Here is a 121,896-nt window from a genome sequence, read left to right as displayed (position 1 = left end):
CACTGCTCCAGGAAGTTCCCCCACAGGACTTTCGCAGTCTCTCTGGTAGAGCATTCTTAAATCTAGACCCATTCCTAACCATTTCCTACCTTCCTCACCAGCCATACTCTTTAGCTTCTCTAGTTTCCAATTTTCTAAATCTTCAACCTCACCCCTCGAATTAGTCCAATCAAACTTTCCCTTCTTAAACCTATTCCTTAGGTTCGCTGCAGGAAACTCCCACGAGAATCACGTGGCCAAACTTGTCCTTTTTGGCTCTCCGTAATTTTCCTACTGCTCCACCGCCCTTCCTCACCTCCTGTTAGCTCCGCCTCGCCCATTCTCGCTTCACCACCCCCATCATTCTCCCCTCCACCCCCTCGCCCCGCCCAACCCTCCCCGCCGTAGGCCTGCGCTTGCGCATCTCCAATTCAGGTGCTTTCCCTTTCCTGGCGACCAATCCACTTCCTGCCTCTGGCCCTCAGAACACTCCTCCCCTCACTTGGGGCCCTGGCTCGAGGTGCTGCTTGTGGCTGTCCTGTTAATTGCCTGTCCAAAAGAATTCTCTCCTCTTATTAAGTGGTCGAACGAAACGCTAAGTGTGCAGTACATATGTGAGCCTTTGCTCGTGATCTTCCACTCTATAGCTAAGTTCAGGGCATACGTATGCAGGGGAATGGGAGAACTGGACTGCTTTCGATCTGGCAATTTAGCGGACAGCATTTTCTTATCCACCTCCCTCCGCCCCGCCCCCACTCTCAGCCTCTTGGCGCTGGTGAGTGGCGGGCGGGAGGGCCGGCGGGCGGAGGGAGGAGGGGGAGCTGAGGGAAGGCGGGCCCTCGGCTGGAAGATAGGTGGGGGGAGGGGAGGGGAGAGCCCGAGAGCTGGAGTTGGTGCTGGGAAACCCGGAGCTAATGTTGACAACAGGCTCGAGGTGAGTCCTGGAGAACCTCCTTCTCCTCCGCTCCAACGACCGGGAAGAAGCGGGGCTCGGGGACACCGGCCTGGACTCCTACTCCCTGGGGGACCCAAAAGGCGACTCCTCACCCCAGCTCTCCGGGGGCGGAAAGCAGGAGACGGACCGAGGGTCCAGCGTCGTCCTCCTCAGACTCCTTTCTCGGAGGCTCCCACCAACGCGGGAGCCCCTGGCCCGGGGCAGGCAGGAGGGGCGACTGCCCCACATGCTGGGGCTGGGCCTCGCGGCTGGAGGCGGGGAGCCTGCTGTGTCGGGGTGAAGGTGTTTGGGGGTGTGGAGTAGAGCGAGAGGAGGTTGGGGAAAGCTCCCTGGGAGCCGGAGGGAAGCGAGGGCGAGGAAGTGGGGAGGGTGCTTGTGTGGGAGGATGTGGAGTAGGGAGACCAGCCAGAGAGTCTCGGTCTTCGGGAGTGAGGGAGTGTGGGGTACGAAGTTAGGGTTGGGGCAAGGATGGTCGTCGAAGGTGACCGTGGATATCCGTAGGAAGGGAAGTTGTGGCGGGGAAGCGTGTTAGGTATAGGAATGTGGGGCGAGAGCAGGGGTTTCTGGGAGGTTCGAGTTTAAGGGAAGGGGTTTTGGTATATTTGGGGATGGAGGGCATAGATTATTTGGTTTACTTCATTTTAGTTTCATAAGCTGGTGATTCTTCACATTGCCTTTATCTCAAGGCTCTTAATACTCTTGTTAGTACTGTTGAACTAAGGAGATGATCGCAGGATATTTGGTCTCCAGGTTGGCCAAGCAGAGTCAGCTCACAGGCTTAGGGGTACACACTGGACCGGACCTTCAGTTCCCTTTTTTGTTTCAGGATTTGTACGTAATGATGCATCAGACCAGAGTGAAACTATTACCCTTCTCAGTTACCATAGTTTTTAGGTGTTTATAAAAATTATACAACTTATGAAGAGAACCATTTTTGAACTCCGGTGAAACTTGTAAAAACTTGGAATGGGTCCTTTACATTCAGTGATTGGTAAATAATGGTTCTGTGCTGTCTGCCCTTAGAACATTTGAATATTACAGAATTAAAAGGTAAACAGCATTCTCTTACTCTGGAGTATTTTTCAGAGCAGTCTGATTGTGATTTCACACAGAGTCCATATGGTACTTTGCAAAGGAGTATCTTTAAAAGGGAAACATGCCTTTCTCTGCACTCTCCCCGGAGTACATTCCGTTGGTACCTGTTATACTAGTAAAACACTATTTTGGGAGCTAAGAAGGTGGTTTTAAAGTATGGCTTTCTTTTAAAGACCACCTGAATGTATTTGTACTCAGTAAATTAATTTGTGGGAGCTAATTATTTTCTGATTAAAGATCAGTAATGTCATATGTATTATTTCGAGGTAGAATTTATTTAAAAGTCTAGTTTTTACTTGAAAAACTTAGTGAAACACTTCAGGTAAAATATTTGGCTGTTTATTGAAGCATGGACTTATTAAAATTATTTAAATAAGTTTAGCATTTCATTACATGTAATTTAATGCTCAGTTTAAATTTTTAAATTGACAATACAAATGCATACCGACCTGAATTATGTCATTAGAATATTTTATTTGGCTTTTTAAATCTTACAATCAGGGTATATAGTGGAAAGGAGCACTAGACAGTGAGTCTTGGCCCAACTGCTAAACTAGTTGTGTAATCTTGGACATATCAGTCTTCTGTTGCCACCTCAATGTAAAAACTGAAAATTGAAGTAGCTGAAAAGTTCATCATATGGCACTTTCCAGTGTTCTGTGTGAAAGAAAATAAACATATATTGAATGCCTCCCTTCTCCTAGCTACTATGCTAGAAGTTTAAGAACTCTGTGAGAAAGGTAACAGTATCTCCATTTTATCAATAGACGCAGAATTGTTGTTGCCGTTTCTGGGTTGCAGAGTTGGGATGCAAACTTGAAGATTTTCTGACTTCAAAGCCCGTATTATTTTTTTGCATTTTGCATTGCTACCTTAACTGAACCTTTAGATTTTTGTCATTTTTTTTTGTTCACTGAAATTTATTTCCAAGTATACTTCGTATATGTCTGTAGTATAAGGATATAATGATGTAAAGAAGACTCCACTACCAAGACTTAAGGGGTCTTATTTAGAATCTTTTATTATGCTCTAGAACACAATCTAATTCATGAATGCCTACTACAATTTGATACAAGTAGGCATTTAAAAGTTTATAACATATGAAGACTATAGAGAGTCACAAATGTTTGGGAGACTCTTTCGAGCTAATAAGATGATCCTTTATGAATTCATCAGATTTCAAGTGAATTTCTTAATGTCTTAACAGAAGTTACTAACTTTATCTTCAAAAATGAGACATTAATTGTAAATTTAGGTGCCATTTAATTGTCTGAGAACTCTATTTCTTGTTAATGCTTAATATCTAAATTTAGATTCTATATAAACTTCTTTCTGGACATGACGACAAATACCCCTAAATGTTTGTATTGATACATTAAGACTTATCTTGTCCCTGAATGTTCTAGCTAGAATTTTCCAAAATTTCAAAACATAATGTAAAAATCACTTAGCCATTATCAGGAGTTCATTGTATTCTGAGATACATAATTTTGTGATTTGTCTTAGTACCAATGATAAAGTCTTCCAACTTATCATTTGTACTCTCAAGGTTCATAATAACTGGTTAAGAATATGGGTTTATCAGATTCCATCTCGCACCAGCTGTGGAGGCCTTGGTCAGGTTACTTGGTCGAGTTTCAGTTTACGCATTTATTAAATAGGGAAAATAATACCCACCTCATGAAGATTTTAGTATTGAATGAGAAAGTATATATTTAATATGGACCAGTGAGTGGTAGCTATTAGTATTATCCTCTCTTAAAAGTTTGCTTGTTTTAGAGCATGATGTTTTCATATTAAAGATGGGTATTTAATTGAACCAGTAAAAGAATTGATAACTAGACTTCCCAGATAATATAAATGTTAACACTGTCTTGCTTCATAAATAAGTAGTTATGCTTTTTCATGATTACTAGGATTAACAGCCTTTTTGTGTTTGTTTGGTTTTGTCTTTTGGGTGTCATTGTCAAAACACATACATAGAACATGTGAATGAAGGAAAGTGAGAGAGTAAAAGAGAAAAAGGGGAAGGAAGAGGCGACAGAAAAGGTACAGACTGACTGTGCCTTCAAAAATTAAAGTGCTTTGCCCTGGCTGGTGGTGGATTGAGGGCCAGCCTGCGAAAAGGAAGGGTTGCTGGTTCCATTCCCAGTCAGGGCGCATGCCTGGGTTGTGGGCAGGGACCCCAGTTGGGGGTGTGTGAGAGGCAACCAATTGATGTATCTCTCAACATCAATGTTTTTCTCCCTCTCTTCCTTCCCTTCTCTCTAAAAATAAATAAAATCTTTAAAAAAAAATTTAAAGTGCTTCTACTGTTCTAGGTTGTCTTTCTGTCATAACATTTTATTAGTGCTGAAATAAGTGCTTTGTGTGTTAATAAGTAATACAGTATTTATTATTGCAGACGTTTTGTTTGCTAACCTAGTTTTTATTGCTCTAATTTAAAACCTATATTTGAAAATATTTAAGAATACTGTATATGTCTTTAGTTTTTAATAAAAAACTAGGAAGTTAAATAGAAAATATTTGGATTTTCTCATACAACTTGCACTTGACTTAGGAGTTAAAACATGGATCACTGTCCATAAAAAATTACATTAAGACACTAGTTTGTTGTGTTTTTCTTAATATTGTATTTAGTTATTTTCAGAGAGGGGGAAGGGAGGGAGAAAGAGAGGGAGAACAACATCTATGCGAGAGAGAAACATGAGTTGCCAGCCTTTCGCTGTGCGGGTATGATGCTGGACGAAGCCTAACCAACTGAGCCACACCAGTCAGCAATATTAAGACACTAGTTCTAAATAGAGATATTTATTTTTAGAAACAAAAAATCCTGAATTTTGCTGGGAAATACATTTTTTTGTTCCAGAGTTTTATTTCCAACTAATTGTATAAAGCTATACTATAGACCAGTGCTATCCATTAGAACTTTGTGTGGTGATGAAAATGTTCTGTATCTGTAAATGTCTGATTTGGTACCCACTAGCCACATGTGGAGTTGATAATGTGAAGTATGGATGGTGACTATGAAGAACTGAATTTCAAATTGTATTTATTTTTAATTTACAGTTTAGTAGCCACATGTGGTTAGGGCAGTGGTTTTTGATTGGTGGTGATTTTACGCTCTGAGGACATTTGGAAATACTTGGAGTACTTTTTGCTTGTCAAAACTAGGAAGATATTATTGGCATCTACTGCATAGAATGCAGCGATGCTGCTAAACTTGGTATAGAGCACAAGATAGCATTAACTATTCTATCCTGCCTCTTCAATTAGAAAAATCCCTAAAACAGAGAATTATCTTGACCAAAATGTCAGTAGTGCCAAGGTTGAGAAACTTGGCTGGTGGCTACTGTATTGGCAGTTAAAGAACAGAATATACAGATTTTTATAATAGTGTTTAATTATACATTCATTTTAACTAATACAAAAGTGGAGAGTAAAGGTCTAGTCTAATTTGAGGTAGTGACAGTTTTTGTATTTGAAAGTTTGATAAAGTTAGAAGAATGAGGTAACATTTGAGTTTTCTGTTTATTTTGTCAATTGATTTATAGAAGGAAAAACTTGTTTATGCTTCAACTTAAACACTATTGAATAGTGTATGAAATAGTGTCACTAGTGTCTCTTAACAGATGTGAAATGTTGGGGTTAATACTGATTCAAAATGTTGTCTGATGTATACTGAAGTTTAATGATTAAATAATATGCTGCTTTGCAGTTGATAGTGGTTGAATTTGGGTGATGAGTATATGAAGTGTTTGACTTTTTTGTTAATAAGAAAGTAAGTATTTAGGCCTAACTAATTATGATAGAATGTGGAAAGTGATCAGTAAATTATTTTATCACAGAAATAGTATTCATTTTGCATGCATTTATTTAATCTCACAATTACCAAGGTGCATTAATATGTTCTATTTAAAAATAGTGTTACATTATTTAAAAAAGTCACTGCACCTACAATACTGACATTCTTTTACTCTTACAGATTGTTCTGGGTAACATAATGCCAGCTGAGCGTAAAAAGCCAGCAAGTATGGAAGAAAAAGAATCTTTGCTAAACAACAAGGAAAAAGACTGTGGTGAAAGGAGGCCAGTGAGCAACAGGGAGAAACCAAAAGAGGAGATCAAGCTCCCTGCCAAGAAGGAAGTTATTAAGGTCCCTGAAGATAAAAAGAAGAAACTGGAAGAAGATAAGAGGAAAAAAGAAGACAAGGAACGCAAGAAAAAAGAAGAAGAAAAGGTGAAGGCAGAAGAGGAATTAAAGAAAAAAGAGGAAGAAGAAAAGAAGAAACATGAAGAGGAAGAGAGAAAGAAGCAAGAAGAACAGGCAAAACGACAACAAGAGGAAGAAGCTGCCCAGTTGAAGTAAGAACATTTACCTTAATGATTGGTGTGAGAAATGGGAAATGTTTTGGATAAATAATTATTTGAAGTAAAACTTTTGGGGTGCAGTTCTTAAAAGAGTTGGGAATATTTTACATGTTCTGTTAGTTTCACTGACTGGAGGCATGCTTCTGCTTTAATTCTTCAAATTAAATAATAGTAATCTTTAATAAATATTTCTCGAGGTATAGGTAGTCTGGATTACTTTTTTTAAAAAAAGATTTTTTTTTTTTTAGTGGTATAATACTACACTTTTTTAAGTTGAAAATTTTTAGTTTTTTCATGGCTGCTATTTGTTGTGTTCTTGCTACGTGCCAGGAACTGACTAGAAAGTGTATCAGTATGCGTACATATCTTTACGGCAGCCCTAAGGAAGTTTTATGATCCCCATTTTACAGATTAATAAAATTTAAAGAGGTTAAGTAACTTGCCTGAGGTCAGAGTAAGCAGTGGAGTGCAGGGATTTGAACCTGAGTTGGGCTGATTTTAAAACCTTTGTCCTTAAGCACAATTCTGTAATGCCTCCCATTCTTTATCTAAATTTATTTTTAAACTTGTATATCTGTGTAAGTAATACAGTAAATGATGAAAAACAAGGTGTAGTCCTCATAGGAAGACTACAAGGTCATAGTGGAAATGACAGCTGTTGAATAGGCAGGAGCTCTCCTCCTTATGAATGTAATTTAAAAAGCTTTTTGTGAATGTAAGTTGTTACGGATCTGTAGAATAGCTTAGCCTCTACTTTTTTTACAAAAGTTCTTTAGTCCAGTACTTCTATTTTTAATGAGGAACTGAGGCCTTAAGTCTAGAAGGCAATAGTTATGTATTCTAGTTTTGGAATATTTAGAACCATGATTTTTGAGAGTTTACTTAACTTTATATTTTACTTTTTTTCCGATAAATCAGAAGGCTATTCAGTTTCAATGTGGCTTTTCATTCCCTTTCCCCTCCAATACATAGAGCTTAAAACAAAAACCAAAAATCCAACTTTTGAGGGGAAAACTTCAAATATTTGCAAAAAATAGAATGGAATAATGCCTCCCACCCCAATTCTATGCAGTATCAACCATTATGCACTTTTTTCCCCCTGGTATATTTTAAAGCATCACATTATTTTGCCTGTACATATTTTATTATGCATCTTAAAGTATTTTAAATACAGATGAAAATTGAGTTACTTAATGCATGTATATATAATGCACCCTTGCCCAAGTTATAGTTTCTTAAAGCGTACTCAGTATTGATCCTGTTTGTGTATGTGTGGCTGGGAGACTTCCAAGAGATACTCACATGTTCCTCTTCCCAGTGATGGATGCAACTGCATGTTAACATTGTAGCTTGTAGTGGGAAAAAAAAAATCAGACTTAGAGGGTAGCTCAAGAAAGGTTATCTTAGAAAGATGAAAATCTCCTTTTTTTAATACGATTTTATTTATTCATTCCTAGAGAGAAGGGAAAGGGGGAGAAAGAGAGTGTGAGAAACATGGATCAGTTGCCTGCCGCATGTGCCCCGGCCAGGCATGTGCCCTGATCGGGAATTGAACCAGTGACCTTTTGCTTTGTGACACGATGCCCAACCGAGTCATACCACTCAGGGCATGGAAATCTATTTTCTAAGAAATAGGTATTTTGAAGTTATGTGTTTTGGTATCTTAGAAACCTCAAAGTCAGATTGTCTCCACTCTCTCACTCCTGCCCAAGTTATTTGACTACTTTTGCAATTTAGACATGTTTCTTTTTAGTTGAAATAATAGGTAAATTTGTGTTTAACCCTTTTCAGGATAAAATATATTTTTAACCTTTTATTACGTGGCTTTTATTCTATCGTCAGTTCTCTTCTGGTTCCTTTCCAAACTTTTAAAATTATACTTGAATTTTAAGACTCAAATGAATATAGCAAGGTCCTTTTTTTTCTTCAGTCTTCACCTGAAGATATATTTATTGATTTTAGAGAGAGGAAGTGAGGGGGGAGGAGAAAGGGTGGGGAGAGAGAGAGAGAAAGAGAAAAAGAAAGAACAACATCTATGTGAAAGAAACATCAATTGGCAATCAGTTGCCTCCAGAAGGTGCCCCGACCAGGATCAAACCCACGACCTAGGTATGTGCCCTGACTGGGAATTGAACCCACAACCTTTTGTTGTTGTACAGGTGAACACTACAGCTGAGTTACCTGGCCAGGGCTGTAGCAAGGCACTTTATAAAAAGTTTGGTTAATGCTTAAGTATGGAAAAATAGTACTTCTCAAACCACTTTTAATGTATTCTTTTTCTTTTTTTTAAACTAATTGTGACTTTATTACAGTAGTTGCAAACATTTTAATGGTATTTAATCATATCACAATTTAATGTATTCTTTTATAATGTTTGTTCTTTAGCCAAAGTATTCTTTGGGGACAATTTTTTTAATGTCTTCCCAGTTCTTTGATTTGTTTTAGGTTTTGTATCCTTCCCAAACATATTATTTTATATTTTTCATATTAAGTATCATGTGTTTTATCTGTTTATTTTTTCACCTTTATCGAGATATAAATGACAAAAATGCTTTATTCATTTAGTTGACTATTTGGCAGAATGATTTTTTTTAAATCTAGTTATTTAAACACCTCTGCTTTACCATATGTCATGTTGTCAGTATAGTGGGTTCTTAATATCTCAAATCATTAATAAAATGTCTTCAAAAATAGTGAAATGGCCTTTTGCATCTTTTGTTTTTGGATTCTGATGCTTATGTGATTACTTTTTCATTGGCTTTGACTTTTATGGGATTTGGCAATGATGCTTTAAAGTAAGCAGGGTATTATATTTACTTATTTTTTTTATATAGAGAAAGAGAAGAGTCTCTTCAGCTTCATCAGGAAGCTTGGGAACGACATCAGTTAAGGAAAGAACTTCGCAGCAAAAACCAAAATGCTCCAGACAACCGACCAGAGGAAAATTTCTTTAGTCGACTAGACTCAAGTTTGAAGAAAAATACCGCTTTTGTCAAGAAACTAAAAACTATTACGGAACAACAGAGAGACTCCTTGTCCCATGATTTTAATGGCCTAAATTTAAGCAAATACATTGCAGAAGCTGTAGCTTCTATTGTGGAAGCAAAGCTAAAAATATCTGACGTGAATTGTGCTGTGCACTTATGTTCTCTGTTTCACCAGCGCTATGTCGACTTTGCCCCGTCACTTCTGCAGGTTTGGAAAAAACATTTTGAAGCAAGGAAAGAAGAGAAAACACCTAACATTACCAAATTAAGAACTGATTTGCGTTTCATTGCAGAATTGACAATAGTTGGGATTTTCACTGACAAGGAAGGTCTTTCTTTAATCTATGAACAGCTAAAAAATATTATTAATGCTGATCGGGAGTCACATACTCATGTTTCTGTGGTGATTAGTTTTTGTCGACATTGTGGAGATGATATTGCTGGACTTGTACCAAGGAAAGTAAAGAGTGCAGCAGAGAAGTTTAATTTGACTTTTCCTCCTAGTGAGATAATTAGTCCAGAGAAACAGCAACCTTTCCAGAATCTTTTAAAAGAATACTTTACATCTTTGACCAAACACCTGAAAAGGGACCACAGGGAGCTACAGAATACTGAGAGACAAAACAGGTGATTTTCAAATGTTTCTGAGAATTGAGAATTTATTTTGGAGCTCATACTTAAAAATGTTTAAAGTCTTCATGCCACTGAACGAACTTGTGGAAAAGGGCTCATTACAGGTGATTTCTTAACATTCCAGGAAAATTTCAAAGTGTAAAGTCTAAGTACTTATGTTTAAATGTGAGGCTATCATAGATTTTGAGTCTGATTTTTAAAAGAAAGCAAGTATATGGTAATTTTTACTTTAGGATTTGTTTTCTTCTTGTGAATTATCCTCAATGTTGAGGGATAAATTTTCTTTTTCTGTCACTTTAACTTATCTGCTGTTCTTTCTTGTGTGTTTCACTGTTTCTTCTCTATAACAGATTTGCTTTTCATTGTTTTGTATTTTAATTTATTGATGTCACTATTGATATTTGCTCTTTTAAAAAATGTGTTAATCATTACTGGTGGTATTTTAGATCAGAAACTTGGAAAATTGTGCACCAAATCATCTGTCAAAAATTTTTTTAAATGCAACTATGTGAAGTGCATTTACAGGAGTCTTTCTCCTTGGGACATCCATTTAAAATTCTAGAGAAATGACGTGTGTGCACGTGGTAATTAGCAAAGACACCTGATTTAGGTGCCGCCTTTGTTGTTAACAAGATACTATAGACTGCTCTGTAGCATCTGTACATATGAACCCTCAACAAAATAGATATTCATAGTAGTATTTAGTGCCATTAGGTAAGCTTTTATAGAGGGTGGATTTGGAGGAGGGCTGAGGGGTTACAGAAAGCAGGCAACAGAGTACCCTTTGTCTGTGTACTTTGCAACTATTTAAAGTTTATGTTTCAAAGTGTGAAATTGCTGTAGATCAGGAATTAATATGGAGAAGTACACTTTTCTATTTCATAAAACTGCAGTTGGGAAAGACTGACTGGTTTAAGTAGTTACCACTAGAAGGTGATGGATTTAACCAGGAGAGAAGACTAGTAGTTTACGCCAGTAGTACCGTTAGGTCAGGATCAAGATAGGTACAGACGCTATATGGCTAAACCTTCATGGCTGAGGGTCACTCAACAGTGAGAATTTAAGATGGCAGCGGTGTTCCTCAGGGTGTCTTAGAAAAGAAGAAAAAGAATCTTTGTGCTTTGTGTAGTGAGAGCTGTTTTAAACTTTGAAAAGGCAATCAGAATATGTAGTCAGTAGTCAGTTAAAAAGGAAAACAGTGGTCCTCTATTAATCTCACATATTTAAGTTTCTTAATTGTTGATTTATATAGTGTTTTCTTTCCCATCTTTTTCCTTTTCGCATATGTTCTACTTAATGCAGTATAGTTGATTTTGTAAGTATGCTTTGATTACTTTCTATTGGCTACTTTAAGGGTTTTGTGTATATGTTTGCTTTTGATTGGTCTCACAGAAGCATAGAAGCTAGAGATTTTAATACTGTGATTTAATCTAATCATCCCTGCAGTGCAGGAATCCATTTTACAGGTTATTTGACAGATAAATTCTTTCTCTAAAATATCTCTCAAAGGAGATTAGTGCTTTGAGCCATTCCAAGGTTGGACACATCTCTTTGCTAGGAATTCAAGCTGAAATTTAACTCCCCATAAAATGGTTCCCTTTAATTTACTCCTTTTTTCTAATATAGATGGAATAAAGCTACTCAAAGTGAGGGGCCATGACCTGTTTACCTGTTCACAATGAAGGAAGTATAGAAACTGAGACTAAGCGTTTAGATACTTTTGTAGTACTTTTCCATTGTCATGATATTATTACTGTATTTTATAAAAATGTCTATAATGACTGGAAAGAAATTATTCCTTTACCACAATAAGTTTGAGAAGCACTGGCTTTTCATTCAGATAATGCTCATAATAATGTCTCAAATACAGGTGTGGCAAAAGTAGGTTTACAGTTGTAAACACAGTTTACTCTCTTATTACCACTTATTAATTGTATTATTTTCCATACAAACAACTGTAAGCCTACTTTTGCTCTACCCTATAGTTGCAGACTAATCAGATGTTTCCCTTTCATCCTCCTCAGACTAAAAACTTTTGGTTCTTTCAGTTGGCTCCATGATTTCCAGACACTTCACTGTTCTTAGGATGTTTGTTTTGGATGTATTCTTTTCTGGCTGGGACCTAAAATTCCATTAGTTTTTATAGCTGCTGTACTCTTCTGACCTTTTGTTAGGCTTATATACACCTGAAGCCTAGTTTCTCAAATGAACTGTTGCCAAGCCAGTTCTCTACCTTGGACTAGTGAAAGAATTTTTTAAACCTAATTACAGACTTCTTTTGAAACTTTAGATGCTTTTGGCATATCATTTTAACCTAATGATAATTTTGGATATCGATTACATGTGTATTAATTGTACTTAACCACTGATCACTTTGAGCTTGATAAGCTGACCTGTTTTTTCATTATTCAAGTCACTATGAAAATATTGAACAGGATGATAGAGTGTTAAAGGCACAGCTTTGTGGCCTTTCTCTAGAAATTTTTACTCATTTAAATACTAAACTCTTAATCTGTGGTCATTAGAGGAGGTCATGTACCTAGTGTAAAATGATCTTAGCATTGTAGCAGTCATTTTGTCATGGGAGACTCTCCACTTTGAGGGAATAATTTGGAGGATGTGATTTAAATACCTGGCTGAGCAAAGAAGGTATGAGGAATGGATTAGTGCTGAATCCCCACTTGGCCTAATATTAGTCTCCTTACTTCTAAGAGGGCATGTTATAGCATACTGTTGAAATGACCAGTTTCCAATATTTTCTCCCTCCTGATCATCCAGTAGATGTTTTGAGGTTTTTCTACATCATGGGAATAAATTACAGGCAATAGTTTTCTTCCAGTGCCATTTCTCTTAGGCATGAAAATGCTAGACATCTTAAGTGGATATTTAAGACTCATGTAATTAAATTACTTTAAGCCTTTATTCAATGTCTTGATAATGATGGTTTAGAAAACATCACATACACTATTTTTAGCCTGTAAATCCCAAGTGCTCTTGGTCACTTTAATTAGCTTGGGAAATGAAACCATTCTTAGGGTTTGTGAATCCTTAGTCTATACTCAGTAAGTCTATACTTAAAAAGTCATTCAGTCAATTTAAGAAATAGAGTAATAACATCTGGTGTTTTCTTAAAGATACTGTATAGATGAATGAAGGACAGTACAGTGACTGAATTAGACTTACTGTGTCTCAACTGTCCTTTTCTCATGTTATCAGGCCTGATACTATAGGTATTGATAGCTAGTTCTGTTTTTAGTCCCTGAGGAATTTAGATATTAGAAAGCAATACAGCTGATTCTAGACTAGGGTGAATTCTTCTTTTTAAAAGTGTTTTTATTATTTATTTGTTTTTTAATTATACTTTATTGATTATACTATTACAGTTGCCCTGATTTCTCCCCTTTAGTCCTCTTCCCAGCACTATGAACTCCCTCAGGCAATCTCCCCACCATTGATCATGTCCATGGGTCATGTATATAAGTTCTTTGGCTAGTCCATTTCCCATACTGTACTTTACATCCTTGTGGCTATTCTGTAACTACCCATTTGTACTGCTTAATTGCCTCACCTCTTCACCCTTTCCTCTGCATCCCCCTCCCATCTGGCAACCATCAAAACACTCTCCATATCCTTGATTCATGATTCTCTCTGTTGTTCTTGTTTGCTTAGTTTGTGTTTTAGATTCAGTTGTTGATAAATATGTATTTTTTTGCCATTTTATTGTTCATAGTATTGATCTTTTTCTTAGATAAGTCCCTTTAACATTTCGTGTAATTGGTTCGGTGATGATTAACTAACCCCTTTAGTTATTTCTTGTGTGGGGAGCTCCTTATCTGCCCTTTAATTCTAAGTGACACCTTTGCTGGGTAGAGCAACCTTGGCTGCAGGTCCCTGCTTTTCATGACTTCGAGTATCTCCTGCCAGTCCCTTCTGGCCTGCAAAGTTTCTTTTGAGAAGTCAGCTGACAGTCTAATTGGAACTCCTCTCTAAGTAACTAACTGCTTTTCTCTTGCTGCTTTTAAGATTCTCTCTTCATCTTTAACCTTTGTCATTTCATTTATGATGTGTCTTGGAGTAGACCTCTTTGCATCCCTCTTGTTTGGGACTCTTGCTTCCTGGACTTGCATGTCTTACCTCGTTCACCAAATTAGGGAAGTTTTCTTTCATTATTTGTTCAAACAGATTTACAATTGCTTGCTCTTTCTGTTCTGCTGGTACGCCTATGATGCAAATGTTGGGCCTCTGAAGTTGTCCCAGAGGCTGCTTATTATACTGTCCTCATTTTTTTGGATTCTTTTTTCTTCTTGTTCTGATTGCTTATTTTTTTCTTATGTTCATTGATTTGATTCTCAGCTTCATCCCCTCTACTGTTGTTTCCCTATCAACTGTTCTTTATTTTAATTGGTGCATCCTTTGTTTCTGACTGGATCTTTTTTATGCTTTTGAGGTCTTCACTAAGTTCCTTGAGCATCCTTATAACCAGTGTTTTGAACTCTGCATCTGACAGATTGCTTATCTCCATTTTATTTAGCTCTTTTACTGGAGTTTTGCTCTGTTCTTTCATTTGGGCCATGTTTCTTTGTCTCCTCATTTTGGCAGCCTCCCTGTGTTTGTTTCTATGTATTAGGTAGAGGCGCTCTGATTCCCTGTCTTGGTAGCATGGCCTAATGTAGTCGGTGTCCTGTAGGGTCCAGTGGCGCAGCCTCCCCTGTGACCCAAGTTGGGTACTTGAGGTGTGCTCTTTATGTGAGTTGCGTACACCCTCCTATAGTTGAGCCTTGATTACTGTTGGCATGTGAATGGGAGGAATTTAGCCAGTTCAGTCAGCTGCAAGGATTAGCTCTGACCACTTACCACCAACATCTGCACTCCATGGTTGATCAGCTGTGCAGGGACAGGGCAGTGGTGCTCTGACATGGTCTGTAGCTGTCCACTGGGTGTGCTGGCCCTGGCGTTTCCTGGGGGGTGCAGGCCAAGGTCAGCCCCCACCTGTGTTTTGCCCCAGGGCACCTTGACTAAGCTATAAAGCAACCTGAGATGGCTGCTACTTGTGCTGGGCTTGGAGGTTCCCAGACAAAGCCAAGCTGTGAGTCTAGTCTGGCTGCTGCTAGTGCTGGGGCCAGGAACTCCCTGAAGCCCGCTGTTGCTTGTTTGAGAGGATTTAAAATTTTTACAGTATGAGCCAAGACCAGCCATTCATACGGAAAAGCAGCTTGGGTAGGCCTGTAAATTGGGTGGGGCAGAGTCTCTGGGGATCCCAAAGATGGGTCAAACAGTGTTAGCCTGGTTGATCAAGTCTCAAATATGGCACCAGCCTGCTGGCTTCGTGCCTCTGTAGGTGGAGAGCTCAGGAAAGGGACATTGGCCTCTGCTTGCCCTTATGCCAGACACTTCAGCCTCTCCCAGTATGCTACTGGTACCCTTCAAGCTGCCACTCCAGCGTTAGAGCTCTGAGGTAGTGAATCTGAGTATATGAGTCCATGTGTGTGTTCTTTAAGAGGAACTGCTTGGGGTTCCAGAAGTTTCTTCCACCAACTCAATCTCCACTGGTTTTCGCAGCCAGAAATTATGGGGATTCATTTTCCTGGCACTGGTACCCTGGGCTGAGGGACCTGGTATGGGGCTGGGACTCCTTGCTTCCAAGATATTGCTCACAAATTTTTGTCTTCCACACATGGATGAGAGACCAGCCCAATCCTTGTCTGTACCCCTCCTACCAGTCTGGATGGATGTGGTTTCTTTAATTCCATAGTTGTCCGACTTCCATTCAGCTCTATTTCCAACGGTTCTGAGTGATGGTCATTCTTTATTTTAGTTGTGATTTTGATGAGGTTTTGTGAAGAGGCAAGCCATGCCTGTCTATGCCATCATCTTGACCGGAAGTCTTTTTATTTATTTTTTAGAGATGGGGAAGGGAGGGAGAAAAGAGGGAGAAATATCGATTGGTTCCTCTTGCATGCCCCTAACTGGGGACCCTGCCTGCAAACTAGGCCTGTGCCCTGATCCAGAATCAAACCAGCAACCCTTTGGTTCACAGGCCAGCACTCAGAACACTTGAGCTACGCCAGCCAGGGAGAGTTGGGTGAATTCCAATGAATTTGAGTTTATAAAAGCTTTTTTTATTTAAAAGAATATTACTTTAAAAAAGACATTTTGGTTAAGCGGTTGATCTGGGGAGTTATAATTGATATTACGCATTTAAAAAAACATCTTGTAATACTTGGCAATTTAGAGCTATTGCTTTACTTGGGTAGATTTTGCTTTGTATTACATTCTGTGCTTTTAATATTTGAAATGCTAGTACTTTGACATATTATTCTCAGAAATAATATGACTTAATATTTTGGGGGGCATATAATAAAATTAGTTGAAGAAATGATTTAAAACAATATTTACCTATTTTTAGAGAGAAAGGGGAAGGGAGAGAGAGAGGGAGAAAAACATTAATGTGAGATTCCCTGATGGGGAATTGAGCCAGTGGCCTTTTGCTTTGCAGGTTGATGCCCAACCAACTGAGCTACACCTGTCAAGGCTAAATAAATGATTTAATTTTTATTAGGTATAACTTAATGTTAACTGTGTAACAGAATTGTTTCTTTCAGTATAGTGAAATCATAAATTCAGGTATTTAGTCAGAATTTTTGCTGGAATAATTCTGAAGTGTCTTAATTCCTTTTTTTCTCCTTCATTGGTGAGTATGGTGGCAAGTTTATTCAATACCAGTGAATTATGACCTTTGTAATTGCGTACTGAGTTCAGCAGCAGTAAGTGATTTGCTTTAAAGTTTATTAAAAAAAGAAATGTAGGTAGAATATAGGGTTTCCCCTGATTGTTAATAAAGTTAGAGAGGTTTTTTTTAATTAATGCCAATTCATGAGACATTAATTTACTAATGTTGGAACTTAAGAACACATTAAGCTTTAATAGTGTTGCTTTTTCCTTGCACTTCTCTTCCAGGTAAGTTGTACCATGGTTTACAGGTAGATTGTTTGATAAACTGTGTAGTATTTAAGCACTGATAAGATGTCATGTCATTGTGCTTTGGACTTAGAGGATTTAGCAATTGTATAACCTCTAAAATTACTACTTCCTTGCAGATACTCTTTGATTCTGATTCAGTGACTGTCATAGTTGTTTAATAAATATTTGACTGGGTACATGCATAAATGCTTTAGTATCTTTTCACACAAGATTGTAAGACATCCATAACCAAATTGTAAAATGAAACCAAAAGAAGATACAAGTTAATTCTCATGAAATTCTCATAAGTTATTTTCTTGAAAATTTGACAGTGTTAAAGCAGATGAAAAGTAAAACCTAGTAGTTTTTCATGGGTATACTTCATGATTACCTTTTCAAGATTTTAGCCAGGTGTTTTGTATTATTTTGCATGACACCATAATTGATTTTTTGTTTCCTGTCAAAGTTTTTTTTCTTTTTTAATTTGACTAATAGAAGATCAAAATATCAACAATACTTTCCATGGAGGTACTTGACTTTTCAACAGTGGGCTCTGTCTTTTTCTCATGAAAATACTGTTTTACATTGGTAATAGTACATTACATGTGTGATCTTAATCACAGTACCCTTAGAAGAAATACCTCTTATTTTGAGTGTGATAGCAAGTGACAGTATCAGGTTCTTTCCTACCTATTCACACTGTATTTTTCACAACTTCCATAATACTCATTTTCATCTACATTCAGTATTTGTACTTGCTTTTAATGTGTCTAGTAAATAAATAGCCACTCGGTACTTATCAAGTCATGTCCAAACAAAGGAAGGACCCAAAAGAGGATACAAATTAGTACCTTCAATATATTGAAAGCCCGCCTTTGACATATACACATTCTAATTTCAATATTAAGTATCAAGTGAATAATTTTACTCTAATTTGAAGGGCAGTACAGTCTAAACGTTATAAGCATGGACTCTCAAGTCAGACTTGCTTGGGCTCAAGTCCTAGATCTGTCATTTACTCATTCTGTAACTTTGGGCAAGTTACCACATCTTTCTACTTTCTTTTTCACTTCTGTAAAATGAGATAATAATAGCACTGTACCTCTGAGGTAAAGGTGAACGATGCACTGAATTTGTGTGTGTGAAAGCACTTAATAATAGTATTGGGCTCATTGTAAGTACATGATAAATGTTAGTTTACTCTTCACATACTGCCTGCTTAATCCTTCAGAAAGACTTTTAAATGAGAATTTCTTTTTGTGCCTTTTTATGATTTTGAAAATTTGTATGCTAATGTTCTTAAACATTCATAGCTTATTTTAAAAATTCATTTTTTAAAAGTATACAAAACAGTAAACAATATACAAAATAATAACAAAGTCAAGCAATAATAAAAATGAAATAAACCAAAAACAATAAAAATGCTAGATGTTTTTGAGATTTTGCTGACTTTTCTTATTTATGAGATAATGCTTGATTCAAGAATGGACTGTTTGATATTTTCTTTCAGTTTTGCAATATTAAGTTAGTAATATAAAAACACTTCAGAAATCAAGGATTGATATACTTTAGGTGTGCTTGCCAAACAATGATGTCTTTCATACAATGGATGAAAGAGGTCTAATTTCTTGAATTTCTATTATAGTGAGTATGACTTGGAAATAATTTTGTTTCATTGCTTGTTTTTCATATTTTTAATATGGAGCCAATACCCTCCTATTGTGTAGTGATACCATGAGAGGGAATGAACTCATTTATAGTACATTTAAAAATGATACTAAATTAATTCCAGTTATAACAGAGATTGGCAAACTATGGCTTATAGGCCAGATTAGGCCCACCACTAGTTTTTGTACAGCCAGTGAGCTAAGTCTTTACCATTTTAATTCATTGGAAAAAATCAAAAGAAGGGTATTTAGTGAAATACTAAAATTATATGAAGTTCAAATTTGTGTCCATAAATAAAGTTTTATTGGAATATGGTCATATGTATTTGTTTATGGTTTGTCTGTTCTTTGTGCTATAACAGCAGAGTAGTTGCAACAGATGATGTCGTCTGAAAAGCCTAAAATATTTATCTGGCCCTTTGTAGAAGTTTGCTGGCTTCTAATTTAGGACAGTCTCAAAAGTATGGCTTCAATTCAACTTTCTGTAATAGATGTGCTTCTGAACAGATTGTAATTAAAATGTGATGAATCATATCTTTAGCTTGATTTTTGTGTAGTAATATATTCCCATGAAGTTCACATAAGAAATTTTGCTGAGATTTATACTTATGTGCAGAAGACGTACTCTTCAAATGTGCTGTATAATATTTAGTTTCCTCATGCAGAAATCTTCTAAAAAAATTTAATCAAGCTGAAAATCTTTTACTGTGGGCTTCATGAACTTACAAAAAACTGACATTCATTAAATGTTTCATTAAAAAATTTTGCATTCATTAAAAAATGTTTCATTTTAATTTTATTAGAACCTTAAACTAATTTTAGGGATTTTGAATGTTCACGCACCTATGAGGGGTTTATTTCTGTGCTTAAGGTTATATTATAGTCTTACTACATGCTGTGGGTTTAGTCAGATGTTTAGTAAATGTATAATAAATTAATGGTCAAGGAAAATAGATACGACTATATAAGTTTTGTGAGTAACAAAACTTATTGCCATTTCACTGGCATCCTGTACCTCTTACCAAATGCTTGCTGTAAGATAAAATTAGAAAACAAACCAACCAAAATCTAAGCTTTTTTTCTTGGGGATTTTTCTCATTAAAAAGTAACCTAAACATGTATAAATTAGTAGTTAATCAAATTAGTACTGTTAAAAATGATCATGGAATTGAGATTTGGCAAAGGGCGAGGAGTATCTCTGAGCCTTCCAAGTTTTTAGTTTGTTCTAGAAAGACTAGAAAAGAACTGGAATGCATACAAAGGAAAGTATCATAGATTTAAGTCACTTCATTGACCCTGTGCAAAGAACCAGGCAAATGTTTAAAAGTGAAGTTGTACTGCAAAAGTAGTTTTAATTTTCTTTTCTAATAAAGTAGTCTTGCTACTGCTTATCTACTGTAAGCCCTTGACTGCATAACTTAAAACTGGGTGTATGTAAGTTCAGATGACCAGAGTGTTAGACCTTGTTAGAGAAATAAAGTTCCAGATTACATTGTTTTGAGAGGTTTTCCAGTTTCTTTTTAAGTGCTGAAATAATATTGCATCTTAATTGTTTTTAGAGGTTTTTGTATTCCTTAAAAGTATTACCCCTTTTAACATAACCTCAAAATAAACACTCGTTTTTATTACATTTTTCCTAATACATTGTAGAACGTTTAGAGTAGCCAACTTTTGAGTATTTATTAAAATCATCTATTTTGTTTAATTTTAATGGCTTTTTAAAACTTCCAAAATGACTTTCTAATTGAAAGTTTAACAAGCTCATTCAGAATAATGCTAGCCATTTCTTTCATGGGTTGAATATTTTTAAATGCTTTGGGATTTTGTTTTAATTTTTATATTCATAAAACCAAAAGAAACTTTGTTTTTGCCTGTAAAATCAGTCCGAAATAAATGTTTGGAGAGGGAAACTTCTCTGTGACAGTGTTTTTAGTTTTTAGAGAAATGCCTTTTAGTTTGGATTATTATGGATAAACTTTTGACATTTTCCTAATCTGTTCATAGAATTCTATGGTCTAAGGTATATTTAAATCATAAGAAAGTGAGTGACAGTTTCTCATTTTAGATCCTGATAGGCCAAAAGTCCAAAAAGTGTTTCAAATAAGCAGGAATGAATAAGTGTAGGCATGTTTCTTTTACTTTATTTTCTTTAACTTTTAGATAACATCACAAAAAATCCTCTAAATTATTTTCTTTCCTGTTTGTAAGAAAATTCAAATGACAAGGAATTAAAACAACTTATAAATACTACTTTTGAAAATGACTTTTAATTTACAATTTAAAATGGCCTTTTTGGAAACTACCAGTATATTGTTTTGCATTAAGATTTATAAATTTCAAATGTTATACTACTACATAAATATTTACTTATATAGTAAATTGGATCCAGCTATAGATGTCTCAACCATCAATACTAAGATAGTAAGATTTTTAGTTGACTTTACACATTTCGAACACTTTCAATAGTTTTACATTTCCAATTATGGGTCGCTTACTAGTGAACTGTGTGAAGAGTGGAAGGAAAGTTGTGTCCTCTACTCCTAGAGATGGCCTGGACTTGGTTAAGTCGGTTGTCCAGTTAGTATTTGTTACATGAATAAATAACCATTACATGCACAATGAATTGAGAATTGGCTATGTGGAAAAGAAGAGCTTTTTCAAAAGATAATTCAAATCATTGTCAAAGTTTAAAGATATTTCTATAACCTGTTCTTGAAAACTGACTTGTTTATGGTATGTTAAGTATTTTTGGTTAACTGTGTCTCAGGAGAGTGTGGCTGTAACAAAAGACTAAATACTTTTTATTTAGTGGCATATTGTTAAATTTTATGTTTGCAGGCATAATTGTTAATTACACTTATTCTTTGAAGAACCGGTGTTAACATGTAACTGTTTAGGTGAATTTGATTATACAAATTTTTGTTTTTAGATATACCTTGAAAATGTTAAGTAATAAAAATAAGTTGTCAGAGAATATTATGGTAATACACGTGTGATATTTGGAACACTGTCAGTGTAATACATGATCACATCTATTTTGATAAGATTATCAGATTATTTCATTTGTTTATAGGCGTATTCTACATTCTAAAGGGGAGCTAAGTGAAGATAGACATAAACAGTATGAGGAATTTGCTATGTCTTACCAGAAGCTGCTGGCAAATTCTCAATCCTTAGCAGACCTTTTGGATGAAAATATGCCAGATCTTCCTCAGGACAAACCAACACCAGAAGGTAAGATATCCTTAAAAACAAATATTGTAATTTAGTAAGTACTTCCATGTACTAAAGTATATTATTGTCAGATGTGTATTATTGAAAATTTAAGGCTTTTAAATGAAGTAGTAGTAAAACCTATCAAGAAACTTGAAAAATGACTTGAAATGCTCTTCTGAACGGAAAAAGCTTTAAACTTAGAGAATGAAAATTAACTCATGGTATTATGATGAGTTCCTTTGCGTTCTTTTGTAACAGATATCCTTGGATTATATCCAGCAGGGGCCTGTCTTAAGCCATACTTGGAGTTACAGCTTCACTTTATTTATCAAATAGGTGATAAAATGGATTGGATTTTTGGGATTCTAATATTTTTATATTCATCCTTATTTTTAATGTTTGTTTTGAATTATATATTGTTTTAAATTATTTCAAACTAAATCTTACCTTGCAGTTTTGTGATATAAATTGTTTATTATTTTGTGAGGTGAGTTGTGTTTCATGTTATTTCAGAGGTGTTTTAAACTTCCTTTTTGATTGTTCTTAAGTTGGTAGGGCTTCTTAACCTGTCACAACAACTATTTGATAAAATAATTATATTTATGTTAGGTAGATGAGTGTTAAATTATTTTTATTTTTGAAATTATCTTAAAGCTATTTGGCACTCCTATTTACTTAAAAATCTTTGAAGTATTTGTACAGTGTGTTATGTGCTATTTAAATGTGCCATTGAGCTGGATCTGACAACTGGAGACGCTTGAGTGATGTGCAGTGTCCTGTTCTCACCAGCCCTGCTTAGCCCCTGTGGACTCATGCCTATGGCTGCTTTTGTGAAGTTAATCCATCTTATATTTGGTATTCCTCTTTTCCTGCTGCCTTTTATTTTTCCCAGCACTCTTGTCTTTTCCATAGAATCCTGTCTTCTCATGATATACCCCAAAGTAGGGCAGCTTCAGTTTTGTCATTTTTGCCTACAGTGATTTTCAGGCTTAATTTGCTCTAGGACCCACTTGTTCATCTTTCTGGCAGTCCAGGATATGGGTAGAGCCCTCATCCAACACTGGATTTCAAATGAATCAGTTTTTTCTTGTCTGTCTGCTTCACTGTCCAACTTTCTCATCTGCATATAGTAATTGGGAAGATAAGGGTGTGGATGACCTTACTTAACCTGGGTCCCTAATGACTCAACGTCTTTGCCCTTGGGGAACTTTCCTAATTCTTCCACTCCTGCCCTTTGAATCCCAGCCTTAGCCGGATTTCTTAGCTGCAGTCTCCATTTGAATTGATAAGTGAACCAAGGTAAGCAAACTCTTGAACAATTTCAGTGTCTTCATTGTCTGTGTTCAAATTGTGTATTTCTTTTGTAGTCATGGTTTTATAATGTTCATATGCAGTGCTATTTGGTATTTACTTTCACTTTTACTAGAAGTTGTTCCAAATCATTGCTACTTTCTGCCAATAAGATCGTGTTATCTGCATATCTTAAGTTACTATCTATTCTATCAGTTTTCATTCCTCTTTCCTCTAAGTCTAGCCCAATGTTTCATATATGTTCTACATATAGATTAAACAAATAGGGGAATCAAATGCACCTTTGGCTGACACATTACCCTATAGAAAATCATTCTGTCTCCATATTCTGTCATAACAGTGGCTTCCTGTTTAAGATACAGGTTACACATTAGGACAATCGAATACTGAGGCACATTTTTTTCAGAGCAGCCCATAGCTTTTCATAATTAATGCAATAAAAGGTTTTCTTTAATTTTATACAACATAGATTAAGTGCTCACACTCAGATCTCAGTGCCTCCTCTTTTCTGAATCCAGCATGTACATCTGGCATTTCTTGCTCCATGTAAGGTTGAAGCTTTTACTGTATCTCCTTGTGCATCATGTTACTCCTGTGGGAAATTAAAGCAATGGTCCTATCATTACTTTACTCCTTGGCTTTGCCTTTCTTGATGGTTGGGTTATATATTAAACATTCCCATTCTGTAGGCCATTGTTTTCTGTGTTTGTGGACATATTCTTGGTAGGATTTTAACAGGTGCTCAGTCTCTGTGGCTTGAAATAATTCTGTTGGTATGTCATCTAGCCCTGGTGATGTATTTTTTCTCAGTACTTTGTGGGCAGCTTTCTAGAATTATAGGTTCTTCCTCATACTAATCATCTTCAAAGGTACCTGTCATCCTTTTGTCTCTTCTGTATAGATTGTCAGTATAGTATTTCCATCCTCCCTTCATTTTCTCCTGGTCAGAAAATGCGCTTCCTTGTTGGTTGTTGAGCATTTCTAATTTAGGTTTGAATTTTCCTTTCGGTTTTTAATCTTTGGAAGAGATATCCTCTTCTGTATCCTTTTCTTTATCTTTATGTGATAATTGTTGAATAACTGAGTTCAGGATTCTAACCCTGCTTTTGTCTTGTCACCTTTTAGTTTTGCCCCTTGCTTTTCTCTTAACAACTTTTGGTATTTCTTTTGTCATCCATTTCGATTTTTCCTTCCTTTTTATTTCTTTCATAGTCTTCACATTCTTCTTTGATAAGACAGGGTCTGACAGAAGTAACACCTGCTTGAGTGTTGTTGGTAGGGTAATAATATGGGTGTAATAATTTATAGTTTTAATTTGAACATTTCACCTAAAATGTCATGGTATGCTTGAGCGTGGTATTGTTATATTAGAGAATTACATTATTATGATTTTGTAATAAAAGATTTTGTAATTAAAAAAAGGTGTTATTTGTGCTGGACCTTGTACTTTCAGTTTCAGTCCACAGTTGTTCTGGTTCTTAAACAGTGCAAATCTTTTTTTTTTTTTCTTTTTAATGTGGACTTTAAATCCATCAGGAATGTTATTTACATTATATATTTTTAATGCTCTTCCTCAGCTTTACTCTATTTGATATTAACATTTTGTAGTCAGTACCACAATCTGCTTTTGGTCTTGTTTTGGCAGAGAAAAATGCAGCTTCTCATTCTCTTGCTTTCAGTGACATAGTCCACTTGATTTCTGTATTGGCCATCCTGTAATGTCTGTGTACACAGTTACCTATTGGTTATTAGAAGCATGTGTTTGTGATGGAAAAGTTGTTGATTTCACAGAAATCTACAAGCCAATCTCCTTTTTTACTTCTTATACCAGTCTACATTTTCTGATGACATTTGATTTTATTTCCTACTTTTGTGTTCCAGTCACCTATAATTGTCAGCATGACTTGTTTTGGTGTGTGATCAAATTCTTCTTGGATACTTGCGTAAAAGCTTTCAATTTCATCTTTGGCCTCTGTAGTCACAACATAGACTTGAATGATGGTTATGTTAATCAGGTTTTCTGGAAGTCTTGATTGATACTATTGGGTCAGACCTTGCATTGTAGTCCCCAACTTCCTGTGCTACATCTTGCCTCAGTATTGAAGCCACTCCTTTTCTTCTGAGTTTGTCATTTCCAGAGTAGAACACTTTGTAGTAGCCCAACTGGCAGCGTTGCGTTCTAGTCTGTTTTAGTTTGCTCACCATAGGCACTGCAGCATAGATGTTCCATTTCTTGGTTTACAATTCTCAGTGTACCTTGATTCATGCTTCTTACATTCCTAGTTCTGATTGTATATGTTGTGCAGCATCTTTTTTTTGTTTTGTTTTTGTTTTTTGCCTTTGTGCACATCAACCAGTAGACGTCATTTCAGCCTTGATCTAATTGTGTCTTTAGCAACCAATGCTCTTCTCTTTCTGACTTGGCAGTCTTATCTTTCAGCACTATCTCATATTTCATTTTGGGCTATCTTATTTAGTGTTCAAGATAAAATGAAAGATTAAAAAAAAGAAGAAAATACTGTAGTAGTTTACCACTGCCTTCTACTGTACATTTTATGGGTCCATACCAGACATGCTTGGGTCTGTAGTGTTGCGATCACCAAACACAAATGGGATATAAGGGTCCTGTAGGTATTTGTAAAATATCCTTTTATATATAAGAAGGTGTTTTGTATTTTACATTCTAAATAAGAAATGCCTGTTGTACACTGTGAATACACTTATTTTGTTATATTTATATATAATCATGTACATAATTTCTACTGATTTTTGTATCTCCTGGTCAGTGAGAAGTTCTATGATAGAATTTATGTTTTGGTTGAATCTGGCAGGTTTCTCAGAATTTTCTCAGTATATTTATTGTATTTTAGAACCCACACCTCTTTTCATGGTGTTTAGCATCCTTTGGTATTTATTTGATGTATTTCTACCAAATTCCAGCTAGTTTTTTTAATGCTAAATGACTTTACAAGTACTTTTAGGCATTTTCCACACATAATAGATTTTGACAAAATTCTGTCAACATTTTTAAAAGATACTTTCACCTGCATAGAGTTTTAGGATGAGATTTTTCTTTCTTTCAGTATTTTAAAGATTTTGCTGTGCTGTCTTCTAGGTTGCATTGCTTTGAATGAGAAAGCTGCCATCATTCTTTGTTCTTTATGTAATGTATGTATTTTTTCTGGTTGCTTTACATTTTCTTCATTATCACTGATTTTAGACAACTTAATTATATGTGGTTTGGGGTAGTTGTTGTTATGTTTTTTTGTGCTTGGCATTCGTTGGACTTGAATCTAAATTTTATCAAATTTATAAAATTTGATCATTTCTTCAAATATGTATTTTGTTCCTCTCCCCTCTCCTATGGAGGTTCAAGTACAGTTAGCTTAGGTGGTTTGAAGTTATCCTTTTTATTTTTCAGTATTTCTTTTTGTATTGAATAGTTCCTATTACTGTGTCTCCAATTAACTTTTTCCTTTTACAGTGTCTAATATACTGTCAATTTCATGTAGAGATGTAGTTTTTATGTCTTGAATGTGCTCATTCTATCTTCTAGCTTAAGAAAATGAAATAAATTAGAATAACTTTTAATGTCCTTGTTTACTAATTTTATAATTTATATCATTTCTTCATTGCTTTTAATTGATTTATAGATTGATCTCCTATCTTCTTTACATGCCTGGTATATTACTGGATGCATGCTGGATATTTTTTTATTCTTAGAAATATTTGAGCTTTGTTCAGGGCATAGTTAAGTTACTTGGAATAAAATAGTGAAGAACAATTTCATTCTTTCCAGGCCTGCTTAGTTAGGTGGGATCAGAGCAGCCTTTATTATAGTACTGTTTTTTCCTGTTACTAAGTCAGTATCGTTCTGTACTGATTCCCATGAATTAGAAAGTTTATGGGTTATTATTTTCCCTCTTTTATCTAGTTCCCTCACACTTAGGGGCTGATCCGTATTCAGCTGAACATTCAGAGGGACTCTTTTACAGATCCTTGTGCTCCTTTTTTTATGCTGGTCTGTCTTGCAAAATTTAGACCTCTGGGCCAGAGTCTTGCCAGACTCTCGGCTCTGTCATCCTCAACTCATGGAGACTGCTGGGGTCTACCTGGCTTCTCCCTTTCTTGGCCGTGGCCTAGAAAATCTTACCAGGTAGTAAACTAGGGCAGTCAGTCGTAGGGCTCAGTTTATTCTCTCTCAGGAATCACTTTCCTGTGCTGCCTGATGTCTAGTGTTTGATAACCATTGTATTATATTGTTTGCCTAGTTTTTTAATACTTCATCTTGGCCTGAAGAGGCCTAAATTTTTTAGTAATCAAAATATCCTTCTTTACCTCACAGAACTGAGATTGTATCATATATACTATTCTGCAACTACTTTTTTAAAGTTAACCATGTTTCTCAGATGTCTTTTTATGTCAATTCATAACTGGTCATCTAATTGTTTTAAATTGCTACATAGTAATATTTTATTGTATAATTGTGCTGTATCTACCTTGTCCTCTATTGATTGATATTTAAGTTATATCTAGTTTTTACCTATTATATTCAGTGTTGTAATAAAATTTCTGTACCTATGACTTTTTTTACATGTACTAGTGTTTCACATATAAATTCCTAGAAATAGAGTTTCTGAGTTAAATGGTTATATGCATTTTAAGGTTCAATATGTAATGCCAAGTTTTCTTCCAAAGAAATTTACATGCCACTAAATATATGAGAATGAATGTTTACTTACAGCCTTACCATATTGCAGTTTTGATTTTTACTTTCTGAGTGTGATTAAGCACCTTTTCTTTAAGGTTATTGGCTGTTGTATATACATATGGTTATCCCTGTGACATACTGGCTTGAATCCTTTACCTCTTCCTTTTTAAAAAATCAAATATTTACCTATTCTAAAAATTGATTGTAAAAATGCCTGGCATAATTAAGGAAATTACTCTTTCTTACATACATTGCAATATTTCCCCCCAATTTTCTGTGTTTTTTGACTTTGTAGCACTTTTTTTTTTTGCCTCTCAAAAGCTGAATTTTGTTACAATTTAAAATACTATGCAAATATATTATTTTTCAGATTTGCAAAATATTCATACACATTAAAGAATAGAAGGTGAAAGTCTCCTGTCATATCTGTTCCACTCTCCAAGATAACCATGGTTAACAGTTTGATAAGAATCTCTCCAGACTTTTTTTATATACAAAATGTATGTGCAAAAATATATAATCATACATCTACGTGTAGCTTTATTAATTTATGTAGGATATTATTTGCATGACTTCCTTTTTTCTTTTAATAATGCATTTTTGAGAGTCTTCTGAGTCAGTTCAGCTAGATACACATAATTTGTCTTAACATCTGATTAATATTAGATTGTGTGTGTGTGTGTGTGTGTGTATGCAGTTTGTTAGCCCTGATCATTGATATTTAGATTTCCAGTTTTGCCTTGTAACAGCGTTACAGTGAACATTCTTGTAAATCTTAGTTTATATTTTCTGTTATTTCTGAGGTACAGATTCCTAGATGGAATCTTGCACAATCAAATATTGTGCTTATTTTAAATGTTGATCGAGAGTGACCAGTCGTTCTCCCCCAGTGCTATAATATCAGTTTGTACTCTAGTTAAGATACGAGAGTACTTATTTTCCTGTCTTGTCAACATTTGTTGATACCAATCTTTTAAACAATTTTATGGGTCAAAGTGATAAAAAGTTTGTTTTAACGTTATCCTGACTGATACTGAGGTTAAGCATCTTTTCATATGGCCTCTTACTCATCTGCTTAGAGCCTTTATTCATTTTTCTGTTGGGATTTTGGTCTTTATTTGTAGGATCTCTTTGTATTATGGATATTAATTCCTCTCTATAAATATTGCCAGAATTGACTTCTAGTTTGTCATTTGCTTTTGTTTATTTTTTTCATTAAACAGACATAGATTTATCAGTAATTTCCCTTATAGTATATAGGTTTAGTGTTTTATGTTTAAATATATTTGTTTTAAGGCATATAATTAATTAATGAGTTAGGGAGCCAGTGGCTTTTTGTTTTTGCTGTTGATCTTATTTATTCTTAATAACTTTTAGTGAATAATGTAATTTTTTCTTAAGGTTGTTTTTAATCTACATGATCATTCTCCTTACAATTCTTGTTTGGAGGGAAGCACGGTGAGAATAGATAAATTCCTGAATGGGCTCATGATCATGAAGTAGGAAATTAGTTACTTTTAATGTTCTGAGTTTAAAAAGATATAATTGTATGTAAAGGTAGATTCGTGTGTATGTGTGTAAATTTATATATGGTTTTCCATATCGGTGTACAGTATTGCTTTATCTTTTCTGTCCTTTTCCAGTTACTATCATTTGACCAGTTATGGCAGTCTGCCTTATATTGAGGCAATGCCAAAAGGAAGGATGCTTCTTTCATTTTTAATTTATTTTTCAATTACAAATTACATTCAGTATTATTTCATATTAGTTTCAGGTGTACAGAATAGTGGTTAGACAATCATATACTTTATATAGTATTTCCCCAGATATTTCCTGCACCCACCTGATACCGTACATAGTTACCACAATATTATTGACTGTATTCCCTATTTTGTACTTCACATTCCTGTAACTGTTTTGTAGCTGCCACCTTGTACAATATCTCATTAAAAAAAAAAGATTTTATTTATTTTTAGAAAGAGGGGAAGAGGGAAAGAAAGACAGGGAAAGAAACATCGATATGCGAGAGATATATCAATTGGTTGCCCTTTGCATGCCTCCAACCAGGGACCTACCCTGCAACCCAGGCATGTGCCCTGATTGGGAATTGAACCAGTGTTTCAGCTTGCAGACTGGCACTCAGTCTACTGAGCCACAGTAGCCAGGGCTGTACAGTACTTCTTAATTCCTTTACCTCTTTTATGCAGTCTCCCAAACTCACTTCCCTCTGGCAACCACCAGTATATTCTCTGTGTCTATGAGTCTGTTTCAGTTTTGTTTCTTTTTCACCTATAAGTGTAATCATATGGTATTTGTCTTCTCTGACCGGCTTATTTTACTTAGCATAATACCCTCTAGGTCCATTCATGCTGTCACAGATTCTGACTTTCAGAGAGAGAAAGGGAGGGAGAGAGAGAGAATGACATCGATTTGTTGTTCCACTGATGTATGCATTCATTGGTTGCTTGTTGTATGTGTCTTTACTGGAGATCAAACCCATGACCTTGGCGTATCAGGATGTTGCTCTAACCAACTGAGCTACCTGGCCAGGGCTAAAGCACTTATCTATTAATGCTTTAGCCCTGGGCACTTGGGTTGCTTCCATACATTGCCTATTGTAAATAACACTGCAGTGAATAAAGGGGTGCATATGAAAGAATGCTTTTTTTAAAACAAATTATTTATTTTTAGAGAGATGGGAAGGGAGGGAGAGAGGGAGAGACATGTATGAGAGAAATATTAGTCGGTTGCCTCTTATACACTACCAACTGGGCACCTGGCCTGCAACCCAAGCAGGTGCCCTGACTGGGAATCGAATCTGCAACTTTCCAGTTCACAGGCTAGCGCTCAGTCCACTGAGCCACACCAGCCAGGCTGGGATGCTTCTTAATTACGGGTTTATGTTCTACTTGGAAAGGCGATTGTGATGTAAGAGGATTGGGAGTCAAAAAGAGAGAAAGAGAGAGAGAGAGAGAGAGAGAGAAAGCATAATGGGGGAGGGTGAGACTTGGAGCTCTGAGTTTTAGGATTGGATAGGCTTTTTATTTTGGTTTTAATTTTCATGAAAGTAGGTCTAATATATCAAGTGGCTACTGAGTCTCATATTTAAACATTGAAGAGAAAAGCATCTTCATCCTATGCTGTCCTTTAGTCTGTCCTGGTTTAATTTTGCTTCACTTAAAACAGTTTGTGATTTGATGTTAAAGATGATTATGTGAACAGTCTAGAGTGCTTGTTGATTGAAGAAGCTTCGGTTAGTTGAACACTCAAGATTTGTTAGTTATAAAATTGAAAATGTAAAATGTCATGTTTAGCATGCTAAACCTCAAATAGTTTTAATTCCCTGTGATTTATTTTGTTGTAGAGCATGGGCCTGGAATTGATATATTTACACCTGGTAAACCTGGAGAATATGACTTGGAAGGTGGTATATGGGAAGATGAAGATGCTCGGAATTTTTATGAGAACCTTATTGATTTGAAAGCGTTTGTTCCAGCCATCTTGTTTAAAGATAATGAAAAAAGTTGTCAGAATAAAGAATGCAACAAAGATGATTCTAAAGGTAAATTCTAGAGGACAGATTTTTACATTGAGTGCTATTAAAAATTATTTTTAAAATAGTGTAAAAAATAATTTTTAATTACTAGTTTTGTAATATGAACATTGAGTCATTAGATGAAATGCATGACAGAATAGTATGGAATGGCGCACAACAGATTGATAATTGACATTCAACAGTGTCAAAACATTTAAGTTAATGTGAAATAATTTAAATATGTTTATTTATAATACAGTGAATTTGTATGAACTTTTGATAAGATCTAAATTTCTCCCAGTTTGATTGTTAGGGACATTGTTAGTTCTTTAGTTCTGTTTACCTGTAATTCTCTCTCTAGGCCAGATATCCCTAACTCTTTGTGAGGAAGGTCCTGAATGCCAGTCACACAGTGTTTTCTAAAGGGAATTCTGCCAAACCATAGAGATGGAGAAGAGAAGATGGAAGGGCATGGTGACAGGGATTTGGAGAGAGAGAACATTTTTTAAAAAGTTACTTTTTGTATTCTGATGTATTTACTAGGGAACCCATTAAAAATAATAGCCAATAATTTTATTTAATAATCACTTGTGCCAAACACCATTTTAGCACTTTATAATATACATAAGAATTTATTTAGTCTTCGTAATAACTCTGTGAAGCAGCTACTCTTGTCATCCCTGTTTTTTAGATGAGGAAACTGTCACAAAGAGTTTAGCTACTCAGGGTCAAATAACTTGCTCAGCTAGTAAGTAGTAGAACTAAAATTTAAGCCCCATCAATGACTTGTGCTCTTATTTACTATGTTTTATTGCTTTTCAAGTTACATTAAGGTTAGCAGTTTTTGTGTTTTGTATTAAAATTAGTAAATAGTATACTTTGCTTTTGATGTATAAATATTATAATACATACTTCCAAAACATTCTGTCATGTCAGTATTCATTAAATAGATTCTTCCCATTCATCCTTTCCTCCAGCCCTTGCCATCTACCAATTTGCTTACTGTGTCTATGGATTTATTTTGAATATTTTATATAACTGGAATCACACAGCATGAGATTTTTTTATGCTTATTTTCAACTAATACCATGTTTTGGGTATATATCCACATTGTGTACTTATAAGTACTCCATTCCTTTCTTATGGTTGAATTATATTCCATTGTGTGTGTATATCATAATTTATTCATTCATCTGTTAGTGGACTTTTGTCCTGTTTCCATAGTTTTGCTGTTGTGAATAGTGCTGCTATGGATACATATTTTTTTGAGTTCCTGTTTTCAAGTTGTTGACTATATGCCTAGGAGAAGAATTGTGGGGTCATGTAGCAATTCTGTGTTTAACTTTCTGAGGAACTACCAAATTGTTTTCCACAGTGGCCAAACCATTTTACATTCTTACCAGCAATGTACAGGGGATCAGTTTCTCCATATCCTTGTCAACACTTGTTGTTATTCATTTTTCTTTTTGATTTTAGTCATTCTTATGTGTGTGAAATGGTACCTCATTGCGATCTGCCTACATTATTCTAATGGCTGGTGATGTGGAACATCTTTTCATGTACATGTTGGCCATTCCATATCTTTTTCTGTAGAGATATGTTTAAGTCTTTTGCCCATTTTTTAATTGGAGTGTCTTTTTAGTGTAAGAATTTTTTATATATTTTAAATACCAAACCCTAATCAGATACATGTTTTGCAAATACTTTTCCCGTTACAAAGATTGTCTTTACTTTCTTGATAATGTCCTTCGATGCACCAGAGTGGTTTTTATTTTAATGTAGACTTAATCTTTTAGAGCAGTTTTAGGTTCACAGCAAAATTAAGTGGAAAGTACAGAGTTCTCATATACCTCCTGCTCCACACAGGTAAAACATCCCCCATTATCAACATACCTGACGACAGTGGTCCATTTGTTACAATCAGTGCATCTACATCGACATTATTATTACCCAAACACAAACATTTTTAACTTAAATTTTAAAAAAAGAATGAATTTTGTCTTTTATTTCATGTAAAACAGTTTCATACTTTTTATAACATTCTTCACAATCTTAACATACACTGATCCTTAAAATTAGTCTGTTTCTGTGAAAAAGGTAGTGGGGTCATTTTGTGGTGTGAGAACCTTACAAGAGGCCCTTATAGTAGGTTGAAATAGTAAAACCTTTTGGTTGATCTGAAGATACTTTACCTTAAGGTAAATTTTACTCTATGAAGAGTAGTATTAAAATATTCCAAAAGTAAAGGGAATTATATACATATACTTATAATCTTATAAGTATACTTATAAGTAGATTAGACGTATAATCTACTTATATATATGTATATAAACTCTCATTTTAAATACCTACTACCCAGTCTTGTCAGTTAAAGTTTTTAAAAAGATATTTCCTCCTACTGTTGAAGCCCCTCTCTCCCATGTAAGGACTGGCTTCTATAACATTAGTCACCTCAGTATTGTATGATTTCTGCCATGTCTGGGTTTTTCCCTATCATACCAGTTTGACTTCAAGGGTTCTATTATTTGTTTCTCTTTCAGGATGTAAGTTTAAAGTCTCAGTCTCTCTTATGACACAATGTAGTGAGTGCCATAGGAGAGACAAATATGAGCATGGTATCTCTGTACTTATCGCATTAGCAGGCAGCAGCCAGGAACTCAAAGAATTAAAATTTTAAGTAGACTAGGAGTAGGGCTATAAAAAAAGTATAACACACTGACAGTTAAGACAGTGGAGGCAGTTCACGTTTGGAGATCAGATAAAACCCTCTAGAAGAAATAGACAGACCTTTGTGACAGACTACGAAGTTTGGCTTGGATTTTGGTAAGAGATGTGGGGATGGACCCTTTTCTAGGATAGTACAGTACAGTTTTTAGTCTCTCTCTCTCTCTCTTGCACATTCTTTCTCCCTCTGTCCTTCATATCAGCCTGTCAAGTTCAACCTTGGATGGATTTAGTCATTCACCATACTGGTTTCTGTATCTCTAAACTGTTGAGCTCTCCTAGAGATGATTGGTTCAATAGGTTGATAACTTCATAAATTCATGATCATCCACTTTAGCCAGATCCTCAACACTGTGTGTAAACCTGAAAGCATTTCTTTCCTCAACTCACTCTTTTATACTCCATAACACATTTTCATTTTTTTCTCTAGTTTTTATTCTGCTTTCCTCCTTATCCTCCAAGAAGATTATGCTTGATGTAGTACTTCATAGAGAAGATAGAAGCCATCAGACAGATCTCCCTTGACATTGTGCACCTTCTTATTTATGTATCTACCTGCCCTAGTACTTACAAGAATGTCTCTTCCCTGGGTGATATGGTGAACTTTTACACCTTCTGTCAAAGGCCAGTCCATCTTCTTAACTCTGAATTCTCCTGAACCCTATGCAATCCATTATGCCTTTTCTATGTCTTTAGTATCAGTCAGTCTTTCTGTTTGTCTCTACTGGATCCTGACTTCAGTATACATTTTCTCATCTTTTGAAACAAAACAGAGCACATCAAAACAGAAATTCTGAATACTTTGGAACCCCTGGGGCCTCCAGTCCCTTTCTAGGTATTCTCCTATCTCTTTTTTTGAGTCCTCTTGAAAGAATTGGCTATACATGGAATCTTTACTTTCTTAGTTTCTTCTTCAGTCCATTCCAATCTGGCTTCAATGCCACCTCTACCCTGAAACTCTTTTTGCCAAAGTTACCAATTACTTTTATGTTGCTGTATCTTTAGGGCAGTTTTTAGGTTTTGCCTCATTTGATCTCTCAAGCCATTTAACAGTTTACTACTTTCTTCTTGGAGTGTTTTGTCCCCGTGGCTTCTGTGGTACTAAACCCTCCTGGTTTTTTTTTTCCTATTTATCTTCGGCTTCTGCTTTCATTTGCTCTTCCACATGTCAGTGTTTCTCAGGGTCCAGTGGAAGAGGAGGGAATAATCACTTTAGTAATCAAGTCTAGTTAATCTAACCTGTTAAGTGTATCTCAGGTGTGCTTTATCTTGACTGCTACTATTCTAATCTAAGCTACCATCATATCTTAACCTGGGCTACTATATGATACCTCCTATCTGGCTTCCCTGTGTTTACTCTTGCTCCTACTATGCATCCTAAAAGATTAATTTTACTCTTTTATGTAATATCTTTCTTTTTTTTAAGATTTTATTTATTTTTAGAGAGAAGGGAAGTGAGGGAGAGAGGGAAACATCAATGTGTGGTTGCCTCTCATGCGTCCCCTACTGCGGACCTGGCCCACAACTCAGGCATGTGCCCTGACTGGGAATTGAACCAGCGACCCTGTGGTTCGCAGGCTGGTGCTTAGTCCACTGAGCCACACCAGCCAGGGCTTCTACCTCTTATCTTTTCATGGCTTTACATTTATTTGGAATATAATGTAAACTTGTTAACGTTGTCTCAAGGACCCTGCATAGTTTGGTTGAAGTCTTCCACTCCAACTATGTCTGTTACCACATTACTCTTACTTTTTTCTTCTTTTCAGTCTCTGCAGCAGCCAGTCCTCTTGCCTTATGGCTTTTGTACATTGTTCTGTTTTCTGCTTGCAAGCCTTTCCTCACTGTACCCCACTTGACTCCCAAGTGCATATTAGTTTGATTTCTTTAGACAGATTCTACATTTCTTGAGAACAAGAGTTACATATTAAGCTTTTTCTGAATGTTTAGCAGCTTAGCATAGTTCTGAATACATAATAGCTAATCAATAAATGTTTGTTTTTGATAACCAGGCATCAGGGAACACTGGAGAATGAATATATGTACCACATGGGTGGAGTTTTTTGGTCTGGGACAGTTAAAATTGTGTCCCTGGGGCTTAGAACACTACTTAGCATGTAGTAGGAAACAAAATTTAATTCAGTGAAAGGAAGAATGAATGAGAAAATGTTTGTCTCTATTTAGAAGCAGCAAAACCAGTCAATACTAGAGTTTTGAGTCTCCTAAATATGGTATGGTGTTAACTGTCAGTAAAACATTTCTACTTTCAATGCAGAAAGTGTGTGATTAGAAGACTGTCAGAGAAGATGAGGCTGAGAAATGTTAAAACTAGAGTCAGTTATACTGTAGCTCCATCACTTTTTTAAGCATAAATTCTTGAAGTCAGGAATGCTTTTTACTTTTTACTTATGAAAATTTTCAAACAAAGTTAGGCAAGTGTAGTAAACTATCAATTACCTATTGATAGGCAGTAATTATCAACATCATACCAATCTTGATGAATTAGGTTCAGTTTATTTTTTTCTTTTTTATTCTTAATTATTTAGTCTTTTAACAGTTTCTGGTTGTTTTGTTTTGTTGCATTTTTTAAATTTCTTCTAACCCCTGACATCTAAATTAGAAGGATTTTTCCTACTTGGTGTCTCTGTATTCTATTCTTTCCTGTATTTTAATTTATCTTGTTTATTGTTGGCAAGTATATTGTTGGTAATCATATTTAAGTGTTACTGTCATGCTCCAGCAAAGGTCATGCTGCATAAGAAAGAAACTCTGAAAAATGGAGGGTGGGGGACTTCTGGTCAAGATGGCAGCACAGGTAAACATGGCTTGCATCCTCGCACAACCACATCAAAATTACAACTAAAGTACACAACAACCGTCACTCAGAACTGTAAGAAATCGAGTTGAATGGAAGTCTGGCAACTACAGAATTAAAGAAACCACATCCATCAGACTGGTAGGAAGAGCAAAGATGTGGAACCAGCTGGTCCCATATCCACGTATGATAGATAAAAATTCTGGAGGGGTCTCTTGGGAGCAAGGAGACCCAGCCCCATACCTGGCCTCCCTACCCAGGGTTCCAGTGCCAGGAAGATAAATTCTGGCTGCAAGAACCAGTGGGGATTGAGTCAGTGGAAGAAACCTCTAGAGTCCCAAGCAGTTCCTCTTAAAAAGCCCACACACAGACTTATTCAGACTCACTCCCTCTGAGCTCTAGCACCAAGGTAGCAGCTCGAAAGGCCCCAGTGACATATGGGGAGAAACTGAAGTGTCTGGCATCAATATGAATGCTAAGGGACAGCTTTTTTCCAGACAGACAGACAGGCAAAGGCCATTGTACCTCTTCTAAACTCTCCCTCCATAGGGCAGAAAGTCTGTAGGCTGGTACCATATTTGAGACTCCATCAACCTGGCTAACACTGTTTTCTCTGCCCTGGAAATACCTAGAGACTCTGTCCCACCCAACTTATGGGCCCACGCAAGCTGCTTTTTCATATGAATGGCTGGTCTTGACTCATGCTTCACAACTTTTTAAATCCTCTCAAACAAGGAACAGCCAGCCTCACTGAGGCCCCAGGCCCCATACCTCTTGCTAAGTGGCCCCAAGTCTGGCATTAGCAGCAGCCAGCCTAGATTCACAGCTTGGGAATCTCCAAGCCCAGCACAAGTATCAACCATATGAGGTTGCTTTATAGCTCAGGGAGAGTGGCCCAGGGCAAAACACAGGTTTGGGCTGACCTTGGCCTGCACCACCTGTAAAACCCCAGAGGCTGTGTACCCAGTGGACAATTATAGACTATATCGGAGCACTACTACCCTGCCCCCCCCCGAACTGCTGATGCCCCATGGAGGGTGGAGGCTGGTGGTCGGTGGTCTCAGCAAGTCCTTACAGCTGACTGACCTAGGTAAATCCCTCCCATTAACCTGCCAACAATAATCAAGGCTCAACTACAAGAGGAGGTTGTGCCCCGCCCACATGACATGTACACCTCGAGTACCCCAATTAGGTGATAGGGGATGTTCTAAGAAAAACAATGCAGATTTTGTGAATCCTTATCTATTGTTTTGAAGCAGGATTTTAATATGACTTTTAATTCAGAGACACTGATTGTTTGTCTTCAAGCAGAGGCAAAGGAACCTAAGGATAATAAGGAGGTATCAAATCCTGATGATTTGGAACTTGAATTGGAGAACCTGGAAATTAATGATGACACCTTGGAGTTAGAGGGTACAGATGAAGCTGAAGATCTTACAAAGAAACTTCTTGATGAGCAAGGTAAACACTTTTCCCCCAAATTTAAATTTTTGATTAGTTTTTCTACCCAAAACTTTAGCCTAAGAATATGGATTTTGACTCATTGACTCCTGTTTTCCTTTTTTTTTTCCAAGCCATCACTTTTTAGGAATTTGATTTAGAAGAGAAACATTGCATGTCTTATGTGACTATGAGCTTTAGTGATCATCTAAATTCTAAATATCTTAATAGATATTTCTTATGTTTTCTACTTCCTAGTATTTTCTAAACTTATTTTAATTCTATGATATTCTCTTTACAATATTAATATAAATATATTGGAGTTATTCTAAATGGTTGAGAGATAAAAGACAGCTAGCATGTCAGTTCATCTGTAATTTATCTGTCTTTATAATTGAGTAATATTTTATATTTAACATTGGAAAATATTGTTTTATTAGTTAGGATTCTTTCTTTAGAAGGATATCTTCTGTCATTATTCCTTTTCTCTTTTGTGGTTTCATTGATTCCTACTGCAGATTCTCTTTATCTGTGTCATGAGGGAGGGTGGGCATGGTTGTGGCTGTCCCACTCTCAGATCATACCAGCTAGTTATGTCAGATGGAAAAGAGATTCTGTCTACTGTCTGTATGTAACTGTCATGGAAGGATTTAGCTGATCCTCTGTCTTCCTTACCTGTGACCCAGGGGACTGATAGTATACTGTGATCTGGTGGTACCCTTCTCATCAGAATGCCTTGGATTTCTTTCAAAAGGCAGCAGTGAGAGTCCTGTTAATTGAAGCCTTTTGGGATGTTTGGCAGATTGAAGTAACAGATTTACTATAAAACTACATGCAAGTTATGACTAAGATTTTGTTTCTAATGCAAAAGTGTGCTGCTTTATTGTTGATATTTGAAGGCAGTAGTGACCAGGAATTGGGACCTAGAAAGTCCCAAACTTTCTAGGGCAGTATGTCAAAAAATGGTTCAGTTTTTCATGGATAAGAAAAGTTCTCTAGACTATCTATTTCCCAAATAACTAATAAGTGCATGTTTTTATTCTTAAAACCTAGAACAAGAGGATGAAGAAGCCAGCACTGGATCTCATCTCAAGCTCATAGTAGATGCTTTCCTCCAGCAACTGCCCAACTGTGTCAATCGAGATCTGATAGACAAGGTATGATTTTCTCAATATAATTTTACTCAAGCATATAGACTTTGTAGGAGAGCTCTAATTAGTAATGTTTGTGGGTTTGGGGCTGTTTTAGCCATAGAATGAATCATTTCCTCAATTGGGGTCAAAATAAACACATAAAATTGGAGTCAGTCTATAGATGTTCAGTTTGAGAGTAGAACTGTCTTTACAATACTGTTTGCTTGACTCCTCTTTACATAGGGACCCTATAATTTATTTGTTAGATTAGAAATTTTTAATAGCATGCTCTGTAGATTCCTGCTGTCTTCCAAGGCACTTTCAGTATGTCTATTTTGTCAGAATTCTTTTCATACTAATACTAAGGTGGTGTCTGACATTTGCAAAGGTAATGATGGGTAAAACTTCTGACATTTTTGCATAAAGCAAGATATATCAGTAGCAAACTGTACTAGTAGCCCTTGTCTTTGCTTCCATACATTTGAAATTTTAAAAATGCTACTTTCACTTAAGAATCTCCTTGATGAATCCATACATATTAGTGCTTTTATTTCATTTCAACCTTTGAGTATACGTTCTTTTAATCTGATGAATGGGAAGCACATATAAAGCACTTCTGCTGTCTGAAAAACCACTTATGTTTGAGTTGTGAGCTGAACTAGTTTTTTTTCCCCATAGGATATCATTTTTACTTGAAAGAACTGATAAACAAACTGTGATTATTTATTCAAACTTGGGTGGTTAGCTAACATTTTCCTAACATGAACAAGGTGAACCCACGCTTAAAGGAAAACAACTAAAAGTATTTATTGCCAATGAGCAAATTTGAGTTTTTAATGAAAATTAGTATTTTAGAATACTTATGTCCACCACCATGAATTTGAAAGCTTCCCAATTCTTTTCTGAGAAGAGTATTCATGAAACTTTTCTGATGGGATTGGTGGTGATATGAAATAATGTAATTTAAAAATATTATGTATGTGTTTGGAAGATCTGCATAGCTCAGTGAACCATTGTTCTAAGTGACCGATACACAGTGTTAGCAAAATCTTGCTTGGATGTTAAAGATCTGCTCAAAGTACAAGGTAGGTTTTAATCTAACAGCATGAAAAGTTGATCCCTAAGATTTCAGATTTCACATTTCTTCTGACACTTAAGAAAATACCATTTATCAAGTTCTGGTGCAGTATGAAAAAATATTTATAAATCCTGAAAAGCATATTAAAATGCGCCTCCTTTTCTAAGCTATATATGTAAAATTGGATTTTCTTCATATACTTCATCTAAAATGACACAACACAGTGGATTGCATGCATAATAGTTTTGAGAACTCAGCTATCTTCTAAAAGAGGGCCTCTCCTGTCACTCAATTTTTATTTTGAAAAATAGAGTTATTTCCAAAAAAATGCTAACAACTAATAGGTTTATTGGTATTTTTAAGTAAATTAGTGTGTTTAAAGTTCCTCAGTTTTTATTTCTAATACAGTAAATGCCGATAAATGTAGGCCATATACATGAAGTTCTTTCAGGTCTTTAACAGTTTTTAAGAGCAGAAAAGTTTCTTGAAATCCAAGGCTTGAAAATTGTTGCTTCAAGGCTGTATTTTTGTCAAGTGTAATGTAATCTTTTATCTTTCTTCCCCATAATGCTTTGAAGGTCCTCTATAGAGAATTATAGAAGTTAGGTTATATTTTGACTTTGTGCTTGTGTAGCTGTTGTTCTTCAGATAATTTATATGTATTTCAGTAACTATGTAATCATAGTTACTCCAGGTTGTTGCCTTATTTTTGCATCGATTAGGTCAATGTATAGTTTTCAGAAACTTTGTAATTACAGATTTATTTCAGTTTTAAGAAGTAGTATCGTTTTTTCTTTCTTTTGTAGAGTATAGCAGAAACCACCTCTTATATAATTGCTTATTTTTCTAAGTTTGGGATATGATTGAATCTTTCCCCTGTTAAATTTTCATGTGTTTTAGATATAAACAGAGGATGAAAGAGAGATACCTTAACACTCCTGCTTCACCCACACACCCCATCTTGTAATACTGTAATAAAAGCTGAAGGTGGGAAGGATCTCATCAGTTTTGTATGTTAGATGTAATACTGTTATGAATCCTTACTGGAAAGTATCCTCTAGTGCCCAGCTCAGTGTTCAGTGCTGTTGCCAGTAATGACCATATAATAAATTCTGAGTTAGCTTTTGGAGGGTCAGGTGAAAAGTAGGGGCCACCCTTCCCTTTTGGACCCCAGCTTTCTCACGACAGGAATTTCTTCCATATATGTTGTCAGAGGTCCAAATAGCTTAAGAGGAAAAAGTATTTGGGAAATAGGTAGAAAAATGTAAGAATTATTTGAATTCAAAAATTAATATAACAGTATATAACCCAAAGTGAAGTTTTTTTAGGTGACTTATGTGGATAATGTCATTCATGGTAATGTTTATTTCCACATGCATTTGATGATCAGAAGAATTTCTTTTACTTAATAAATCCTGTTGTTGAACTTTCATCTACCTAAAATGTTTTGAAACAAGTTTTTAAAAAACTGCTTATTGAATTGTCAAGTAGCATTTGTAACCAAGGCAAATAGAAAAACAAGAGTTGTAGGTGTCTCTTTTGCTTTCATTTCTCCCCATAGGGCAGGACTGGTTAATTCTAAGAGTTAATATACAAGGGGGGGCCCTCCATTTGATGCAGTACACCCGTTGAGACCTTTTTTCCACTGCTCAAAACAGTTTTTGAACTTGAATTCGATGCCTTTTAGCGCCTCTGTTGTTTTTTGTTTCACCTCTTCCACATCAGCTAAATGTTTCCCTCTGAGGACTTTTTTCATTTGGGGAACAAAAAAATGTTGCTTGGTGGAGGGGAGATCTGTATGAATAGGGAGGTAGGGCATGGGGTCATGCTAGTTTTTAGTCAGAAACTCCTCACCACTCAGCCACTGTGGGCAAGTGCGCTCGTAAATCACCCATCATAAAATGGGCAAATGTGTTGAAAGAGTCTTCAAAAAAAAAAAAATTCACTGAAGCTGAACACAGCCACTCACAATACCACCAGCCGGTGCACTGATACAGATGGGTTTCTAGAACACTCATCTAGTTTGGGAAGCCTGTACTATAAGGGGCCTGCCCTCCAAAAGATAATTCTGGTTTTTGGGGGGGTCTCCCCTCATTCATATGAAACTTATTTTGTCTTTTTAAAATTCCTCTGGCACTTTTCACAACCGTGTACTCTTAAACTCCACTTACTTATTGAAACCCTATAGTGTATACCAAGTATTGGTATGCTTTACAAACTCCTAATCTTTGGAGAGTTTTGAACATCATCGGGTTTTTCCCCATCCAACTGCCTTTCCATTATTATGGTATGAAAGTGTTCATTGACTTCTTTAATTTTATAAAGTTTGCTTAGATTATACAAAATACATATGTATTTAAAAGGATAGTGTTTTAAAATAGTTATTGAAGTACTTTTTATTTTTTGTGTTTCCTGATTATGTTGACATAGGCCATTATTAGCCATGTAAAAATTATTTTTCAATAATGTTGATATGAGAGATTTTATTTTTTGGGGGGATGTGTGTGAGTGTATGTGTATATGTATGTGAAGTTTTCCAATTTTTTTTTAACCAATTTTCTGTGTACATGACCTTTAGGATTTTTAGTAGAAGGTCTAGAATTTTTTTAATGTCTCTTAATGGATGAGTTACTTGAAGGAATTTTTAGTGTATTTTCAGTTTTTTCTTTGTTGTTCTTATTAACTGTAATAAGCTTTAATGTTATAAAATGTAAACTCCAATTTATTATACTTCCTTTACAAGCAGAAGAAAAAACTTAAATTGATTTTACTCTCTTGACTCATCTGAAGTTTCAATCTTGGCGAATACCAAGGAAACTAGCTCACATTGAATCTAATCATCCTCAGTTGTGCCATTTATTTCGTCAAAAGTTTTAATTGTAGTGCATCACCATCTATAGCAAAGAGCAGAAATCCTTTATAGTTCAGGGAAATCTGAGAATCTTTTATTTGTATTTGATCCTCAAATATACCTTAAGATTGGGATGGATAATAAAATAGTCATGTGAACCTGTGGAAGGAAAATATTTGAGAAGCTCAAAAGGATATTTGGTAGTAGTTAATTCATTTTTTTAAAAAGTGATTTTACTTATTTTTTGAGAGGGGAATGGAGGAAGAAGGAGAGGGAGGGAAACATCAGTGCATGGTTGCCTCTTGCGACTCCCACTGGGAACCTGGCCAGCAATCCAGGCATGTGACCTGACTGGCAATTGAACCTGTGACCCTTTGGTTCACAGTCTGGCATTTAATCCACTGAGCCACACCAGCCAGGGTAGTTTATTCATTTTTAAAATGTAACTTAAACTTGTTATTTTCTTAAACAAACTGTACTGAAATTTTAAAAAAAAATTAAAAACAAAACACATGCCTGTATTTAAAAAATGCCAGTTACTCATTGTTTCCCAATGATTTCCCAGAGCATAAACCTCTCCTAGCCTTTTTTTTACACTTACATTAGATGTTAGATATGTTGACAAACTATTCAACACATTTTTGATATTAAAATATAGACCGGTGGATTGCTATACTAAGTAAAAATTGTGGGTATTTTTTATAGTCCTGTGATGTGATTTCCTTAAATAAGTTACCAGATCTGATTGCTGACACTAAACCTATTGTTGAGGCACTTACTCTTACGTGTTCCTGGGAATAATCTGTGCCTATCGCCCTCACCTACTTCATCTTGATTCCTTTTTGATTATTCTTATTAGCATTAGTAGTTTTCTTGGTTCCTGGTAGCTGTTCTTGCTCCTGCTGCTCTATAATTCTGTAAAACTTGCTTTGTATTAACATTGATTTATTTAACTTTAATGAGGTTAAAGCATTGATTATACATTTAATGTAATTATTTGCCAGACATTGAATGACCTACAGTCTACCCACTGGAAGTTCTGTTTCTAACACCTTGTTACAATTTAAAAATTTATAAAATAAGTATTTTGAGATGTATAAGGATACAGGAGTTTAAGTTCAGTGATCTTTTAGTTTGGGATATGCTTATAATACTGGTGTTTTAAAACCATTTGAAATGTTTAGGAACAAGTAGAAATCCATTGTAGCATCCAGGATTTCTGCTTTCAGAAGTTAAATAAAGATTTTTTATTTTCATTTATTTTTTTTTTTAAAGAAAAACATTTACTTTTTCTTTTATAGGCAGCAATGGATTTTTGCATGAACATGAACACAAAAGCAAATAGGAAGAAGTTGGTACGGGCACTTTTTATAGTTCCCAGACAAAGGTGGGTTTTGTTTTTGTTTTTTTTAAAGAGAGTAATTTGTTAATGATTTTACTTTTCAGTGATGATTTGAAGTTCAAAGTTTTTATTTAATTACATCTTTAAAAATATTCCTTGTCAACAGACATTATTATTATTAGCATATTTTCTAGAACTTGTTTTTCATTGCTTTATCTGTTTTTCATTAGCTATAAGTGGAAATGTTTCTTCTGATGCTGTCTTTTTATTTTTAAGAGAAAATGTAACTAGGTTTTTGAGAGTTTTTATTTTGTGTAAATATTAGATAAATTGGTTGTATCTTAATTCTTGCAGTTGTGTTTGAATGAAAAACTCAAGTTATTTTGTAATTATGATAGTTTAGAATTGAAAGTCACATTAGTGATTGTGTTGCTAAGAATTCAATAAGCATATTCAGTTGTGTGCAATTTTTAGAGAATTCTAATGCTTTAAATTACACTAAGTTAAATACCCTACTTCACCTGCATATTTCAGGACCACTTACAGATTATTTACCTTAGAAACTTGGAGAAGATGCATTTCTGGTTATTCAACAAATAATTAAAGAATTTTGTTAACTAGTACGATGATTACATAAACTGTAGCTAAGATAGGAACTTTCCCCCAAAACATAAGGATTCTAAGGGATTTTATTAAGGGTTTCTTTTTCTTTTTTTTTAATCCTCACCGGAGGATATACTTACTGATTTTAGAGAGAGAGGAAGGGGGAGAAAGAAAGAAACATGAATGTGAAAGAGGGAAACATCGATTGGTTGCCTACCATACATACCTCAACTGGGGATTGAGGTGTGTACAGGATTCCCTCCGCTTTCTCTTCCCCTTCCCAATTTTACTCACTCATTTCTAGAGAGAGGGAAAGGGAAGGAGAAAGAGAGGGTGAGAAACATCAGTGTTTGATAGAAACAACGATTGGTTGCCTCTTGCACGGCCCCAACTGGGCACCTGGCCTGCAACCCAGGCATGTGCCCTGTCTGGGAATTGAATGGGTGACCTTTTGGTTTGCAGGCTGGTGCTCAACCCACAGAGCCACACCAGCGAGGGCTAAAGGTTTCTTAAGCAAGATTTTAATTTGGTCCATTCATTGATAGGGGCCTATTATCTTCTAATGGTAAGATTTCTCAGTGAAACCAAATCTTTTTTCTTTTATACTGATTTTTGCCTCAGCATCATTAATATGAGCATTTGATTTTTCATTTTAGTGGGGTAAGGGAGATGGAATGTATGATATTATGAGTAGATAATTAAGTATCTTGAGGATGTAAAAAAGGTGAATATTTTTATGGCATGAAATTATATATTGCATTTTATCAAAGGTAAGATGACATTAATTAAGAAGTATACCATTATTTTATGCGCAACTAAAAGAAAATATATTGCCAGTTTTAAAGCTTTGGTTGTGAGACACATTCCACTTTTATATACAGAGTGGGGCAAAAGTAGGTTTACAGCTGTGAGTATGCAAAACAGTTTATTTTTTTAATTACGATTTATTAATTACTATATTATTTTCCATATGAACAACTGTAAACCTACTTTTCCCCATCCTGTATTTGTAAGTGGAAAAAAATGTGCACCTTTAATTCATGAGAACTCAAATATTTTTTTCCTTGTTGCCTTGGACCAATTTTTCTCAAGTGATGCTCTTTACCATACACAGTGGAATGTTTATTTCCTATTTTTCTTTTCAGCTATTTATTTGAATGAAGAAACATGTATAACAGTCACCTGGAATTATATAACAGAGAATAAAACAAAGTTAGCAAAAGTAAAATGCTTTGTTAACAAAAGAAATCATGCAATGACATTTAAGTAGTTTACTTATAAAAGAGCACCTTGTCTCTCTGTATCCTACTCCACCACTGCCTGCTACCCTCCAAAAATAAAAGTTCTCAAAAACTATGTCCTATTATTTGGTTTTATGCCAGTTATATCCTTTATAACCAAATCTATTTGCTTTTAGCTCTGCAAATATCTGCAAATTAGTAGTAGTTGGAATCTGCTAAAAACCATAGACTTGAAAGTAGTAGGAAGTGACAACTTAGAGTTTGAGAGGTGAGAAAAAAGGTAGAGATACAAGTACTTAAAATGAATGCATACTATTCTAGAGCCACAAGGCTCCATAGTCTTACAATATCTGAAATATATATAGTATATATATACATAATATACATAGTCTTATATATTTGAAATGTGTAAGTATAATTTAGGTTTCTTATAATCAGCCTGAGTGATCAGGAAGAATTAAATTATGTTCTAAAATTTTATCATTCATTGACTGATTCATTAAGGCAGCAATTTTCAACTGGTGTGTTGCAAGAATTTTTAAAACATGGGTTAAAACATGCAGTACCTGACTACTCATGGGCCCTGACCTCCTTTCCCTTAGATTGTCAAAGAAATGACAACATCCATCACAACAATAGCCATCTGGCGTGAATGAATCAAAATTATACCTATTTTTTGTAAGACTGGCAAAAAAATATGTTTTTTTGGTGTACCACAGACTTTTAGTAATTAGTTCATGTGTGTCATGAGATGAAAAAGGTTGAAAATTGCAGCATTATGGGTTTGCTGTATACTGTAGTTAGTGCTGGAGATACAGTAGTGAACAAGACAGGTTTAGCTCTTGTATTTGCGCAAATTACAGTTTAGATAGGAATACAAAGAAGTCTAAGTGCAATTGCCAAGAAGAATCACACTATGCTTGCAAGTATGTACCAGGTGGAACTGATTAATTTATTCTTGGGAAGGAGATGGCTGCCTGGAACTAGGGGCATTTAATCTGAGTTCTGAGAAAGGAATTAGCTTAGACTAAGGATGAGTGAGGAAAGGAAATGTTGAGATAGCATTCATTTCTTTCTTTTCTGTCAGTCTGTATGTTTGTCTCCCTCTCTAAGATTTTATTTTTTGGGGGGGGCGGGGAGGAGGGAGAAAGGAAGACAAACATTGATGTGTGAGAGAAACATGGAACTGGAGTCCCAGCCTACCACCCAGACATGTGTCCTGACTGGAAATGAAACCAGTGACTTTTTGGTTTGCAGGATGACATCCACCCCATTAAGCCACACCAGTCAGAGCTTGAGAAAGCATTTCTTGTAGAGGCAATAGTATGTTCAAAGCACTGGAGACATAGCATTAAACTACTGCAAAAACCTTTTTCTTGATTTTTCCCCAGACATTGACCTCTATTATAAGTTGCAGGAAGCAGGCCCTTTTGCTTATTTATCTCCAGCACTTAGCACAATGTTTGACAGCTAAAAGTTGGTAAAATTACATAACATGGTATTTATTGCCTCCTTTCTACTTACTCAGTCTGAATGCTAGCCCATCTTCCTCTTGCAAAATCCTCATCTGTAATGATTTCTTGACTACCCTTTGCTCTACTTCCAAGCCTGTGTTTTCTAGTCTATCTGTGGAATATTCCTTATTATTCCTCTGAAAAATCTCTGGCTCAGCCTTTAAGTCTTAGAATCAGAGCTATATTCGCTGAATAATTGTCCTTTTTTCCCTTATGTAGATATAGGTGCTCTTTTATAGCACTTTCATCATGTCTTCATATGATATGAAGAATTAAGCACATCCTATCAGTGTTGTTTTGCTGCCTGTATCGCTTCCAAGCTGTAAAAACTATAAGCTCTTTAAAAGAGAGGACTAGATCTTTTCATTTTGTACATCTCCAACACCAAGTGTACTGTTGTTACACAGTTAAGTGTTTGAAAATATTTGATTAGTTAATGTTAGTCATATGCAAATTGAAAATTTTATTTTGAAAATAAGTAATGCATCCACAGAGCTCAAAACCCAGAAGTATAAAACATTACATGCTGAAAAGTATCCTTTCTGTCCTTGACTCCCCATCTCCCCACTACCCTCTCCTCCCAATAGGAAACCACTATCTTGATTCTTGTGTATCCTTCCAAAGTTTCTTTTGCATCTTGTACAAGAAAATGCAATTATAGGTTCTTAATTTTTCCTGGTTTTTACACAAGGGCAACTTTACGTACCTATTATTCTGAACTTTACTGTTTTCACTTAAGTATCTTTGGAGATTTAAAAAAAATAATTTTTATTTATTTTTAGAGAGGGGGAGGGGAGAGGAACACCGATATGTGAGAGATACATCAATTGGTTGCCTCTCTCATGCCTTCAGCTGGGGGGATCTGGCCAGCAACCCAGGCATGCGCCTTGACTGGAATTGAACCAATGACTCTTAACGTTTGCAGGCCAGCACTCAATCCACTGATCAACACCTGCCAGGGCTGGAGAACTTTTCATATCAATACATAAAGATTTACCTTGTTCTTTTAAAGATGCATTATTTCTTTTTTATGAATGTACTCTTTTTAACCATTTTGAACTTTTCAGTCTTTACCATTACAAACAGTGCTGTATTTGTACTTCACTTTCTTTTTTCTTCTCTTGATTGATAGCTAGTGGTTTATTCATTTTGGTGTTTTTTTTTTTAAGAAAGAAAAACAGTTTCTGGATTTATTGTTTATATATTAATTCTACTGTTTTACTGTTTTCTTACTCATTTTTGGCTTTAATCTGTTAATTTTTCAGTTTCTTGCATTTTGTTACTATTTTTTTGGCATTTAATATATTGTTCTCTGAGCATGGTTTTAGCTATATTTCTTAGTTTTGATGTGTGGTGATTTCTACTTTTATGTTTTCTAGAAATTCTCTAATTTCAGTTCTTCCTTTTCCTTTTTTAAAATTTAATGAGATGTTTTAGAAAGATTTGACATTTCCAGATAGTGAAACTTTTTGTTTTGTTTTGTTTTCTGACTTGGTTAATAATTTATATATTTTTTGCACTGTGATTAGAGAATACTATTATTTTTACTTCTTCAAATTTTCTTTGTAACATATAGTCAATATTGGTGAACATCTATGAGCATTTTTTGAATAAGATTACATTCTTGGTTTTATGGTGTAGAGGTAAATGGATTGATCAGGCTAGTTTGCATTATTAACTACTTCCTTAAGGTCCTGAGTTTTCCTTTTTTTTTTTTTTTTGGTCCACTTGCCTGGGGTCATAGGTTGAGAGAGGCAAATTGAAGACTAATACAGTTGATGTGTGTTGTTTTTTCTGGTAACTGCTGTGTGAAGATAATACTTAACAGTGTATCTCATTGTGAATTACACCTTTTTTCATTATTAAGTGTTCTTTGTCTTGTTTAATGCTTTTTTTGTCCTGAACACTAATTTACCTAGTACTAAATTATAGTTTCTGCTTTCTTTTTATTTTCACTTATTGTGGTATACTTTTGCCCTTTTATATTCAGTCTTTTAAAATCACTTCATTTTAGTTGAGTCTTTTGTATATTATTGAATTGAGTTTTACTTTGAGATAGATTCTGAAAATTTCTCATGATAAGTTAGGCTATTCACATTTTTGCTAAGACAGGTAAGAATTGGTTCAAGTACTGTTATTTGTCTTTCAGTTTAATTTTTAAACTCTTAATATGATTTGTTTGTATTGTCTTATTTAGTGTACATATGTGAGTATATGTGTTTTCTGATTTTTAGGATGGTTTGTGTATTTGTTTTAGTAGTTACTTTCATAATTATAGGTTTGCTTAGTGATTGCTTAGACAGTTTATTTTCCTTGTTTACTACTATGAGTAATGATAAAATAGCCCATGTTCCCTCATCTTCTCCCTCTCTTCTCACTTCTTCTCATCTGATATTAATCAGTAGTGTCATCTTCCTTAATATTTTCTTTTTTTACTCTTAAATATGCTTTTATACTTGTATGGCATGTCATCTTTGAATAATACCTTAACTTTACAGCATTATAAGTAGGCACAGCAGACTTTCCATCTTTTCCATTCCCCCCCTTTTTTTAATGTTGATAACATATCCTATAGGGAAGATAGCATTTATATTCTAATTTGTCGTTCTAACCCCCTCATTTGTTTTTATCTTCTACAGTTGAAAGTATTATATGCTCCTTGCTAGTTATTTTTCTCTGGTTCCCCCAGTTATTTGCCTTGCTGAAGTTCATCTTCTAATAATTTTTAAGAATTCTTTAATAAGAATTCTTGGGAAAAAATACCCCTTTGGTTCTTGTATGCTCAAAATGATGTGTCTGTGGACTTTTTACCTGAAGGACAGCTTAGCTGGTTATAGGATCCATGTCTCAGACCTTTTTCCTTTAGACATCTTGTAGGTTTACCCCAGAGTCGTCTGGCATTTGAAAGAATTAATATAGAGAAATCTGAGGCCAGTGTGCCTTTTTTTTTCTTTATTCTTTTTCTCCTCTGTAATTGATTTGGTTATTTATATGACTGTCCAAATAATTCTTTCTCTAATAAATCCAGTGACTTTCCTAGAATAGAAATGCATTGGTGTTGATCATTCCAGTCATTCTTCATGCCCTTTATATTTTCATATTGAATATTTCAGGGAAGTTTTCTTGATTTTTATCTTTAATAACTCTACTTTCTTCTTCTCTTTTTAGGTACTCCAGTTATGCATATGTTGACTGTCCTTTGCTTATTTTTCTAGCTGTCATATTCTCACTAATTACTTTTTTCAGTGTCTTCTTTTTCCATCCTATGCCTCTTACTCAACATTCTGCAAAATCTGTTCTCCCTTGTGCTCCCTGCCTCATTTCTTTTTTAAGGATTCATTTAGTATTTTAAAAACCACAAAATGAGCAGAATTTGCATGTATTCATGGCCAATATTTTTCTCGTCAACTGTCATAAGATTTTAAGGAATTTTTCCTTTTCTTTTTTTCTTATTTTTAGTTTTAAAATAAATTGCGGTTAATAATAATAGTACAGAAATGTTAATACATTTTGAAAATATGCCCTATTTGGGTAGCTCTTTGTTCACGTATCACTTGTGGTTTCTGCCATCACTTAGTTTAATGCACCAAAGTGGATTGATTTGGCAGCATCAGCCAAACCTGCAATATTTGTGTTTAGAGACTATGTATCTCTTAGTTCCTCTGAAAATGAAGTTTACAAGCTTCATCTTATATTGCTGACATAGCTTCCAGGGTTGCTGTGGCATGGGAGGACAGTGTATGAGCTCAGCTCAGTCCTAGAGACCTTGGACAAGAAGTGACGCCTCATTTTTACACTTACCCCATCAGGCAGGACAAGAACATTTGGAAAATGGGTTGGCATTATTGACTTTTCTTCAGAAATACAGGGAATAGTGTTTAGTCATTAAATTTTTTTTCTCTAGTAGGTTACCTTACTGAAAACAGTAAAAGAAATATTAATTATGGTTTGGCTGGTAGAGAACAGTCTGTTTAAGAATGGAATTTTTAAGTAGCATTAAATGTTATTCTTTACTGGCATTTCTATATTTTACATATATTTCAAATCAGCCAAATTATATAAAAGCTCTAATTTGTATAAGAGCAGATTTCTAATTTTTATACTTTTCTATTGTAAACAGTACTCTCTTGTCTTTTCTAAAGATTTCAGTGTTTTGATAAAACAAGACCTCTATGAAATGGCATATTAGGGAGAGTCTTGGACTAGGTTAATGTTTCTTGGCCATATATTTTTATTGGTCAGAAAAGCCTTTAATTTTGAAGATCATCTTTGTCCTTGACCCTCAGGTGTATTTCTACCTTGCTCGCAAGATTTGGCTTGACCCTGAGGATTATTAGCTCCTCCCTAGGGAGGCTGGAGTAGAAAGATAGCAGTCAAGTGCTACCAAGTCTCCCTTCATTCTCTCATTTCCTGACTTTACACCCCATATACTCAAGAGACATTTTTCCGTTCTTTGAATGCAAGAGACTGATAGCCTTCAAGGGTAAAAGGTAAGAAAGGAATAAAAAGAGTTGTGTTTAGAATGAGTAGGCTGGAATATTCTCCTGCATAGCCAATTAGGTGGTATTAGGGGTAGTAGCAGGTTACTCTGTGAGCCCTCTGGACTTGGGGTCAAGCTGGGACATTTTGGGGAGATAGGCAAGGAAAAATTTCTTTTAGCTTCTGCTCTCACCTAGCTTCATTATCCTCCTTGTGCCTTCGTAGTCCCTTTTAGTAAGTTTTGCCTTCCTCTGTGTGTTTTCCTCACCCTCCCCAAAGGACATGAATCCTATTGAGTGCCTTTATCCTTTTCTGTGGCTAGGATTTCCTCCTCCTTCCATCCAGCTCATTCAGCTTCAGTTGACCAAAAAGTGTGCTGACAAAAAAAGAATGAATTACTTAATAGTTGTTTGAGTGCCTAGGACTATGAAGAACCAACAGTTTTATATATGTATGTATATAAATAATCTGTGGTAGAGAATTTAGCTGTCTTACCTGGTATGTAGATTTTGGTTTAGGAAGCACTAAACTAGACAACATATAAGGTTCTTTGTAGTTCTTTCGGGGGAATAAAGTTTTACTGAAATATAATTCACATACCATACAATTTATCCATTTGAAGTATAGAATTCAGTCTTCTAAGTATATGCAACTATCCCTACAATCAAACTGTAAAATACTTTTGTCCTTCTAAAAGAAATCTTATATCTATTAGCAGTCATTCCCATTCCCTCTCTGCCCATCCTCCCGCCCTAAGAAACCACTAATCTGCTATCAATCTCTATGGATTTGCCTCTTCTGGGTATATCATATAAATGAAGTCGTATAATATGTGGCCTTTTTTGCTGGGCTTCTTTCATTTAGTGTATTTTCAAGATTTATTCATGTTGTAGGCTTAATTAGAATTTCCTTCCTTTTTAAGACTGAAAAATATTTCATTGTATACGTTATACCACATTTAGTTTACCCACTCATTTATCAGTTGATGAACATCTGGGTTGTTTCTACTGTTTAGCTTTTGTGAATAATGCTGCTGTGACTATTTGTGTACATTTTATGTTTTAAATTCTCCTGGGTATATACCTAGGAGAGGTATTGCTGTGTCTTATGGTAACTGTAATTGTCCAGATTTCTCACAGAGGCTACACCATTTTACATTCCCAACAGCTGTGATTGAGGATTTCAATTTTTCCACATCCTCACCACTCCTTGTCTCTTTGTGTATAACCATCCTTGTTATAAACAAAGCATGAAGTAGTATCTCATTATGGTTTTGAGTTCTATTTCCCTAATGGCTTTGATTTTGAACATTTTTCATGTGCTTATTGGCCATTTGTATGGTTCATTGGAGAAATGTCTGTTTAAATCCTTTGCCTCTCCTTTTTAGTTGTGTTGTCTTTTTATTGTTAAGTTCTAAGAGTTCTTTATACTTTGTACATGTCCCTTATCAGATATAATTTCCATTTTGTGAGTTCTCTTACTATCTTGGTGTCATTTATAGTACAAGTTTTACAATTTGACTTAGTCCATCTTTGCAGTGTTCAAAGGTGTTAACTTTCAGCTATCTTTTTCCTTCATTAAAGAAATAATGGTTCAAATAATCTCAAAAAGCTGGCATGATATTTTTCAGCCTATTAATTTGAAGGACTCCACAGAAATGAAGTCTAGAATTTCCCTTTAATTTATTATTTACATATTTTATAGTTAATTTATACATTTACATAGTTGAAATTTCATGTGCTTGCATTGTAATTATACTGTGTATTCAGATTAGAACACCTAGCTCCTCAGAAGGCTCCCTTATCTAAGCAAACTTCTGAGTGTAAAGTCAGTAGGAATCAGGGAAAGTACCTAAAATCTCTTAGTTCCTTGTTTCAAATATAGACAAACCTGGTATTGGTTTAGTGACTTTGAAGCCATATAGATTTAAACAAATTGTAGCAGTTGGATGTTCAGACTTTAGATTAATATAAACAGAATAATGTCCAGAGGTAAGGTGCCTCACTTGATTCTTGAACAGCTTTTCTGATGCAGCTTTTAAGAGAATTTGCTGGAGTTTTTGTGAGACGCTTTGTACATAAATCTTCCCCTTCCTCTTGTTAAAGTTGGAAATACACAAAAAATTGAGTTTGTTGGAAATCTATTAGTATGGTATACCACTTGATGGCACTGTTGCATCGGGAACTTCAACATTGTGAAAAAAGTCTTGGATGTCGATTTCAGAGTTAATAACCCTGTCTTTTGTATATTTCATGTTCTTTGACCATCATCTGCCCTAGTGTTTCCTATGAAGAAAGTACTTTGTATTCTTTAATTGACTGGTAACAGTGTTTTCTCACATTTATTTTTTTCCTAGGCATTTTTTAACACATAGAATGAGTAACTTTCAACAGTTGAAGTCTTTAGATTTTAAAGAGAGAAAAAGTTGGACATTTAAAAAAAAAACGATTGATTATGAGATAAAACCCTTTAAGAATCCCTGTCCCCCCCTCCCCGCAGTAACAAATGTGGGTTTGTTTCTTCATTCTTCTTATTACTTGTAGTAAGTAACTGGACGTTTACTAACTTGATGATCATTAACTAATAGGAGGATACTTAAATATGTGATTTCAGGAGACCTTGTTATAAGCATTGTTTTATTATTGTGTAAGAAAAAAATTCTTTTAAATGGTTCGCTCATTAACTCTTGGTAAAATAACTATCACTCTCTTAGAAGATTATAATGTTCAGTTTTCAGCCCTAACTGGTGTGGCCCAGTTGGCTGGAGGTCATTTCACAAAGCAAAAGGCTGCTGGTTCGATTCCTGGTCAGGGCACATGCCTGGGGTACGGGTTCAGTCCCCAATTATAGTGCGTGTGAGAGGCAGCTGTTTGATGTTTCACTCTTACCATCAATGTTCTTCTGCCTTTCTCCTTCTATTCCCTACCTCTCTAAAAATAAATAAATAAAACCTTTAAAAAAATTCGGTTTTCAAAGGAAGGATATGTTTATTTTCTAATTGACTTTCAGAAAAGTCAAAAAAATACGTATTTAGCTTAAATTTTAACAGAAATTTGCTCTTTATGTTGAGTAAAATTTTCTACTTTTATGTTAACTTTAATGTGATCAGAATTTAGCACTCCATTTTTTATCAGGCTTGTATTTGTAGGAAAGTAGAAAAGACAAAATGGGCACTTCTACATATATATATATGGCTAACATTGAGAAACTAAATTACATTATTTTCAACATAAAGGATTTTATTTTGTGAAGTAATGAAGTCACTGAACTTGAAGATTTAAATAGGGCAGATGACATTTAATTTCAACTATTTAATTGTAAAAGTACAATGGAAAGAGGAATTTTAGGAACTTGTTTAAGAACGATGTGTTGAGTTTAGTGGGGGGAAGGATCCTGAGAGAATGGGATATCTAACTTCCACGTGGCTAATTCCAAAAGAAACAAAATCCTGGAAAGGCTTGAAAGAGTTTGGATCTTGTAGGGAATCCTTAAACTATTTTTAGATTCCCTACTGAAGCTGAAACACTCACCTGTATTGTTAGTGCACTAATGGGAGCCTGAATGGATAACACAGGTGGCTTTACTTTAAAATAAATAGCCATACCTATCTTTCTTTTGGGACTGGGGAAAACCTTTGAAGTAGATTTGGCTAACTGGAAAAAGAAAAAAAATGAAGCAAAGTGTAAGTGCCAAGGAAAAGACGAAAAAGAAAATGGCCTAGTGAACAATTTTTTGATGCTGTTATAATTTCAAATTTTGTTGAAAAATACATTAGGGGGGGATTTAGAAAAACCCAGAATTTGTTTATAAAAAATCGTGTATTTATTTTTACGTGTTTAAAATTAAGCCACCTTCAAAGTACTCTCCATTTGATGCAATACAACTATTGAGACTTTTTTTCCAACTGCTCAAAACCATTTTTGAAGTCATCAATATTGATGCTTTTTAGTGCTTCTGCCTTTTTTTGTTTCACCTCTTCCACATTGGTAAAATGTTTCCCTTTGAGGACTTTTTTCGCTGGAGAAACAAACAAAAAGTTGCTCTCTGTGAGGTGAAAAGGGAGGGTAGGACACGAGGGTCATGCAGTTTGGGTCAAAAAATGCTGAACACTTAAGCGCAGTGTGGGCAGGTGTGCTTGTAAGTTACCCATCATGAAATGAGTAAATGTGTTGAGTCTTCAAAAAAAAAAAAAAAATTCACTAAAACCAAATGCAGCCTCACAACAATGTCAGCTGGTACACTGATACGGATGGGTTCCTAGGCACCTGGCAGGAAAAGCCTGTACTGCAAAGGGGCGGCCTACCCTCCTGACGATAATTCTGGTTATTTTTTGGGTCCCTCATAAAAGACAACCAAGATTAAAATTAATTTAATAAACTTGAGATGTTCTTCAAGATATCCAAATAGAGAAGCGTTTAGAAAATATAAAGAAAAAGAAGAGTAAAAAGTTTTAAGAAATGAGCCAGATGATATGTAAGAAATATTTAAAAACTACTTGACAATCTTAATGAAACAGATAAGTTTTGGGAAATATACACACTTTCATAATTGATTCAAGACAAAATAGACAAGTCGTCTTGGAAAAAATGTAGAATAAATTAAGACTAGGTAGCTTTATTGAGTTCTTTTAGTCTTTTAGGGAACAAGTAATTTTTCTGACGTATTGTTCATTTCAGAGCATTAAAAAAAAACTTGCCAATTTGTAGCATGAAGAAATAGGCAAAACCTAAAACAAAAATGAGCAAGGAAGTTAAAAGTATTAACCAATATCACTTTCGAATGTTGATAAAATTATAAGTAAACCAGTAACATCATATTTAGTAATAGTATATTAGAAATAAAAACCTAGCATGATCAAAGAGGATTGGCCTTAGGAATGAAAAGGTGCCTTAAATAGGAAATTTCTTAATACGTGTATATAACGGCAGAAGCGAAAACTATGTGATTATTTCATTAATTGCATAAAAAGTATTTGATAAATGAGCTTTTTTATTTGATAAAATGTAAAACTTGATCTGGTTAAATATCCTTAAAAAATAGGATGACATTTTCTTAATACTGGGAAGAATAGACTAAAAAGCTAACAATAAACTTGCGAGATACCACAGACATTCATTTATCTAAGTATTATTGAGCATCTACTATGATAAAGGTGCTGTTTTGAGAGTCGGTAAGTTGTCTCCCATGGAACTTACATTCTAATGGGGAAGGGTGACAAGTCAATAAATGTAAAATAGATTATATGTAAGAAGGCGATACATTCTTTTTTAAAAAAACAGTTCAGGGTACAGGGGTTGGGAGAGGTGGGGTTGGGTGAATTTGCAGTTTCAATGAATCATTCACAGTGGATCTCAATGCAGGGGTGCCACTGGGGCTAAGACTTGCTTCCTTAGGAAGTAAGCAGTGTAAATGGATATTTGGGGAAATACAGCTGTACTCCAGCTAAGTGAGAGCAGCCAGTGGTGGGGTCTCTAAGGCGAGGGCTTGCCTGCCGGTTTGAGAATTAATTAGTGAGGGGCCAGTGAGACACAGTGGTGAGCCGGAGACAATAGTAGATGAAGTCAGAGAAGTTGATGAGGTCACAGAACTATTTGAAAGATTTAGACCTTAAGTCTCCTAACTCCTGGTGTGGTGTTCTTTGTTATCCTGTGACCTTAACTCTTGTACCTTAATTTTCCTGACATGTAGCAGTTAGAAGGTATGAACCTAAGCATAGGTTTAAAGTCCTATTTGGAAATTGATTATGAGCTGAAAAAGAAAGAATACCTGATGTCATAAATGCAGTATATTAAAATACAATATTCTAAGTAAAGTTTGAAAATTTAGAAAGTAAATTTGGTATTAGTATGAATCCCTCTGTTATGCAAGAAAATTAAATGTTTGTCCGATTTTTTTTTTTTTTGCAATAGCAGACATTCAGAAAATTATTACACATTTATGAGAGTATCTTACGGTGAATCTCATTTTTATAATATCATCAAGGAATAATGTGACCCACATATGTGCATTTTCTGTGTGACAGGAGTGTAATCTTCAATTACTAAAACTTCTAAAATAATTTTTAAAAAACGTTTAAAATAAAACTTACCATAAAATATTTTTATTTAAATCTTTACATAATGGATTGTACTTTTCACTATTTCTTTAAAGGATATGATGTATTTAAAAAACTTACTGAGTTACCTACTATAGAGCCATCATGTTGTTTATGTCTTTTTAACATCTGTTCCCTTATTTCTTAAATAGTGATTATAATGTCCACCTCATAGGATCAACAAGTTAAATAATGTATGTTAGATGCCTAGGACAGGGCCTGGCACATTTAAGAATTAAATAAATGGTAATTTTTAAAAGAAATTTTAATAGTCAAAGAGAAATAAAAAGTTCCTGAGGCCCTTAAGCATGAATTTGAGCACTTTCTTGTTCTTGACTCCCTCCCTTTCCACCCTCCCCCTCCTACTCCTCTCTCTTTTATTCCCTCCCTCCCTCCCTTCTTTCCATCCTCCATTCTTCCTTCCTTCTTTTTTCTTTCTTCCATCAGTTTCTTGCTCCACTCACTTATGCATTCAGTTGATTGATTCTTGTGTGTGCCCTGACCAGGGACTGAACCGTCAACCTTGGTGTTTCAGGATTAACCCCACCTTTCATATTTCATCTGCATTCTTTTTTCCTTTCCTGTGTCCCTTCCTCTAGCTAAGGCTTAATCTGTCCATACTGGGAATTTTCCGGATCTAATTCTAAGCCTTTCATTGTATACAGACTTTTCTCTTACGATCAAATCATTTTCATGTATTCTTCTATAGTGATAGATACAGGGATAATTAAGACTTGTAAGATTATTTGTTAGTGTAATGGCTGATTCAGGCCGTCATTTTTGAGCTCTTTTTTGAATTTTATATTTTTTAGCTTCCTTCCTCATTGTCAGCATCTGTTACTTAACTGCTGTCAGTGCAGCTGTTTTTTTAGTTCCTCACTGCTTCTTCAGCATCTGATCTGCTGAGTGTTGATTCATTGGATAATCAAGTTTTATAAAATAATGTCTCTGGCAAGAATGAAAAGTAGATTTTAGCTTGTTTGTTGATTCTGAATGGTAGTGCCTGCCTGGACTGCTGTATTAAAGCAGCATTCTAGAGCTGCATCCAAGTTTGTGAGAATGTGCTCTGATAATGAAAAGGGGTTGGCAGCATGAGTAACCACATATTTGCTATTTATTGTCTAAAGTAAGAGTAAATGGGTTCTACAGTGTGTAAAATCTGTAAGTCAGTATGTGGGTTTGTGATAAGATTTTGACCCTTAGGTGCCTTTTTGGTTATTGGTAACTCTTTTACTTTAGACATTGAGGTTTTCAAAATAACTTACCATGGATAAGTAAAAGAAATGGTTTAAAAGGATTCTTCCTGTTTCATACTATTTATGTTATTTTGTATACTCAGTAATTATGTGATTAAAAATTTAGCCTATGTTAAAACTTAGTGTTTTCTTTGATATTTTATATTTTATTAAAAATTGCATACTAAATACATTTGCAAATGTGTGATTAGGCACTGAATGGAAAATACCGGATTATTAATAAGCTTTTACAAGGCAAATTGAATTTCTGTGTACTTCATTATGAAGGCAATAAATAGGCATGCCTGTATGATTATTAGTTTTTATAATCATTTAATTTGTGAATATATCTGAGGAAGTTTAAATTTTTAACTGAATTATTTCTGGTGTTTTTCCTTTTACACATATCACATATAACTTTTGCAGGTTGGATTTGCTACCATTTTATGCAAGATTGGTTGCTACATTGCATCCCTGCATGTCTGATGTAGCAGAGGATCTTTGTTCCATGCTGAGGGGGGATTTCAGATTTCATGTATGTATTTAAGCATTTATTTTGTAATTTTAAATATATATTTAAAAGTTGAGTGAGGATTCTTTAGTTTAAGAATATGATTACTTTATTGGTAAGCATAATTTTGAAATTTGATGGTGGTCTAATGGTTCAGAATATGGATCTTCTAAATTTTTTTAAATGTAAATTTATTCAACAGAGGTTGAAATGATTAAGTGATAGTCCAATCTGGATGTGAGCTGTTGCTCCATTGTAGGTACTATACTTCTTGCTTTTGTAAAGTAAAAACCATTCTCCAAGGTCAAGAGAGCCAGTAGGCCTCACTGGTGTTCCCAAAAGGAATATAGGATTTGGCCATGACAAGTCATGGTGCAGTGCCTGCAGGATGCCTGTTTAGGTGTTGGGGTCCAAATTTTGGGGGCACATGAGGCTCCACAATGGTGTGAGCTCAGCAAATGCTGTTGTAGCCTATGTTTTTATTGATTAATGCCTTTAGAATCTTGACCTTGGATGGTGGTAAATTCTTTAAAAGAGTACCTGGTTCACTACCAGGGACCTGTTACCAGACAACTTCCTTCCCTTTCTGGTCTCAGGAGGCTTAATAGACTGCCTGTTAGTGGTTTTTCAAAACCCAGCTTACCCAATCATTTTGTGTAGGTGATAAGTTTCAAATGAAGTCTTGAACAGGGTAAAAGGATACCTTAGAGGTGACTGAAAGTAAACTCTGGTAGACTTTGAAAAGGCATGAAATTCATGTGTTTATGTTAGCCAATGGAAACATTGTATTTACAAAATTTAGCTTTATAACAAATTGCTTGGAATGCAAATAAATGTTGGCTGTGCTCAATATGCGCTTTATTGCACTTGGTTTGCACAGATCGGTACTGTTGGGCACTCAGAACAATTTCTAAGATTAAGACTCTTACTATGTAGTTAAGGAGATAAGGCATAAACACTCATAAAAGCAAGAGAGAAATAAAAATTTAAACCCTAATATTCGATATTATAAGGAATTGCATGCTTAATTGCGAAATAACTTGTTTTGAGAGGGAGTACCTTGAGTTCAGAGGAAGGAGAAAGTATCAGTCCATCACTAAAGGCTTCTTACTATAGGTCTTTAAGATTTTTCTGGGTCAGCTTTTGCTGAAGTATATTTCAGAATTGTATAGTATTAAGTATGGGCAGGTTTCTATGTTTAAAGAAGTTCAAAAACACTGAGATCAGGAAAGCTTTAATAGGGTAATGTGCATTGTGAACCTTATGGAGGTGGTTAAATATGTAGTCACTCAAAGACACACTTTGGTATGCTCATTGATTTGAGAGAGAGGCCAGGGAGAGAAACATTGATCAGTTGCCTCTTTTATGTGCCTTGGTATACAGGACAACACTCGAACCAAATGAACCGCTCAGCCAGGGCCAGAAGTCATGATATTCTTCTTGATATATTTAATCTCTTCATAGAAATAGGAACTGTTTTACTAGCAGACAGTATAACTGTATTGTATTGAGTTATATGTATATACCTTCAACTAAATCCAAAATTAAAACAGAAGTTGCTGCACCAAGCATTATTAGTGCATTTGATGAGAAACTTAAAGAAAATTCTATTAATGTAAACTTCCCCTCCCACCTCAGAAAACTGGGATGGGAGTTGAAGGAACTGGCATTTTAGTTACTGATTGTAATGAGAAGAATATAGATTTTAGGAGTATGTTTTGGTAACCACTGTTCCTGGTGGAGAAAAGAAACAGCACTTGAGGTCATCAATTACCCCTGCTTTTTCCACGATCTGTCCTTCCATACCCCCAAATCTGTACACTTTGCCAACGATTTTTTATAAGGCTAAAAATGTGCTTAACACTCACATCCTTAAATGGAAATAAAATAATAGCAACGAGAAGATTTCTCTCAGCTGCCCCCCCTCATTCTCTTTTATTTTCTTCTTGCTCCAGTTTCTTAAAAGTATACTTGTCTCTTCTACTGCTGACATTTATCATTTGCTCTACAATCAGAGACCACCAGTGTCATCCTAATCGCCTCATGTTAGTTGATGTCTCTGCAGATTCTAAACTGCTGGACTCTTCTGCTTTTTAGGAAACTGATTCTAGCTCTACCACCTGCCAGTGTTGTAACTTTGGCCAAGTTAGTTTAGTGCTCTAAACCTCAGTTTCCTTGCCATTAAATGAAGATGATAATTTTACCTTTTAAAGAAGAGTGTCCTTATGAGTTAAATGAGATAATGCATAGAAAGTTGATCACGCATTGCCTGAACATATGATCCTTCTCTGGTGCCACATTCTCTTAGTTCTCTTTTTAAATTATTTTTATTTTATTTTTTCCATTACCATTTAGTCCCCTTGCCTGCCCCTACCCGCACCGCCGTCACCACAGTTGTCCACGAGTCCTTTTCCTTTTTTATTTTTTTAAGATTTTTATTTATTTATTTTTAGACAGGGGAAGGGAGGGAGAAAAAGAGGGAGAGAAACATCAGCATGTGGTTGCCTCTCACACACCCACTACTGGGGACCTGGCCTGCAACCCAGGCATGTGCCCTGACTGGGAATTGAACTGTATCTATGAACACTGTGTATACTTCCACTTATTTGTGTCTTCTCCAGTATTTTTCTTTAGTGCCTTATAATTTTCCAAGTACAGGTCTTTTACCTCCTTTGTTAGGTTTATTCCTAGGTATTTCATTCCTTTTCAAGCCATTGTGAATGGGATTGTTTTCTTAATTACCCTTTTTGTGATTTTGTTATTACCATATAAACATGCAACTAATTTCTATATTGTATTTCTATATCTTGTATTCTGCTACTTTGCTGAATTCATGTATCAGCTCTAGTAGATTCTTGGTGGAATCTTCAGGATTCTTTATCTACAGTATCATGTCATCTGCAAATAAAGGTAGGTTTACTTCTTCCTTTCCAATTTGGATGCCTTTTGTTTCTTCTTGTCTGATTACTGTGGTTAGGACTTCCAGCACTACTTTGAGTAAGAGAGGTGAAAATGGGCATTCCTGTCTTGTTCCTGGTCTTATGGGGAATGCTTGTAGATTTTGCCTGTTGAGTATGATGATGGCACTTGGTTTGTCACATATGGCCGTTACCATGTTTAGGTGCATTCCCTCTAGACCCACTTTGCCAAGAGTTTTTTTTTATCATAACTGGGTGTTGGATTTTATCAGATGTTTTTTCTGCATCTATTGACATGATCATGTGGTTTTTATCCTTCATTTTGTTTATGTGGTGAATCTCATGTATTGATTTGCAAATGTTGCACCAACCTTGCATTCCTGGAATATATCCCACTCGATAGTGGTGTATGATCTTTTTGATTCATTGCTATATTCTGTTTGCTTATATTTTGTTGAGGATTTTAGCATCTATGTTAATCAGGGATATTGGGTTATAATTTTCTTAATTTGTAGTGTCTTTATCTGGTTTTGGAATTAGGATAATGCTAGCCTTGTAAAATGAGCTTGAGAGCCCTCCCTCCTCTTGAAATTTTTGAAATAGTTTGAGAAGGAGAGGTGTTATTTCTTTCTGGAATGTTTGGTAAAATTCACCTGTGAAACCATCTTGTCCAGGGCTTTTGTTTGTTGGGAGTTTTTTTATTCTGCTTCAATTTCACTAGGTGTAATCTGTCTATTTAGAGTCTCTGATTCTTCTGATTTAGTTATACGTGTTTCTAGGAATTTATCCATTTCTTCCAGGTTGTCCAGTTTGTTGGCATATAGTTGTTCATAATATTTTCTTACAATCCTTTGTATTTCTTTGGTGTTAGTTGTTATTCCTCTTTCATTTCTAATTTTATTTATTTGGGTCCTCTCTTTTTTTTTTCTTGTTGAGTTTGATTAAAGGCTTGTCAATCTTGTTTGTCTTTTTAAAGAACCAGCTCTAGGATTCATTGATCTTTTGTATTCTTTAGACTCTATTTCATTTATTTATGCTCTGAACTTAATTATGTCCTTCCTTCTACTCACTTTGGGCTCTGTTTGTTGTTCTTTATTAAGTCCCTCTAAGTGTAAAGTTGAATTGTTTATTTGAGCCTTTTCCCGTTTTATATTTATTTATTTTTTTGAGATAGACCTGTAATGCTATGAATTTCCCTCTTGGGATTGCTTTCTCTGTGTCCCACAGATTTTGGATTTTTGTGTTCTCGTTTTTATTTGTTTTAAGATATCTTTTGATTCCTTCCTTGATCTCTTTGTTGACCCATTTATTGTTTAATATCATCTTATTGTTAAGCTCCCATGTCCTTCTATAGTTTTCAGTGTTCTTCTTGTGAATGATTTCTAGTTTCATAGCATTGTGTTCAGAGAAGATGCTTCCTATGATTTCAGTCTTCTTGAATTTATGGAGAATTTTTGTGTCCTAACATGTGATCTATCCTAGAAATTGCTCCATGTACATTTGAAAAGTACGTATATTCTGTTGCTTTGGGGTGAAACGCTCTGAAGATACCAATTAAATCCATTTGATCAGGTGTGTCATTTAAGGCGGCTGTCTCCTTGTTGATTTTCTTTCTGTAAGATCAATCCATAGAAGTCAATGGGGTGTCAGAATCCCCGATTATGACTATTTCTGTCGATCTCTCCCTTTATGTCCATCAAGATTTGCTTCACATTATTTAGGGGCTCCTGTGTTGGGTGCATAAATGTTTACTAGGGCTGTTTTCTTGTTGGATTGTTCCTTTTATCATTATTTAGTGTCCTTCTTTGTCTCTTACTATAGCCTTGATTTTAAACTCTATTTTGTTGGATATAAGTACCCAGCTTGTTTTTAAATTTCCTTTTGCATGAAATGTCTTTTTCTATCCCTTTACTTTTAATCTGCATGTCTTTTGGTCTGAGGTCAGTCACTAAGAGGCAGCATATATATAGGTCTTGTTTTCTTAGCCATTGAACACCCTCTTCTTTGGTTGGAACATTTAAGCTGGTTACATTTAAGGTGATTAATGATAGATATATATGTAGTGCCATTTTATTGTTAGACTACTCTCTGGGTTTTGTTTTTTTTTTTTCCTTCTTTCTCTTTCTTCTTCTTCTTCATAAACCAAGCCCTGTAACATTTGCTGTAGTACTGGCTTGGTGTTAACAAACTCTTAGTTTTTTCCTGTCTGGAAAGCTTATTTCTCCTTTGATTTTAAATGAAAGCCTTGCTGGGTAAAGTAGCCTTGGTTGTAGGTCCTTGCTTTTTATCACCTTGACTATTTCATGCCAATACCTTCTGGCCTGAAATGTTTCTATTGAGAAATCAGATGACAGTGTAATTGGTGCTCCCTTGTAGATAACTACTGGCTTTTCTCTTGCAGCTTTTAGGAATCTCTTTGTTTTTAAGCCTTGTCATTTTAATTATGATGTGTCGTGGTGTAGGCCTCTTTGGGTCCAACTTGTTTGGGACTCTCTGAGCTTCCTGGACTTATGTGTCGTTTTCCTTCACCAGATTGGGGAAGTTTTTGGACTTTATTTCTTCAAATAGGTTCTGGGTCCCTTGCTCACCCTCTTCTCCTTCTGGTATCCCCAAGATATGGATATTATTACAGTCATGTTGTCCCAAAGGTTTCTTAAACTTTCCTTATTTAAAAAATTTGTTTTTCTTCTTGCTACTCTGCCTGGATATTTTTTTCTACCTTGTCTTCCAAATTACTGATTTAATGCTCTGCTTCATCTAACCTACTGTTTATTCCTTCCAGTGTATTATTTATTTCAGATATTTTATTCTTTATCTGACTGGTCCATTTTATGGTTTCTATATCTTTTATTTCATGCTGTTGAGTATCATAATCATTGCTCTAAACTCTCTATCTGATAAACTAATTGCCTCAGTTTTATCTAGTTCTTCTTCTGGAAAATTCTCTTCATTTGGTTCCTGGTTCTTTGTTTTCCCATTTGGGCCGCCTCTTTGTGTTTGTTTCTATGTAATAGATAGATCTGCAAGTCTCTGGTTCAGACCTAAGTCAAACCCTGTCTGTGCCTTGCCCTAAGCAACCTGTTTGGAGCTATTAGGAATCCACAGCTTGTGACTCACTCTGCTGGGCCTGGGTTTGTGCACAAAGAACCGGGCTGTGCAAAAAGGCCGGCTTTAATGACACCAGGCCTGGGGAGATCTGCTTCTGCCTAAATTAAGGGTTTCCTTTAGAATTAATCAGTGAATGTCTTCCACCTGTACACCTCAGTAGCCGGGCTTAAGTACCACAGAGTGATGCCACTTGGAGGGGATTCCTCTGCCTGAGCAAGATGGCTCCTGCAGTATAGGGAATGACTCAGGACAGGAATCATGTTGGCTGTTCCTTCACTTCTCCCCAGAGCCAGCAGCTCCAGACTCTCCTCAGGTGTCTCTAGTCAGCTCTGCCCTTCTTCTGCCAGAGTAAGTGGCTGCAAACAGAAGTTTTTGCATTTGCCCTTTAAGAGATTCTGTATCTCCAGTCATCTCTCCCTGGTGGATAGAAACCCTACTGTTTTTCATAGCTATATGCTATTTGGGTTCCTTTCTCAGTTCTGGTGCTGTAAGCTGGGGAGCCCAGCTTGGTGTTTAGACCCCACACCTCTCATGGGGAACTCTCTGGCTGCTGTAATATCATTTTAGCACTTTAGCTGCAATCCATGGGAGCCCTGCCAGCCCTCTCGTGGCTCCTCTGAGCTCCCTACCAGTCAGTTGTGGTAAAATGTCTTATTCGGTCTGTCTGTAGTTAATAAGGCTTATCTCCAGCCAAGTGTTCAGTTGGTTATTCAGGATGATTTTTCTATAATTTACTTGTAATTACAGTTTGGTCCTGGGAGGAGGTTAGTGTGGCTTCCACTTATTCCTCTGCCGTTTTGGGTCCAATTTTCTCCTAGTTCTTACTTATGACTACCATCCTCAATATCCTTTGCTGTTTTCATCCAGCTGAGTTTATGTGTTGGTGTTCCCCAGACTTTCTTCCTTCACCTTCCTTTTTTACAGAACACATTTTACTTGGGGTTAAGTTAACATCTTACTTCCCAGCAGCCACCAGTACATTTATCTTGTCTAAACCCCTCTTCTGGTGCTTAATAAGTTTTCATGTACTGCAGCATGTGGCGTGTCGGGGAGCACCGCCATGCGTTGCTGCTCATCCCCTGTCCAGGCAACAACTGCTGCGTTGGGGGCAGAGGGCATCACAGGGAGCCTGGCACTCCGGGATCAGAGGGTTACTGTCCGGGGCCAGCTGAGATGGGACCTGGGACTCTGAATCCCACAGAGCCCGTCCTGGGGGTGTCATGGATGGGGGGGGAAAACGCGAGTCCTCGCAAACACTTCTCTGTTTGCCAGGAGAGGGGATGTGGCACATCCCCCTAGTTGGGAAGGTCCCTTTGTTCAAAGTCTTTTATTGAAAAGGTTATCAGTGGGGCTAGGTAGCAGGAATGCACAGGTTATCTAATTACATCAGTATGTTAATGTTTACAGAGAATAGGTGATGTTTTGAAGAAAATAAATGGCAGGAGCATACCAATTTACAAGGTTCTGAGAGGAGACTAGTAAACAAGAGAGATGACTAAACAGGAGAGCATAGTAAACATAAGAGTGCCTAGGGGTATAAGGTTAGGGTCTGTGAATAATGTAAATTTCCTTCCCAGCATGAGCTGGCTATAGCTTCTGGGGGGGAAATAAAGCACACTTTAAAGAATGTACTTTTAGGGGTGATTTCCCTGGGAACCACCAGGTTTCGTTTAGGGCGTTTAGGGCTGTCTCCAGTATTGTTCCGAGCCTGGCCAGGCGAGGGGAAGGAGCTGCCAAGAGACAAGGAGACTGCTTTCAGATAGAATGAGGACTCCTGCCATGTCCAAGCTGAGCCAAGGGCTGTGGGCCTTTTTGTCCTATCTCCATGTCCCCGAAATTCTTGGTCTGCTTCCCATACCGGATGATGTTTGGCTTAGGAGGCGTCTTACCCATCATCAACAAGCCACCATCACAGGGCCAAGCGCAGTGGGGACAGGTTATGTCTCCTCAGGGGCCTGTTTCTCTAAGAGCTCCCTGATTATTTCCAGCCTTGGGGCCCTCCCACTTGTCGGCAGGATTACAGTTCCTGAAACCAGACAGGGCATTTCCCAACAACGTACCTCTAGCAAAATATATTCATAAACTCAATTTCTTCTAAAAAAATGTGTTTGTCCTTCTTTTATATTCACTTCTATATTCTCCCTGTAAATTTGTAATACATTTTACCTGATCACTAAGAGAAACACCTCTTTTTAATTAAAAAAATTTTTTTTTGCTATTTAGGAGCCAGTGGTCACAAAATTCTATTGATACTATCTTCTAAAACACCTCCACAAATCTAGGGTCTCCTCTTCATACCCGGTGCCAGTGCCTTTTGTTTTCCATAGCTTGAAGTATGAGGAAGCTTTTTAACCAGGTGTCCCCATTTCTGCCTTCACTCTAGCTCCATCATATTGTCACAATCTGATTTTATTTATCCTCTGCTTAAGAATCCTGCCTGAGAAATAAAGCTGGTTAGTAAAACTATATTAAACACATATAATAGTCAAATAAATTGTAATATTCTAGTTAAAAAACAAATTTGCTCATTTGACTGACACAGTAGTAAAGCTAATGGGAATGAGAAATGGTGCACATATACTGTCATTGAAATTTGGAGAGGAAATTTGGCAATATGTTTCAGGATCTTTAGAGGCATTCATACATTGGACAGCTTGGACCCCCAAAGTTTTATTCACATCATGAATTGTAATAGGGAAAAAAAAGAAAAATAATCTAAAAGCTCAACAATGGATTAAGGGAATGATATAGAGCTATTGAAAGTGGTATTTACCAAAGAGTTTTCATATTGTATAGAAAGTGCTTTTAGGAAAAAGAAAGCAAGCTGTAAAATTTTACACATAACAGACACGGATATGTTAATACGTGTAAAGAAACGACTTGTATATCAATATGTTAGCAGTGACTGTCTCTGAATAGTGAGAAATAATTTTTATTTTCAAGTTGCCTGTGTTCTCCAAATTTTCTGCAGTCTACCTCGTTGATAATGGAAGGTCAGCTTATATACAAAGATAAGCATTTACCCTCACTGACTGACATTTTAAAAATTAGTGTTCTTTTAGCTTTTTCAGTAACCCTCTTGGTAAAATAAGTAACTATGCCAATATAGGCATACTTATTTATAAATTATATGCCTTTGCAATTGTACCAAATATTTTATGTATGTTATAAAACACAGAAAAGTAAATTGAAAAGCATGATATAAAAATAAAGACATAAATAGAAGTATAGAAGTTACAAGACTTTTTTTTTTCTCTCCACACCCCAGTAGATCAAGTCTTACCCACCTGACTTTGGAGATCAGTAGTCCATAGGATAAAAAAATGTTTTTGAAGAAAAATTTAGTTATTTATAGACTTAGTATTTAGCCCATAGTAGATTTTATGAAAAATTAGGTGAATAATTGAAAGAATAATGTTTATGTAAAACAAGTGAGTAAATTATGGAGGGCAGAAAGTGTAATGCCTACTTGGATGATGTTTGGAAGTGGGAGGGTTCTTTCTATAGGGGAATAATGAATGATAGGCCTCTGACATTTTTACTTGTTATATGTTAACATATATGAAGAGTTTTTGTTAATAATGCATAGGAGTTTAGTTAATTTATCTCAGTTTCAGCTGTTATTAATAAATAAGCTGTAAGGACCATTTTTGCTAAAAGATGATTGACTAAGTAAAATCTTATGAGACATTATTGAACCAAAATATATATAAAAATTGTACACTGTTAATTCATTTATATTTACTTTTGCAGAAGTGTTTTTATATACCTTTTGATCAAAAGGAGTCAACAGATGAGATTGGAAAATATTCATGAGGAGTCAAAAGTTAGTCTGTTTTTTTTTTTAGTAAGTTACAGTCTTTGAAAAGCCTTCGGTTTTTTCATCTGAAAATAAGGCAATAAAATAATTGATTTCTAGTAGTTCATTTAAAACTTCTATAATTTCGCCATGTTAGTTAGATTGTACCTCCTTAACCTCAATGTTTAAGAGTAATTATGGAATCACCGATTTGATTCCTGGCCAGGGGACATGCCTGGGTTGCAGGCCAGGTCCCCAGGTGGGGGCTTGTGAGAGGCAACCAATCAGTGTTTCTCTTGCACGTCGACATTTCTCTCCTGTTCTCCCCCTTTCTCCCGCCCTTTCCCTTTCTCTAAAAATAAAATCTTTTTTAAAAAATGAAGGTGATAAATTTCATTTAAATGTTAGCTGTCTGAGTGTGTAGAAGTTTAGTGTTTATAATAAATGATTATCATTAATTGTCCAGGCACTAGCCAGGTTAGGCCAGCACATACTACTGTAGTGGAATTCTCAAGTAACAGAAGACTGGGATTTTAGTACTGATTCTCAGTCAAGTCATTTGATAGATTTGTGTTCTTTTGTTGTTTTCTTAACTATTAACTCAGAATCGTGATAGCTGTTGTTCTTTTTAGAATGTTATTATATGGAACAAATAGGATAGTATTCTGAAAAAGTAAGAAACAACAACTAGTTGACGACACCACCATATTATTGTTCTTATTGTTCAAATTAAAAAAATGAGGATGGTAGGTTTGGTTTTCTGATAAAAATGTTGTTCTGAGATTAAATCCAGTTATATTTATCTTGAGGTGTCTGTTCACATTGTATTGTTGTAATAGAATTATGTTGTATTCAGCATTTCTTGAAATATGTGTCTATGTAGGGGGCATATTTGCAGAGTATTTGAACTTTGGTGTATGACTGTAACTAGTGTTAAAAAAGGATAATTATTATATTGGAAATTTCATTATAAAGAATATCTAATAAAAAAACAAAATATAATTTGTCACTGTAATATCCTAACTGAACCTTAATAGTATTTTTGCTTAAGAGAGCTCTTAACATTCATTATTTTTAAAGCAGCATCTCCTAAAATGTGTTTCTTATAATATTAATGTAATGGGATGTTAACTAGTCATTGTTAACATTTCAAAAGGGGGATTTATGTTGCCAAATAAATGTGAGAAACATTTTAAGTCAAACCGATTTCTTATTTTGAGATCCTTTTTAATTCTGATAAAATGCATTATTTCCCCAAATTATTTGACCATGAAACTGTTTTGCAAAGCACTTCCTGGCACTCATGTTCTGCAGAGCTTATTTTGCCTTAACCTAAAACCATTTGAATATAGCAAAAATTATTCCCAAATTTATTTAAAATATTTGGATTGAATTCAATCTTAGTAAAATAACAGTTCTTATCACAGAGATTTCAAAATGTTAATTATATAAGCAATGTCTCTCTTAATTTTTAGGTACGAAAAAAAGACCAGATCAACATTGAAACAAAGAACAAAACTGTTCGTTTTATTGGAGAACTAACTAAATTTAAGATGTTCACAAAAAATGATACACTACATTGTTTAAAGGTTAGTGCTGAATTATTTGAATTTTTTAATAGGTTTAAAGTTTTGTAATAGTTATAAATGTGAGAAAATGAAATAATTAAGAAATGCTTGATTAATCCAAAGAAAAGCAACAAGAGAGTAAAAAAGAATATTTAACAGATGAACAAAGTGGACAACAAATAACAGGATGCTAAATACAGAAGTACAACTGTAAAGTAATTGCATGAAATATGAAAAAAAACTTAAATACATCAAGTAAAAGCCTTAGGACTATAAGGCTTGATTAAAACAGCACCACTATATGCTGCCTATAAGAGACATGCCCTTAAATGTGTGTAAAGATCAGAAAGGCTAACGTAAAAATATGGGAAAAATACTCTATGGAAGAACTATTCAGAAGACACCTGGTTGCATTATTATCAGACAAAGTAGACTTCAAGACATGAAGTTGTGTTAGAAATAAAGAAAGTTAGTTGATAGTGAAGAAGAAATCATTTTAACAGGAAGGCGTTACTTCCTGAATCAGTATGCATCCAATAATGTAGCTTCAAAATATATAAATCAAAAATCGACCAGGAAAAGAGAATTAAACAAATCCACATAGTGACCCACTTTAAAATACATACCTTCCAATAGCTTAAAGAACAAGCAGACAAAATTAGTTAAATATTGTATATAAAGACTTGAATAACACAATTAACAATATTGATCTAATTGGCACTATACCCAGCAGAATTTAGTCTCTTGAAATACACATGGACCATTTATCAAAAGCAACCATAAAGAAAGACTCAGCTAATTAGAGAAGACTGAAATTATTCAGATTATGTTTTCCATCCACAATGGAATTTGAACTAGAAATCGGTAACTCATTATATATGGTAAAGTTGATGTAGTATAGATGGAATAATTCTACATTTGAAATTGGTCATTACTAACAATAAAATTTTTTATCAAATTGATTTCCTTGGGATATTGCTAGGAATATTGTACAAAATAGGTCCTCTGGATTCAAATTCATTTGGAAAACTTTGAGTTAGGCAAAATTAACAAATAGTTATTAAGTTATTGTTTAAAATACTAACAGTCATTATAAACATTCAAGGGGTTAAGTTTCCTAAGCCTACTTGGAGCATCTCAGAACACTACAAAGTACATTTAGGGAAACTGGACAGCATTTTAAGAGGGATTGTGAAAGCTTTCTCAATGCTGTAATTGAAAGGAATAATTTACCATATTAGTATATTTCTTGGGAGTAATTATTACAAATTATATAGGAGGCTATACATTTCTTTGACAGAAATTCTATTTCTATAAATTGATTTTAAGGAAATAATCACAAATGTATGTACAAATTTATCTGTAGGGATATTTGTCACATCCTTGTCTATAATAGCAAGAAATTGTAAATAATTCGAATGTCCAGTAAACAAGAATCAATGAAGTTTTAGTATAGTTTATATTATACAGTACTATGCATCTTTTTAAGTCATGCCACAGTATAAATAGGGACATGGAAAAATGTTAGCTAAAAAAAAAAGAACAAGATATTAAATGATATGTCTGAATCTATTTTCATTTATAAAATATATGCATAGAAAAAGATTGAGCGGGTGAATACTACAAAAGTGTTACGGTAATGTGTTTGTAAACTTCATAAAATAAGTCTTTTGTAATCAGAATTTTAAAAGTAAATATTACTTAAACCAAAACAAAATCATTTAGAAAATGTTAGCTATGTATGTGATGTGTTTAAATATGTGGCTTTGATATTAGTTTTCATATGTCTGTCCAAAAGCAAAGATATTAAATATATTGAAGTTTTTAGATAAAATTTTAATGGCGAAACACAAAAGGTGCGCAGCAGTGAAGATTGTTAAACTAAAGTAGACTAGCTTTTGTTTTTTATACTGACATTTTTAAAGTTGTTACGTACATTAAGGTATAATTTTTTAATTTTCTCTATTGAAGTATTGTCTTTCATCATTATTATTACAGATGCTTCTATCAGACTTCTCCCATCACCATATTGAAATGGCATGTACCTTACTGGAAACATGTGGAAGGTTTCTTTTCAGATCTCCAGAATCTCACTTGAGGACCAGTGTACTTTTGGTGAGGGCTTGAGAATCCTAAACATTTCTACCTCAACTAGAACATTTCGTACATATGAACTGCCGTTCCTAGAGAGTTGTTGGAATTTTCCTCACTTGGTTGCCAGTGAGCTAATGGTGGTGTTAAGGGGGATTAAGTTTAACCAAAAATAACTTTTGACAAATGATGCAAATGAACAAGTACTGTTTATACTATTACATTAGATTGGTGTGCCATAAGCACATAAATTATAAAGCTAATGTAATAAAATTAAATTTTAAAATAAAAAAACCCCATAAAATATAAGCCTAAAAAAATTACCTTGATGGGAGAAGTTATTTCTTAAGTTAATTAGGATGCTGAAATGGCCATCTAGTTTATTAAGCAATTAAGTTATTATACTTATTGATAATATCCATGCATTTTGCTGGTAGCCTTTGGTGGGGGATAGCAGGGGTTGGCGTTAGTGTTCAGTAGAACTCTGGTTTAGGAATCCCTGGGCATACACTGTCATTCATCAATGTTGATGTTACAAAAGTCTTGATTGTGTTATTTTCTCTGGATATATTATTTTTTTAGAATCCATTTATGGCTTGAATATTCTGCCTGTGACTCTTAAAAATGAAGAAACGTGAAAGTTTATTTTTCCTAAACAAAAACAAAAAAATACTAATATGAAGGCCATGAAATGGAATTGATTTCCATATTCTCTCTAGGTTTATATCACATTAATCATATGATTCAAGTTCAAATTTTTATTGTAGCAAGGATAAAATTCTTCTTTCTCTTTGGCTCATTCTGGTAAGATTAAGTGAGACACTGCATATAAAAATATATTAGATGAAACATATATAATATTATTAACCAGTACTACCTCAATAAATTTAATTAAATAAAAAATGTAATAGAGATGCTAGGAAAGTTTAGTTTTTAATATCTACTTTTTATTTATAATGTTGAACCCTCGAAGTTTATTTTTCACTAGGGAAAATATTTACTAATTGTGGTGGTATGGATGAACATCACATTGCTGGTAACCAAAGTCCTTCCCGCCTGACTGGTTTTCTTGGCTCAGTGGATCTTTTCCCCTCTTATAGCAAAAGAAGCTAGTTATTATTGATTCTCTTGCTTTTAGGATAGGAGTCTGGTTTATTTATCATTTTGTGAGTCCTTTGTGTCAGGCATGTTATGGCTAGTTAGGAGGAGTAGTACAGAAAATGAGATATAGTTACCATCCTCCAAGTGGTCCAAACATAGTACTAATTCTAATACAGTGTTAAGCGTTTTAATATAGGTATACAGAGAATATCATGGGCTCATGAAGGGATACCTAAGCAACACTTGTGAGTCAGGGAATACCTTCCCTAACAGCTTCATACTATTCTCTGAGTACAAACTCTTATGTCAGACCTTTGGGATATAAAGATGCAAAAAATAGTCCATACTGTCATGGAATTGAGTAAGTCAGAGGAATAATTAAGTAATTGGAATAAATGGTGGTAAATGCAATACTATAGTATGGGTAAGCTTGGGTATTATGGGCATAGGTAGAAGAGGCACTTAATCTAGTCTTGGTATGTTAGGAAAAGATTCCTGGAAAAATAGCATTTATTTTAGAGACTAATCCAAGTCTAAAAGGCAGAGAAGAAAGGCACATTGAGCCAAGCAGCTGCAGATGAGATTGAAGAGGCAGGCAACAAACTAGATTTTAAAGAGCCCTGAGTGCTTTACCAGCAGTTTCCCTCTGCACACTTAAAACCCAAAGTTCTTACTATGTCTGCAGAGTCTGGTATTAATCAGGCCCTCCCTACCTCTTAAATCTCATCTCATGCAGTTTTCCTGCAGGCATCTCACTGGCCTTTTAGTTTCTGTAACATGTAACTCTCTCTCCTTAGAACTCTCTGTTCTTGCTCTTGCTTCTGCTGTGAATGCCCTCCCCATGGCTCTTTTCACCCTTTTGTCATCTTTCCGGTCATAACTTAGATGTCATTTTCTTAGAGAGGCCATCCCTAATCCACTCTATCTAGAGTAGGCTCCACATGAGTGCCTTACTATTTCCCTTCATACCACTGATCACAGTTATTATTTAAAAGATTGTTAGTGTATTTGTTGATTTGTTTATTCTCTTTTCCTATGCCAGACTGTTAGGCTTTATTAAGGTAGGAAACATGTCTGAATCGCTGTTGAGTTCCAGCACCTGGAATAGTTCCAGCTTAGTACGTTATAAGTGCCAAGTAAAATGTCCATTATATGACTGAATAAGTTCAGTAATCTTAATGTTTAGTGTGTTGCGACCAATCAGGGCTGGACAGGTTCATAGGATTCATGTATACGGAAGAATGTTCATGGAGCCATTGGGATGCCTGACATGCCTTTATTCAAGGGTGGATGATCCATGCACACTGCAAGCTGCGTGTCACACTGCATGTCATCTGTTCCCTCCGCATGGCACCCAGTATGAACCCTTGCATTTCCCCTGTGTGTCTGTGTTTGTGCCCCCATCTCAGAGTTAGAAGCCCCTACCTCCTTAAGTGCTAGCACAAACAAAGCTGCCTTCAGGCCAAAAAGTTAAGTAACATGGCATGTTATGGGAACCATTTATTGGACCCAGACTGAAGGCTGTGAGGCCCAGTGTCAAGACTATGAGAACACTATTTTATCAGACCCCTTCAAGTTGTGAGAAACTGTTTCCCTTAGTTACCCAGACACCTGGGTGAGGAAGCCAGACTGCCTCTACTTACCCTACACTTCGTATGATACTGTTTTAAGAATCAGGATTGCTGTTTGAAGTTCTCCAGCTAGTGGGTTGTTCTCAACTGGCATCTATTGGGTAGAGGTCAAGGTTGTGCAAAACATCCTACAATGCACAGGAAAAGTCCCTACCCCATGGCAAAGAATTATTCAGTCCAAAATGTCAAATTTAGAAAGCCTAAAGTAGATGATGATTGACTGGATCTGTGTTTTTAGTCAGCTTCTCTGAGTTGATGCTGAGGGCTCTGGACAAGTATAAGACCATGGGGGCTTTTAGTTCCTGTTTATAGAGATATGTCAGATTTATCTGGTACAGTATTGAATAACACACGCTCTGAGAATAAATTTGCTCTCAGTTATATGTGAAACAGGCAGAGCCAGAGTCACCTCTTTATTCACATATTTGTTCCATAATTTCAGTCACTCATATATATATATGAACCTTATTATGCTTAGATAAGTTCATGTAGTTTGGCAGAGTTACATATTACATTTGTAGCACAGTTCTCTGAATATTTTCTTGGACAAGGCCTAAGGTCTTGCAAGCAGTTATGAACTAATTTTTTCTAAACAAATGATTAGTGGAATAAAAATTAGTGTGTTTGCACACTCTTAGAAATACCTAGTGATTGCTTTTTTTCCCTTTTGTAGCCCTTTATCCTGAAATCTTATCATTGAGAACTTGAAGTTTTGTGAGGAATAAAGAAACCTTAGAATGAAAGTATTTTGTCTAATGTAGACTTTCTATTTTAGGAACAAATGATGAGAAAGAAACAAGCAATGCATCTTGATGCAAGATATGTCACAATGGTAGAGAATGCGTATTACTACTGCAACCCACCTCCAGCTGAGAAAACAGTGAAAAAGAAACGTCCTCCTCTCCAGGAGTATGTCCGGAAGCTTTTATACAAGGATCTCTCCAAGGTTACCACTGAGAAGGTGAATCTTTTTTTTTTTTTTTTTTTTAATTTACTGATTTTTAGCGAGGGGGGCAGAGAGATGAGCGCACGCGCGCGCGCACGGTGGGAGAGGGAGAGAGACTTGGGTTTATTGTTTTACTTATTTATGCATTCATTAATTGATTCATGTATGTGCCCTGACTGGGGATTGAACCCACAACTGTGGTGTATCTATCAGGGTGATGCTCTGACCAGCTGAGCAACTGGCAAGGACAAGAAGGTAAATCTTAATGGAATCATTCCATAATGGTCAACTTGAGAATTGTGATAGTTATATAATTTAATCAAATTAATTATTTTTCATCTTAATTATAATAGTATTAAAAGCAGTGCACTTTCCTTCTAGCCTGTGCACAAAATTATTTTAGGTCAGAGGCATATATTTCAGTTTTTGTAGCTCATTTTATTTGTAAATTGCTTTAGTACCCCACAAAATAGAGATGAGAAATGGAAGCACCTTGCATTATTCACATTTTGTAAATGGAGAAATTGAAGCAGAGCTATTCGAGTCCCAGCACTGACATTTAGGAGATGTGGGATTAGATCCCAAGTTCCATTATGATTGACTCTGTACAAGTCATCCTAAGAAGGAATTCATATGATGATACATAATATATGAGACATGTTTTGTTTTCCTTTTATAATAATAATTTCTTTCAATGGTAATTCTTATAAATTGAATTTTGAAGCTATATAAGTATATATATTTGAAACTGTGACTTTGTCTCAGGTATTCTGTAATGAATTTTTTACTTTAAATATTTTGCTTCAGGGGATCTTAACCTTGAATGTGCTTTAGGAGGCCCGTGACCCTTTGAAATGTCATCATTTTGAATTCTGGGGCTATCTGTATTTTTCTGGAGATGGGTCTGTAGCTTTCTTTAGATTCTCAACAGGGGTCACTTACAAGGAAAATTTTAGAACCACTGATCTGTTATTTTAATTACTGTAGTTACTGTCTTAGAAAATTCACTTTTAAGTAAGATATGTTGAACAAAACATTTCTTGGATAATTCTACAAGTTAAAACAATACAGTGTAGAACTTTTTTCTTTTTAAATAAAACAATTAACTTCTGGAGAAAGAAAATTTACGGGGAGGTTAAAAGGCATGAAATAATACATAGGTGAGGTAAAAGGTAATAGGAACGATAGTGCAGCTTTGAAAATTGAAACCAGTTTTCAGGGAGTCAGAAAAATAGTTTAAAACAGTAAGGATTTTGGCAGCTGTTTAGAGCTGATGAGAAGTTTGAAAAACATAGAATGCTTATGCAGTTGAAATGACAATAATATTATCAGTGAAGTTAATCCGAGAACATATTTAGTGTTTCAAGATGGGTTGTGGGTATAGAGATAAAAGGAGTACTTTTCAACCTGCCAATAGTATTCATTTTCCTTCAGAATAAAAATGAAAAGAACTTGATTGCAGGTAGAGCTCTGTAGATTATCCCATTACCAGTAATTTTTGAAATAGTAATAGCTAACTTTTACGGGGTACTTAAAATGTGCCACTTTCCTACATACTTCACATGTTTTAACTTGTCTAATCCTTACAACAAACTATGAGGTGCTTTTAATACCCCCTGCTTTTACATGAGGAGAAAAGACACTGTAATGTCAGTCTTGATGTTTTGTTCTTTATCTTAAGTGATCTTTTTAACCAATTCACCTTGGCTTTATTTATTTATTGGAAAACTTTGATACATAAAAAGTGTTTTAAGATTACATGCATCAAATGATACACAAAAGAAGATATTATTTTTGGTAAATCTTGGGTATTTCTTTCAGCGACCTTAATATATGAGTATATATTGTTAACTTGATTGAAGACCTAGAAACTAGGAAATTTGGGGGCATTATGGAAATATGTAGAGAAAATGGGAATACATTTTGCCAGTAATTCGAAAATGTCATGTTTAATATGTAAAGTGAAGAAGCTGATAGAGGGATCTCTAAAGTATTTTCTATTTCAAAAGGTCTTTATTTGTATAATCATAATAAAATATATTATTGGGTATATTGGACTACTATGTGCTTATCTTAGTAATTTAAACAAAATTCTCTTTGTTTAGGTTTTGAGACAGATGCGAAAGTTGCCCTGGCAGGACCAAGAAGTGAAAGACTATGTTATTTGTTGTATGATAAACATCTGGAATGTGAAATATAATAGTATTCATTGTGTGGCTAACCTCTTAGCAGGACTAGTGCTCTACCAAGAGGATGTTGGAATCCATGTTGTGGACGGAGTTTTAGAAGATATTCGATTAGGAATGGAGGTAACAAGGACTTTCTTTAAAGTTGCCAAATGGGAGTTTTTGACGAATTTAAACGACTTTTGAACCCTATTGCTGAAAAATGGTATTTTGAAAACTTTCCCCATAAGATGTCATTTACTATTACCTCTTCAAAATTAGTGGTTTCTTAATAAGCCTTGTTGTATTAGATTTCTTAGGCTTCTCTCAGGCTAATTCTGAGGTTTATTTTGACTCTTTTTTTCTCAAATCCAGTTAATCTTATTTTGGAAGAGAATAGTACATTTTTATTTTTTCTGGGTTACTGTTGGGACTCAAGTTATAGGACCCTATAAATTTATTAATTAGGAGAGTTTATAATCATTTGATAAGACTTCCTTTAAGCAGATCCTCCTTTCTGTAAGCTTATTGTTTTCTTAATTCATGGGTTATAGAGGAAATAAATTATATGGGGCTGATAAGGGAGAATTACATCTTGTTTTATAGACTAATGATAGCTTGATACTAAATTTAATATTTAACTTTTTTTAATTAAAACATTTTATAGATAGCCATTTCTTAGAGAAGAAGGATACTCATAAGTGCCTATCTTACTAGAAAAGGAGGAAAAAGACCATTCTTTTTTCTGTTGAGCATTCTTTCAGTAATTGATACTGTCAGGTGAAGGAGGAGAATTTTACCTCTTTTCAAGCACATTACTATTCTTTAATATAAATCTGTTGTGTTTTTTTTTTCCTTTTAGGTTAACCAACCTAAATTTAATCAGAGACGTATCAGCAGCGCCAAGTTCTTAGGGGAACTTTATAATTACCGAATGGTAGAATCAGCTGTTATTTTTAGAACTCTTTATTCTTTTACATCATTTGGTGTTAACCCTGATGGCTCTCCAAGTTCACTGGACCCTCCCGAGCACCTTTTCAGAATTAGATTAGTGTGCACTATTTTGGATACCTGTGGCCAGTACTTTGACAGAGGTTCCAGTAAACGAAAACTTGATTGCTTCCTTGTATATTTTCAGGTATATAAACTTAAATACGTAGTTTGGCATCATTTAATACATTGTTTGTGTTATAAAAGTATTCAAGCAGAAACACTAGCATTCATCTGTTATATGTAAGATATGTTCACAGTTAGACTAGACTTGATTTTTACTTCCTGCAAGGATGCTTTAGGGATTTTAAAATTTTGATGAATTTTATCTACAAACATTCTAATTGCATTGCAACTTTTATGATTGATAATGATTGGTCATTAACTTTGAGGATTATTTTGGTATACTTTATAAATTTGGTCTAGTAATTTATGAATTATATTTGGTACAGTAACTTATGAATTAAATTATTTGTAATATTTATATATACATTTTTATCACTCATCTGTGTTCTGGTTTCACATCCAGAATTCCTGTTTCTAAATGCCTTTTTTTTTTTAAGGAAAAAACTGTAACTCTGGGGGAAAAAATGGGTTTTTTTAAACACAGGAGGACATATTTGTTTATTGGTAAACTCTTGGGTTGTGCTTTCCATATCCTAATTTTAGTTATTTACGTAGGCTTATGATTTAGAACAAGTATGTATACATTAAATTCAGATATAAATACAGAGACATTTCTACAACTTCTGTAAAGGTGGTGTTTCAGAAGTTAACTTTGTAGGCTGATTGTAGTACTGATTAGGGTGAACAACTCACCATTCAGTTGTCCAGATGTTACTGAAATAATAGTACCATTCAACCTCTGTATGATTACTATTGTTTAGTGTTGGTTTATTCACCCAATAATGAAGAAAATAAATTTAAAACTACAACAGGAGGTATCAAAAATACATCCACATAGTGGCTCATGTTAAGTGGGAGTAACTGCTCTAGAGAAAGAGCAGTTTGTACATTTTTATTAAAGAAAAAATAAATTTTTCTTTATTTTTTCTTTAATAAAAATAAAGAAAAGTTAACGTTATTTTTTCTTTATAAAAATAAAGTTAACGTTATTTTTTCTTTATAAAAATAAAGAAAAGTTAACTTTATTTTTTTTTTAACTTTTCTTTATTTTTTCTTTATAAAAATAAAGGGAGGGGTTTGGACACTTGAGAATCAGATTCCCTGTTGTCTCAAAAGCCTGTCTTAGGTTGGTGACTGCCTGTACTGAAACCAGAGTTTTGCTGCAGAGTGTTAGCCGTAATTGTCAGTTTTCAAAATAGATTCTCTTTTATAAGAGAATCCTTATTTGAGAGAGAAAAGACTGCTCAAAAATATCCAAGAGCAGAAAGAGACAAAAGCATTTTTCACATAAACAAGCAGAAATGTGCAGCAGGGATAAACATGGGGGAATGAATGGGAGTGAGAAGTGTAGCCTGGGGATGAAGTAAGTGTATTCTGCCTACAATGTAGAGTGACCCAGCTGTTGCCTTGGAAGTCCAGGTAGAAAGGATCACCTATGGCAGTGCTTCTGAACTTCAGTGTGCATACGTCTCACTTGGGGATAGTGTTAAAATGCAGATTTTGATTCATTTGGTCTAGAGAGGTGGCATGAGATTTTGCATTTCTAAGAAGCTCCCAGTTGAGTTCCACACCTTTGAGTAGCAAGGACCTAGAACAAACCGGGGAGGAAAAGTGAAGCTCCCAGAGAAATACCTGCTATATACAAGTAAATTCTTGGGTTATGCTCTTTAGTTAATTTCAGCTTACAAGGTTAAAACAATGAACGAACCAGGATAGGAGAAGAGAGGGAAAATATCTAAACAGTGCTATATACACAGTAGATGTTCAATAAATGATTGTTGATTAATAATTTTTATATGTTAAACAATTGGATCTGCAGATACTTTAATTGACCTTTTAAAAAATCAAAGCAGATAGCATAGGGAAAATAATAAATGTTAATCAAAACCACGGCTTTGAATTTGGTTGTTTTTGTAAAATTTAGTATTTAAACCTGTTTAGAAATGGAGTTTCTGACTTGTTTCATTACCTGAAAATTTTCTTGGTATTTTATTCATAATTTTCTCTTGCCTTTCAAAAGATTTACAGTTATAATCAAACAGTATTTACAGTCAAGTCACTAAATGGCTTAGAAACTTATAAATTGAGGGAAATAATTGGAATTATGATCAGTACTGTTGACCATTAATAAAAATGATAGGTGTCTTGTACAACTTTTTAGTTTAGTTATTATAACTAGGTGACACCACAATACAGATTATTATTTAAAAATATTTTTGTTATTAATCTTATAGCTAAATTTGTTTTTTATTATCAGCGTTATGTTTGGTGGAAGAAAAGTTTGGAGGTTTGGACAAAAGACCATCCATTTCCTATTGACATAGATTACATGATCAGTGATACGCTAGAACTGCTAAGACCAAAGATCAAACTCTGTAATTCTCTGGAAGAATCCATCAGGCAGGTACACGACTTGGAACGAGAATTCTTAATAAAACTAGGTAAGCAATTAATTACAGAGAGAAAATGAAGGTGATATTTGGCAGGTTGTTTCTAGAATTTGCTTTTTATAATGTCAGTGTTTCCTTTGTATACTTTAAATTTTGATATTGTATTAACATAATAATAGTTTCAGGTAAGACCTGGGTGACATACTTTTTGATTTCATTAATAATCCCAAATTGTAGGTTAATAGTCATGTAAGACTTGAAGCCAATGATAGTGATGGATAAACACAATCCTTTTGGCCTCTCTTAATTTTAGAATTTTTGGTTGCTAATAGAAAATCTACTTTAAATTAGAGCACCTCTTATAATACAGTATATAATTTCAACAAGCATGATTTCCTAAGATAGAAATTATTGAGGGGGAATACATGTTAGAAGTTTGGAACTATGCTGCAGAATTTCAGACCTTATTGTTCATTGGGGGAGTTACCTGTATTTGTAAGGACCAGAGAAAATGTGAGAAACATGAAGAAGATTGAGATTTCTTCTCAATGAGAAGAAAACATGAGATTTCTTAGTGTCCTCCTGAGATGGTTGTGGAAGAAGAGTTAGCTCTTGAATACTTCCACAAGGGAAGGAGCCTGCTACCTCTGTCAGTGGAAATAACTGGAACAAGGTGTAACCTTACTGATCTGGTTTACTTGCAGAGAGTTGTTAACATGTTTCATTTTAGTCATTTCAAAGTGACTAAGTTTTTAGGCTATTTAGCTGATATTTTATTTCCGTCTAGCACTTTGGACCCGTTAAGTGTGTCATTAGGAGTTTCTTACCTTCACCAGTTATAATAATTGTATAACTTTACTATATTGCGTATATGAAGAACCACTTTTTGAGGTGAAGGCATTTCCGATCTTTTTTACCTTTAAAACTTAATTTTTTGCATATTATATACAGCATATTAGTAGGATTTCTTTCTCCAAAGGTAAATCCTCTTTTGGGAATATGATTGCTGTTATTTCTCTGAGCATTAATTTTAAAGGTGCTGCTTTAAAGTTATGCAACCATTAACTTACTATTCAACTCATAAGCGTATGTGATTCTTTTCATTCTTTGTCCTAAATATCTTTCTTTTCCTTTTCAGATTTCTAGTTGTTTAAAATGATCATTTAAGTAAATGCTTATTTATCTCTTATTTATCTACTTATTTCTTTCATTTACTTTATATGGTTTGGAATAGTTGAGTCCTAGCCTTGTTTCTCAAAGACTTTTACGAATGATATTCTATGTAGTGGGAATGAGCAAATACTAGTTTAACATTTAGTTTGGTAGCAGTGAAGAGAGTAGTGTGCTTTATTCTGTATAGACTAAAATTTTAAATGAAAGGACTTCCACCTCTCTTGAGGAGTCTGTCCTTGTTTAGAATATGGAAAGGGAAAAGTAGGTCACTGTTTGTAAATGAAACTAAAAGTGGCAACGAGAATCATTATGCTGTGAAGTTGTTCCATTTTCATCCTATTTTAGAGTCGAAATATCAGGAAGAAGATCTGTATGACTAAATCTATATTAAATCTATTTCCTGTTGATTAAACCCATTATATAATGTAGTATCAAAAGCCTTTGGTAGTTTTTTTTGTGTTCACTTAGCAAATTTATCATCTCAGTTTTATCATAACCCAATGCTAGCATAATAGTTAATGGAAAAATACCAAAAACTTTCTTATAATTACGTTTAAAATTACTTTTAATATTATTAAAGGTAATAAGTGTTTATGGCAGAAAATTTGAAAAACACCAAGACAAAAATCACTGATATTCCATACTTAAAGATAATTATGTCTTAACATTTTGATATATTTTCTTAAGTTTTTTTCCACATGTTTGTACAGTTTATAACTGGATTTTTCCCACATAATACATTATAAAATTTCTTCCTCACATAAAGTATTTCTGTAAATCTTTATTATAAAAAAGTAAACTGGCTATATTCCTTTGTATGAATGTGCTATAATTTGTCATTTGTTAATTCTCTTATTTGACATTCAGATTATTTCCAATATTGCACCACTATAAATAACATTCTTGTGTTATTTTTGTGTGCATTTTAATTTTTTAAGTATAGATAGAATTACTGACAAGGACATGCTCTCTAAATTTAACAACAAAATTAAGATGGTAATACGCAATATTATTTAATTCTGGTTTGGAAGTTCTAAATAGTATTATAATAAAAGGAACAAAAAAGAGGGAAATGAAAGTAAAAAAATAAAAGAAGCCATAAGAATAAATTATATTATAAACCAAAAGAATGTGTTTCATAAAATTAGTACGCTAGAATAGAAGGCCCAGAAGTTGCCCCAGTTAAATAGAAAACACTTTAGTATATAGTGAACTAGGAAAGTTAAAGATAAGGCCAACAGGTGAACATTTGGGAGAAAAATTGATAGAGAACCACATTTTATATCGCCAAACTCTAGATGGATTAGAGTTAAATGTTTACTTTTTCAAAATTAAAAATAGATCTGATTATCAAATTTTAGCAGAGGTATTTAATTTTCCCAAATTTTAAAATGCATACCCGTAGATAGATAGGGGTGTTTAAAACTTACACAATAAAAATTAATATTAAAAGTTTTCTTTTCAGGTTATTAGCACTTATATAAAGAACACAGTGAAATTGATAGTAGAATACCTCATTAGAAAAATGAACATGACATAATCACATAAGGAAGGGCAGGGAAGAGGTGGTATTTTTATTGAGTACTGCCTGTTCGCCAGAATGATAGAGGAAGGTAATGTTCCTGGTATTTGACAGATGAATTAAGCAAAGCCCAAGTCAAAGCACTTGGTTAAGGAATCAAGCCAATTTTCAAAGACTCTGCTTTTTCTGACATGTTAAATATATGGGCGAAATGCTCAGCATGTCTAGTAGACAGAGAAATATAAATTAAAACACAATCTTAAAGGAAGTATTATAGTTATTATCTCTTTTATGAGCAGGAAAAGTGAGGCACCAAGCCACTGAAATTGAAGAGAACAGTATTTGATTTCTGTCCCCAAGTACACTTAATTCTGACATACACATTTCAGTGTTTTACTGTTTTCATTTTGTCATCTGTTTTATATATACATTTTTATCTGCATTATTTATTTTAGATTCACAGTGACTTAAGGATCAGCAACTGGGTAATTATTAGATAGTCTCTCAAATGCAAAAATATAAAATTTATAAATTGTTTTTGAAACTAACTTGAAATGCAAGTGAAAATATATTAGAAATAGTATGTATTTTCCTTACAAATTAGAAGTATGGCTATCAAACAATGCTACTTATACGACATAGTAGTTCCCATGATGCATATTTTAAGTGGATATAACAAGCACATGATGGTATCTCAGGCCATGTGAGTTTATCACCACTGTGATATTTTTACTGAGAATGCTTAGATTTGTACAGTCCATACTTTCAGTTTTTTGCCTTTGATAACTAAAATAACAGTTCATTATTTTGTTTCTTCAATCCCTATAAGTAAATAAAATTTACATATATAAAATATATTTGTATCTATGAAAACTAATAAGGAATAGGTAAAAATAGTTAATGGAATTTCAGGCTGAGACACCACATTTTTTTCTCAGTATAATTTTTCTTTTAAAATAGGTATCTCTGAACTTCATTAATCTTCTCTCAATTTCTTTTTATTTCCAAACTTCAGTGTACGTAATCACTCTATACTTTCATATTTTTGTGTTGTTAATTAATTGCTTAGACTTAGGGTACTAGAATAATATTTTACTTTTATTGGTTGCATTATGCAAACTCTCAAGGCTTCAGTATTCCTCATAAAATGGAAGAGTTAACTCACATTATTAGTAAAGTTTCTTTTTGCTCTCTTTGCCCAAGATTCTGTGAATAAACAAGTATTTAGTACACACCTACTGTGTGTTCATCAGCATATGGCGTCTGATGAGTTTCGAATATACATGTAAAACAAGTTCTTTGTCCCTAAGGGTCTTCTAATAAAATGTAATATTTGTGAAATCATTTAAAAATTATTCCCTGGTATATTCTTAAATGTAAAGTGCTGTGATAAAATCTCCAAGTGCAAGTTGGCGGAAAAGTAATAGATTTTATATTGAGAAGAATATGGATGAGCAAGATCTCAAAGTAGTGTGCTTTAATGACAGAGAAGAGTCTGACCTCACTAACAGGAGGCTTGAGAGAAAGCATGGGTAAGAGTCAGATCAGATGAGACCACATTATGTGCCTCGTGAAAGGAGAGACAATAGTTTGAGATTCAAGTGATAAGAAGAATTAAATAGGCAGTGAAATGTGGATGAACATGGGGAGGTGGAAGTAAATCCAAGCCAGGGAGCTCCTGTAGGAGAATGCTATTACTGAGGGAAAACTAAGCTCTGTGGTGACACAGTTGCTAGGTGTGTCACCATATTGCTTTGCTTTTCCCTCAGTCTTAATTCGCAGACATTCAAATTGATAGCCAAATGTGATTTCTCCAGAAGTGACAATTTTATATCTTTTGAGTTTTTAGAGGTTCTTGAAATATTTGATTAAAATGTGGGACCAGGGTGCATCTTATATGGCTGAGGTGGCACTTTATGTGCTGTTACATTTGGCTTTGTTTTTATGAAACCGAGATAAACAGTTTGAAGCTCTAGGAAAATGAAAATAATGTGTATGCATATTCTTTTTTGCTAATGACTAAGAAATGTATCAATCAGTTGAAATGAAGCTCTGTTTAGTTTTTTAAATATTTCTTAAACTAGTTTTAAGTTTGGTTTATTTTACTATTGTATTGAGAAAATGGCTGTTGAATTTTCTTAATGCATACTTGTAAATGAAGTGGCATAATACTGAAAACTTGCCTTTATCTTTTTTTAATGTATTTTCCACTTTTCCTTCATTTCAAGGCCTAGTAAATGACAAAGATTCAAAAGATTCTATAGCAGAAGGAGAAAATCTTGAAGAAGATGAAGAAGAAGAGGAAGGAGGAGCTGAAACAGAAGAACAATCTGGAAATGAAAGTGAAGTAAATGAACCAGAGGAAGAGGTGATGACTTTTATTTATAGCAAATAGGTACATTTGTACAAGAGTATTTTGATTATATGAGCCAAAATTTTCTTTATAAGGTAAAATCTACCTCTTAGTTTTATTAAAGTAAATGTGCAACTAATAATGTGTGTGTGTGTGTGTGTGTGTTATAAAAATCTTTGGATTAATTAAGGGTTTTTTAAAAAATAAATACTGATCATAGGATTATTTTTATTATTGACTTTTTTTTAGAACAGTTTTAGGTTCATAGCAAAATTAAGGGGTAGGTGAAGAGATTGCCTATGTACCCTATAGCCTCAGACATGCACAGTCTTTTCTATTATCAATAGCCTTCACCAGAGAGGTGCATTTGTTACATTGATGAGCTTATATTGACACATCATCGTCACCCAAAGTCCAGAGTTTACATTAGGGCTCACTCTTGGTTGTACAGTCTGGATGAATGTATAATAACATGTATCCATTATTATGGTTGTGACTTTTATTTGATAAGCAATTAGAAGAAAAAAATTGTTTAATCTTTTTTGTACCTTAATCTCACTTTTGAATATCAACTTTTAACCTGTAGGTTTTATAAGAACAACATTACTGACTAGATATTAATGAACTTTGCTTTATTATTCTCAAATATTATGGTATATGAAATCTAAAGTTCATCATGCACCATGATAACATGCCCTGTTACTTTTATGACTCTATTAGGCTAAACCATATGAAATTACTCTTCTACCACTCTGGACCTACCAAAATTTAATTTTTATATGGTTCAAGCTAATAGTTCTTTTCCTTTTGTCTTCTAAACATGCTTAAATTTTTAAAATTCCGGTTAAAATAATAGAATGCCTGAGATTTGCTGCATGATCTAGAGGTAGCCTGGGGAATAAGTTTAGGGGTATAGAGGAGTCTGTAAACTGACCATGAGCTAATAGTTGTTCGGTTGTGAAATGAGTAACTAAGGTTCATTCAGCTGTTTTCTCTCTATTTACATATATTTAAGTTAGAAAGTTAAGTAAGGATGAATAAAAATAATAATGAAAATTTAAACCATGGAATTAGTGTTTTCATTTGTTTTAGTATAAACATAAGTTTATAATATTAAGATTAATAGTAAGGTGTATATGTATGTTTGTGTTCCTTGGGTGTTTAAAGCATTTAGGAGAGTGTGATAATTTAGAATTGCCATTTTAACTTTTCTGAGCCTTAGTTTTTTATGTATGAATATGGAGACAGTAAAATTTACTCTTCCTTCTTCAGAATTCGGTAAGACAAAAACAAAATGAAGTCTGTCATAGATAGCACCTTCCAAACTGAGGTTCTTTTCTACAATGTAGTGCCTTATAAAATTGAGTCACTGCTTTCAGCTGGTAATGATGTTAAAATTGAACTATATATTACTTCTCTTTGCAGAGTTGGATGGATATTAAAAAACAATTTTGATAAATTCAGTCTCTTAGAGAAGAGAAAAATGCAGAAGGTTCAGGAAACTTACTCTTTGTGGAATTCAGGGAAAAGATTCTACAAAGGATCTTTGTATTATTAGATCAGTGGAAGATAGTGAAATGGGGTTTCAGTTAGTGGTATGTAGTAATTATTGCCAGCTGACTTTGTCCTACCATTGAGAATAAAAAAAAATTATATAGATGTTTCAAAATCTTTTTAAGGCATGTAAAGTGTAATAACCCTTTTCAAAATGTTTTTAATCTTATACTAATGTTAAATAATTTCAGGAGGGTTCTGATAATGATGAGGATGAAGGAGAGGAAGAAGAGGAAGAAAACACAGATTACCTTACAGATTCAAATAAGGAGAATGAAACTGATGAAGAAAATACTGTATGTATGGCTGAAAATATGCTTCTTGGAATTGTGTGACATTTTCATAATACTTTAATTTTAGCCACTAAAGTTTTGTTTCTTGTGATTATTGAAAAATATTTCTTTAGAAGTTTATTTTTTTGCCCTGGCTTGAGTGGCTCAGTGGATTGATTGTCAGCCTGAGAACTGAAAGGTTGCTGGTTCAATTCCCAGTCAGGGCACGTGCCTGGGTTGTGGGCCAGGTCCCTAGTTGGGAGCTTGTGAGAGCCAACCTGATTGATGTTTCTTCAAATCACATTAATGTTTGTTTCTCTCCCTTCCCCTCTCTCTAAAAATAAATAGATGAAATCTTTTTTTAAAGTTTATTTTCAATTTGTTTTCCTGTCTAAGTACTTTTCTTTAATACTTAATAATGTTACGTATTTTACTCATTAGTTCTTTGAATATATTGAACAAGTTAGTACAAAAGGCTGTGTCATTCAGAACACTACAGTTATTTTTCTGGTCTCATTTCTTGTTTTAATAAGGAGGTAATGATCAAAGGAGGTGGACTTAAACATGTACCTTGTGTAGAAGATGAGGACTTCATTCAAGCTCTGGATAAAATGATGTTAGAAAATCTTCAGGTATGCAGCGTTGCTCTAACACAGAATATCTTCTCAGATATCAAACATTGCAGCACATTCAATACTGGTTAATGGTAGGATCTCTACTGTTTAACCGTTTGCCTCTGTTGCAGTTTTTTTCTTAATTTATACAATTTGCATCTGCCAGTACTTGCATTTTACTTCCTGATTTGTACTTTTGACAGTGAGGGAAATGTATTAAATGTAAGACTTGGAGTACAGTAATTTCATTATACCAGCTTCTGCCTTTTCTTTCTGAATCATCTCTATTTCTAAGACCCTTTACTTAAAGTAGTACATTTAGGAGTCACATTTTGCAGAAGATAAACATTTGGGGAAATTTTAATTTTGTGTATTTCTAAGTTTGATTTATAATTTGAATAACAAATATTTAGAGGAATATTAGTTAATTGATGTTTAAAGACATGTTAGTTGTTTAATATATTCGTGACATTATTAATACACTGGATTTTATAAAAAGCTCCATCATCCCAGTAATTTAGAGTAATTATGTTTTTCTCTAATTAGAGGTAAAAATCTCATAGACTGTTTACTTTAACCTTATACATAGTAGCTTCTGTTAAATACTTTGATAACTTGAAAATGAATGCTTTTATTGTAATAGTGGGATGAAAGCTCCATGGGGTGGGTTTGATGGAAAATGGGAAGGGAAGAGGTGAAAATATTGGGTTACAGATATAGCTAACTCTTGAGGAGTTTTGCCAGAGAAGAAAGAGAAATGGGGAGGTAGCTAGAGAAGGTCAGAGTTAAAAGAGGAGGATTATTATTAAGATTGAAGATATTACAGTATCTTTGGACTTTACCTTTATTGATTATACTAAGGCTGAAAGCAATGATCATGTGCAAATTACTATTATAGGTATATTAGGCAAATTTGTTTCTTCCTAAGTATATAACAATTTCGTCATATACCTAGAAAGCTCTTAATTTATGAAATCTTATATTCACATCATTTAGGAGCACAAATCAAATAAAACAATCATACTCTATAAAATCCCTTTGAAGAGATAACAGTTTACTTTGTAAAGAAACTTTTCCTATCTTATGTGAGTCAGTAGCCACTTAGTCATTCATTTGTCTAGCAGGTATTTATTGAGCATCTGTTATTTGCCCAACACCATGCAACAGGTTTACTCTACAGTGGTAAATACAAACAGGCCTGCTTTCTACTCTCAGGAAATGTAGTTTTATTGGAGAAGATAGATATTTTACAACTAAACAAATACATACTTTCAAATTATAATAAATGCTAAAGAACTAAAAGAACAGAGTGCTTTGGTAGAGAGTAAAGGGAAGGGTCTTCAGATAAGATGTCAGGGAAGGCATCTCTGAGAACATGACTTTTAGACAAGACAGGTAAAATTGAGTTGTCTAGGTGAAATATGGGAATGATTGTTAAAGGTCCTGAGGCAGAAAAGCACTTGTAATGTTTGAAAAACTAAAGGAAGACCAGTAGAACCCAGTCAATTTGTGGAAGGATGGCACAGCATGAGAATGGATAATTGCATAGGACACCTTTGGAGTGGCCTGGTCCTATATGGAGGTGGTTCAGACTGCGACAAACTAAAAGCAGGGAGACTGGATAGAAGGCTGTTGTGGTAACACCAGGTGGGACATGATGGTCATCTATCTAGGATAGTGACAGGACAACTGGAGAGAAGTCTGTATCTGAGAGCTGCTTACTGTATTTCGCTGTGTGTAATGAGCTCCTGTGTGTAATGTGCACCTATGGCCCAGCACTGCCCATGTATAATGCGCATAAATCAGCACTACCCATGTATAATGTATATCCTTATTTTTCCTCAAAAATTTGGGCATTTTGGGCAAAACGTGTATGTTATACATGGCAAAATATGGTAGATGGTAGAATGAAATGGATTTAATTGCTGTTTGGTTGGATAGTGATGGGGGAAGTGAGGAGTCAAGGACAACACTCAATTTTTTAGCTTGGGCTACTGGCTAGTCTCTCTGACAGGAAACAGGGCAGAGTGAGCAGGCATTCCATTTGGCCATGGTAAGTTTGAGAAGCCTGTGGGGGTGTCTAAATGGAGATGTCTGGAGAGCAGAAGAGCAACATAAATGGAGTGGTTGTTAGAGCATATTTAAAGCCATTACAGTAAATGAATCATCCAAGTGTAAAGTGTGGAGGGAGGAGAGAAACAGATTCAGAGGTGAGCCCTCAGGAACCCCATGTAATTTGTCTATCAAGATACGTCTAACATGATCCTTTCAAATATTAAATAAAAAGTTTTTATAAATACTAAAATCTTAACCATGGGAGAACTTCAAGCAAATGCTAACAAATTGGAACTTAGGAATCAAAAACAATAAAATGTTACACCTCTATTACCATTTTGCTTGATTTGCAAGTCTCTTGCAAATAATGAACCTATTATTAAAAGACTAAATTGTAGTAAAGCCATTTTAAAACCTTCATGGCTTTTCAGTGTTACATACTTAGCTTTAAAGAATCATATTTGGCTCTTTCCTCATTTGTGTTCCATTCATTATAGAGAGTTATTTACAGTTCCCTAAATGCACTGTGCTGTTTTATATGATTTCTTTTGCACCTGTTCTTCCTCTGCCTGAATTTCCTCCACATTCCATCTGCTTCGAAGAAGTCATGTTGTCTTTAACTTTCTCAAGTGTCCCTTTTTTTATTCAGCTTCATGAAATCTCAACACCTGTTCAATTCCCAACCAGGCAACTCCATCACCATCTCAGATTATATAACTTGGATGAATCATATTTAATTGATCTATTTCTCCCTTGCTTAACAACTTTATGAGTTCTTTGAGAATAGAAACTGGTTGTTTGTTTGTTTATGTTACTATCTCCAAGCCTAACAGTCTTCAGTGAAGGTTTGTTTAAATAAATTGGTTGATAAATATAGTGTAAATGTTAAAAATAATTGATATTAACAAACAGGAAGTTAATCTGAACAATTATAGATTCCATTTTGAGTGCTTGCTGTGTGCATTGCTATAGAGCACTAGGGAAAAGGGTATGCAGAGATGAAACCCACAAGTCTTGTGGGGGATTCTCACAGATAAGCAGGCAGTTATGACATACACAATTTATGAAGGAAGATGTATGCTGTGGTTTTGAATGAAAGGGCACAGGATATTCAAGAAACAGGGAAATTTAGTAGAACCTATAACATTGTGTGTTTGGGCTTGGAGGGACTTGAGTGATAACCAGAGGCCAAATCACAGTTCTTCCAAGCCAGACTCCAGGGTTTGGAGGCCAGGAAAGACAAGAGTTTCATCTGCATTTCACAAAGATTACTTAGGCTCTGATGATTGTGTTTTAAGAAGTAACTCTGAATGCATTGTTTGCAATTTATATTTATATATATATATCCCTGTGTACCTTAGAGTATTTATATTTTTTAATTTCTTTCAGCAACGAAGTGGCGAATCTGTTAAGGTGCACCAACTTGATGTTGCTATTCCCTTGCATCTCAAAAGCCAGCTGAGGAAAGGGCCCCCACTTGGTGGTGGGGAAGGAGAGGCAGAATCCACAGACACTATGCCATTTGTCATGTTAACAAGAAAAGGCAATAAACAGCAGGTAAGAAACTGCCCGCTGTGTATTCAGGATTGTCAGTTATCAAGTGTAAGTAGTAACTATGTTTTATAGGTTCTAAATTCTTTTTTGCTTAAAAGGGGAAAAGAGTTGGGAACATTCAAAATATTCAGAGGTAGAAATAATTTTATCTAGTATATGTATAGAAGATATATCTCACTTGTACTGAATGGCATTTTTGAATGGAAAGGACATTTGTTTCAGTAGGAAGGTTTCCTGAGGGTGCTGAAAGTGGGAAAGGAAAAGAGGATGATGACAGATACACCTCAAAAATGCTCAGTTTTCAAGATTTCTCTTGAAAATAATTATTTTTTGACCCTGAATCCTTCTCCATTCTCCTCAGACTGCTTCCTTTTTCTTACCTGTAGTTCACAGATGACCCTCAGAATCATTTCCCTGACTCCAAAACTGCTATGTCAGGGATTCATACATTGACAGTGCTCATCCTGCTGAGGGAGATAGACAAACATCATATACTTGTAGATAGTGAAAAGTGCTATGAAGAAAATAAAGCCTAATTCTAAGATATATCATGTATTACCAATCTGTAAAAACATTTCAGAACTCAAAATGACTCTTAGAATTGATGGAATCTTAGGATAATTGGCAACATTTTCATATTTTAGTGATATGCAAAATAATGGTGCATCTTAAAATGGAATCTTAAATTCTATAAAATAGGGTACCTACTACAACATATAGATCAGCCCCTCGTATGGCTCCCACACTCATTCAGATAGTCATTTAACAGATACTTATTGTTTACTTGCTGTGCACTATGCACTGTTCTATGTGTAGAACATACAGCAGGCAAACAGTCTTTTCTCTTGGGAGCTTTCGTTTTGTGTTGGGAGGCAGACAATAAAATACATTTTGTCAGGTTGGGAAAATGCTGTGAAGGAAAATAAAGCAAGATAAGAGGCTGGAAAGCAACTAGGGTGGGGAGGAGGCCCTGAGAGGGAGGCTTGCTGCTTCAGATGGACGATCAGGAAAGACCTCTCATGAGGTATTGCTCTGATGGAAGATATATTCTGTTCCCTTCCTGCCAGTGCAGCCTCCAAGAGATGATGCCTAAATTTTATCTCTGCTTTTGTCATGTAATTTTTTTTACACAAAGGATCAAAGTGGTAAAGTGTACCATTATTTTGCTATAGTATAAATTTTGAGATACAGAAACTGTATACAAATTAGAATATGGAATAGATGGCTGGAAAGGATTTACATCATGACTTATTTTAATAGTTAACTTCGCTTAGGTTCAGAGCCCTGCAGTAACCTTTTCAGACACTGTCCTCTTAATTCCTTTCCAGTCATCAGGCCTTTCCTCCATTTTCGGGTTATGGTACTTTGAGGAAAATTTCACCCTGTCCCACCCTCAGGTCAAGGTTAAGCTCTGTCATTTCCCCACTTTCCTGTCCTCCACTCATTCCCTAGAAAAATTAGGACTTCTTTCGATCTTTGCACACATCTGTTCTCTTCAGAACACTTGGAACTGCTAGTTCACTGGTTACCAGGATACTCAAAAGTTCATAGTTTTTGCTTTTCTTGGGACTAAGTTCTCTGAGGTAGGCTTTTCTATTTCCATCATCACAAATTTAGGTCTGCTTCATTTTCTTTTTCTTTAAAAGCTTTCAGTCCTTAACACCAGAATTTTTGGGCACCGCCCCCCCCAAAAGTTTGTTTGTTTTTTTAAACTGTGAAGGGCAGTACATGGCAACCTCAGTTAGCTGTACATTGGTTCTCATTCCCTTGTAGCTGCTGAACATTTGTATTACATTGGCACACTTCTTGAGCCTTAATATTTTTATTAGCTAGAAGAGGGCTTAGGAATATAATTACATAAGTGTAAATAGTAAGTTATTTCATTTGTCCCTCCCTTTTGTGAGACACACATGGAAACTCATTATACCTTGTCAACTTGTATACCCCATACTACCTTTTCAGAATAAGTAGGTATAAATTAAATCAAAACCTAACTTAAAAATATTTTGCGCTTTGAAAAAAAATTTTTAGCAGCCCTAAATTCTAGCCTGTATGGTTCAAAATAAGACTATGCTTATTTCTTACAAGGAACATTTTAGTAGTTTAAAGTAGGTTGATTATATACTGTGTAACCCCTATAACTTTATACAAAATGAGTACAAGTCCTTTTTAAAATGTGGATTTGTTTAATTTTTAAGGAAACATTTTATTTAACTTTATTTAAAAACATTAGCAAACATGAAGTGAGAGTTCAGCATAGATGGTTATTAAGTAAATTTTTAACTCAAACTTTATTTGGAATTTTGGAAAATGTTCAATTTTAGGAACATTATTTGAAGAAACATCACTGGTATTTTGTGGTCTGAAAAAGAAAATATATTTTTTTCTGATATTTATTTCTTTATTTGACTTCTGGGTGTTGGCCCTTTTAGTCCAACGGTTTTTCTAGAAATGTGAACTGTGTTGCCTTTATAAGAATCTTTAGTTCTTAAGTAAAAGATTTCTTTGTGCACAAATTTGTGCTCACAAATAAGGTTCTCCTGTAGTCATTAGGAAAATAAAAAGCTGCACCAATAAAGTCAGTAGTTGAAAAGAAAGGATATGCTATTGATAATTTTCTTCTACATTTAAATATTTATGAATGAAAATAATGAATTGAAATGAAACATTTATCAAAATATTTTAAATTAATGGAACCATTATATGTTTTAAAGCCACTTGATTGTTTTAAACAAATGCACAATATATTATAATACTTGTAAACAACCCATTTTTTTCAGTTAATATTTATAAAGAATCATTTGTTTTATGTATCTTTTGACTGGAGTAATTGATACTATATTTATCATAGTAACTTGGGGTTGTATTTGGATATATACATGTATGTATTTTTTTCCAGTTTTAGTTGTAGTTGTGAAGTAGCTTTAAAATACAGTGTAAATCACCTTTACAGCCATTACATTCCAGGAAATCCAGTTTGAGTGACTATAATTTTTTGCCATCTAGCTTGCTATAAAGTAGTATTTCTCTTTTAAAAGAATCTTAGCAGCTTTATGGTAAAGGATGTCCATAATTACATGACAAAAGCAGAGATTAAATTTAGGCATCATCTCTTGGAGGCTGCACTGGCAGGAAGGGAACAGAATATATCTTCCATGAGGATACTTGGTGAGGGTGGCGTCAGGAAATTTGTCTCTTGTGCTCTCTGTCTTTATTACTGTCTTTTCTATTTTTTTAAAGCACAAAATACTTGAGAACTTGAAAACATTTGTAAAACTTGGATTGTATAGTGTTTTTGTCTTTTGTTTATAATTGTATTTCTTCAGAAGAAATTTAACTTTCTGGAAGAAATTATTAAGCTTAGAAGTGAATAGAAAGCCTATATTTTTCATATTTTTGATCAGATCATTCTGAAATTTTCTATGTAATATTTTATACTGTTTTATTAGAATAATTAGTATCGTTGTCTTTAGGGTCAGCATTACTGATTTATAAAGGAAATCGTGAACATTGTTATCAGGGGCCTAATGAGGGGAAAAAATGGCCACTGTGTTTTCTTTCTGAGTGTGTTAATGTGATAGATAAAAGCATCTTATAATAGCAGCTGTAATTTCATGGTGATCAAGAAATTATCTATCTACATTTCTTATTGGGCTGGTTTGAGTGAGTAATATGTTACTCTGTATTTGCATATATTTACCGTTCTCAAATACAGGTACGACAGAATGCTTCCCACATAAATAGAGCTGAAAATAATTTCATTATGAATTTTTATGACACCTTACAATAACTGCTGTTTAATAAGCATAAATTGATTTTGTTTCACATATAGATGCATATAAATTCATTTTGAGCTGAACTTTTTCATTATTTTTTCTGTGTCTTCCTGAATTTTGAAAAATAAATTAAAAGATTTATTACAGGAAATGATGGCTATTTTATTCGACTTTGTTTCAGTTGTTTTTGTTGGTGGAAATAAGCAGTTGGGGGCAGGTGCCATTGGGTGTAGACACATTCTGATTACGAGACAGATTACTAGACAGGCCTAAGGACAGGTGTACAGTAGTAGTTAAGGATTTCAGTTTCTACCTATTGGCTCAGTCTCATTTTGCTAAGAAGGTAATTTTAAAAAAACTGACTTGTGATTTTATTTTGCTAGTAGTTTTATTTTCAGATGTATAGGAGATAATAAAGTTATCAATTTGGAACTTTAATACATTTAAATGCATTACTAATAGATGATATTTATGGAGTACCTACTATGTGCTAGGCACTAGCTTGTGCACCTTATGTATTTTTTACATACTCACTTACTCCAACAGCAACCCTAAAAGGTAGTACTGGATGTTCTACTCATTTTACCAGTGAGAAAAAGGGCATTCTTAACTGATTGGCCAGGTCATACTAGTAAACAAAAAGGCTGAGGTAAGAACCTAGTCTGCCTTACTACAAAAATCCACATTCTTAACTTCTTTGCAGCAGTGCCTGGCAAGTATGTATTTCATGAAAGAGCTGATTATAATGTGGAAATGAAAGGAAACATGGAGAAGGGGTTAATAAAAGATAGTATAGTATTCATAGTTGAAGAAGGTAAAATTGACCATGATCAAGCCATGTACACTAGAAATTAGAAATAAACAGCCTACAGCCAGCAATTTTTAAAGCACATGTGATTCAAGATGAGGTGCTTTTTTAAAAGGCTGTGTTCAAGATCCTAAGAACAAGTAAGGGTAAACTTCACTACTTGTGGAAAGATTGTGGAAAAAACCATTCACTTTTGTTTTTGTCCAGAAGAAAGATTTCAACCTGAGAGGGTAAATTAAAGATTGAGTAAAATTAGATAGTGTCAAAAGGGGTAATTTATTTACTTTAAGTGAACTACAGTTTTCAGGCATAAACAAATTATATCCTCAAGGACTGAAGGACTTCTATATGTAATTGTAGAGTAGTTGTCATTAAACTTAGAAAAGTCTTATAGGATGGGACAATAGTCAAAAGACTCATTAGTGGGCAATTTTTTTTCCAAAGAGCAGAAAAATAATTCTGAAAACTATACAATCTAATAAACTTGAGGTCAACTTTTAGCATAAGTCTAGATTGAGTTTTAAAATAGATGATTTTGGTCATTAGGAAAAGAAAAAACTGCAATGAAAATATTCAGAATGGTGAAAATACCAATTGTTGACAAGGATGTGAAGGAGCAGGAACCCTCCTGCACTACTATTAGAATGTAAATGGTGAAACAACTTTGGAAAACATTTTTGCAGCTTCTTAAAAAGAAAAACACACTTGTATATTCCCAGCATTTTTCATTTAAAAGAAATGGCAACATGCCCACACAAACATTTGTACAGAAACTAGAAACACCAAATGCTATATCAAGAAGCAATCAGATAAACAAATTATGGTATATTTATACTACAGTAAAAAGTCATGAACTGTTGATACATATAACAACATGGATGCATCTCAGAATCATTGTGCAAAGAAGCTGGATAAAATAGAGTAGGGTTGTATGTGTAAAATTTTGGAAAGTGCAAACTAATCAATAGTGACAGAAAGCAGATCAGCAGTTGCCTGGGGATAGGATAGAGGAAGAGCTGGGTACAAAGAGGGACAAGAGGCAACTTTGAAGGTGATGGGTAGCTCCTTATCTCATGTGTATGCAGATGTCAAAACTCATCAAACTGTATAAAATATGTGCACTTTACTGTATATCAGGTATACCTCACCAAAGTTGTTCTTTTTAAAAAAAAATGATTTTGAGCTCCTAATAGAAACAATGGAAAGTGATAGTTGCAAAGAGCAGGTTATATCAAACTCTAGTTCATTGGGGGAAAGAGATGAGGTCTACTATGCTGGTAGCTAAATGGACTATGTGAAATATATTTTTGTTTTGATATGTGAGATATTTAATTATCTGTATTATAAAAATGAAATGTAATTAGTTGGGTTTGTAGATTTACACCCACACTTAATATTTTTTCACTTCAGTTAATCTGGCCTTACTGTTCTGGTCATTAACATTTTAAGAGGAGCACTGACTGAGTGTGCATCATAAAAGAGAATAAACACCAAGAAAGGACATCTGAGATAATACAAAGAATAAAATTCTCAAATTAGACTCAGATGAGTCAGAGATCTTATGCAGGGTTAAGCTTTACTAATAATTTCAAGGATGCAGGCATCCAAAAGGCATAGATCACACAGGGAGAGGTGCAATATCCTGAGCACAGCTTCCACGTCCTTCCTTTCTGCATCAGACATAACTTTGGTCCAGAGTATTAGAGGAGGTCTGCTAAGTGAGGGGTGTAAATTATACACAGCAGAGAGAATTTAGTTTATGAAACATCTCCATTTATTGCTCAGATAGTTACATAGCTTACTCAACAATTTCCAGGGAGTCCATAAATTCATAGATTCTATCTTGTTTTGTTTACCTTGCACAATTCTCAATCTAAGGACATGCTGCTAAAAGCAAAAACATTGCATAGATAAGGACACTGTCCCATAACAGAAATAGGTTTTGTATGTCAGTTGCTTAATTCTTCCTTTCCAACATCAGCTGTCTTTGGAAATACAAAGGTCTGTTAATATTGAAGGGACTAGATTTGTTCTCTTTGGTTTTGGAGGCCAGAACTGGTACAATTTGCTATATAAAGCCCTTCTGACAATTACTTAATACATTCTGGGGTCTATGGGATGGAAATGATCTCATTGCTAGGTGTATGCTTCCAAACAGGGTGCAGGAAAGAGGAGCTTTTTCATGGAGGTTGAGCTCAATGGCCTCCACTTTCCACCCAGTCCTAATGGGTTTGTCTCTAGTAGAGTAGTCATATAGAATTCATATAGAATTATTATTTTTCTAAAGTCATTTAATTCTACTTACTATTTTATTTGAAATCTATTTTTCTCTTAATTTTCTCAAGTCATTTGTGATTTCTTTTTTTCACCTCCCCACCCAGTTTAAGATCCTTAATGTACCCATGTCTTCCCAACTTGCTGCAAATCATTGGAACCAGCAACAGGCAGAGCAAGAAGAAAGGATGAGAATGAAAAAGCTCACACTAGATATCAATGAACGACAAGAACAAGAAGATTATCAAGGTATAAAATCATTTATAGGACAGAATTAGAGAATTTTGATGTCTTTTTGGGCTTTTTAAATGTAGAATATCAGAGTTGTTGTTCTCAACCTTTTCATGCTATGTTTGTATATATTTAGTCTGAGAGGTTTTTTATATTCCATCCTATCTTTGTTTTTCTCTCACTTATTTGTAAAATAATAATGTAATTGTTATCATAATTTGCAAGTGAGATAATTGATTTTTAATCATGTTGTCAGTCAAGTGTGAGCAAGTTACCTCAACAAATATTTATTATCTCATTTTGTCTGTTTGGGAATCCTGATCTTGAAAAACCCATGTTTCTTCATAGTTAAGGATATCCTCAAATTAGGGCTATAGTTTTATGCAGACATACTTAACATTCTTGGATTAACTGGAACCTTATGCAGAGAGTTCATGGGTACTTCATAAGATAGCCTTTGGGCATTTCTGTGGCACCTAGATTTTAGAGCCATAACATGGTTATTTATATAGTCTATACTGACCAACTGCTTTTTGTGCAAGAGATTGTTATGTAAATAAATACTTGGTTTTTTGTGTTTAAATCTCACTTCTAGAATCTCCTGTTCCAGCTGATAGCCAACATTCTTAATAATAAATAATAATAGCTAATACTCCGTATAAATGCGTAGCGTGGGCCAGACACTGCTTTTATATACTTTTCCAAAGCATTTAATCCTCATAACAGTTCTATAAATGATTTTGATCCATATTTTACATTTAGGGAAACCAAACTCAAAGTCCCACAAGAAGTAAATGGCAGAGCTGGGATTTAAACCAGTATTATCCTGTTTCAAACACTATGCTTGTAATTATTGTACTGTACTGCTTCTCATACTCTTTTATTGCCTAACAAGACACTTACATTGAGGCCAGTTGACAATAGGGAACCATTGGATCTTAAATAGCACATCTCATCTCTTGGTGTGGTCTTTTAGTACTTCTTAATCATTTTAGTCTGTTTAATGGTTATATTTCTTTAATCAGCAACCTGACAGAACTAATGAACTTGATCTCCCTAGGTTTTATTTGCTTCATGGGAGGAGTGCATTTACAGAGTTCACCACCTTTTCTGTTTTGCTCCTCATGACAGAAATGCTGCAGTCTCTTGCCCAGCGCCCAGCTCCAGCAAACACCAATCGGGAGCGGCGGCCTCGTTACCAACATCCAAAGGGAGCGCCTAATGCAGATCTAATCTTTAAGACTGGTGGGAGGTAGGACCCTCTCTCTCATTTCTCCCTTAGCTCTTCAGTTTTCATGATGTCCATGTGAATAAATTTGGTAGTTCTGGATTATACTTAATGATGAAGACCTAATTATTAGCAAAACAGAAAAAAGTCTTTGCATTGTAGGTATTAGAGAAAAGAAAACCTATTTGTTAAACAGTTACAGGGTTTTGTTTTGTTTTTAGTCTTGATTTTAGACACACTGATTTTGGCTTTTCTTTTTTGCATTTATAGAGAAGGCTGGTTATAGATTACTTTAAGAGAAATCACAGGATTTGTGTGTGTTAGGATCTCTCAGATCAGTGTTAAGTCATCTTAATGTTTACAAAACTCAAAATCTATTTGCTAGACTTTCAAGCATGCAGGTTGAATTTGTTTTGAGGTATTTTGTTTGTTTTTAAATTATGAAATGTCCTGCTGGGATTTATGCCATTTCTACCTGAACTTGAATTGTTTAATGTGAAAAAGTTTAAACCTCTATAGGTAATTTCACATAGAACATGTTCCCTGATAAGGCCTCACGCATCTGTTTTTAAAGAATGAAATTATTCAGAACTTTTCGGGGATCTGATCTGAAGACTCATCATCAGTTCAGTTTTCTGTCTTGTGGTCAGGTATAATCAAAAGTGATACTGGCTTTGCTGCTCTTACTGATCTCCCTCCAGGTATTAGTGTTTAGGCTGAGGATATATGACTCCAAGATGTCACCTTGTCGTTGGGGGCAGGCAAGCAGGTATAGTAGAAAGGAGTGTGCTGGGAATAGTAGCAGTAGTTTATTGTTAAGGAGAATAGCATTAGAGAAAACACAGATGTTGTTAGAGCCTATGTCTTTTACTCACAGAATATATTTGTGTGTTCCTGATAATGGTGGGTTGTTTTTTTTTTTCATTATATGCTCAGACAACTCGAATCAAATTGAAATTTAGAAAATAAGTTTGTCATGACACTTTAGGAATCGGTTTTTTACTATTTGTTGAGTGTAATGGTTTTAGAAATCCAAGTCAGAAATGGAAGGAAGGAAGGAAGGAAGGAAGGAAGGGAAGGAGGGAAGGGAAGAAAGGAAGGAAGGGAAGTAAGGCTATACAAACCCACCTAATTAGGCATAATAAGATATTGTTAAATTTAATTATCCAAACTGTATTACAATCCTTTAATAAAACCTTTTATTGCTGCCAAAATGTAGAAGCAGCTAGCTAGTTTCACAGGCCATGAAAATATTAGTTTCCTGCTTTTATATATTTTTTAGAGTGGCTTTAAATATATACCATAGTATTCTTGATAATGTGTTTCTTCTTTTTGTCCTGTGATTGAAAGACAGAACTGTTCTTATTGCAACTTAACATTTCTGAACAGCATTATTTCTATTAATGTCTAATTCTTTCTAGAGTCAGATATTGTAAATTAGCATCTTTTCCTATCTCAAAATATTGAGTGACTTTACAGAATCAGTAGTATGATGTTTGATACATAATTGATACCTGCAGTAGGATTTGCTCCTCTCAGCTAACATGCATCCAGCACTTACCATGGTTTCAGTTCTGTACTATGGAAAATTGAAAATTAGGAAAAAAGCCATGTTATAGTCCAGTGGGCGACAATTACAGGTAACTTGGAAGAGCTAGTTCTGCGCTACTCATATATTTCTCTTAAAAAATAATTTTATTGAGAGTCTATTAAGTACCAAGTATTTTTTAGGCAGTAGTGAACAAAAATATGGGGAAATAGATATGTGAACTTACATGCCGTGATGGATGTGTATGTGAACACAAAGGTCGCCTTTCTTAGTTTGTTTCCAGTTTTTCATCATTTTTCCAAATCCTTGGTTAATGTTTCACTTTCCTTTCCTGCTCACCCCAGCTAGGCAAACTGGGAAGAACAGGCCACATTCTTACTCACCTCCCCGACTGTGTCTGCTAATCTTCCCTGCTATTTCACTAAAACTGCCATCCAGGAGCCACCAAGCCACCTCCTAATGCTTCTTTCAGCAGCCTCTTCAGCTTTCAGAGCACTTAACATGTGGACCCTCCTTTTCTCTTTGGCACTGTCTCCCCGGCTTGCCTCTCCTGTCTTCTGGTGTCTTCCCTCCCTGACTTCTCCTACTCCTGTCTCCTCACTCTCTTCTAGACTTGCCGGTGCCTGCCTGGAGATGCTCGTGTCTTAGTTTATGACTGTATACTCAACTGTCTTCTAAACAGCCACTAGATGTCTCAGAGGAACATAAACCTCAGTGTGTCCCCACCCCTAAGCCACTGCCCTTCCCCGTTCTCTGGCTCAGTAAATGGAAACACTGCCCACTCAGTTGTCGAGACTAGAAATGGAGGTTTTTAGTTTAGATTCATGTCTGCCTCAATTTCCATATCTAGTTAATTAACAAATTCTCTGTATTCTACTGCCGAATGGCACTCACACTTCCCCATTTTATTCCACCTCTACTGCAAGATTGGAGATCCAGCTACCATCACCTCTCATTGCATTCTTGCCAGCAGCCTCCTGACCTACTTCTCAGTCTTCAATGTCAAGCCCTTCTGTTTCATTCTCTGCTGTATTCAGTGTTTCTTCTAAAGTGAAATCTGCACTCTGATTATGTGAGCTCTTCAGTGTGTCCTCACGGCTTGTAGGATAGTCCAAACTCCTCAACGTGGTTATTAACATGTTGAAGGTGTACTTACCTTATTGGCCTTATCTCTTGCTATTTTTTCCCATACCCCCAACTAAGCTGGGCTTTTAGTTCTTTTTATTGTCTTTTTGCCTCCCAGTGTTTGGAACCCTTGTGCTTTTCCTCTGGATAATTCCAGCTTCTCCCTCAAGTCTCACCTTGGTATTCTAAAGTCTAATATAGGTCGGTGTGTATTTGTCTCCCTGGCTCACGGTCTTTCCACAGACACTGCTAATGACCTGCTAACTTGTCTCTGTTCCCCGTGATGTTGCAGAATGGGGCAGAGGAAAAGCCATTATAGCTCCTCCATAGCTCTTAGAGCCCGGTGCATAGTAGATACTCAGTAAATATTCATCGAATAGACAGAGGACCTTTTACAAATATATGTGTAGTCATTTAATAATCTTTTTTCACGTGTTCTGCTCCCTAGCTCTTCTCTGTCTTGTTTTCTGATTTTGTGAGAATCCCAACTCTTAAGCTACCCTCACTGTTTTACATTTCTTTTTAAAGTTGTAGCTCGCAAAAAAAAAATCCTGATTTGTCCATCACTCTTGAAAATGACCTTTTACAAACTATTGTGATATTTCAAAGCCAGTGCTGTTACAGTGCACTTGTGTATAGCAATGTAGAGGAACAAGCAGATAATGTAAATATGAATTTTTGAGCCTGTTGAGCACCAGTGCTTTTTGGCAGTTTTTAAACTTTTTTTCAGTGAATAAATGTAGTCATTTGAAAGAACATAACTGATGGGGTGTAGTCTCCTGGTGGTTTGGCTTCTTTTTATTTTCTTCTATTTTTAACACTGGGCCAGACTGAGTAGAAAGATGTGTACGTAGAGCAGTGGTTCACCAGATATCTTTTAGGAAAACATGTGGAGTGGGGAGTTCCTGTACAAAAGAATGAAAATTCTGTGAATGAGGTCTCAAAAGCGCTTTTCAATTTGACTCTTAACTTGGCTATTGCTTTTTAAAAATATAGTTACTAATATTGTCGACATTATATGGTAGATAAAGGGAAATTTATTTGGAAACTGGCTATTAAAGCAGTTTAATGTTTTTCTTACTGGGCATTATGGTTTTTTTCATTTTCTAATCAGGACTGAAATAGGGCTGTAAGTTAAAATTTCAGCCCTTCTCACCAGGCAGTTATGCTCTAACAAAGTATAAACATTGGCTTATAATGAGTTAAAATAGCAATAGTGTTTTAAGTAAAAAATTATCCAGGTTGTTTTCCATTCTGGTAGTGTTGAAAAAAAAACTGCAGCTTAGCATCTCTGGCAGGTGTTAGTGCTAAGATGGGTTATATGCTGCAAATTCATATGGAGTACACCCATGCTCCTCAAACTTTAAAATGTGTATTTTAATCACTTTGACTTTTATTAAACTGCTGATTCTCATTCATTTCTAACAAACTCCCAGGTGATGTCACAGCTGCTGAAGTTGTGGACCACACTCTTGAGTAACAAGGGGTTATATACTGTCAGACTTTTTAAAATCCGTCCTAAGGAGAGTATACATTTTTTAATTAGATACCCCTCTTTATGTCCTTATTGTAAGGTTAAGTGGTAGTTTTGTTATAAAATAAAATATCTCTTAGAATAGCATTTAATCCAGAGTATGAATTTTAAGTACTTTTTTGGCTCTTAGATTTCTAAGTCTCTCAGAATCATTATTTGCTTACAAACCAGTCAAGTGACAGTCCCCAAAACTATAACTAATGACTTGTGTGTCTTACCAAGGGCCGTGCACTTTTTTTTCCCCATCATTCATTGCACTTATTTAAAGTATTCTATTTTAGACCATTGCTTTCTCTTGATTTCTTTGAAAGTTTCTTGCAAATGTACTTGTCTTGTAAAAAATAAACTGTTAATTTGCTAGAGCTGCCATAAGAAAGTATCACAAACTGGGTGGCTTAAGCAGCAGGAATGTTTGCCTCACAGTTCTGGAGGCCGGAAGTCCAAGGTCAGGGTCTGCACATTTGGTTCCTACTGAAGGCTGTGAGGGAGATTCTGTTCCATGACTCTCTCCTGGCTTCTGATGGCTTGCCAGCAATCTGTATCGTCCTTTGGCTTTTGCAGTATCATCTGATCTCTGTCTTCATCTTAATGTGGCATTCTGCCTGTGTGTGTCTGTGTCCAAATCTCCCCTTCTCCTAAGGATACAGTTATACTGGATTAGGGGCCCATCCTACTCTGATACAGCCTTGTCTTAACTCATTACATCTGCACTGACCTGATTTCCAAAGATCATATCCTGACATACTAGGAGTTAGACCTCAACATGAATTTTGGGGTTTACAATTCAACCAAAACACAAACCATGAGTTCCCAGCATCTTAGAAAGTAGTTGTAGGAAAGATAGCTGGATCGCTGTCAGACTTGCTTTTTTTAGTGCTTCTTTTCAGGCTCTTAATGTCTAGTCCAGTAGGAGTTTGTGTGCTCTTTAAAAAGTACTGATTAGTCTGGAGATGTCGATAAACAATGGCTGGTGGTTTTTTAAGGGGTTCTTTTCTTGCTGGAGGTTTGTCCTCAGTACTAGTTCTTTAACATTGCCCTGTTTGTGCCTCTAGGAGACGTTGATCCAGCAGCACGTGTCATTTCATTAGGTCCTGTATCTGATGTTGTGGATAGTGGAGTCCTCCAGCAATTGAATGAGAGCAGTGGACACATCTCAGCATGTCGGTCTAGAGAGTTGCGAATCTGAACCTGGGACAGGCTGGGGCCAAGAGGCGGAAACAGCAGCCTCTGCCAACACCGGAACAAGCCCGCTTCCAGATAAGGCATAAATGGCCTTTTGTAATGGAAATCTCGTGAGGGTTAATCTTCTCTTGAGAATGGCAGTCAAGAAATGAGATGGTTAACTTGACTACTGAGCAGTTACACCCAGAAGAGCGTCAGTGAGATGGCTGAGCCGGAGAAGAATCGGTTGTAATGGTAATGGTATGGGGGGAACTGAACTTGAGTTTTAAGGTTGATTTGAGTTACAGTGTCTCTGAATTGAACATCCCATGTTTGAAGAAGAAAACATTTGGGGGCTCCAGGACTACAGTAGAAAAGTATAGCACAAGCAGTACAATCTTCTAGTAAAAACTTAACATGCAGGACAACAAAATGATGAAAGATATCCAAATACCAGATAATCTACCAGGAAGGCTTTTGTTTAGGAATTTGTTGCAAGAGGAACAGGGGGTGAGGGAGAAAAATCAATTTTGTTCATCAGAGTAAGTGATATAAAATTGCCTATTAGGGTAAAAGAAAAATGTGAAAGACTGTTAGTGTAACAAAGAGCATGGATTCCGATGGCTTAGGGAAGTCACATCAGCCTGAGAAGAGGGGTACCGAGCCCATTGTAAGTATCATTGAAAACAAACAATGCGCCAGTCAGCATGTCACAGAAAATGGACGAAGGACAACAAGAAGGGGATCAGAAGATTTTGTTGACCTTCATGGGTTTACAGCTTGTCTCTAAGCAAAGTATGGAAACAATAGAGCTTTTCTTTTGCTTTTGTTTTTGTTTTTGTTTTGTTTTGTTTTGTCCCCCTCATTAAATAGAAGTGAGGGTTCTTAGTCTATTTCTGGCAATCTGTTAACTTATTAGGATAGTTGTCTTTTCGTTTGCTTTTCAGTAGGCATAGTAAATTTAGTTAAAGAGCACATCTGTATGCTACAACTTGATTACATCTTTTTCCTAGCTATTTTGCATTTTTTTCTTTTACCATGTTTTAGTTTCTGCATGTAGAATTAAATAAGAAACAAAACTTGTAAAGTTGTAACATTTCACATGGAAATGCTGCCCGATCTTCACCAGCTTCAAAAATCTGACTCTTGCGATGCTGCAATAAAGTGTTGTAATTTACATTTGCTGTGCTTGTGTTTTATTTGGTTTGGGTTTTGGAAACCTTTTTAAATGGATAAATCAGTATCTTCCAAAGTCATCTTCATCCTTTATAAAGTAGTCTTAGAGACAATTTCTTTAGCATGTCACTAGCAGTGTTGCAGTCTCTATTTGCATTGTTTTCCCGGGTTCCTGAGTTATTAGCTTACCTTTGGGTCAATAGAAAAGGTAGCCTGTGGAGTCCTGTGAAATAAATTGGCCTAAAGCTGGTTAAAATGGAAAATGTTGGGACAGCACCGTCTAACATAAGGAGTGTTTTATGATTTTATCAGAATGTGTGCAACGGGTGATAAAAGCTTCTTCGGTAAGGCAGGCAACTTAGAAATAAGTAGCAAGGACTATTGTTCTCCATTTCTTTCTGGATGTTCATTCCAAGGCTGACTTACACAATCAAAAGGAGTGCCTGGGAATCACTGTTGCTCAAATACCTAAAATGCAGCTGAGAGGCATTAGAATTTAAAAAGAAATAGGATTTTAACTTTAAAAAAGCAAGTTTCCAAAGTCCTTAATTGTGTTAGCCCTATTTTCCAACTCTCCTCACCATCTGCATTACTGACCTATATGCTACTTCTTTACTATTCTGTGTTGGGGAGAATGGTTTACAAGTTTTTGTCACTTACATGTTATTCCTAAGTTTTAAATTATTAGGGGGAGCCAGGGATAAGTATACTGTATATCATGCACAAGGCACAAAATATATGAAAGTCAGCTGTAACTCATCTTCATTCACTTTTCCTATGTCATCTAGAAATAACAAGGTCAATAACAGGTATAACGTGTTTTAGGAACATTTAAGTTCTTTATTCAGTGAGATTACTATAACAGAAGCTGGCCAAAATATTAGTGATATATAAGATAGATTCTATATTAACAACCAAGAGGCTTGCTTATATTTAATAAGAAACGAGGGGGAAAGCCTCCTGATTTTTGGAAAATACTATTGTGCTCATAATTTTTTCAGTTTTTATGGACCTCTCCCCTTTGTGATCCACCAAAGGAAGCAGGTGGTAACAAATCAGATGTTAGCCAGCAGACATTGCCCTTTGATTCTTTGATTCCTTTTCAGGGGACTAATAAGCTAAAAAGGCCTCTGGAAACCTAAGAGTCTGTCTGGTGAGAGCTTCCCAGGCCCTTGCATGCTCTTAGTCTCCATACAGTCTTTACAACCTTGACCCATGGAAAACCTGGTGGCCAGACAGAAGAAAGGATATAGATAGCACACGGCAGTTGGAAGAGCTGAACAAGAAGCAAGACCAGAAATGCAAAAGAGAAGAGAGCATGGCTCTGTGGTGGTGATCCTGGAACATGTGGAATATTGTTATCAGAAGAAACACTCAGTTTGCAGATGGGGAATCATCCTGAGAGGTATGGGGACTTAACTCCTTTCATGCCATGAGGTCAGTCACTGGTGGTATCAGAGTTTGTGCAATTAGCAGAAATAACTTCATTATATGAAGGAAATAGGTCTAGAGTGATGAGGCCAACAGCAAAGAAAGACATCAGGTATCTTTAATTACTACAGCCATATCATAAAATACCTTTATAATACTCATACTGGAAAACCTAACATAATTAAAAAAAAACAACAACAAAAAATCCCAGCCCTGGCTGGTGTGGCTCAGTGGATTGAGTGCTGACCTGTGAACCAAGAGGTCACAGTTTTGATTCCCAGTCAGGGCATATGCCTGGGTTGTGGGCCAGGTCTCCAGTAGGCGGCGTACAAGAGGCAGTCACACATTGATGTTTCCCTCTCCTCCCCCCCCTCTCTAAAATTAAATCTCTAAAAAAATTTTTTTCTTATAAAAGGCAGAGATGAAATATATCTCAGGCTCCCTTCTAAAATGGCTTTAAAATTCAGGGATAAACTTCCAGCTATCCAGAAACCAATGTTACTTAGTTGCAAATGAATGACACCCAATTTAAGTTTGTTTAAACTCACAGGAGATTATTGTAAAGATCCTGAAGTTTGAAATCAATACAAGAATATTGCTGGGCTCCAGAAATAACCAAATGCAGTCTGAACTCCTGTGTGCACTTTCTGCTCCTCAGCTTTATTCTTCTCACTGCCTTAGTCTGCTCTGACCATCACAGACTGGGCAGCTTAGAGAGCAGTCATTTATTTCTCTCAGTTTTGGAGGCAGGAAGCCCAAGGTCAAGGTGCCAGTATTGTCAATTTCTGGTGAAGCCTTGGTTTCCAGTTGGCTGCCTTCTCACAGTGTCCTCACGTGGCCTTTCCTCTGTGCATCCCTAGTATCTCCTCCTCTAATAAGGACACCAGTCCCATTGGGTTAGGGACCCACCCATATGACCTCATTTAACCTTAGTTCTTTAAAGGCCCATGGGGGTTGGGGCTTCACGAGTTTTGAGGGGAACACAATTCAGTTTATAAGTAGAACACTAACTGTAAACTTGGTTGCCAGGAGTGCCCCGGTTTTATGTCTTGCAGCAACAGAAATGATATGGACTCTGCAGCCAAATCTGCATGTCCTCAGAACTGGTTCTGCTTGGCAAAGGAGTCCTTGGACCAGTGATCTATGGTCAAGGGGATGGGTCCTGTGAAGTCATGTCAGCTCTCCAGGATCCTTCATAATTACCTGGGGGAGGGCCACTTCCTATTCAATTATGCAAAATTGGGGTTCTCTCTAATTTTGTATGTGAGATTTTCCACATAGCTCTAAGTAGTTTTTAAAGATTTTATTTATTTAGTTTTAGAGAGAGGGGAAGGGAGGGAGATAGAGAAGGAGAGAAACATTGATGTGAGAGAAATATCGGTTGGTTGCTTCTCACACATGCCCTGACTGGGGACTGAACACATGACCCAGGCATGTGCTCTGACTAAGATTCAAACTGGTGACCCTTAGCTTTGTGGAATGTGACACCCAACTGAGCCATACTGGTCAGGGCTGGGTTTCTAAAATTTGTTTTTTAAAGAATTCCTAATGTTTTATCTATACGAGCTCTCATTAAAAATTTTACTCTGTGGCTGGCCCCTAAGTGTAGCTGTCCCAGCTCTCAGTCTGGTGATCTTCCCTGGACTTGTTTTGAATGAAAACAAAATGGAGGTGGAGTCAATTTAAAATAAATTTAGAAATCCTAATGTTACAAGTAAAATCTCGTTTTTGGCATTTGTGTGTGTGTGTGTGTATGTTTGCCTTTGGAAGTCCAGAAGAAAATCAGCCATTTTCTGTTCTCTCAATAGATACACATCTTTCTGAAGGATTAACTTTGAAAATTGTTGGATGATTATTCAAATGTTTGGTTCCTTGGAAGCAGTTCTAATTTTATGGTTATTGAGAAAAATATTTCAAATTCTGTTGAGCATGTGCATGTAAATGTCTAAGTACTCATGTTTTACCCTTTCTTTGGCTTCCTGCGTGATACTGTATAGTCAGTTTTATTTTGGATTCATGGGCACACAATGCAATACACAGATAATGTCTCATGGAAATATGCACTTGAAACCCATATAACGTAACCAATGTCACCCCAATAAATTTAATTAAAAATAAAGTTAAAACCAAAGTAATTTTATAAATGGCAACCATTGGAAGAGAAAGGTTTGTTGACAAATACTTATTGACACCATTCTATATCAGGAACTCATCTAAGCACTAGAGATACAGTGGTAGGGGGAAAAAAATCATTGTCCTCATGAAACTGACTTTATAGTAGGGGAAACAGCCAAGATGTGAGAAACTCATTGAAATTAGTGGTGATGTCTGTAAAGTGCTTATGAAAACGAGTGGGCAAATAGGATTTATTTGATGATAGCTAGTAGTAGTACATCTTTACACCTGCTGCTTACCGGGAATATCCTGTCTTTGACTACCTGTCTCTTGCTACTTGCCTTTCAAGACTTAGTTCAGGCTTTGCCTCCTCTGGGAAACCTACGAGTACAAGGCTAGGAATGGGGGACCCCTGTGATGAGCTCAACAAATACTTCCCTCTAGACTATGGGAATTCTGAGGGTAACTGCTCAACCCCCAGTAAGTTCATGGCTGTGTTTCAAACTGCCTGCCCCTTGCCATGTTCAGAACAAGACTTGACCCAAATTCTTCCTGACCTTAGCGCTTGACCCAAATTCTTCCTAACCTTAGCTCTCATTTGCCTTTTCTGGCTTGACCAGTTGGGCTCAGGAATTTGGAAAGTGGAAACAGGTCCCACTAGTCTGCCATTTCCCCAGTTCACACTGACACTGGATGGCGACCTGGCAACTTTGGGGTCAGTGCTGGCAGGAAATTTCTCATCTGGACTGATGGGCAGAGAATGTCATTCTAGTTCCATGAACTGTTTCCTTTGTAATCAAAGAGGTGAACAGGTGGGCTTCATGTATTCCCTTGAGAGCTATATGCGCCTGTGTTACTTGCCATTTTGGGAGCACTCAGTTCTGATACATTTTTTCAGTAGAGTCCCAGAGGGAAGAGATACTATGTTCTGAGAGGCACTGAAGGCACCAGGCTGACTGGTCGCTCACTCACGCATTAGATGTTTATTGAGCACCATTTCCAGTACTTCTTACCTATATGACCTTGGGTAGTTAATAACCTCTAGACCTCAGTTTTCTCTACTGTAAAATACGGGTAAGTTAGTAGGGCTGTATGGGGAATCAGTGGATAATGGACATGAAGTTTTTAATACAGTGGCTGTTACATAGTGAGTGCTCAATAAAGGTTAACTGGTAGTTGTAGTAGTAGTATCACGGCTTGTGTGTGCTGACTTTGCCCTTGAATTAACTCACAGAGCCTTCAAGTGTGCAGAGTTCAAACCTCAGTGGCTAAAATCACACAATTTTCAGTAAACTATACTTTATTGCCCACAGGAAAATGTGCCTAAACAGCAGTAGGAATGCCACCCTTCAGGCCACTCTGGCCTGGACCAAGTCCCATGTCCTTGCCAAATAGACAAGTAATGTCTCTATTCCCCAAAGATCACTGGCCACTTAGATTCAGACATAAACCTTTTATTTTCTCATGAATTTTTTTCCTGTATGTCTTCCCCAGTAAAGGGTTGTGGTTGACTTGAATATTAAGGAGAAATACATGGTAGTCCTAGTTCACATGACTCTAAAAGTATCATGGGAGTTTCTGAGTCCAGTGCCCCCAACAAAGTGGGCTATTGGTTCAAACCACCCTGAGTGTTTTTCTGAGATATTTCATGGATGGGGGTCAGACCGACAAAATTCCAGGATGCCCTTTGGAAAAGAGGGAGATCCTCGAAATCACACAGGCTGCTTGCTTTTCTTTAGCAGACAGAATGGGCCAGGAAAATGCTCCAAAGTCATTTTCAGATGGAGAGAAGAGTTTTGCTGGACTTCTTAGGGGAGCATTGGCAAAGAACAGGAAGTGAAAGGAGCCAACCAGGAAGGAGTTGTGAAATGAAAAAGCAGAATTGTTTTTCAGTTTAATCAGCTTGACTCCCTGCTTGTGTGTGTAGCACAAGGTCCTGTGGGGGGTTGGTTTTCACATCAGTGAGCCCACATTTACTAAGATTTGTGTGTGCACAGGGGCCATTGATTAAACACAGACTAGGAGGAATTTTAGGGAATGACACAAATCCTTCAGTAATTTATAATCTTGTTCAAGGTTGCAGACAGAATGTGTACCCTCCAACATCAACATGGCCAGTTACCTCACTGCCCCGCTCTATGATTCCAGTGTGGTGGAGGGGTGCTGGCTGTGAGCTAGACAGAGCTAACTGGAACCCTGGCCTAGAGCTAACTGAAACTTACTGAGTGAGTACCTTAATCTAAGCCTTGTTTAATTCTTTTGCACCATGAGAATCAAATTATGGATCTTCCAGGCTGGTTGTGAAAATTAAATGGAAAGCATTCATTCAGCACTCATGTGCTAGGCTGAGGTTCCAGTGATACACAAGGCAAAATTACTGTTCTGTAGATACACTCAATGAGAGAGAGACACATAATAAAGAAAAATTTAGAAAAATACCGCATAGAGATAAGCTGTGATGGACGCTGATGAGCTGCCCAGACTGCCTTCTTTGAAGACGCTTGTAGGCAGCCTTGCACTGTCAGCTCCTCTGGGATGGGCTCAGCCACAGATGTTGGAGGTGGCCCAGGAGGCTCACATGCAAAGACCAATCAGAGCAGGAGTACAAAGGCGTGGCCACCATGTACCCACATCTGGATCCAAGTCAAGGGTCATTCCAACTGTAGAGCTCCATGTGGCAGCTGCTGTTGAGCCTGCATCACAGCCGATTTGCCCCTCTGCCCGACCTGCTGGCCCCTCTTCCACGGTTGCTGGGTGTTCCCTAGTGAACATCCTGTGTGCTCAACTCCTCGGAGTCTGCCTTCCTGAGACCCAGACTGCAGCACATGTTCTGCCAGGTGAGGGGTTGCCTGGCCTCTTGAGATTGGGCCTGGAGAGAGAGTTCTTGGGAAAACAGGTGGCTCGGCCAAGACCCGATGGCAAGGGTCAGACCCTTGAAGATAAGGAAGCACATCCCAGACAATGAGATGAGGGAGGAAAGGGTGAGCATGGCTTATCTGAGTACCTGAAGGCAAAAGCAGTGAGAGGTGGAGGAGCAGAAGAAGAAGAAGAGCTTTGAGAGGCAGGGCCCGAATCTGAGAGAACTGTTTGCCAGGAATAAGATTTTCTTCTGGGTGTGATATGATTGATTCGATCTGATTTTAAAGAGTCACTGGCTGCTGAGTGGAGATTGAGATTAAAGGAGCTAAAGTAGGGTTGGGAGACCTGTGAAGAGGGAATGGCAAGAGCCTGAGCAAGAGATGATGGGAGTAACGGTAGGGACAAGGAGACAGGTTAAAGGTAAATTTCCCAGGGAGAGCTGAGAGGGCTTGATGACGGAGGCTGTGTAGGAAGGGTGGTGTGAAGGAAATGTCGGGCTCCTGGCCTGAGCACTTGGGTGAATGGGGTATTGAGAGGGGGCACTTGCAGATGGTCCCCAGGTGGTGTCACTCATTGAAAGGGAGAGCTGTCAGGAGGTTCCCACTTCCTCCATTCGAGCAGTTTGCATCGTCTGGCTCCATGCCTAATGTCTTTACGAGCTCCCAGGAAAAATGGCCGTGGCCAAATGGACCTGGTTTCTGGAGACTTTGTAGTCTGCAGGTGGCCAGGCAAAGGTCTTGACAGAGAGCTGAGATGATGTTCCCTGGGAAAGGAACGGAGGCACAGGACAGGGGTCGGGGGTGCTCTTTTTTAGAACTACTGTTCGATATGAAACGTTCAGAGCTTAGGCCCTGCCTGTCCTCCTGGAACTCTCCAGCCTGGGCCTGGCCCCCGGGCTGAGTGAGGGTAATGCTCCCTGCTGGGGCCCCGTGTCACAGGTGAGAAAGGGGCTGACTGTCAACTGATCTTTCTCTCTTTGCAGCCTGACCTAGATTTTCCTTTCCCTTTAATTTGACTTTTGTTTGTGTGCTTTGCATTTGTTTCTGAGAGACTCGGGAGACATAACTGAGGCAGCCCAGGCTGAAGGTGCTGTGATGCTTGCCCCCCTGGATCAGGCAGAAAGCCTCTCCAGCTGCATTCTTCCTCCCAGGAGCCCAGGCCTCACTCAGCAACCCCCTGACTTCCTAAAGACTCAGTGCCCAGCAAACCTCACCCAACTCAGGCCGTTGTCCATCTTCCCCTCCATTTCACTTCCCGCTGCAGAGGGACCCAGGGGAAGGTGCCGTCAGCTACCACAGCCCCCATGGGAGAGAGGCTTCTGGTCACTCCCTCGGAGCCTGTCGGGAGAGGGTTGGGCGATGGGAGAGATCCACGGCTGCTGGAAAAGTGTTTAGGTCCCTGGTGCCAGCTCAGTGTGACTTTGGTTTGAGTTCCTGCCCCTTCTGTAGTCATCCAGTGTTTCCACCTGGGCTCCCAGTGTTCTCAGTCCCTGCTGTCTCCACTGTGAAAACAAATGTGGAGGTCAAATGCATGCGTTAGGCAGCACCCTTGTATTAAGGGAGGAGGATGTGTGAAATAAGTACAAAAATTTCTAATTTTTTAAATATTTTCAGAACTTTTTACCTGGAAATACAGGCTCACCAGAGGTTGCAAAAACAGTAGTCATGCAAACCCTTCAGTCTTCTCTGCCAATCTTAATATGATCTTAATATGACTATAATACAGTAGCAAATAGAGGAAATAGACATTGATTCAATAGTAACAACTGGACTACAGACCATATTTAGTTGCCACTGGTTTTTACATATGCATTTTGTGTGTGTGTGTGTGTGTGTGTGTGCGCGCGCGCGTGGCTCCACACAAAGTGATCCCACATACAGGATCATGTAACCCCATGACAATCAAGATACAGAACTGTTCCATTGCCACAGAGGAGCTTTGATGTGCTACCTTTTGTTGCCTGGTATATTTGAGTTCCCAGAGAAACAGAAGCAATAGGATATAGATATAGATATATAGATATATAGATATATAGATATATAGATATATATGAGGAGATTTACCATAGGAATTGTTTTATACAATGGTGGAGGCCAAGAAGTCCCACAGGCTGCCTTCTGCAAATTGGAGATGCAGAAAAGCCAGGTAGATTGCAGTCTGAATCTGAAGGCCCTAGAACTAGGAGCACCATTTCTGAGGACAGGAGGTGAATGAATGTTGCAGGTCAAGCAAAGGGAACAAATTTACCATTTCTCCACCGTTTTGTTCTATTCAGTCCCTCGACAAATTGGATGATGCCCGCATTGGGAATGGGGATCTTCTTTACTCAGTTTATCAGTTTAAGTGCTAATCTCTTAGAAATACCCTCACAGACACATCCAGAAATAATGTGTACCAGTGATCTGGGCATCCCTTAGCTGAATCCAATTGACATATAAAATTAACCATCACACCTAGAAACTGCTAATCTGGCTTCATCTCTAGTCTTGTCATTTTGAGAATGTTATATAAGTGCAATCATGCAGTGTGGATCTGTGATGCCCTTGAAATCCATCTGAGTTGGTATATGTGTCGGTAGCGTTTTCCTTCTGATTGCTGAGTTGCTTCCCATTGTCTGAAAGTACTGGATTCTTTTAACCATTCACCCACTGAAGGACATGTAGGCTGTTCCTGGTTTTGGATTATTCTGAGTAAGACTGCTATGAATATATCTGTACCATTTTTAAGTTGTGGTAAAATATACATAAAACTTTGCATTTTGATTATTTTTAAGAGTACAGTTTAGTGTAGGTACAGGTTTTTGTGTGAATGTAAGGTTTCATTTCTCTGGGACCATTAAGTGTCCCACGGGTGGATCACATGGTAAGAGGATGTTTACTTTCGCCGGAGACAGCTGCACCATTTTCCATCGCCACCAGCGTTTGTATGACAGATCCTGTTTCTCCACATTGTTGTCAGCATTTGGCCTTACTACTGTTTTTTTTCTTTTTCTTTCTTTCTTTTTTTTTTTTTTTTTTTTTTTAGCTACTATAATAGATGTATATCTTCTTGCAGTTTTAATTTACATTTCCATAGTGGCTAATGATATTAAACATCTTTTCATGTGTTTATTTGCAAATCATATCTCCTCTTTGGTGAACTGTCTATTCATGTCTTTTGTCTTTTTTATTTGATTAGAAGCCGGCTTGTATTTGTGTTTTTACTGCATTTGTGTTTTTCAATTTTGAGGATTCTTTTTAACGATTTTAGATACAAGTCAGATATATGATTTTCAAATATTTTTTTCCAGTTTGTATCTTGTCCTTTGTCTTCTTAACAAGGTGTTTTGCTCAGCAGAAGTTTTTAATTTTGATGAAATTCAGTGTACCTTTTTTAACAATAAATTATTCCTTTGATAGCATATTCAAGAATTGTACTTTTCACCTGGCCCTGGAACTCAAAGATTTTCTGCATCCTTCTTTCCTTAAAGCTTTATAATTTTACATTTAAGTCTATGACCCATTTTGAGTTCATTTTGATGTAAGATGTGAGGGGTAGGTTGAGGGTTTTTTTTGTTTGTTTGTTTTTGTTTTTGCCTGTGGATGTTCAATGGCTCCAGCGCCATTTGTTGAGGAGACTGTCATTTTCCATTTTGCCCCTTTTTTGAAAAAAAACACAGAACATAATGTGCGGGTCTATTTCTGGGTTCTCTGTTCTGTCTCACTGGTCTTGGTGCCTGTCCCTCCACTAATACCACTCTGTCTCGATCACTGGAGCCCTACAGTGGGCCTTGATACCGGGTAGTGATTCCTCTCACTTTATTCTTCTTTGTCAAGGTTGTTTCAGTTAATCTAGTTCCTTTATCTTTTCATATAAATTTTAGAATAAGGTTATCTATGTCTACAAATACTTTGCTAAAATTTTGATAGGAATTTCATTATTTTTGAGCTCTTGTGAATGAAATTATTTTTAAAATTTTATTTTCAGATTAGTCATTGCTGATATCTAGAAATGCACTTTAAAAAAATATTGACATTATTCAGTGCCTTAATTAGTTCTAGTAGTTGTTTTGTGAATTTCTTAGGATTTTCATCATACAGGATAATGTCATCTGTAAATACAGTTTTGCTACTTGCTTTCCAATCTGGATGTCTTGGATTTCCTTTTCTTTTTCAATATTTTGTTTATTTATTTTTAGAGAGAGGGGAAGAAAGGGAGAAAGAGAGGGAGAGAAACATCGACGTGAAAGAGAAGCATCGATATGTTGCCTCTTGCACATACCCTGATGGAGGACCAAACCCACAACCTAGGCATGTGTCCTGACCGGGAATTGAACCAGCCACTTTCACTTTATGGGATGATGCCCAGCCAACTGAGCCACACCGGTCAGGGCCCTTGAATTTCCTTTTCTTACCTGACTGTAGTGCACAGAATCTCCAGTACAATAATCAGTAAAAGTGGTGAGAGTGGACATCCTTTCATTGTTCTTGATTTTAGGAGAAAGCGTTCTGTTTTTTGCCATGCAATGTAATACAGAGAAAACCAAGTACTAAGTGTGAGGGGCCTGAGAAAGAGGTGGTTGGCTGAGGGCAGCTGGAAAGGCTTCTGAAGGAGATGAGTTGGGAAGAGCATGAGGTCAGGAAATCTGAGTTTGTCCTGATATTCCAGTACTGGAACTGACTGCTGAAGAGCTTGGACTCAGTACTGCTGATACGGTGCAGGCTTTGCTGTGCTTCTCCAACAAGTTAGATCTCCTCTCCCTCCCCACCATGCCTGTGAAAGAGAGAAGCCAGGCAGCCTCCAAAGGGTCCTGTGCCACCACAGGCTGTATCTCATTCCCCATCACCCCAGGATGCGGGGTGGTTTGGGGTGGGAAGATGGAAAAACGTCCCGCTGTTCCAGGGAAGAAAGCCTGGAACAAGCATGTAAAACTCATTCTGGGGGGCCTGAGGCAGCTGCCACCATTGGGGACTCTGTGGACCATCCTGTATTAAGAACCTGACTTCATTTGTTCCTTCCTCCAATAATCCATTCACCGTTTAATGCATTGGTCCAGGTGCTGGCTAGGTGCAAGGCATCTTTTGAGACATTTAGGGGATGAAATAGACTCATAAGGTCCTTATTCACCAGATCTTTGTGATATACAACAGAGGGATGAGTTTCAAATATTTAAACCCCAGGAACAATGTAAGGTCTGGGATAAGAGAGACATAAACTAAGTGCTGTGGTCATTCCAAAGAAGGAAACAGCATGTGTGTGTTTATGCGCGCGCATGTGCGTGTGTGTAGGTGGGCTTGGTTAGGGCCGGTGGGATAGGGTGGGTTACATGTGGGAGAGCACAGGCAAGCTGAGCTCTAAAAGTTGTACAGGATTTATAGACGACGGGCAGGAGCTTTGGGGACACCATAGAGCAGTGATTCCCAAACTCATTGGGCATGAGCCACCTGAGGTCTTGTTAAAATGCAGATTCTGATTCAGTGGGTCTGGGATAGGGTTTGAGGGTTTTGACAAGGTCTCTGGTAAAGCTGATGCTGCAAGTTGGAAGGTCACTCTAAGGAGCAAGGGCGTAGAGAACAGCTAACATGATTTGGTTGGAGAAGAGTGGGAGAGAACTAGAAAAGTGGTTAGGGGCCAGATTCCAGGCTGAAGAGTTTGAACTGTGTTTGGCAGGTAGAGCACACCCTTGAAGTTATTTGGGTCATGAAGTGAGCCAAGCCTGACTTTAGGCAGATTAGCCTGAAAATCACTCAAAGGAGAGACAAAGCAAGGGCAACTAGAGACACAGTAATTTATTATCTATCGGTCTGTACATCCATCCATCCATCGATCCATCCGTCTGTCCACCATCCACTAACATTGGTTAGGTACATGTGCTGCAGACCCTGGGAAAGGATGAAGAAAACCCAATTCCACCTCCTCTCAGGGATCCCAGAGCCTCACGGCATTGATGAACCCATATTGTGTGTGCAGAAGAAGAGGTAAACAAGGGGCTTCCCGGTGCAGTGGGAGCTATTTGGATGAAGAGTCCAGTTCGGTCTGCCTGAGCAAAAGCCAGTGGTGGCAGCGCAGTGCATGCGGGGAGCTGCTGGGGTGTGGGCTGCAGGACATTGAGGCCAGCAGGGGCTCTAGAGATGTAGTCAGGTCCCTGGTCACAAACAGCAGGGACCAGCTCTGGTTGTGTCAGTGTACTGATGACTCACAAAACTGACAAGAAGCTTGGAGAACTCAGCTTAGGCAGGCACC

At 35.9% G+C, this 121,896-nt stretch overlaps 1 protein-coding gene across 4 annotated transcripts; it reads left to right on the top strand.

The window, feature by feature from the left end:
* Window positions 1-799: 799 nt before the first annotated feature.
* UPF2 (UPF2 regulator of nonsense mediated mRNA decay) lies at window positions 800-109,276 on the top strand. 4 transcript variants are annotated; one of them, XM_054593496.1, is made up of 22 exons: window positions 800-913; window positions 6,015-6,394; window positions 9,235-10,014; window positions 21,721-21,881; window positions 31,250-31,447; window positions 38,268-38,417; window positions 39,450-39,553; window positions 44,760-44,845; window positions 60,393-60,501; window positions 71,778-71,891; window positions 73,869-73,985; window positions 77,469-77,654; window positions 79,745-79,948; window positions 80,667-80,942; window positions 83,178-83,361; window positions 88,234-88,373; window positions 90,104-90,208; window positions 90,718-90,816; window positions 94,243-94,410; window positions 101,373-101,514; window positions 102,628-102,748; window positions 107,985-109,276. In XM_054593496.1, the coding sequence occupies exons 2-22, from the start codon at window positions 6,033-6,035 to the stop codon at window positions 107,992-107,994; spliced, it is 3,816 nt and encodes a 1,271-aa protein (XP_054449471.1). In that variant the 5' UTR covers window positions 800-913; window positions 6,015-6,032; the 3' UTR covers window positions 107,995-109,276. The 4 variants fall into 4 exon arrangements, with proteins under 4 accessions (XP_054449471.1, XP_054449462.1, XP_054449481.1 ...); XM_054593487.1 differs by having other exon boundaries at window positions 38,265-38,417; XM_054593506.1 differs by lacking the exon at window positions 107,985-109,276 and having other exon boundaries at window positions 102,628-102,752.
* The last annotated feature ends 12,620 nt before the right edge of the window (window positions 109,277-121,896 follow it).

The sequence above is a fragment of the Pteronotus mesoamericanus genome, unplaced genomic scaffold (genome assembly GCF_021234165.1).
Source record: "Pteronotus mesoamericanus isolate MK-2021 breed Mesoamerican mustached bat unplaced genomic scaffold, CSHL_Meso_final contig_130, whole genome shotgun sequence".
In the NCBI taxonomy this organism is placed as follows: domain Eukaryota; kingdom Metazoa; phylum Chordata; class Mammalia; order Chiroptera; family Mormoopidae; genus Pteronotus; species Pteronotus mesoamericanus.
This window is presented reverse-complemented; position numbering and strand designations above follow the sequence as displayed.

Excerpts from the sequence above, each read along its gene's own strand:
- UPF2 (XM_054593487.1), top strand. The coding sequence starts at position 6,033 with ATGCCAGCTGAGCGTAAAAAGCCAGCAAGTATGGAAGAAAAAGAATCT. Across the intron at positions 39,554-44,759 it reads ATCGAGATCTGATAGACAAG|GCAGCAATGGATTTTTGCAT; the intron begins GTATGATTTTCT and ends TTTCTTTTATAG. Across the intron at positions 90,817-94,242 it reads TGATGTTAGAAAATCTTCAG|CAACGAAGTGGCGAATCTGT; the intron begins GTATGCAGCGTT and ends AATTTCTTTCAG.